The sequence below is a fragment of the Capricornis sumatraensis genome, chromosome 3 (assembly GCF_032405125.1).
Source record: "Capricornis sumatraensis isolate serow.1 chromosome 3, serow.2, whole genome shotgun sequence".
Classification (NCBI taxonomy): domain Eukaryota; kingdom Metazoa; phylum Chordata; class Mammalia; order Artiodactyla; family Bovidae; genus Capricornis; species Capricornis sumatraensis.
The window spans coordinates 146,187,369-146,331,547 of NC_091071.1; the positions used below are offsets into that span (position 1 = coordinate 146,187,369).

Below are 144,179 nucleotides of genomic sequence, written 5' to 3' on the forward strand. Positions count from 1 at the left end.
GAAACATTAAAATTCTCATTCTGATGAGGATGTATTAGTGAGAATATATTGGGTATTATTCATATTTCTTAAGTAAAATGTAACAGAGTTGGTTAAGAAAATAAGGGCTCATATATATTTGATAATATTATTTGGTCCCTAAAAATAGTGTATACAAAAACTTTAAAGTCATAAGAAAAGGTTTGTAATGTTATGTTAGTGGAAGAAAATAGGAAATTATGATACGGATCGTGTATCACTTTTTATTACCACTGTAACAAATTTCCTCAAACTTAATAACTGAAAGCAACACACAGTTATTATCTTCTGTCTAAAGTCTAAATCTAAAGTCGGTCTCAGGGGGCTGATAAAATCAGGGTGTTGGCAGAGCTGGTTCTTCCTGGAGGCTCTAGGGGAGGATGTATTTTCTTGCCTTATAGTCTTCAGAGGCTGTTTTCATTCCTTGATTATAGCCTTTCATCACATCACCTTTTATCCCTCTGCTTCTCTTCAAATCCTCCATCACTGACCCTTTAGCGTCCTTTTATAGTACCATTGTGATTGCTTTGAGGTAGTCACCCAGATAAGCCAGAATTATCTTATCACAAGGTTTTTAACTTAATCACATCTGCAAGTTGGTGAAGGTGCCATGTAAGGTAATGTGTTTATAGGTTCTGGGGATTATAGAGTGTGGACATCTTGCTGCTGCTGCTAAGTTGCTTCAGTCGTGTCCGACTCTGTGCGACCCCATAGACGGCAGCCCACCAGGCTCCCCCGTCCCTGGGATTCTCCAGGCAAGAACACTGGAGTGGGTTGCCATTTCCTTCTCCAACAGAGTGTGGACATCTTAGGGAGGACATAAACCTACCCACTACACACAGAATGATCATAATTATGTAAAACCAGGATACTGTTGAGAGTAAAAAAGAACACTATTAATTATTTCAGGACAACAGAGGTAAACAGGAGTCATTCTTGAAAAACCCAGACAGGTAGTCACCTATTATACAACCAGAATGATGAGAAATGACAAGCTGTTTGAGTTTAGTCAGATTTTCATTTTTGAAAGGATCAGTTTTTGTTACCTTGGGATAACAAGATTTGATTTTTTTTTTTTCTTCCTTGCAGTATTGGGATGTCACTATTATGTGTCTACATGTGAAATATTTTATTGATTATATTCAAGGATTGTTGGTCTCTAATTTCAAGATAAATGCTTTTCTTAGACACAATAAATTTCCATTTATTGTTACTCTGATTTTCTTCCCGCTAATATTTTTTTTTCTCTTTGTCTTTTGGGCAGATCCTTTCTGTATATGTACTGATCCTTCTGAATAGACTTTCCATGTATTTTAAATGCTCTCATTTTTTTCATCTCTATATTTTTGAAATTCTGACTTTTATTCCATTTTATCTTCCTGTCTACTAATTTACTGTGGTCAACCTGGCTGCCCTCTGAATCTCTGGACACTTTGGTTTTGAAATATCTCATATGCTTGCACAGTATTTCCGTTGCTCTGATTTTCTTTCAATATTTCAATGTATTCTTTCAAAATTTCAGCTTTGTAAAATTTATAAAAATTTCTAATTCCCTGATGGCATTCTTTTCTATTGTTACTGCTTTGTGGATTAATTCATTTTTCACTTTTCTCCTAAAATTCAAATGAAATTTGAGGAGCATATTTTACTCTTCTATTAACTTCCTAACTTGAAACTAAACTATGGATGCATTTTGTTTCACAGTGTGAAGTTGGTGTTGTTTAGTTGGGAAGTCATGTCCAACTCTCGTGACCTCATGGGCCATAGCCCACCCAGGCTCCTCTGTCCATGGGATTTCCCAGGCAAGAATACGGCAATGCATTGCCATTTGCTTCTTCAGGGGATCTTCCTAACCCAGGGATCAAACCTGGGTGTTCTTCATTGGCAAGTAAATTCTTTCCCACTGAACAATCAGGGAAGCCAAAGGAGAGATAAGAAGGCCTTCTAAAATAAACAAGGCAAAGGAATAGAGGAAAACAATAGAATGGGGAAGACATCAAGAAAATTAGAGATATCAAGGGAACATTTCAAGCAAGGATGGGCATGATAAACGACAGAACTATTAAGGACCTAACAGAAGCAGAAGATATTAAGAAGACAGGACAAGAATATACAGAAGAACTGTACAAAAAAGGTCTTAGTGACCGGAATAACCACACTGGTGCGGTCACTCACCTAGAGCCAGACATCCTGGCATGTGAAGTCAAATGGGTCTTAGGAAGCATTACTATGAACAAAGCTAGTGGAGGTGACAGAATTCCAACTGAGCTATTTTAAATCCTAAAAGATGGTCCTGTTAAAGTGTTGCACTCAATATGACAGAAAATTTGGAAAACTCAGCAATGGCCACAGGACTGGAAAAGGTCATCTTTTATTCCAGTCCCAAAGAAGGGCAATGCCAAAGAATGTTCAAACTATTGTACAATTGTGCTCATTTCACATACTAGCAAGGTAATGCTCAAAATCCTTCAAGCTAGGCTTCATCAGTATGTGAACTGAGAACTTCCGGGTGTATAAGCTAGATTTAGAAAAGGAACAGGAATCAGAGATTAAATTGCCATTTCTTAGATCATAGAGAAAACTAGGAAGTTCCAGAAGAACATCTACTTCTGCTTTATTGACTGTGCTATAGACTTTGTGTGGATCACAACAGACTGTGGAAAATTCTTGAAGAGATGGGGACACCAGACCATCTTACCTATCTCCAGAGAAGCCTGTATGCAGGTCAGGAAACAACAATTAGAACCAGACACGGAACAACAAACTAACTTAAAAATGGGAAAGGAATAGTTTAAAGCTATATATTTGTCACCCTATTTATTTAACTTATATGCATTGTACATCATACGAAATGCCAGGCTGAATGAATCACAAACTGGAATCAAGATTGCTGGGAGAAACACCAAAAACCTCAGATATGCAGATGATACCACTCTAGTGGCAGGAATTGGAGAGGAACTAAAGAACCTTTGATGAGGGTGAAAGACAAGAGTGAAAAAGCTGACTTGAAACTCAACATTCAAAAGACCAAAATCATAGCATCCAGTCCCATTATTTCCTGGCAAATAGAAAAGGAAAAAGTGAAAGTAGTGACAGATTTTCTTTTCTTGGGCTTCAAAATCCCTGCTGCAGTGACTGTAGCCTTGAAACTAAAAGATGCTTGCTCCTTGGAAGGAAAGCATTGATTAACCTAGACAGCATATTAAAAATCAGAGACATTGCTTTGCCAATACAGGTCCATAAAGTCAGGCTATGATTTTTTTCAGTATTCATGTATGGATAAGGGAGTTGGGCCATAAAGAAAGCATAGCACCAAAGAATTGATGCTTTCAAAATGTGGTGCTGGAAAAGACTCTTGAGAGTACAGGGAGTACAAGGAGATCAAACCAGTCAATCCTAAAGGAAATAAACCCTGAATATTCACTGGAAGGACTAATGGTGATGCTGAAGCTCTATAATTTGACCATTTGATGCTAAGAGCTGACTCACTGGAAAAGACCCTGATTCTGGGTAATGTTGAAGGCAAAAGTCCAAAGAGGCAGCAAAGGATGAGATGATTAGATAGTGTCACTGACTCAACAGACTTGAATTTGAGCAAACTCTGGGAGACAGTGGAGGACAGAGGAGCCTGGCATCCTGCAGTCCATGGGATCCCAAAGAGTTGGACAGCATTTAGCAACTGAACAACTGCAACAAATGAAGAGGTAATGATTTAATTTACCTATACACTTATTATGAACTGTTCCTACTTTCATAAATGTTATGAAGTATTCCATGATGGGCATATACATACAAAAAATGTTGAGGCATATCTGTGATTAGGCACTTATGCATGTGTGCTAGATTGTTAAGTTGTGTTTGATTCTGTGACCTTATGGACACAGGCTCCTCTGTCTGTGGGATTCCCCAGGCAAGAATTCTGGAGTGGGTTGCTATTTCTTCTCCAGGGGATGTTCCTGACCCAGGAATGGAATGGAACCCACATTTCCTGCATTGGCAGGCAGTTTCTTTATCACTGAACCACCAAGAAATTTCCCTTATGCAGTAGTATTAAGGGTCAAAAATAGGTCAACCTTAGGTCTTTCTTTTCCACAGCAAAGATTATATACACTTTAAATTTCTATTATGTTTCTAGGAAAATGCCTGTATAGTTGATTCTTATGATCTACGGTAGTTAAGTTCTATAAAGTTACCTGCAATACTGAATTAGTGAGTGCTAAAATTCATGTGAGGCATTGCTTCATTGGAAAAGACTCTGATGCTGGGAGGGATTGGGGGCAGGAGGAGAAGGGGACAACAGAGGATGAAATGGCTGGATGGCATCACCGACATGATGGACTTGAGCTTGGGTGAACTCCAGGAATTGGTGATGGACAGGGAGGCCTGGCGTGCTGCAATTCATGGGGTCACAAAGAGTTGGACATGACTGAGCAACTGAAATGAACTGAACTGAAACCAAGAATACACAGAAGAACTGTACAAAAAAGATCTTCACAACCCAGATAATCACGATGATGTGATCACTCACACTCACCCAGAGCCAGACATCCTGGACTGTGAAGTCAAGTGGGCCTTAGAAAGCATCACTATGAACAAAGCTAGTGGAAGTGATGGAATTCCAGTAGAGCTATTTGAAATCCTGAAAGATGATGCTGTGAAAGTGCTACACTCAATATGCCAGCAAATTTGGAAAACTCAGCAGTGGCCACAGGACTGGAAAAGGTCAGTTTTCATTCTAATCTCAAAGAAAGGAAATCCCAAAGAATGCTCAAACTACTGCACAATTGCACTCATCTCACATGCTAGTAAAGTAATGCTCAAAATTCTCCAAGCCAGGCTTCAGCAATACATGAACCATGAACTTCCAGATGTTCAAGCTGGTTTTAGAAAAGGCAGAGGAACCAGAGATCAAATTGCCAACATCCACTGGATCATGAAAAAAGCAAGAGAGTTCCAGAAAAACATCTATTTCTGCTTTATTGACTATGCCAAAGCCTTTGACTGTGTGGATCACAATAAACTGTGGAAAATTCTGAGAGAGATAGGAATACCAGACCACCTGACCTGCCTCTTGAGAAACCTATATGCAGGTCAGGCAGCAACAGTTAGAGCTGGACATGGAACAACAGACTGGTTCCAAATAGGAAAAGAAGTATGTCAAGGCTGTATATTGTTATCCTGCTTATTTAACTTCTATGCAGAGGACATCCTGAGAAACGCTGGGCTGGATGAAGCACAAGCTGGAATCAATATTGCTGGGAGAAATATCAATACCCTCAGATATGCAAATGACACAACCCTTATGGCAAAGAGTGAAGAGGAACTAAAAAGCCTCTTGATAAAAGTGAAAGAGGAGAGTGAAAAAGTTGGCTTAAAGCTCAACATTTAGAAAACTAAGATCATGGCATCCAGTCCCATCACTTCATGGGAAATAGATGGGGAAACAGTGGAAACAGTGTCAGACTTTCTCTATTTGGGCTCCAAAATCACTGCAGATGGTGACTGCAGCCATGAAATTTAAGGACGCTTAATCCTTGGAAGAAAAGTTATGACCAACCTAGATAGCATATTCAAAAGCAGGGACATTACTTTGCCAACAAAGGCCGTTTAATCAAACGATGTTTTTTCCAGTGGTTATATATGGATGTGAGTTGGACTGTGAAGAAAGCTGAGCGCCGAAGAATTGATGCTTTTGAACTGTGGTGTTAGAGAAGACTCTTGAGAGTCCCTTGGACTGCAAGGAGATCCAACCAGTCCATTCTAAAAGGAGATCAGCCCTGGGATTTCTTTGGAAGGAATGATGCTAAAGCTGAAACTCCAGTACTTTGGCCACCTCATGCGAAGAGTTGCCTCCTTAGAAAAGACTCTGATGCTGGGAGGGATTGGGGGCAGGAGGAGAAGGGGATGACAGAGGATGAGATGGCTGGATGGCATCACTGACTCGATGAATGTGAGTCTGAGTGAACTCCGGGAGTTGGTGATGGACAGGGAGGCCTGGTGTGCTGTGATTCATGGGGTCTCAAAGAATCGGACACAACTGAGCGACTGAACTGAACTGAACTGATTTGATGCTTTAAAATTTTGTAATTAATATGTATGGTTGATGCATAAACACTGAACTCACCACCACAGCACTGTAACTCATGCCTGAAGAAAGCTCATTTAATATATATTTTCTTTGTAAGGCACATCATAGCCATTTTTTTTTTGCACTTCAGAACCCAAGTCAGGGCTTTTTTCTATGCCTGGGGGCTGAAGTTAAACATGTAAAATGGAGACATCAACAGCAAAAATCAAAGCAATGCACAAGTGTAGCCCTAAAGAGACTATGAAAAGAACACTGACAGTATTAGAACTGAAAGAAGGGAGAACATTACCGTGTTTGAATTAGGTGGAACCATGTGTGTTGTGTAACTCAACACATCTTATTCTTTGAAAATGTCCATCAATAACCATGAAAGCACTGAAAGTATTAATTTGGAGGCAGCAAAATGTTTCTAGTGAGTTTGCAAACTCACAAACACAGAATTCCCAGTAATAAGGATAGACTGCTTTCTACATGATTCCCCAGTGGCTCAGCAGGAAAGAATCCACCTGCAATACAGGAGGCGCAGAAGAGTTGAGTTCCATCCCTGGGTCAGAAAGATTCAGGAGGAGGTACTGGAAACGCTCTCCAGTATTCTTGCCTGAAGAATCCCATGGAGAGAGGAGCATGACAGGCTACAGTCCACACGGTCACACAATCGGACACAACTGAAGTGACTGAGCACCTGGGCTTTCTACATATTCCATGAAACAAAGGAATCTGAGAAAACAAAACTTTATCCCCAAATACATAGGTTTCCCCCCATAAAGTAGACTACTTTCAGGGAGATGTCAAGTTTCCTGGGTCGCTATTTACCAGTCATTGAATTTACTTTTCTTGGTCCATTGTATCAAATCTGGAACTAACAAAACATTACATGGGGATCTCCCATTTGTAATGAAGTTGCTGTGTAACAATTTCTTCCCAATAAATATAGTCATATACAAAACAAAAATTTATGCCTCTTTTACAGGAAATAATAATTGTTACTATTTGATGAGTGCTTTCTACATTTTCTTATATGTATATAAGAGGAGAAAATTGATTCTATTTTACAAATGTAGAAACTTAGGACTAGATAAACTAAATAACTTATGTATACATATTACTGATTCATGTTGATGTTTGACAGAAAACAACAGAATTCGGTAAAGCAATTATCCTTCAATTAAAAAATAAATAAATTAAAAATAAATACATAGCTTATCCAAATTCACTCCTTGATAAGTAATGAAGCAGAAGTTAATCCAAGTGTTTGATTCAACAGTGATCATTTCTTAAATTATTACTTTCTTAAAGTGTTAGTGTTCTGTCTCCATTCCAGAGCCAACTGGTACTACTTTTTAAAATGTCTCTGTTTTCTGTCTTTATTTTCAGAGGAAAACATTCTTTTCTAAGTGTTCATTTTCCTTTGTTTTCTTGTTGAGCATATTAAAACATATATAAAAGAACTATATGCCTATCTCTTATTCCCATTAGGGCATCTATTTGGTTTTTCTGTTTTCCACTTATTTTTCTAGTAAAAGCAATCTGGGTTAGAGAAGAAAAGGAATGAAAGCAAAATTTATTAAAATTTTACTTTGCAACAGTAACTGGGTTAAGGGCTTTATGAAATTGTTTAATCTTCATGATAAACTTGTGAGATTGATATTATGACTCAATTTATGAAACAGGAAACAGAGACTCTGGGAACTGTTATAAAATGTCTTACTTTGCTCAGATAATAAGTACAGGTTCTTATTTGCATTCAAGTCCTTCTGCTGGGAGAAACCAGACATTTCCATACTCATCATTACTTGTCAGTGTCCATTGGGATTGCCCATTGCAAAGTAATTTGGAAGTATCCAGAAAGGCTAGTTTGTTTAGTAACTATTTGAAAACCAGATTACTTTTGAAGTGGAAAGGATTTTAGGTATCAGAAAGGTCAATCCTTTATTTTATAGATAAATAAATAGGACCAGAGAAGTTAAGTGTTTTGTCATTTTGTCTAAATTCAGATAACACAGAAGAAGCAGAGACAGGATTATTTCAGCCTCTTTCTTTATTATTTTGTTGCTGTTTCTACTATACCTTTCCATCATACAGACATATTGGAGTAATTTATTTATTTATTTTATTTCAGACACAAAATTATATTTAAAAAATTAAAAACTAATTAAAAACCAATATATATGATAAACATATTCACCTGCAGTTGCCATTTCTCACACTTTGCCTTCCTTTTTGAAGGCATTGTCTAGGCTGACAAATTTACATATTATCTTGGCATTTATTTATTTTTTTAATTTAAATTTTAATTTTTACTTTATTTTACTTTACAATACTGTATTGGTTTTGCCATACATTGACATGAATCCACCACGGGTGTACATGCGTTCCCAAACATGAACCCCCCTCCCACCTCCCTCCCCATAACATCTCTCTGGGTCATCCCTGTGCACCAGCCCCAAGCATCCTATATCCTGCATCAGACAGAGACTGGCGATTCGTTTCTTACATGATAGTATACATGTTTCAATGCCATTCTCCCAAATCATCCCACCCTCTCCCTCTCCCTCAGAGTCTAAAAGTCCGCTCTACACATCTGTGTCTCTTTTGCTGTCTCGCATACAGGGTCATCATTGCCGTCTTTCTAAATTCCATATATATGTGTTAGTATACTGTATTGGTATTTTTCTTTCTGGCTTACTTCACTCTAAAACATTTAAAATCCAGCCTACTGAAGAAGAGAAATTAATGAAAAAATTATATAAAGTGACTGATATTTATTCAGATTTTAATACTTGCCCTTATTCTTCTGAACTGTTTGATTTCTCACTCTTCCTTTCTTCTCCATGCTTTTTCTAAATCCTAGAAGGGGACATTTGTAGACTAAACACAGTTCTATAGGTTGATGAACATAACAGTGATAGGGATGTTATTGAGAGAGAAAGGAGAAATACTCAACAGAGAATGAAAGAATAAGAGTTGCATGGAAAGTTCCTGGCATAGGAAGTCGATCTCTTAGACTGAGATGAAGATCATGATCAGAGACCCTGAGAATAAAGATACTTCCAGGCAGTAAAAACACTGCTCCACTTATTACTTTTAATGGTGGTGGGTTTTTTTTTTTCAATATTAGGAACTTCTATTGTGTTTACCCAAACTGATAACAAACTGCAGAATATGATTGTTTTCTTAAAAATTGAAAGACAGAAATATCATCTCATCTATCTGCCCTTATAAACATATTTGCTAACAAGTCTCTTAACATTAAAATTCTTTAGGTACTAGACTGTTGAACTTCTTAATATTTAGCAGCAGATCTAAAAAGTGAAAATTCACACGTGCCTGATAATATATCACAGCAACTAAATTTATCTCAAAATTTTTAAAAATAATTTTTACTTTGTTATGCTATAACTTCTTTCCTTTTCTGCTCACTTTGAGCTGTTCCACCAATTATTACAGAGCCATTTATACATGAACCTCATGGAGGGCTGCAGTATTTGAGTAAAGTAGGCTGACACTGTGAATTTGTTTCTGGACCTGTTCCCTTTTATCTGTGATAATCATTTGGTTTTCTCTCTATTGTCAACTCATACAGCATGCTTATTTTGTCCTGTATTTCTTAACTGGGAGCAAAGATCTGGTACTAACATACTTTCTCTCTCTCTCTCTCTCTCACACACACACACCCACACACACACACAGACACAAACATATTTTAGTGGTATCAGCAGTGATGCATAAAATCTAGAAATGCATGGATTATGTTCAAATAGATACTTCAACCTTTGAGTAACATCAGTATCTGAATCAGGGATCTACTTTCAATTTTACATTTATTTGGCCCTAATTTATAAAAAGCAAAGACATTACCTTGCCAGCAAAAGGTCCATCTAGTCAAAGCTATGGTTTTTCCAGTAGTCATGTATGGATGTAAGATGTGGACTATAAAGAAAGCTGAGCACTGAAGAATTGATGCTTTTGAATTCTGGTGTTGGAGAATACTCTTGAGAGTCCTTTGGACTGCAAGGAGATCCAACCGGTCCATCCTAAAGGAAATCAGTCCTGAATATGCATTGGAAGGACTGATGCTGAAGCTGAAACTCCAATGCTTTGGCTACCTGATGTGAAGAACTTACTTACTCGAAATGACCCTGATGCTGGGAATGACTGAAGATGTGAAGAGAAGGGGATGACAGAGGATGAGATAGTTGGATAGCATCACCAACTCAATGGGCATGAGTTTGAGTAAACTCTGGGAGTTGGTGATGACCTGGCGTGCTGCAGTCCATGGAGTCACAAAGAGTCAGACATGACTGAGTGACTGAACTGAACTGAATATCTGAGGTTTTCCAGGTGGCACTAGTGGTAAAGAACACATCTGCCAATGCAGAAGACATAAGAGATGTGAGTTTGATCCCTAGGTTATATCCCTGGGTTGAGAAGATCCCTTGGAGGAGGGCATGGTGACCCACTCCTGTATTCTTGCCTGGAGAATCCCATGGACAGAGGAGCCTGGCAGGCTATAGTCCATGGGGTCGCAAAGAGTTGGACACGACTGAAGTGACTTTAGCACAAGCACACACACACAACTAATATCCATTTGATAGGTTTATAGAACTTTGTTTTCACACAGTTTGAACTATAATTTAGTTTGGAGGGGAGAAAACAAGGTCCATTGGTATTCGTTCATGAAAACTTAAGTGTTCTTTCTTTATAAACATAGCAGAGGGTTTGATATGATTAATGGAAGAGGAAGAAGAGGCTTTAGAAATCACATTGAGGCCTGGCTACATGGTTCTCTCTGGGGAAAGAAGACCAGCTAGAAGTGAAGTGTGAGTGTCTAGATGCCAAGAGACACACTCATATCCTAGGGGAGTGGCAGTCCTGATGAACTGGAAAGCTTGATGCAATGGAGCGCCATGATCTGGCTGCCTAAGGCATTGCTGTATGAAGTGCAGAAATACGTCTACACCAAGATCTGTTGCCAATTAGAATGTAGAAGGTGTTTGGTGAAGGTAATGGAGAAAAGGTTAATTGGTCTTTGCTAGTTCTTCTTCAGAATCTAGTTTTAGATATCTTATGGAAAAGATGTTTTGAAAGAATAAAACAGACATATGAATCTGTAGACAGTGATATTTATGTCAGTCAAAGTTGAAACATGAGAACACATGACATGAACTGGATGTGAAGGGTACACTAAAGTATCAATTTGAAGTAATGTAGAATGGAGCACTGAGGGAATCCAGGAAAAGGAGTTTTGTAAAAAATGAGCTTCCCTGGGAATCAGGAGGCCTCAGAAACCCCAAATCCCAACCAGGTTCTCGCATCTGCTCTGGGACCTCAGGCAAGTTAGCAGTTAGCTTCTTGTCTCTTTAGGTTCCTCATTAAAAACACTAATAATAATTTATTTATTGTAAGTGGAGGCTAATTACTTTACAATATTGTGGTGGTTTTTGCCATACATTGACATGAATCAGCCATGGGTGTACATGTGTCTCCCTCACCCCACCCTCGTTTTTAAACTGACTTGTGTAGACTAAGTGATTTTTAAGAGAGCCCCCAAGGGGGAAAACTGTATTCTAGGTATCTGTCTTCGATGCTGTAAAGAATAAAATGATAGAAACACAAGGTCAAGGTGATTGGCAATTTAATAGTTTTTGATCACCTCAGGTTCATCATATGAAAACTATGTTATGGAAAGTAGAAGTGGAAATGGTAAAGAAATAAAAGATCTTTATATGCTGACTATAGCAATGACTATTACCAAGTCATGAGTCATAAAATAGAGTTAAGAAAAAATGTGGTCAGTGGATATGGTTATTTTCTATTTTTATTAAATTCTTTAATTTCTTTTCTTACAGTGGTGAGGTATGCAGCTAGAGTACATAATTATTTTATACAATTATAATATGTGGTCAAAAATCTTAGTTTTTAAAGTACATTTAATCCATATTTAGATTTTTAAAATGTTTTTGTGGTGATGTGGGCTTGCTTTACAAAAAAAAAATCCTTACACTATTGGCCTTAGAGGCACAAGAGCAACCACTAAATTCTATTAAAATAGCTCAGGGACTCATCCATGCATGCAAAAATTATAATTATGAGCATCCAAGGAAAATTAGTGTATAATGTCTTAATTAAAGCTGGACAACATAATTTTATTTACAGATTGAATTCTATTAAATCTTCAGAGTGGTATATTTTTATTTTACTTTCTTATAATTAATATTTAGCATAGCTCTTTGAGTAGCACATTGCATTGTTAATGCACATTTTGTGAGAAATGTTATAGTATATAAAAAAATGCCCTCTCTGTGGAAGAAGCCCATACATTGTGTTATTATATTAAAATGCAAATTTTGCATTTTGGTTGACTGTTTAAAATACGTATGAGTTGCATATTTGCTTGTTTAGACATAGCAGCTCAGACAAATTGTAAAAAATCAGTTTGACTTTATTTGGATGTTTTCACATTTCTCACCCAGTGTTGGGAACTTTTCCCAGTGGCATTCTTAACTCAGAGTTATGATGTGAATATTGTGTTTGCCTTAATCCTGATCTTGTTTTCTTTAGGAAAACTATGAATTGTATTAGTAGCATATCACCAAAGCTACATGGCTATTAAGGTTTGAGCCTTGGGATAGAAAAATAAAAATTTCAAATTCCTATTACTACTCTTGTCACAAGACGTTGTTGTTTTGCCTGTAATATTCCCACTAAGGCAGCCTCTAAGAAAACATCATTTATCTTAGTTTAGCTATGAGAAGTCTGTAGAAATCCTGTCTTCATTTTTTAAAATGAGTTTTCAGAAGTATCCACAAATAGAAATCTAATAGTTAAGCACAAAACTCTGTAATGTTTGAGAACACCAAATAGATGTTCTACTGCACTGTTTTTTATTAATAAAAATAAATGGAGAAGAAAATAAAAAACTTCTCAAACTTTATATTGCTTAATACTAAAATAGGACAATATGAACCCTCCATTAATCTTGGTGATTCTCAGATTGGGAGTAATAAAGCCCCTGAGTTTCATGAGAGGTGTTCTGTTGTGATGAAAAAGAAAACAACTGGATTTCTGAACTCTAGGCAGTAGCTTATTAGCAAGTGTTGTTCCCATGGGAACACCATTGCTCCCATTTCTCACTTGATTCCACTCCTTTATTCTCACCTCCTACGGTAGGAATAGTGCCTCTAGGTGAGGCCATGTTCCTGGTGCAGCTAGAACACAACCAGTCTTTCCTTAGCAACATCTGATTTCATACCGCTTCCTCCTGGGTGATAAGATTTAGAAATGTATGAAAATGGGGCTTTTCTACTTTTGGTCTGACAAACATGGTCTAATTCTCAAAATTCTTCTGAAACTGATGTTGAGTGATGAACAGATTTAACAGTGTGTTAGATGATGTTGAACAGGGAGTCAGTCATGTGTTACATGGAGTAATTTCATTACTGTTTAGTAGTTTAAAAAATTAATACTAACAATTAGTTTCATATCATAAAAGCAATATTTCTCATATACTTTTATTTATCACTCTTAGAGTCTAGAGTTTGAGGAGAGGGTTGTTTTATTTTATTTTATATCACTTATTTATGACTTTTTTTCCCCCTGGAGTTAAAATATTCAGTCTGCTTCCCATGTCCTAGGAAATATTAGAGAGACTTTTCACATACTGGTAATGCTTGCATTAATATTCCAAAGCTGACTCTCTAACTACTGCAGATTGATCATTGGAGTGCTAATTTGCTCACCCTGTGCATGCAAATATAAAATTTCTCTCTTGTCTGTTTTATATCTCATTTTTAAATGTATTTGCAATATTTTAGAACATTACGGACTCTCTCAAATAAGCAAGCAAAATAAAGTACATTAGAAACTTAAAGCAGAGTTGGAATTTCAAGACAAAAATATTGGTAGTTCTCACAAGATAAACTAAAGGAGTAAAAAGTGGTTTCTCCAATTATTTGCCAAAGTCTATGCTACAAATCAGAAACTCCCACAGGGTTACAACAGAGTATCTTTAATTAAAAAACAACTATGAAAATATTTCACTGTTATCATCTATGATCAGTTCCTAGATTATTTTCAAATTGAAAGAGGCCAAAAATTACATGAAGTAATTTTAAGAGTGTATATGGAATAGCCTTCTTTTTGATATTTGTGTCTTTAATATACTAGAAATGACTGCTTTATTAAAGCAAAGGTTTGGCTGATATTTTAAGATAAGCTAAAAAATATTCATAAGTAACAAAGTAAGTCATTTAAAAAACAATATTAAGGAAAATAAAAGACAGTGGGAGCTTAGCTGTGTCAGCCATTCTGAAGGTGGTACATCATTCAGAGAATCAGGAAATGGTGGTTCAAAGAGACTTTTCATAAGCCTGGAGAGTAATTGATTGTAAAGAGCCAAGATTTCTCAAAGGATTCTTGGACCAAGAGGCCTTTTTCTGGAGAATAAATGCATTACTGGGATGGATATTTTAACAGTAACCAGGGACGTGGGAAATAGATGGGGAAACAGTGGAAACAGTGTCAGACTTTATTTTTGGGGGTTCCAAAATCACTGCAGATGGTGACTGTAGCCATGAAATTAAAAGACGCTTACTCTTTGGAAGGAAAGTTATGACCAACCTAGATAGCATATTCAAAAGCAGAGACATTACTTTGCCAACAAACGTCAGTCTAGTCAAGGCTATGTTTTTTCCAGTGGTCATGTATGGATGCGAGAGTTGGACTGTGAAGAAAGCTGAGCGCCAAAGAATTGATGCTTTTGAACTGTGGTGTTGGAGAAGACTCCTGAGAGTCCCTTGGACTGCAAGGAGATCCAACCAGTCCATCCTAAAGATCAGTCCTGGGTGTTCATTGAAAGGACTGATGATAAAGCTAAAACTCCAATACTTTGACCACCTGATGTGAAGAGCTGACTCATTGGAAAAGACCCTGATGCTGGGAGGGATTGGGAGCAGGAGGAGAAGTGGATGACAGAGGATGAGATGGCTGAATGGCATCACCGACTTGATGGACATGAGTCTGAGTGAACTCCGAGGGTTGGTGATGGACAGGGAGGCCTGGCGTGCTGCAGTTCATGGGGTCGCAAAGAGTCAGACACGACTGAGCAACTGAACTGAACTGAACTGAACTGCACTGAAGGACCTCTTTCTCCTCTGGTGCTTCCACTGCCTCCTATTCCCTGTCATCTCATTCGCAAGACTTCTTTCTTTACCCCATCCTTTGACACATATGAAGGATTCATTCATGAGATTATGGAGGCCGAGAGGTCCTAGCAACTTCTGTCTGGTGTGTGCATGTGTGCACACTCAGTCATGTCCGACTCTTGGGGCACCCTGGACTGTAGCCCACCAGGCCCCTCTGTCCATAGGATTTTCCAGGCAAAAATACTAGAAAGTGTTGCCATTTCCTTCTCCACTGGTTGTGTATAGTTTAATCCAAATTTGAAAGCTTGAGAATCATGGGAGTTTTTGGTATAAGTTTCAGTCTGAAGATAGGAGAACACCAATGCCCCAGCTCACACATTGTGGCAGAAGGGACAAAATCTCCCTTTTGTTTTATTCAGTTTCTCAATGGATTAGATGATGCTCACCCGCATTTGCTAGGGTAGCTTCTTTAACTTGTTTTAAATTCAAATTAAATTTCAAATTTAATTTAATTTGAATACCAATACTGGAGAAGGGAATGGCAAACCACTTCAGCATTGTTGCCTGGAGAACCCCATGAACAGTACGAAAAGGCAAAAAGATATGACCCTGAAAGATGAACTCCCCAGGTCGGTAGGTGCCAAATATGCTACTGGAGAAGAGTGGAGAAATAACTCCAGAAAGAATGAAGAGATGGAACCAAAGCAAAAACAGTGCCCAGCTGTGGATGTGACTGGTGATGGAAGTAACGTCTGATGGTGTAAAGAATACTATTGCATAGGAACCTGGAATGTAAGGTCCATGAATCAAGGCAAATTGGAAATGGTCTAACAGGAGATAGCAAGAATGAACATTGACATTTTAGGAATCAGTGAACTACAATGGACTGGAATGGGCAAGTTTGAAATTCTATAAGCCAGAATACTGGAGTGGGTAGCCTTTCCCTTCTCCAGGGGATCTTCCCAATCCAGGGATCAAATGTCTCCCACATTGCAGGCAGATTCGTTACCAGCTGAGCCACAAGGGAAACCCGAGAATACTGGAGTAGTTAGCCTATGCCTTCTCCAGCGTATCTTCCCAACCCAAGAACTGAATCAGGATCTCCCGCATTGCAGGCAGATTTTTTACCAACTGAGCTATCAGGCAAGCCCCAAATTTAACTCAGATGACCATTATACCTACTACTGTAGAAGAAACAGCGTAACCCTCATAGTCAACAAAAGAGTCGGAAATGCAGTACTTAGGCCCAATCTCAAAAATGACAGGATGATCTCTGTTCATTTCCAAGGCAAACCATTCAATATCACAGTAATACAAGTCTATGGCCCAACCAGTAACGCTGAAGAAGCTGAAGTTGAATGGTTCTATGAAGACCTACAAGACCTTTTAGAACTAACACCCAAAAAAGAGGTCCTTTTCATTATAGGGGACTGGAATGCAAAAGTAGGAAGTCAAGAGAAACCTGCAGCAACAGGAAAATTTGGCCTTGTGGTACAGAATGAAGCAGGAAAATGCTAACATAGTTTGGCCAAGAGAACACACTGGTCATAGCAAACACCCTCTTCCAGCAACACAAGAGATGACTCTACATATGGACATCACCAGATAGTCAATATTGAAATCAGATTGATTATATTTTTTGCAGCCAAAATGGAAAAGCTCTATACAGTCAGCAAAAACATGACTGTGGCTCAGATCATGAACTCCTTATTGCTGAATTCAGACTTAAATTGAAGAAAGTAGGGAAAAGTACTAGATCATTCAGGAATGACCTAAATCAAATCCCTTATGATTATACAGTGGAAATGAGAAATAGATTCAAGGGATTAGATCTGATAGACAGAGTTCCTGAAGAACTATGGACTGATGTTCATGACATTGTACAGGAGGCAGTGGTCAAGATGATCCCCAAGAGAAAGAAATGGAAAAAGATAAAAAGGTTGTCTGAGGAGGCCTTACAAATAGCTGAGAAAAGCAGAGAAGTGAAAGGCAAAGGAGAAAAGGAAAGATATTCATTTGAATGCAGAGTTCCAAAGAATAGCAAGGAGAGATAAGAAAGCTTTTCTCAGTGATCAATGCAAAGAAATAGAGGAAAACAATAGGATGGGAAAGACTAGCGATCTCTTCAAGAAAACTAGAGATGCCAAGGGAATATTTCATGCAAAAATGGGCACAATAAAGGACAGAAATGGTATGAACCTAACAAAAGCAGAAGATACTAAGAGTGGCAAGAATACACAGAAGAGCTATACAAGAACTATACAAAAAAGATCTTCAAGACACAAATAACCACGAGGGTGTGATCACTCACCTAGAGCCAGACATTCTGGGATGAGAAGTCAAGTGGGCCTTAGGAAGCATCACTATGAGCAAAGCTAGTGGAGGTGATGGAATTCCAGTTGATCTATTTCAAATCATAAAAGATGATGCTTTGAAAGTGCTGCACTCAATAGGCCAGCAAATTCAGTGGCCATGGGACTGGAAAAGGTCAGTTTTCATTCCAATTCCAAAGAAAGGCAATGCCAAGAATCTTCAAACTACCACACAATTGCACTTATCTCACACACTAGTAAAGTAATGCTCAAAATTCTCCAAGCAAGTCTTCAACAATACATGAACTGTGAAACTCCAGATATTCAAGCTGGATTTAGGAAAGGCAGAGGAACCAGAGATCAAATTGCCAGTGTCCTTTGGGTCATAGAAAAATCGAGAGAGTTCCAGAAAAACATCTACTTCTTCTTTACTGACTAAGCAAAAGTCTTTGACTGTGTGGATCACAACATCCTGTGGAAAATTCTGAAAGAGATGGGAATACCAGACCACCTGATCTGCCTCCTGAGAAATGTGTATGCAAGTCAAGAAGCAAGCGTTAGAACTGAACATGGAACAACAGACTTGGGAAAGGAGTACCTCAGCTTATTTAACTTATATGCAGAATACATCATGAGAAACGCTGGACTGGATGAAGCACAAGCTGGGATCAAGAATGCCACGAAAACTACCAATAACCTCAGATATGCAGATGAAACTACCCTTATGGCAGAAAGAGAAGAAGAACTAAGGAGCCTCTTGATGAAAGTGAAAGAGGAGAGTTAAAAAGTTGGCTTACAGCTCAACATTCAGAGAATGAAGATCATGGCATCTGGTCCCATCACTTCATGGCAAATAGATATGAAAGAATAGAAACAGTGACAAACTTTGCTTTGGGGGCTCCAAATTCACTGCAGATGGTGATTGCAGCCATGAAATTAAAAGACATTTGCTTCTTGGAAGAAAAGTTGTGACCAACCTTGACAACATATTAAAAAGCAGAGACATTATTTTTGCAACAATTGTCTGTGCAGCTTTGGTTTTTCCAGTAGTCATATATGGATGTGAGAGTTGGACTATAAAGAAAGCTGACCACCGAAGAATTGATGCTTGTGAGCTGTGGTGTTGAAGACTCTTGAGAGTCCCTTGGACTACAAGGAGATCCAACCAGTCCATCCTAAAGGAGATCAGTCCTGAATATTCATTGGAAGGACTGATACTGAAGCTGATACTCCAATTCTTTGGCCACCTGATGCAAAGGACTGACTCATTTGAAACGACTCTCATGCTGGGAATAACTTAAGGTGGGAGGAGAAGAGGACGACAGAATGAGATGGTGGGATGGCATCAGCAACTCAATGGACATGAGTTTGAGTAAGCTCTGGGAGTTATGATGGATAGAGAGGCCTGGCATGCTGCAGTCCATGGGGTCACAAGAGTCAGACACAGCTGAGCGACTGAACTGAACTGAGTCCTATATTATATATTCTTGTTTATATTTCCAATTGTTTTGAAAATGTTTTCATGGGTGTCTAGGTAAATGTTTCACCACAGAACATTCAAAAATTGAAGCATCACATGCCCCTCCCCACAAGAGTTCTTCCAAATAACTGATTCCTCATCAGTGATCAGGTCTCTAATTTGCTCCATAGTTTCCTCTTTTTTGAATTTCAAAGTTTTGCTACTTTTTGCCCTTTACCAATGATGTTCATATAGATGGTGCTCATGAAATATCTGATCTTTTTTCTTCTTTATTCAAACTTTCACTATCCTGCTACTGCTAAGTTGCTTCAGTCGTGTCTGACTCTGTGCGACCCCATAGATGGCAGCCCACCAGGCTCCCCCATCCCTGGGATTCTCCAGGCAAGAACACTGGAGTGGGTCGCCATTTCCTTCTCCCCTATCCTTCAAGGACCCAAATACCACAACACTCAGGAAATTGTCTTACTACTGCAGTCTTTTACCATCTTTGTCTGTAACTGTATTTTCCTAACACTGGAGAAATTGACAATCATTAAAGAGATATTTTTAAAATAGAGTCATATTCCTAGAAATCAAATATTTTTATGAAAAATTTTTACAAAAGGTCATTTTTAGACTAATTAAAGCTAATATACTCATTATAATGTTACTGAAGGTAACATCCTTCTTCAAAACGTTACACAGTTTTGAAAAAGGGTGTACCCATGTCAATATAGATCCTGTAATAGTGTTCAGAGCAGGAAAAGCACATCGCTGATGAAGGTACAGAGTTTAAAATTTATATGAAAAAACTGGTCTCATACACAGGTAAGCACTCATTTTATAGGTGTCCAGTCGTGTCTCAGAGCCATCGTGGAGACTGCTACTTTCTGCATAAGGTGGTCTTCTGGGCTCCCAGTGGGAAACATTCCCTTTTGTTTTACCTTACAAGAGCTCTGCTGTTTATAACAGAAATGGCAGGGACATCCTTCTCTTCAACCTACCTTTCTGTCTGTTGCTATTTCCTTTTTCCACATCACTTCCTGATTCCCTGCTCACAGGGATGCAGGAGATATGAAAGTGTGTTCTCTTTAAAGAAGGACAACTTCTCTGAATGCAAATCAGCTTTATAAAATGGATCTGGGGGAGGGGGGTTTACCAAGATTTCTAACAGAGATCTAAATATTAATGTCAATATAAGCTTAGCCTGAAGTTCTGTGACATGAAACAGATTTTGAGTTTGTTCAACATCGTCTATACACTGTAATCATAAAAATTGCTTTTACTAGAAAGTGTAGGAGAAATATTCTTTACTAACAATTTTGTTTGTTTTTCGCTTTCTCTCAGAATTTGAATTGCTATTTTCAAGAATCAGATAATAATAGAAAATTTCTACTCTTTGGCAGTCTTGCTACTTCCGACAAATCTGGTACTGAAAAAGTAGAACCACAAGCCAAATAAGTAGTGCAATTTGATTTAAAATTGTATTCCTGGTCCTGATACTAAGGATCATTGTAATTTCCCCTTAACTTCCTTTTCCCATACTTACCAGACAGCATTCAAAGTGTAAAAACACTTAAAAAGCATCTGGGGAGAAACTGTTTTTGTTTTTTTTTCACTTTCTAAATCTTTTATCCTAACTATATTTCAAACGAGATTGTGCTTTTGGGGTAGTATGGCCGTATGTGATCCTAACTATATTTCACGATTCACTGTTGTTCCTGTGATTTATGTGTTTGCCATTTTATCTATGATAAAAATGAGAAGGTACCTTGGGTCTGAAGATTGTATTCATTAATTTTATAGCTGTATAATATTTAGGACTAAAATTTTAAAAATAAGTGTGATAAGGATATTATTTTAGAGAAATAGAGACTATTTAAATTTTTTGTGCTTTTCAATCAGTATGGGAGATCCTAAGGAAACCGCCATTGAAACGGAAGTGTAAATGGGAGGACCCTCACAGGAAGCACCCATGGGATTCAGATATATACATTAAAAAGTTATTTGTTTGTTTCAATTTTAATTATGTGTATTTGCTTTACAACGTTGTGTTAGTTTCTGCTGAATAGTAAAGTTAATCAGCCATATATGTACATACACCCCCTCTTTTTTGGATTTCCTTCCCATTTGTGTCCCATAGGGCACTGAGTAGAGCTCCCTGTGTTCTACAGCAGGTTTGCATTAGTGCTATTTTATACATGGTAGTGTATATATATGAATCCCAGTCTCCCAATTCATCCTATACTCTCTTTCCCTTTGGTGTCTATGTTCTCTGTGTCTCCATTTATGCTTTGCAAATAGGATCATCTGTAACATTTTTCTAGATTTCGCATATATGTATTAATACATGACATTTGATATTTTTTTCTCATTCTGATTTACTTAACTCTGTATGACTCTAGGTCCATCCATGTCTCTGCAAATTTAATCACCTCCTATTCACCCCACTGGTAAGAAAGGGATTCTCACTAGGACTATGGGGATGGTCAAATACACAAGACCCACCTGAAACTGAACAGGTAATATCCACAGCAGATTAGCACAGAAACTCATAACCCAGTGGGGAGGACACAACACACCACTCCAGGTCACAAAGGGCCTTCAGGAACAAAGTGAACAAGCAGGGGCTGTGAAAGGCAGGTTTTAGTCTCAAGAAGTTATATAGTGACCTAAGTTCCTAAGAGAGGATGTGGTTGATTTCTTTGAATTATTCCACCACTAGCAGGGAATTGAAACCAAGACTCAGGGTTCAGTAGAATTGTACCTAGTCCCTTTGATAAGAAGACTGATTGGCTTAGGGGACCTTATTCACAGGAACAGAGTTGAGGTGGGGGGGGGGGTGATTCTTGCAATTAGGCCATTGGAGGCCTTCCAAGTTTCACCAGATGTCATGGCAGCACATAGGATTGATCCATAGCATCAGCTTTTATTTTCAGACCTTATGACACAAAACCACTCTTATGTTATTCTTTGTAAGGAACAAGTATCTTCTCTAATAGTATAAAAGTGATGTTTTATTATAAAGGGAAAACAGTGACTCTTATGGAAATCCAAGTCCCAAAATTATGGCAAGACATTAGGAACCAAACTTGTGATCTGTGTTCTTAAAAGATGGTCTCTTCCCCTTTCATGGATCATCTGCTCACCTCTGTTTCTGATCATTACTCTCCATTGGCTCTTTGTGTGTGTGTGCTCAGTCGTGTCTGACAGTTTATGGCCTGATGGACTGTAACCCTCCAGGTTTCTCTGTCCACGGCATTTTCCAGGCAAGAATATTGGAACATGTTGCCATTTCCTCTTCCAGGGAATCTTCCCAGCCCAGGGATGAAACCTGTGTCGGTGTCGCTTGCATTGGCAGGTGGCTTCTTTACCACGTATCCACTGGGAAAGCCCAGCTATTAGCTCTGCTTCTTCCTTATAATTTTGGATGCTTCTCAGGAGTCACTTTCCTCAACCTCAGAAGTACTTGACTTTCTAGCTATAATGCCTGCTAACATCTGACAACCTTTTTTTCTTCTTTCAGGTTCAAATTCATAAGACACCATTTGATTGTCTTAGACTTTTACATTCTTTTTTTTTTAATTTTTAATTTTAAAATCTTTAATTCTTACATGCGTTCCCAAACATGAACCCGCCTCCCACCACCCTCCCCATAACATCTCTCTGGGTCATCCCCATGCACCAGCCCCAAGCATGCTGTATCTTGCGTCAGACATAGACTGGCGATTCAATTCTTACATGATAGTATACATGTTAGAATGCCATTCTCCCAAATCATCCCACCCTCTCCCTCTCCCTCTGAGTCCAAAAGTCCGTTATACACAGCTGTGTCTTTTTTGCTGTCTTGCATACAGGGTTGTCATTGCCATCTTTCTAAATTCCATATATATGTGTTAGTATACTGTATTGGTGTTTTTCTTTCTGGCTTACTTCACTCTGTATAATCGGCTCCAGTTGCATCCATCTCATCAGAACTGATTCAAATGAATTCTTTTTAACGGCTGAGTAACACTCCATTGTGTATATGTACCACAGCTTTCTTATCCATTCATCTGCTGATGGACATCTAGGTTGTTTCCATGTCCTGGCTATTATAGACAGTGCTGCGATGAACATTGGGGTACATGTGTCTCTTTCAATTCTGGTTTCCTCAGTGTGTATGCCCAGCAGTGGGATTGCTGGGTCATAAGGTAGTTCTATTTGTAATTTTTTAAGGAATCTCCACACTGTTCTCCATAGTGGCTGTACTAGTTTGCATTCCCACCAACAATGTAGGAGGGTTCCCTTTTCTCCACACCCTCTCCAGCATTTATTGCTTGCAGATTTTTGGATCGCAGCCATTCTGACTGGTGTGAAGTGGTACCTCATTGTGGTTTTGATTTGCATTTCTCTAATAATGAGTGATGTTGAGCATCTTTTCATGTGTTTGTTAGCCATCCGTATGTCTTCTTTGGATAAAGAGGCATCAATACCAGGCTAAGTCATATGCTCATGGCAAGCTTGGAAATGAGTTATTTTCAAGATAGCTATGCATTCTTTTTATATATAATTAGCTTCAGCTGGTTTAGATGTGTGGCTGTATAACAAAACTAAATGATTGAGCAAACACTGGGGGGAAAGATTTCCTCAGCAAGAAAAGGTGTAGGGAGCAGGCCCTTCTGAAATGTGCATAGCAAATATCTCAGAGTGTCATATCAGTTCCCCTCTGCAGTTTTGTCTTTCAGGAAATAAAAAAATATAATTTCTTATCCACCAAGTCAAATGAGTGAATCAGCCTTTCTTTTTGTTCTTCTCCTTGCCCACTTTCTTTTCTTTTCTCTCTCTCTTTTTTGTTTGGAATGGATATGTCATTTTATTTCTTAATATTTGTCTCTTTGTTTGACATATACAGCCATTACCCTGGTGCAGACAGACTCCTTTCCTTTCAAATTCAGTCTCTTAAAACTGTCCTCTTGTACCTTCAGACTCTTTTCCTGCCAAGTCCCCCTATACCCCCCTATACCCAGCCCAGTGACCCTAAAGGAACACCATTTTCAATAAATTGCCTTATGTCTGTATCCCAACAGAATTTTCCTCAAAGCAATACCTTGCAATGATTTCTATGTTTTGTTGTATCTGTGCTACTATTTGATAAAAGGGGAACTGGCTCTTGATCTCCCTTTAACAAAAGATTACTAAAGTCTGAAGTACTATGTATAACAACATTAACATTAGCCTATAAAAGTTTCACAATATTCTGACTTCAAATCAGGAAAAGATTATGTGTTTTTCTAACCATAGCTTCTCTGTTTAATTTTACGGATTTGTAAGTACATGAAAAGAATTTATCCTAATTCCAGACTGACAGATTGAATTGACAGCTGATAAAAGCTGTCAACTTTGCCATCATATTGAAACTTCAGTTCAGTTCAATCATTCAGTCTTGTTCAACTCTTAATAGACTAAAAAACAAATGCTTATAAAAACTTCAAGTTATCCTGTCAATACTGGAATTTCATTGAGTTAACTAAAACAAGTTTGCTTGTTAATAAAGCTCAAAGCATCAGCTCTCTCACTAAAATGTGACTAACTTGCATGTTATGTGGTATAAGTGTACATTCATGGTTAAAAAATGATATGGCATAGGCCTTTTTTAGTTTATACTAAAAGCATCAGGGTGAAAGAAATGTGTAAAAATTTTAATTAAAATAAGATCAAAACATACACATCAGTTCAGCTCAGTTCAGTTCAGCCGCTCAGTCGTGTCCGACTCTTTGCGACCCCATGAATCGCAGCACGCCAGGCCTCCCTGTCCATCACCAACTCCCGGAGTTCACTCAGACTCATGTCCATCGAGTCAGTGATGCCGTCCAGACATCTCATCCTCGGTCGTCCCCTTCTCCCCCTGCCCCCAATCCCTCCCAGCATCAGAGTCTTCCAATGAGTCAACTCTTTGCATGAGGTGGCCAGAGTACTGGAGTTTCAGCTTTAGCATCATTCCTTCCAAAGAAATCCCAGGGCTGAAATCCTTCAGAATGGACTGGTTGGATCTCCTTGCATAGCCAAAGCTAATTTCAAAATTCTTCATAACTAGCAAAATAGGGGACAATATCTCTTTACTTTGATGATCATGCCAGAATTGATTTTATACTTAATTTTCCTATTAATTTACATAATAGAACAAATTGACTTCACTGAGAAAGTAAAAATAGATTTTTTCTCTATCCAACTTACTGTAATATAACAGAGTAATACTGTAATATAACAGAGTAAATCATGTTAAAGTTGTACTTATTATATATTAAATTAATGAAATGCATTTGTTTATATTTTATTCATTTGTTAAACTGCCAGGCCCGCCCACATCTTTTACTCTCTTATAGAAACAATAAAAATATCTTTTTAAGCTCCTGTGTTACTTGAAGTCATTAACAAGCAACTTATTTAATTAAAAATAAGCTTATTTGTTATGTAATAATTATTTATTGATAATGTACTATGTTGTCTGTATTCTACAAAGTGGTGGCAATAACGTGGCTAGCAAAAGAGATACATTACCTATATTCATGGAGTTAAGAGTTTATTGAGAAAGAATATACATATTTAAATAGTCCTACCATGCAAAATTGTATCTCAAAGAATAATTATAAAGGAGAGGTTTCTTAAGACTGTGAGAGCCTGGATAGGAACTTGACATAATGAAGCAGGTCAAGAGAGTCTTGAAGAGGTTATGCTTTTGTTTAGGTCTGAAGGATTGGTCTGAATCATTGGTAAAAGAGTCAGAGTCTGTTCAGGCACAAGAACTGCATAAAGTTCCATCAGCAAAATGAAATTCAACTAATACCCAGAGTATTTTAGGTTAAATTGTATTCTCCCTGAAAGATATGCTAAAGTCCAAACCTTTCATACCAAATAATGTGAGCTTATTTGAAAATAGTCTTTGCAGGTTGACCAAAGTTAAAATGAGGTTGTTATGATAAGGTCCCAATTTAATATAACTGATATCCTGATGAAAAAGAGGAAAGATGGACATAGATATGACACAGATATGTACAGTGAAGACTACATGAAGAGACACAGGGAAAAAATAACTATCTTTAAGCCAAGGAATGCCTGAAGTTGCTAGAAACTTAGAGAGAGGCAACCTAGAGTTACTAGAAGCTTGGAGACAAATCCTTCTCTGGCACCTCAGGAGAGTATGGCCCTGCTCACATTTGAGTTTGGATTCTGGCCTCCAGAACTGTGGGACATGTGTTACTTTGTGAAAACAACTTTAGGAAACTAGTATAGGGATTGAAAGTAGGTTAAGGCAGATGAAAGGGGAGAACAAGAGTAAGCTGATCTGAAGAGAAGATGGAGGAATAGGTAGGAACCAGATGATGGAGAGGATCCTAAAGGCGATTGTTGGGAGTTTTGCTTTTATTCTCAGAGCAAAGTAGTAGACAGTCCAAAAAGGTATGAGGGTAGCTTGGACAAGAGTGATGACAATGGTTATGAAGAGAAGTCAGTGGAAACCAGAGACTAGATTGGAAATTATAAATAGCCTACCAAATAAAGCAGGTTTGCTCAAGGACATTGCTGCAGAAATCCTCTGCTCTTCTCTTTTACCATTAATTTTTTGGTCTGCATTGGATCATTCTCCCTACATCAAAGGGTACTCCTTTTTTCCATCTATTTATTTACCAGTTGTGGATGACAGATGGATTGTGATATAGTTGACATTTTATGTACATATTAAAAATGTGAAGTTTAATAAATTTTGACTTGTCTATGTCTAATTATGATCACAGTAAAAATAATGAACATATCCAGGTCCAAGTTTTCTAGTATCCTTCTGCAGTAACTTTCTTTATCCCTTGTGATATTTCTATCTTTGAAATCATTTGTCTGATACTAATATAACCACTCCAGTTTTCTTTTGCTTATTATTAGCATGGCATGACATTTGTCATCATTTCACTTTTCATTTATTTGTATCTTTGTTTTAAAGTGGGTCCTTGCAGAAAGCAAATAATCAGTTCTTGCTTTTTTTTTTTATCAGATAAACTTTGCCTTTACCTTTGAATCAGTCCATTCTAAAGGAGATCAGTCCTAGGTGTTCTTTGGAAGGAATGATGCTAAAGCTGAAACTCCAGTACTTTGCCCACCTCATGCAAAGAGTTGACTAATTGGAAAAGACTCTGATGCTGGGAGGGATTGGGGACAGGAGGAGAAGGGGATGACAGAGGATGAAATGACTGGATGGCATCATCAACTCGATGGATGTGAGTCTGAGTGAACTCCGGGAGTTGGTGATGGACAGGGAGGCCTGGCGTGCTGCGATTCATGGGGTCGCGAAGAGTCGGACACGACTGAGCAACTGAACTGAACTGAACTGAATCTTTGCCTTTTAATTGAAGGTGTTTCATTATTTATATTTAATGTGAATATTAGTATGGTTAACTGTTAATCAACCATTCGCCACTTGCTTTCTATTTGTCTCATTTGTTCTTTGAGTTTTTCCCTTTTTCTCTGCCTTATTTTGGATTGAGTATTTTTATTTTTTCACTTTTATGTATTATTGGCTTATTAGCTATTATTTTTGGCTATTTTGTGGTTGATTCTACTTTCAATATTGAATGGTATACTATTTCACAGATAAACCAACTTATAAGAATATGTCACTCTTATACTTCTAATAATCTTCCTGTTGTTATTATTTTACATATGTTAAAAAACTCACAAGTCAAATATCATTGGAATATATCCAAATTTTAACTTCTGGATTTGTTGTTTTTTATCTTCATTATGGTTCAGATTTTGTTTCTTTGCATATTTGCTAGTTCTTCATTTTATGCCGGGTGCTTCAATTTTTTACATTTTAGATGCTGGATATATTTTAAATATCCTATACATATTATTTGGCTTCATTCTAAAATGTAGTTAATGTACTTATGAGCAGTTTGATTCTTCTAGGTCCTGCTAGAAACTTGGGTGGACACAGAACAGTATTTAGTTCCTATTCTTTTTTGGTTATTATCTCACTGCCATGGCAGCATCTTTCTAAGTACTCTTCCCAGTATCCCCCTGATTTATGAGGTTTCTTGTCTGAAAGGCATTCACTGTTCCCAAACTTGGTTGAACTATGAAAATCGTTTCCTTTAATCTTTTCAGGTGCCTTTTTTTTCCTCAGCCTCTGGTAGTTTCCTCACAGCCATGCATTGATCCATACCCAGGTAAATAATCCAGGGACCACATGTGCAAATCTCTGGAATTTTTTCTCTGTTGTTCTCTTCTCTTCAAAATGCAGCCCTCTTTGGACTCCTAGTCCTGTTTATTCCTGGAAAGATTGCTTATAATTTCTTTTCACAACTTATTTTCTCCCTTAAGCCTCTTTCCCTCTTACTTTCCCTCTCAAAAATTTTTCAGTTCAGTTCAGTTCAGTCAGTCATGTCTGACTGAGATCAAATGGGGTGCAGCATACCAGGCTCCCCTGTCCATCATCAACTCCTGGAACTTGCTCAAATCCATGTCCATCGTGTCAGTGATGCCATCCAACCATCTCATCCTCTGTCATCTTCTTTTCCTCCTGCCTTCAATCTTGCCAGCTTCAGGGTCTTTTCCAATGAGTCAGTTCTTTGCATCAGGTGGCCAAAGTATTGGAGCTTCAGCATCAGCATCAGTCTTGCAAGGAATATTCAGGACGGATTTCGATTAGGATTGACTGGTTTGAGAAAGCTGAGTGCAGAAGAATTGATGCTTTTGAACCGTGGTGTTGGAGAAGACTCTTGAGAGTCCCTTGGACTGCAAGGAGATCCAACCAGTCCATCCTAAAGGAGATCAGCCCTGGGTGTTCATTGGAAGAACTGATGTTGAAGCTGAAACTCCAATATTTTGGCCACCACATGTGAAGAGCTGACTCATTTGAAAAGTCCCTGATGTTGGGAAAGATTGAGTGCAGGAGGAGAAGGGGATGACAGAGGATGAGATGGTTGGATGGCATCACCGACTCAATGGACATGAGTTTGGGTGGACTCTGGGAGTTGGTGATGGACAGGAAGGCCTGGCATGCTGTGGTTCATGGGCTCACAAAGAGTCAGACACAACTGAGCGACTGAACTGAACTGATTGGTTTGATCTCTTTGAAGTCCAAGGGACTCCCAAGAGTCTTCTCCAACACCACAATTCAAAAGCATGAATTCTTCAGTGCTCAGCTTTCTTTATGGTCCAACTCTCACATCCATATATGACTACTGGAAAAACCATAGCTTTGAATAGATGGACTTTTGTTGGCAAAGTAATGTCTCTGCTATTTAATATGCTGTCTAGGTTGATCATAGCTTTTCTTCCAAGAAGTAAGCATCTTTTAATTTCATGGCTACAGTCACCATCTGCAGTGATTATTGAGGCCCCCCCCCCCAGAAAAAAGTCCATCACTGTTTCCATTGTTTCCCCATCTATTTGCCATGAAGTGATGGGACCAGATGCCATGATCTTTGTTTTTTGAATGTTGGATTTTAAGCCAGGTTTTTCACTCTCCTCTTTCACTTTCATCAAGAGGTTCTTCAGTTCCTCTTTGCTTTCTACCATAAGGATGGTGTCATCTGCCTATCTGAGGCTATTGGTATTTCCCCAGCAATCTTGATTCCAGCATGTGCTTCATCTAGTCCAACATTCCTCATAATGTGCTCTGCATAGAAGTTAAATAAACAGGGTGACAATATGCAGCCTTGATGTACTCCTTTCCCAATTTGGAACCAATCCATTGTTCCATGTCCTTCTTGGAACTGTTGCTTCTTTACCTGCATATAGATTTCTCAGGAGGCAGGTCAGGTGTTGCAGGTCAGGTATTTTGGTATTCCCATCTTTTGAAGAATCTTCCAATTTGTTTGATCCACAGTCAAAGCCTTTAGCACAATCAATGAAGCAGGTGTTTTTCTGGAATTCTCTAGCTTTTTCTATGATTCAGTGGATGCTGGCAATTTGATCTCTAGTTCCTGTGCCTTTTCTAAATCCAGTTTGTACATCTGTAAGTTCTTGATTCATGTACTGTTGAAACTTAGCTTGGAGAATTTTGAGCATTACTTTGCTAGTGTGTGAGATGAGTGCAATTGTGTGATAGTTTGAACATTCTCTGGCATTGACTTTCTTTGGGATTAGAATGAAAATGGACTTTTTCCAGCAAGTCACTAATGACCATCATTTAGATAAACCTACTGTTTGACTTGTGGTCTGAGTGATATAACCCTCATAATGTTTGACCTCATGTTTGCTAATTTCCCCCCCCTTACTCACTCTACTACATTTCTTTTTTGATTCCTCAAGCATAGTCTGTATGTTTTTGTTTTTGTTTCTTGAGCATTTATACTGGCTATTCTCTCTGCTTGGAACAATCTTTCTCTAGATATCTGACCGCCTAACTCACCGCCTTTTTAAAGACTCACTTCTCAGTAAGCCTGATCATCCTACCAGTTTCTGAAAATGGGCCTAACTGAAAGTTGTGTAGCCCTCATACCTGGAATCTGGGCTGCCCTGAGAATTTGTTAGTAACCAATAGAATGTATCAAGTGTGACAGTCCAGAACTTTTGAGGCTATATCAGAGGAAGTTTCTTAAAACACTAACTCTCAGTATGGTCACTGACAGTACACTCTCTCAGAACCCAGCCTCCATGCTGTGATGCCAAAGTCACATGGAAAGGCCACTTGTAGACACTTTGGTTAATAACCTCAGCTGAGCTTCAGCTGCTGGCCATCTTGGGCCTCCAGCCCAGATGAAAGCCCTGGCTAATCTCTTTCTGCAAACACATGAAAAACCCAAGTGAGAACCAACTGGCTGAGCCAAGTTAAAGCACAATACTATAAAGATAATAATACATTATTTTAAGCCACTTAGTTTTCAAGTAGTTTATAATTAAGGATGACTTAGATATTTCTTGCTTAATTTCCCTTAATTCCCATATTCCTTGCTTAATTTCAAATCTTCTATGCTACATTTTTCCTTTCCCCCCAAGCATTTATTATTCTTTAATATACTATATGATTTACTACTTTGTTAGTTTAAGGGTTTATTTTTTAACCTGGTTGTATTCACTAGATTAAAAACTCCAAGAAGATGCTGATCATTGTCTTTTTTTTTTCTTCCAAGATATGCCATAATTGTCTACAACAGTATGCCTGATATACAATAGGGATTCAATAAATATTTGTAGAAAGAATAAATGCACAAAGCAGTAGTCTATCATAAAATTTAAATAAGAATCATTCTAGAGATGATCACAGTTTCACCTTAAATGTGGCACATTCCTAAAACCAAAATGCTAAATTAAGATATCAACAAATATCAGAGTGTCTTCTAAGTTAGGGACTTGTAAATAGAAAATTGAAAGGTAGCTATTAGGAAAAATACAAGCTACATGAAATTACTTTTATATTAGACCACTATATGACTCTTGGTAGTGATTTTATATTACTATAAAATTTTATGGAGTCATAATGAATAAAAGAATTAAGAATTTTTGTTCAAAAAGCAAAACAAAATTTAAGATGAAAAGCATATAGCTACAATTTTTCAGGACAGGGATATCTGGCAGTACCTTTACTGAGCAATTAAAAGAGTTAACATAATCTGAGTTATACAGGTTTATTAACATCACTTTGACAGTATTTAATGGACCATTTTCTAGAGGTTGACTTGTACTTGTGTTCAAAATATGGAAAGAGTATATTTTTCAAAAGAAGAAGAGAGAAACTCATTTGTTGTGTTGATGTCCACAATTCAAATTGCTTGTTGTGAAAGAATAATGTTGTATTGTTTCTTAAAAGATCTTTTATGTTGAAAACTGTAATATATTTCAGATCTTAGAAAGTTAAATAAGTGATATGAAGAATGACTATGAGTTTTAGAAAGAAAATACTTTTTAAGCATGTCCATTGAAAATCCTTTTAAAACTACAGGGTCTGATTTTTTAAAAAAATTCAGAGATTCATTTTTTTAATATATAACTAGAATCTTAGTATCGTTCTAAAAGAATTATCAGTGTTTGCTTTCAAATACCAACATTCATTTCTAAGTAAACTAAAGCATTGAAAACTCCCAAACATTCTTCTATAATCTTGTAATAAATTTGAATTGTGTATTAATCCTTTTGGATTCCTTCTGAACTTGAATATCTTATAGGTCTGACTGGGAAATTTATCAAGTCTTATGCTCCATGAATTCAGTCATTGGACACATGCAACTTAAAGCAATGAGGCATAACTGTTGGGGGTGCTTAAAAACATCAATATGGATAGATAGCATAAAATCAGCATACAGATTGAGATGTCATAATGTGAGTCAAGGACAAAGGCTAAAATTTTGTCTGAATCAGGAGCAAAACAAAAATTAAGACCAGAACTTACTTCAGTAAATTGAAACTCAAGTTTTGCATTTTTCTCTTTATAGACAAGGCTATTTCTCATTTATTTAACATTTCCCATACAACCCTACACATTAAAGTGCAAAACGAACAAAATGGAATGTTATTATGACAAACCTAGACAGCGTATTAAAAAGCAGAGACATTACTTTGCTGACAAAGGTCTGCATAGTCAAAGCTATGATTTTTCCCCCTAGTCATGTATGGATGTGAGAGTTGGACCATAAAGAAAGCTGAGCACCAAAGAACTGATGCTTTTGAATTGTGGTGTTGGAGAAGACTCTTGAGAGTCCCTTAGACTGCAAGGAGATCAAACCAGTCAGTCCGAAAGGAAACCAGTCCTGAACATTCATTGGAGGGACTGATGCTGAAACTGAAGCTCCAATAGTTTGGCCACCTGATGCAAAGAGTCAAATCATTAAAAAAAAAAAAAAAAACTGATGCTGGGAAAGATTTAAGGCAAGAGGAGAAGGGGATGACAGAGGAAGAGATGGTTGGATGGCATCACAGATTCAATGGACTTGAGTTTGAGCAAGCTCCAGGGTATGGTGAAGGAAAAGGAAGCCTGGTATGTTACAATCCATGGGGTCACAAAGAGTTGGACACAGCTGAGTGACTGAATAAAAACAAATGATAATACATGATTTAGTTTGTGAAATAATTTAGTTGTTTTTTTAAGTGCTACTAACAGATTCTAACCGAACCTTACCTAAATTCCTATATTCCTCCTTACCTACAAACCTATATTCCTCTTTTCCTTATGTGTTATGTTGCTTTATTTGTGTCTGACTCTTTGCAACCCTATGGACTGTAGCTTGCCAGGCTCTTCTGTCTGTTGGATTCTCTAAGCAAGAATACTGGAGTGGGTTGTCATTTCCCCCTCCAGGGGATCTTCCTGACCCAGTGAATTTGCGTCTCTTAGATCTCTTGGATTGGCAGGCAGGTTTTTTACCATTAGTGCCACCTGGGAAACCTTCCTTTCCTTATAGAATGGAGTATCATGATAACTAGTCAGTAAGTTAGGTCAATAAGATGCCAAGTTGCCTCTTTTGAAATGGTTTTGAAAGGTTGAAGATGCAAGCAGTGAGCTACACTGGAATTTGTGACCTCTGGAGGAGAGGATTTCAATCCAAATTCAGAGATGAGGCTTTATCACTGGAAGCCTTTTGTATAATAAAGTTTTATTAAAATATAAAGGCATAAAGGAAACTTCTGACATAGGCATCAGAAGAGGACAGAAAGAATTCCCCCTTGCTAGTTTTTAGCAAGGAGTTACATATCTGTTAAAGAATCACTTCATAACTGAGAGAGTTACATCAGGCCCCTCTCCGACAACATGCATTTTGAATAGCATTGACACAGGTGAGTCATCCCAGGCTATTAAACAATTGACATGAATCTTAAAGAAAGGCAGATTTCCAAGCAAATACATAGTTTCATTAACATGGCTTAAGAGAACATTTCCATGAGTAAGACATATGGGTTTGTTAAAACATTATTGTTTCAAGGTTTAAGTCTTAGACAACCACTTGAAGAAAGAAAGATTTCAAGGCAAATACATAGTTCATTAACATAGCTTAAGGAAAACATTTTCATAAGAAAAACACATTGGTTAACTGAAGGTTTGAGAAAGTTGAGTTTAGGAACCAGGTGTGGTCATAACAAAACAGAATTTAAAGAAACCTCCCTTTAATTTTGTATCAGTTCAGTTCAGTCACTCAGTCATATCCATCTCTTTGGTATGCCAGGCCTCCCTGTCCGTCACCAACTCCTGGAGTTTACTCAAACTCATATCCATTGAGTCGGTGATGCCATCCAACCATCTCATCCTCTGTCGTCCCCTTCTCCTCCTGCCCTCAATCTTTCCCAGCATCAGGGTCTTTTCAAATGAGTCAGCTCTTCACATCAGGTGGCCAAAGTATTGGAGTTTCAGTTTCAACATCAGTCCTTCGAATGAACATCCAGGACTGATCTCCTTTAGGATGGACTGGTTTGATCTCCTTGTAGTCCAAGGGACTCTTAAGAGTCTTCCCCAACACCACAGTTCAAAAGCATCAATTCTTTGGTGCTCAGCTTTCTTTATAGTCCAACTCTCACATCCATACATGACTACTAGAAAAACCATAGCCTTGACTAGATGGCCCTTTGTTGGCAAAGTAATGTCTCTACTTTTTAATATGCTGTCTAGGTTGGTCTTAACTTTTCTTCCAAGGAGTAAGTGTCTTTTAATTTCATGGCTGCAGTCACCATCTGCAGTCATTTTGTAGCCCAAAAAAATAAAGTCTGCCATGATTTCCATGGTTTCCCCATCTCTTTCCCATGAAGTGATGGGACCAGATGCCATGATCTTAGTTTTCTGCATATTGAGCTTTAAGCCAACTTTTTCACTCTTCTCTTTCACATTCCATCAAGAGCCTCTTTAGTTCTTCACTTTCTGCCATAAGGATGGTGTCATCTGCATATCTGAAGGTATTGGTATTTCTCCTAGCAAGCTTGATTCCAGCTTGTTCTTCATCCAGCTCAACGTTTCTCATGATGAACTGTGTATGTAAGATAAATAAGCAGGGTGACAATATGCACTCTTGACGTACTCCTTTTCCTATTTGGAACCAGTCTGTTGTCCATGTCCAGTTCTAACTGCAGGTTCCTGACCTGGATACAGATTTCTCAGGTGGCAGGTCAGGTGGTCTGGTATTCCCATCTCTTTCATTATTGTCCACAGTTTATTGTGATCCACAGTAAAGCTTTTTGATAGTCAATAAAGTCAAAGGCTTTAAGATAGTCAATAAAGCAGAAATAGATGTTTTTTCTGGAACTCTTGTGCTTTTTCAATGATCCAGTGGATGCTGGCAACTTGATCTTTGATTCCTCTGCCATTTCTAAAACCAGCTTAAACATCTGGAAGTTCACGGAAGTTGAAGCCTGGCTTGGAGAATTTTGAGCATTACTTTACTAGCGTGTTAAGTTTTTAAGTTTCGTGTAGAGAAGGAAAGAAAAAGAAAACATCAGCCACTTGCAGTTTATTTCCTCCACTTGGGGACCCCAGCCTTCCTACCTGTTACCCTCTCAGTTTTACTTAAAGAATGACTTGAGATTGTTTAGTCTTTGGTGGTAGAAGTCATTAATGTGAAAACAAGCAGTTGCTTTTTTAGCGTTGATATATGGGAAGTCAAAATCAAATACACTGCACCTGAAATATGGTGAAAATAAGTGAAGTGGGCATAGTGGGGACTTTAGCTTGTAATCCTTATCTGAATGGGGCAGCTACCATTCATCTCTACTAGATGGTTGCCATCCTGGAAGCCCAGGGATGCAACACTTTTTGTTCATGTGAGAAAAGCCAGGAATATGAATTTATCTTGTCATATTGTATAACTAACAAACAATATTTACTTTTTTTTTCTCTATGTAAAGCAAAAAGAATGAAACAAACAAACATACATTATTAGATTAAATTTGGTCCACAAGTTGTCAACTCCTACTATAAATTTTTCTGAACAATGTCCATTAGGAGAAAATCTTTTAAATTTCCTTACTTTCCTCATGTACCAACTTGTCTACACTAACAAAGTAGTATAGTAAAAATATGTATATCATGTTTCTGTCTTAGGTTAATTCCTTCAACTATCAGTGTACCACTGCCCAAACTTCCTCATTTTAATTCATTTACTTTATATCTATTTATTTTCTATTTTGTTGGGTAATGTTTTATGCTCTTGGGCCACAACAATGAATAATATATATTAGGACCCTATTCTCAGAAAGCTTATATTCTATTGGAGGAAATAATCAGTAACTAGGAAAATATGATTGGTATCATCTAGTAGTAAATGGTTTAAAGAATAATGAAACAGTGTCATGTATTGGACAATGGATGTCTGGGTGTGTACTTTTATATCAAGTCAGTAGGGAAGCTTCCCTAAGAAAGTGACGTTTGATCACAAGTTTGAATGATGTGAAGGAGCCAACCATAAAAAGATATAGAGGAGAAGCCTATGATTTCATTGAGAAGAACAAGCACATGAGTCCTAACTTGGGAAATGACTTGGTGTGTTTCATGTATAGATATAAGGTCAGTGTAGATATGTATGAATGATCATGGGAAAGTACAACAGAGGGTCACTTCAGAGAGTCATTCAGTGGCCAATCATAGGTTTCTTAGGAAACATTTAGTGGTATTTAAGGATAAGAGTCAATGACATGATCTGATATAGGTGAAAATGCACAAACAAAAACATCATTCTGTTGGTGGATGAAAGTGAGAGTGGAGGAAGAGACTCATTTAGTAGGTAATTTCAGCAGTATTGGTAACTTGACTTTAGATGAAAACAGAGAAGTAGAGAATTGTTACAGATGAAGAATGTATTTAGAGGGTAGAACCAAAAAAGACTTATTGACATATTTGATGTAGAAAGTAACTAGAAGAAAGGAATAAGAATGATTCTAATTTTTTCTACTTGAATAATCATTTGGCATCATTCACTTAATTGAGGAGAATAGAAACAGAATACTTTGAAGGTAAAGATAAAATTGCACTCCAGAATGAAGTATTAGACATGCTCAAGTTGAGATGTTTCATAGACGTGAATTAAGAATGTTTAATTGGAAGTTGGATATTTGAGTTTGGAGTTCAGAAGAGAGGTCACCACTGGATATTAATATCTGAGACCCAATGACATATAGGTTAATAAGTTGTGGAACCTAGTAAAATGATCTAAGGAGACATTGTAGAGAAAGAAGAAAAAAAAATCCAAGGCATAGCTCTCAAACATGCCAACTCTGAATAAAAGTGAATACAAATAACAGAGGCATCAAACAAGGGAGACTGAGAAATAGCTAGTGAGGTAAGGAAAAAGACCAAGGAAGAATGTTGCCACAGAAGCCAAGAAAAGTGAATAGTTCAAGAAGAAGCAAATAGCCAACTGTTTAGTTAACAGATCTAGTAAAATTAAAACATTGAAATAGCTGTTAAAGTTAGCATGGGGGTGGCTATTGGATACAAAAGCTGTCTCAGTTGAATGATGATCTTTTGAGGAGAAAATGGAAGATGAAGAGGGAGACAATAGGCAACTCTTCCAATAAGATACTGTGAAAGGGAACCAAGAAGAATGATAGCTGCAGGGCAATGTGGATCCAAAGAGGGTTCCATACAGCAGTAAGATTCTAGAATATGTATGCTGGTATGATTGATTCTGTAGAAACAAACTGATAATGCAGGAGAGGCGATCATTGCCAGAGCCAAGTTCAATAGAAGGTGAGCAGTGTGGGAGCTGGAGTACAAAAGGAGAGGTTTAATATGAAAAGGGGCCTTTCATTTATTGTAAAAACAAAATATAGAGGGGGTGGATACAAGATCAGTTTCATGCAAATTTGGTGATGAAACTGAAGAAACTTTAGACTAACTCTGTTTTATAAAGTTCAGCATTTGAGAGAAGAGAGTGAGTGGAAAGGAGATGGGACCAGAGGTGAGGGCACCACTGACAAAGGAGAAGGCATGAATTACTCATTTTGGATAGTGTCAGAGGAAACGTATACTATAGTAGTTTTCCAGGCATTAGATAGTACCATTTGTCACATTGCGGTTATACATTTAGAATGAGACAAGACATCATGATTGTGCAGTATGAAGTTTGCAACCTGTGGTAGGCTGAAGAATGGTCCCCTAAAACATCTGGGATCTAATCTCTGAACCTGTGACTACTACTTTATATGACAAGAGGGACTTTGCAGATGTGATTAAGGATCATGATATATACATTTTGGGGATTAGCCAGATCTGTCCTAAATGTAATCCTAAGTGTCCTTTTAAGAAAGAGGCAGACGGAAATTTGATTAGAAAAGATAAAATGGTAATATGATGAAAACAAATTTCTCATGTTTATAACTAGTTGGTTTGTGGTAATTTGTTATAGCAGTAAAAAGAAACTGATATGCCATTAATTAAGTAGTTTATTCCTCTTCCTTTGTATCTCTAACTTCTTGTTGTAGGCTATTTCCTATTAGCATGCAAACATGCTTAAGAGTTTTATTTAAAATGCAACAACATTAATAAAAACAAAGTAAACAAAATTCCTTAAATTCACCTATTAAATTCTAGCTAACATTCTTATCAATATAATTCTTTTTATGACCCCACTGTAGTGCTGGAGGAGACTCTTGAGAGTCCCTTGGACTACAAGGAGATCAAACCTGTAAATCCTAAAGGAAATCAGTCCTGAATATTCATTGGAAGACTGATGCTGAAGCTGAAACTCCAATATTTTGGCCACCTGATGCGAAGAACTGACTCATTGGAAAAGACCCTAATGCTGGGAAACATTGAGGGTAGGAGGAGAAGGGGGTGACAGAGGATGAGATGGTTGGATTATATCATTGACTCGATGGGCATGAGTTTTAGCAAACTCCAGGAGATAGTGAAGGACAGGGAAGCCTGGTGTGCTGCAATCCAAGATATCGTAAGACGTCAGCCACCACTTAGCAACTGAACAACAATATCAACAAAGGTTTTAATTGTTACATTCTCCAACTCGTCTCTTATCCATTCCTTAATCCACTGCCAAATATCTTCACCATTTTACTCTAGTAGACCACTCTAAATATTTGACAATGTGCTTTTATTCTTAATTCCAAATTAACCTATTCACTTCTAATTTTTCAGTTGTTCTGTCCTGTCCAACTCTTTGTGACCCCATGGACTGCAGCACATCAGCCTTTCCTGTCCATCACCAACTCCAGCAGCTTGCTCAAACTCAGGTCCATCAAGTCAGTGACTCCATCCAACCATCTCATCCTCTGCCCTCCTTCTTATCCTGCTTTCAATCTTTCCCAGCATCAAGGTCTTTTTCAAGGAGTGAGTTCTTTGAAACAGGTGGCTAAAGTATTGGAGCTTCAGCTTCAGCATCAGTGCTTCCAATAAATATTCAGGACTGATTTCCTTTAGGATGCACTGGTTTGATCTCCTTGCAGTCCAAGGGACTCCCAAGAGTCTTCTCCAAGACCACAGTTCAAAAGCATCAATTCTTTGGCATTGAGCCATCTTTACGGTCCAGCTGTCACATTCATACAGGACTACTGGAAAAGCCATAGCTTTGACTAGATGGACTTTTGTCAGGAAAGAAATTTCTCTGTTTTTAATATGCTGTCTAGATTTGTCATAGCTTTTCTTCCAAGTAGCAAGTGTCCTAATTTCATGGCTGCAATCACCATCTGCAGTGATTTTGGAGCCCAAGAAAATAAAGTCTGTCACTGTTTCCATTGTTTCCCCATCTATTTGCCATGAAGTGACAGGACTGGATGCCATGATCTTAGTGTTTTGAATGTTGAATTTTAGGCCAGCTATTTCACTCTCCTCTTTAACTTTCATCAAGAGGCTGTTTATTTCCTCTTCACTTTCTGCCATAAATGTGGTATCATCTGCATATATGAGGTTATTGATATTTCTCCTGGCAATCTTGTTTCCAGCTTGTGTTTTGTCCAGCCTGGCATGTCGCATGATGTATTCTGAATATATTAAATAAGCAGGGTGACAATATGCATCCTTGTTATACTTTCCCAGCTTGGAACAGGTGGTTTTTCCATGTCCAGTTCTGATATTGCTTTTTGACTTACATACAGATTTCTAAGGAGACATGTAAGGTATTCTGGTATTCCCATCTCTTGAAGAATTTTCCACAGTTTCTTTTGATCCACCCAATCAAAGGCTTTGGCATAGTCAGTAAAGCAGAAAAAATATTTCTTCTGGAACTCTCTTGCTTTTTTTATGATCCAACGATGTTGGCTATTTGATCTCTGGTTCCTCTGCCTTTTCTAAATCCAATTGAACATCTGGAAATTATTGCTTCATGTACTGTTGGAGCCTCACTTGGAGAATTTTGAGCATTTAATTGCTAGTGTGTGAGATGAGTGCAGTTGTGTGGTAGATTGAACATTCTTTAGCATTGCCTTTCTTTGGGATTGGAATGCAAACTGACCTTGTGCAGTCCTGTAGCCACTGCTGAGTTTTCCAAAGTTGCTGGCATTTTGAGTGGTCTTGATCACTGCCTACTGTACAATGTATCAAAACTCTGTCCATAATTCTTCAGGCAGTTCTACTTTTCTTAGGCTCTTGTTTAAGCAACTAATTTTCAAATTCTGGTGATATTCTCTCTTCTATTCTCAGGCAACACTTTTTCCCTAGTTAATCCCACCCCACCTCCATCTTTATTTAGTCTCTTTCATGGCTACCCTTTCAATTTTTTCCTGGGTGTTCTTCAGCTCAGTTCAGTTCAGTCATTCAGTCATGTCCAACTCTTTGCGAATCCATGGACTGCAGCATGCCATGCTTCCCTGTCCATCACCCAGCTCCCAGACCTTACTCAAATTCATGTCCATTGAGTTGATGATGCCCTCCAACCACCTCATCCTCTCTCATCCCCTTTTCCTCCTGCCTTCAATCTTTCCCAGCATCAAGGTCTTTTCCAATGAGTCAGTTCTTCATATCAGGTGGCCAGAATATTGGAGTTTCAGCTTCAGCATCAGTCTTTCCAATGCATATTCAGTACTGATTTCCTTTAGGATGTACTGGTTGGATCTCCTTGCAGTCCAAGAGATTCTCAAGAGTCTTCTCCAAGACCACAGTTCAAAAGGATCAGTTCTTCATACTCAGCTTACTTTATAGTCCAACTGTCACATCCATACATAACGATTGCAAAAGTCATAGCCTTGACTAGACTGTATATTGTCACCCTAATTATTTAACTTATATGCAGAGTACATCATGAGAAACACTGGGCTGGAGGAAGCACAAGCTGGAATCAAGATTGCTGGGAGAAATATCAATAACCTCATATATGCAGATAACACCACCCTTATGGCAGAAAGTGAAGAAAAACTAAAGAGCCTCTTGATGGAAGAGAAAGAGGGGAGTGAAAAAGTTGGCTTTAAGCTCAACATTAGAAAGCTAAGATCATGGCATCTGGTCCCACCACTCCATGGCAAATAGATGGGGAATCAGTAGAAACAGTGGCTGACTTTATTTTGGGGGGCTCCAAAATCACTGCAGATGGTGACTGCAGCCATGAAATTAAAAGACACTTACTCCTTGGAAGGAAAGTTATGACCAACCTAGACAGCATATTGAAAAGCAGAGACATTACTTTGCCAACAAAGGTCTGTCTAGTGGAGGCTATGGTTTTTCCAGTAGTCATGTATGGATCTGAAATTTGGACTATAAAGAAAGATGAGAACACAAGAATTGATGCTTTTGAACTGTGGTGTTGGAGAAGACTCTTGAGAGTCCCTTGGACTTCAAGGAGATCCAACCAGTCCATGCTAAAGGAGATCATTCCTGGGTGTGCATTGGAAGGACTGATGTTGAAGCTGAAACTCCTATACTTTGGCCCCCAGATGCAAAGAGCTGACTTATTGGAAAAGACCCTGATGCTGGGAAAGATTGAGGGCAGGAGGAGAAGGGGACAACAGAGGATGAGATGGCTGGATGGCATCACCGACTCAATGGATATGAGTTTGGGTGGACTCTGGGAGTTGGTGATGGACAGAGAGGCCTGGCATGCTATGGTTCATGGGCTCGCAAAGAGTCGGATATGACTGAGCGACTGAACTGAACTGAACTGACGAGACAGACCTTTGTTGACAAAGTAATGTCTCTGCTTTTTAATATGCTGTCTATGTTGGTCTTAGCTTTTCTTCCAAGGAGCAAGCATCTTTTAATTTCATGGCTGCAGTCATCATCTGCAGTGATTTTGGAGTCTCCCCCCAAAAGAAAAAGTCTCTCCTTGTTTTTATTGTTTCCCCATCTATTTTCCATGAAGTAATCGGACCAGATGCTATGATCTTTGTTTTCTGAATGTTGAGTTTTAAGCCAGCCTTTTCACTCTCCTCCTTCAGTTTCATTAAGAGGTTTTTTAGTTCATTTTCACTTGTGGTGTCATCTGAATATCTGAGGTTATTGATATTTTTCCCAGTAGTCTTGATTTCAGCTTGTGCTACATCCAGCCCAGCATTTTGCATGATATACTCTGCATATAAGTTAAATTAGCAGGGTGACAATATGCATCCTTGATGTACTCCTTTCCCAGTTTGGAACCAGTCTCTTGTTCCATGTCCAGTTCTTACTGTTGCTTCTTGACCTGCCTACAGATTTCTCAGGAGGCAGATCAGGTGTTCTGGTATTCCCATATCTTGAAGAATTTTCCATAGTTTGTTTTGAGTCACACAGTCAAGGCTTTGGCATAGTCAGTAAAGCAGAAATAGACGTTTTTCTGGAACTCTCTTGCTTTTTCGATGATCCAATGGATGTTGGCAATTTGATCTCTGGTTTTGTGCCTTTTCTAAATACAGGATGAACATCTGTAATTTCTTGAATGGCGTTAATATAACTCTTTTTTCTTCTCATTCTCTACAATGCTTTAGAGTGGTCTTATCTATTTTAAGGACTTCAATTACTGTTTGTATACTGATCACTCTAGAATTTCTATCTGACAGAGTACTTAGCTGCTCAGATATACTCAGTTCTACTCCACCTTCCTTTCACCCTGACCGGTCCTGACTTGGAATGACAGTCCCGGTCATCCTGCTCCAGAGCACACTCATACTAGACTGCAGTGACTAAGAATATTGGATCTGGGGTCACTGAATTGAATACGAGTCTGACTTTGCTCCCTTCTTACCTGCAGTAGCTTAGGCAATTGATGTTTTATCTTAATGTGTAAAATAGTAAGCCGCCTCTAAACTGTGAGCATTAAATGAGACAATGTATGTCAAGTCAAGGCATAGTATATGGTACACGGTAGATGATTAATAAATGCTAGCCATTATTATTCCTGCTAGTTTTCTTCTTTTCCTCCCTAAATACTGCATCTGCTGGTAACTCCCACCATGGCACTTGTGTTTTCTAGTGCTGCCTCTGGAGTAACTTCTAAACTCTTCCACCACTTTTGATATTCACAGCCCACCATTGCTACGCCCACTCTTCTTTGCACTTTTCTCCACCAACTTTGCTGTCACTCCTGCAGTCTCTTTTCTGTTTTGTTCACTTTCCTTGTCACTCTCACTCTCATTCTTCTGTTCTCTTTGTCACTCTCTTCCTTCTCATGAGTCTCAGTAATCCAGACCACTCTTGAAGACATCTTCCTCTTTGCCAAGTTCTGCTTCTTTTTTTTTATAGTTGCAAGTTATTTTATCATTATTATTTATAGTAAAAATGTGAAGGTCATGATTAGTAGAGGCCTGTAGTCTTCCTTTACCTGAGGCCAGTCCTGGAAAAGAAATTTCCTTGAAATAAGTTAGTGACAGATCACCTGGCAAATAGTAATGGAATTTGCTAGTAGGAGAGTCTTTATCTATGGACTGCTGTCACTGGATATCTAGGGTTCTTGTGGAAAACAAACATACAATGTATGGATTTATGTGGCATGGCCCCTGGAAGTGTCATGTAGACTGTGTCACACTCCTAGTATAAAATGTAAAATTTTTAAATTATCCAAATAGTTCCTTTTGGGTAAAAGCTAACACTGAGCATATCCATTAGGGTCTTCATTTGTTAATTTGAGCCAGTGTGTCCTGACTGATGAAAAAGTTCTGGGATGTTGTGTCCATCATTCTGTTTATGCCCCTGCTTTATCTGTGCCATTTGAGTATGTATATGCTTGAAATCATCAGTAAAGCTTGCAACTAGGTAAGGTTTCAGATTTCTGTGAGTCTGACTTGACAGTTCAAACTTTTGGGTTTTCTCAGTAGATACGGTGACCTTCAAATGACTGAAGTTGCTAGAACACCTCCCTGGAAATTTGATTCAGTGCTAAACTATGACTCCAAAATATTGATAACTATCTGTAATGGTTACAGCCCCTTTGAGGTGATGCAGTATCATAGTAATTCAATGAAGAAATGAATATACATGTGTGTAATGCAGTATATCGTCAATTTCTATATGTTTGAGTATATACGATGCCATAGAGGAAACATCAATCTGACCAATTATTTGCTATTACAGACCCTCTAGAACTTTTGACTATTAAAAAATAAAAATAAATGATTCATTCATTTGGCCTCCAACTATTTAAGAAATCATTTCCATAGAAATATATGTATTTTCCATGAATTACATATGAACCAATTTACAAATAAGTTTAGCTTATTTTTAAAACATCCCATATTCTTTAGAAAATTGTAGCCTAAACTATTTAGATATTATTTATGAGAAGTAGAAATATAGCACACCATATTTGTGTCTTTTTCCTTTTTTTTTCACTGTTACAATGAATATTACATATTCTCAAGTGTGCTATTTTCCAGAAAAATATGTATTTCATCATGTTGTAATTAGAACCACATTTCCTAGAATGTTTCTTGTATCTTAATGAAAGGATAATCATGCTGTGAAGCTTTATGTTTTGGACATTACATTTATGTCTCAGTGATTTTCTCACTTTGTAGAAAACAGTTTTTCATTCTTTTGTGTTTTTAATGCAGCATGTATGTAATAGAAAATAGATTCTTCAGGACATTTTATCTATTAATGAAAATTCACGTATCTATGTAAGCTGATTTTCTTCTCCTCCTTTTATAGATTTCCAAAACTCTCTCTCTCTTTTTTTTTTTTTTAAGTAAGGATTCCTTGGATACTTTTTTTTAGGACATCAACAGAATAAAATTTTTTTTTTAATTGGAGGGTAAATAATTGCTTTACAATGTTGTGTTGGTTTCTGGCAGACATCAGCATGGATCAGCCATAGGTATAAACATGTCCCCTCTCTGTTGAAACACCCTCCCATTTTCCAGCCCATCCCACCCCTCTAGGTTGTCACAGAACGCTGGGTTGTGCTCCCTGCATCATACAGCAAAGTCCCACTGGCTCTCTATTTTACATAAGATAATGTATTTGTTTCCATGCTACATTGCTTTTCTTTCTGCATCTTTTCAAAGATGATCTAGATGTAGAGAAGATAACAGTCTGCAGGGACTTGACATCTAAAAATTCATCTGCGTTCAAGAGTAAAGTCAATAGCAATTACAATATAAGAGTAATAATAATACTTTACTTTTGTGTCATCCTTTTAACTTCTCAAAATCATTTCAAGATATTTCAGATATATAAATGTCATAATCTACAACACATAGAATCTGAGCTCTGCAGATGTTCCAGTTTATTGAATTACAGGGGAGAGCAATTTGACAAAATTAAAATAAAAACACACAGATTTTATTTTCACTGTTGTTTGGAAAGTTTTGTTTCCTTGGTTGGTAAAAATCAAGAAGATTTAAGATTGACCCTAAAGAAAACAATTTCCTTATGGGAGGTGAATTCTGACAGTAGTGCTGGCACCCAGCCCCACTGAAGTGGGCTCCTGCCTGGCTTCTGTTATGGACTGTGTTTCTGTTTCCAGTATGCCCTGAACTTCTCTGGGGGGGATTATGTCCATCCACAAGGTGAAGTCAGGTGTACCCATGTGATTATGTAGTGTGTTTTGGTCAATGAAATGTGGACAAAGGGAAGAATTTTACTTGCTGGCACAAAGTTTAAGACTTGGCACATGCTTTTCTCTTTTTTCCTTCTTCTCTGTCACATGTATTGTGTCCAAAAGATGCATGACAAAGCTGCAGACAACCTGCAATGAACATGTATGATGAGTGATAAATAACTTGTGATTTAAGTCACTGATGTTTTGCAGTCATTTGTTACTGAAACACAACCTAGACTGACTTCTCTGATCAGATTTGTTTGTATTATTCACTAGTGTTGCTACTTACTCCTTTTGTAATGTGTGTGTGTTTCATAACGTTGTGTCTCTTTCACAACCCCGTGGACTGTAGCCCACCAGGCTCCTCTGTCCATGGGATTTCCCAGGCAAGAATACTGGTGTGGGTAGCCATTTCCTTCTTTAGGGGATCTTCTCAACCCAGAAACTGAACCCTGGTCTCCCGTGTTGGCAGGTGGATTCTTTACCACTGAGCCATGTGATTAAAGACACTCTTCTTGATCCTCCATTGCTAAGTAACTTCACTAAAACCAGATATCAGAAAACTGTGAAAAACCCAGAGTCTAGTGCAATCTTCCCTATTTTTACTGATTCTCTAGTTCCATATAGAACCCCAGGGTAGAAATATCTTGAGAGAAGGCCAGTCTTTAGTTCTTGTTCTTGGCTAACAATTGAGTCGTTCTTAACCACCTGTGCCAGACAATGTACAGCTGCACAGATTGGCTCCCTCTTTGAGCAAAGACTCCTTGCCCAGCTATGACAACTGTCTAACTCCTTTGGCTCCACCTCAGATAGAGCTGAAGCTATCTGTTCCTCAGAGCAGCTTTAGTCTTTGACTAAACCAGATTGTGGTTCAAGAACCTGGTCATTTCCTGTCAAGAGGGGACTTGTCCAATGGGTAATCTTTGCTCTGAGGCTCTGCAAAGGGCCAGCTGAGACTCTGTCAGATCTGTGTTCTGTCTGGCATTTCCTCCTCCCCAACCCTGCTTTCTCCTGTCTCTTCAAGGATCCTACCATCCAAGATAGTTTATACTTCTAACTTTGGCTTGACATCTGCTTGTTGGAGGAACAAACTCACACAGTATTCACCAACTTTTTTGAGAGTGCCCTCCTAGATATAAAGACGAGATCAAGAATAAAGAAACAAAGAGGCAGTGAAATTTATCTAGGCTGTAGGTAGAGGTAACACATGGCTGAATTATGGGATTTAGTGGCAAGATGTGGGAGAAAAAAGAGATTTGAAAAACATTTTGGAAACTCAAGCTATAGACTAGCTTTCCCACTAAATTGTGTCACATTAGCCTGAATTTTTAAATCATCTGAACTTTGGTTTACTCACTTGTGAAAAGGAGTCATTTGAATGAGGTAACTGTTAAAAATTTCCAATACTATTCAGAGAGAGAAAGTGGGGGTAGCTGAGGAAGGGGAAGGAGAGGGAGGGAACAGATTGGATGGAATATAGAGATGAATATGAAAGAGCTTTGGTTTGGAAGCTTTGTACATTTATAACATTAGTATGTTTGTTATTCAGGAAAAAATCTCAATAAAGTCCATTTAACATCCTACTTTATGTTCCTCTAGCCTCCTAACTTTCTTTTAAACTCTCTCAATGCCATAAACATATTTTATCCAGTCTTTTGAAAGAGAATGCATAACATCTTAGAACTGTCACTTAAATATGAAAAGGGAGTCAACCATAACGGGAGTGTTTGTTAAGTTTGTGAAAAGCATTAAGCAAACATCCAATACAATCAAATTTCCTTCTCAAAAAATTCTAGGATTTATGTAAATCTCATAAACTTTAGACATCGGGGAAAATATTTGCTATAAAGAGTAGTTACTTAGACAGCACAGATAATTGTAGGAAAAGTAGAGAAAGAAGCTCCACTTTACTCTCGTATGCCCTTGCAGATTGTATTACATCTGCTGCAGACCTGGGACAGTAAAGTGTATCGTTCTGGGAATTGCTGCTGAGTGTGGCTACTGCTCACTGCTGCAACAAAGATTTCCAAAGTCACTGCAGAGCTGGAGTGACAGAGTCACAGGATGGAGCCCTTCCTGGGCTCTCCGTCAGTCTGATGAATAGCTGACATCAATTTCAGGAGGCAGAAAAGTGTCAGTGACTATTTTCACTTGGCAAAGTTTTGACAGATAATAGTGAATAGTGAATTCAAGAGTGAATGAAAGTTGTACTAACTTAATTGTGCTTCTGGAACTCCACGGTGTTTCTTGAATGTAGAATTAAATGAATAAAATAGGCAAAACAAGAATTGATTTTAAGTTTTGTTATCATTCTAAAAAAATTCTAAAAGAATTCATATTTTATTTTTAAGATATCATTAAATATAGCAATAAAAATAAATACCGAGCTAAATATTACTTTTCCTATTTAGGGGCACCATCACCTCTCACCTGAGATACTGAAATAACCTTTTTCTGTCTATTTTGCCTTTCTTCAGTCTTTCTACACGACATAGACAAAGATTTTTCTGGGAAAAAATCTAATCATGGAATTCTCTAAAATAGCTCATGATAGCCCCTATTTAAAAAACTTCAGTAGGTTAATCCATTAACTAATGCTGTGTATGAAATCACACAAAACTTAGCTGTTTAAAACAATGTAAATTATTTTCTTTTTTCTCACCATTTCTGTGACCCATAATTTAGGAGTGATTTGACTGGTTCTGGTCTGAAGTCTCTCTCAGGTTGTGGTGGCTTGTTGGCTGAAGCTGCAGTTATATGAAGGCTGACTGAGGCTGGGGTATCCATTCATAAGAAAGCTCACTTACATGGCTGTTAGGTTGCTCATAACAAGTTGGTTTCTCTCCATAGGGCTGCTTGAATGTCCTCAGAACAGGATGGCCAGTTTATGCCAGAGTGACTCAAACAGTTCAGTTCAGTCGCTCAGTCGTGTCCGACCCTTTGCAACCCCATGAATCGCAGCACGCCAGGCCTCTCTGTCCATCACCAACTCTCGAAGTTCACTCAGACTCACATCCATCAAGTCAGTGATGGCATCCAGCCATCTCATCCTCTGTCGTCCCCTTCTCCTCCTGTCCCCAATCCCTCCCAGCATCAGAGTCTTTTCCAATGAGTCAAATCTTCACATTAGGTAGCCAAAGTACTGGAGTTACAGCTTCAGCATCATTCCTTCCAAAGAAATCCCAGGGTTGAACTCCTTCAGAATGGATTGGTTGGATCTCCTTGCAGTCCAAGGGACTCTCAAGAGTCTTCTCCAACACCACAGTTCAAAAGCATCAATTCTTCGGCACTCAGCCTTCTTCACAGTCCAACTCTCACATCCATACATGACCACTGGAAAAACCATAGCCTTGACTAGATGGACCTTAGTCAGCAAAGTAATGTCTCTGCTTTTGAATGTGCTATCAAGGTTGGTCATAACTTTCCTTCCAAGAAGTAAACATCTTTTAATTTCATGGCTGCAGTCACCATCTTCAGTGATGTTGGGGCCCCCAAAAATAAAGTCTGACACTGTTTCTACCATTCCCCATCTATTTCCCATGAAGTAGCCAGCTTTTTCACTCTCCTCTTTCACCTTCATCAAGAGGCTTTTTAGTTCCTCTTCACTTTCTGCCATAAGGGTGGTGTCATCTGCATATCTGAGGTTATTGATATTTCTCCCAGCAATCTTGATTCCAGCTTGTGTTTCTTCCAGTCCAGCATTTCTCATGATGTACTCTGTATAGAAGTTAAATAAGCAGGGTGACAATATACAGCCTTGACGTCCTCCTTTTCCTATTTGGAACCAGTCTGTTGTTCCCTGTCCAGTTCTAACTGCTGCTTTCTGACCTGCATACAGATTTCTCAAGAGACAGGTCAGGTGGTCTGGTATTCCCATCTCTCTCAAAATTTTCCACAGTTTTTTTTTTTGTGATCCACACAGTCAAAAGCCTTGGCATAGTCAAAAAAGCAGAAATAGATGTTTTTCTGGAACTCTCTTGCTTTTTCGATGGTCCAGCAGATGTTGACAATTTGAGCTCTGGTTCCCCTACCTTTTCTAAAACCAGCTTGAACATCAGGAAGTTCATGGTTCACGTATTGCTGAAGCCTGGCTTGGAGAATTTTGAGCATTACTTTACCAGCTTGTGAGATGAGTTCAATTGTGCGGTAGTTTGAGCATTCTTTGGCATTGCTTTTCTTTGGGATTGGAATGAAAACTGACCTTTTCCAGTCCTGTGGCCACTGCTGAGTTTTCCAAATTTGCTGGCATATTGACTGCAGCACTTTCATAGCATCATCTTTCAGGATTTGAAATAGCTCAACTGGAATTCCATCACCTCCATTAGCTTTGTTTGTAGTAATGCTTTCTAAGGCCCACTTGACTTCACATTCCAGGATGTCTGGCTCTAGATTAGTGATCACACCATCATGATTATCTTGGTCATGAAGATCTTTTTTGTACAGTTCTGTGTATTCTTGCCACCTCTTCTTAAGACCTTCTGCTTCTGTTAGGTCCATACCATTTCTGTCCTTTATCGAGCCCATCTTTGCATGAAATGTTCCCTTGGTATCTCTAATTTTCTTGAAGAGATCTCTAGTCTTTCCCATTCTGTTGTTTGCCTCTATTTCTTTGCACTGATCACTGAAGAAGGCTTTCGTATCTTTTCTTGCTTTTCTCTGGAACTTTGCATTCAGATGCTTATATCCTTCCTTTTCTCCTTTGCTTTTTGCCTCTCTTCTTTTCACAGCTATTTGTAAGGCCTCCCCAGACAGCCATCTTGCTTTTTGCATTTCTTTTCCATGGGGATGGTCTTGATCTCTGTCTCCTGTTCAATGTCATGAACCTCATTCCATAGTTCATCAGGCACTCCATCTATCAGATCTAGGCCCTTAAATCTATTTCTCACTTCCCCTGTATAATCATAAGGAATTTGATTTAGGTCATACGTGAATGGTCTAGCGGTTTCCTGTACTTTCTTCAATTTGAGTCTGAATTTGGTAATAATGAGTTCATGATCTGACCCACAGTCAGTTCCTGGTCTTGTTTTTGTTGACTGTATAGAGCTTTTCCATCTTTGGCTGCAAAGAATATAATCAATCTGATTTCAGAGTTGACCATCTGGTAATGTCCATGTGTAGGAGCCAAAGCAAAAACAATACCCAGCTCTGGATGTGACTGGTGATAGAAGCAAGGTCCGATGCTATAAAGAGCAATATTGCATAGGAACCTGGAATGTCAGGTGTTTAAATCAAGGCAAATTGGAAGTGGTCAAACAAGTGATGGCAAGAGTGAATGTTGACATTCTAGGAATCAGTGAACTAAAATGGACTGGAATGGGTGAATTTAACTCGGATGACCATTATATCTACTACTGTGGGCAGAAATCCCTCAGAAGAAATGGAGTAGCCATCGTGGTCAACAAAAGAGTCCAAAATGCAGTACTTGGATGCAATCTCAAAAATGACAGAATGATCTCTGTTCGTCTCCAAGGCAAACCATTCAATATCACAGTTATCCAATTCTATGCCCCAACCAGTAATGCTGAAGAAGCTGAAGTTGAACGGTTTTTGAAGACCTACAAGACCTTTTAGAACTAACACCCAAAAAAGATGTCCTTTTCATTATCGGAGACTGGAATGCAAAAACAGGAAGTCAAGAAACACCTGGAGTAACACCAAATTTGGCCTTGGAATGTGGAATGAAGCAGGGCAAAGACTAATAGAGTTTTGCCAAGAAAATGCACTGGTCATAGCAAACACCCTCTTCCAACAACACAAGAGAAGACTCTACACATGGACATCACCAGAGTGACTCAAGCAAGCAAAGCAGAATTCCACAGATTTTTATGACCTTATCTCAGAACTTTCTTTATCACTTCTGTCATATTCTATGGGTTGGTTAGGGCAGCACTGATTCATTGCGGGAGGGCACCACACAGCGGTTTAAGTAATTCTAGATAAACATCATTGGGTACCATCCTGGAGGCTGGCTATCATAGCTGGTTTTCATTTGTTTACTTTGGGAATAAGTTCAAACTCTAAGACTTTGCTTACAAAACCTTTGGTAATTTGACCATTTCTTACATCTTCACCTTTATCCTGACACTCCTGGGACCGTGCTCAAGCCATAAAACAATCTTTATTCAGCTCTTCTAATGCACCGTACTGTTCTCACTCTCATCTCAGATCTCATATGCCCATTATTTTATTGATTCACATCTCTTATTCTTTTTTATTAATTGGAGGATAATTACTTTACAATATTGTATTGGGTTCTGCCATACATCAGCATGGATCAGCCATAGGTATACATACGTCTCCTCCCTCTCAAACCTCCCTGCTTCCTCCTACCTCATTTCACCTCTCTAGGTTGTCACAGAGCACTTGTTTGAGCTCCCTGCATCATACAGCAAATTTCCACAGGCTAACTATTTTACATATAGTAATGTATATGTTTCCATGATACTCATTCTTAGGGTTAGCTTGTTAAATATTATTCTTTTCTGAAAGTTTTACCTTGACTTCACAATCATAGATTGTTGACTTGGTTCTGTTCACACATAGTATCTTGTCTTTCTTAAATTATAGTATTTATTGTTGTTCTTATTGTTGTTGCTCAGCTGCAAAGTTGTGTCAGACTCTTTTCAACCCCATGGACTACAACACACCAGGATCCTTTGTCCTTCAGTATCTCCTGGAGTTTGCTCAAATTCATGTACACTGAGTCAGTGATGCTGTTACACGTATCTTTTATAATTACATTTTCTTCCTATTGTGTGTGCACAAGCAGGCTTTGGGATCTACAAAGGAAGGAGGTTAGCATAATTTGTTCATCATCTTGCCTCATTGCCCACACCATGTCTAAAATGAAATATTTGTTGAATGAATGAATGATTATACAAATAAGTGTAAGAATAGACACAATCTAATAAATAGCTAGATTCACCTATAATCATTTTTATCTAACTTATCTCTTTACAAACATTGAAAACAGAGGAAAAATCTAATGTAATATATCAAAACTAGGATTTGGTACTCTGTAGAATAACAGTAATAATTTGTTGATTATAGAAATACACACCCTATATTTTTCTGTCAATGATCAATGATAAGTTAATGATTTATAAGCTAATGATAAGCTAATGACTTATCTAAAAATGATTTATAGATCAGTTATAGATAAAATGAGTTATAGCCTACTACTCTGACATCTGAGAACAATGAGAATCAAGAATTCCTATTAAATTAAAAACTTTTCTTTCAGAGTTGTGAAATTGCAATATTGTGGTTAAAATAGACTAAGTCAAAAATTTCATGTCTTCAAATGTAGTGGTGTTTTTGTTCAATTGCTTAGTCATGTCCAATTCTTTGCAACCCCATGGACTGCAACATGCCAGGCTTCCCTGTCCTTCACTAGCTCCTGGAGATTGCTCAAACTCCTGTCAGTTGAGTCAGTGATGGCATCCAGCTATCTCACCTTCTGTCACCCCTTCTCCTCCTGCCCTCAATCTTTCCCAGTACAATCAGCGTCTTTTCCAATGAGGCATCTCTTCACGTCAGGTGGCCAAAGTACAGGAGCTTCAGCTTCAGCATCAGTCCTTCTAATATATATTCAGGGTTGATTTCCCTTAGGATTGACTGGTTTGATCTCCTTGCTGCCAAGGGACTGTCAAGAGCCTTCTCCAGCACCACAGTTCGAAAGCATCAATTCTTCGGCGCTCAGTCTTTTTAATAATCCAACTCTCATATCTCTACATGACTACTAGAAAAACCATAGCTTTGACTATATGAGCCTTTGTCAGCAAAGTGATGTCTCTGCTTTTTAATACACTGTCTAGGTCTGTCATTGCTTTTCTTTCAAAGAGTAAGTGTCTTTTAATTTCATGGCTATAGTCACTGTTTGCACCAATTCTGGAACCCAAGGACATAAAGTCTGATACTGTTTTCACTTTTTCTTCATCTATTTGCCATAAAGTAATGGGATCAGATGCCATGATCTTAGTTTTTTGAATGTTGAGTTTTAAGTCAGATTTTTCTTGATATTTCTGCCAGAAATCTTGATTCCAGCTTGTGCTTCATCCAGACTGGCGTTTCACACGATGTACTCTGCGTATAAGTGTGGTAAGTGGGGTAACAATATACAGCTGTGACATACTCCTTTACCTACACATTATATTTATAGTCCAGTTTTAAATATGAACGCAATATCCTTTAGCAAAACATGCTATTATGAATTAACTGTATAATACAAAGATCACTTAAAGCCATTTCTATGAGTTTGAAATGTTTTTATTACATACATCACTTTAGTTCCTGCTCAACGTCACTGATTATAACCGAATCGCTATTCACAGTAAGAGACCCTATTCCTTACAGAAATAATAGCACTTAAGAAGAGTACCTCAGTGGCAAAGTTCCAGTCAATGTTTCCATTATTTTAAAGTGTTGGAATATCTCTCTCTCCAGATATATTAAATGACAGCTAAATGAAAGGGAGCAGGGAAGGGGCGAATTCATGTTCCATCTTACCGATTGGAGACTCTGAGAAAGCTCTTAATGTAGGTTGATGTGGCGTCTTAAATACTATCTGACTGAATAGAACCTGGCCGGTTACTTGTCTCAATTATACTGATGCTCTGCTTTTTTGCCTTTGGGGCTGACATTTATCCTTTGTCCCCCTCAAAGATGAACTGCCATGGAAGACATGTTCGTAAAAGACCCCCAGATTGAAATAATTACCCGTGAACTTTGTCAGTGCAGCATTTACATACAGCACAGACTAGTACAGTGTTTGATAATGAGCTCATGGTAATCTGTGGCCCCCTGCTATATTGGCATCATTTACAGATCATACAGCCTACATGTTATAAAATTATTCTTTGATGATTTGTGGTTTGAGACATGAATGTGATGGGTACAATGGAAAAGTAATGTGTGAGTTTCCTTTCTGTTTATGATACTTTTATAAGAACTGTTTAGGACAGGTTTGGGGGTACTTGGGACATATTCTTGTGATTTCACACATATCTTACAAATTACAAAAAAAAAAAAAAAAGGAAACAAAACCAGTGTTTCGAGCTATGGCTCAGCTCACCAAAGTTTTAGACTTAAAAATAGTCAAAAGAAATCAAAATGCTAGTCAGAGAAAAACACTATTGAAAGCTTATATTGTAGACTTAACTCTCAATTGTTTCCATTGAAAATATAAATTTTTATTAACTAATAAAGAAAAGTTATAAAAAAATATGGAAAATATAGTTCTTTTATTTACCTGAATCCTCATCGTCTAAAGAGTCAGGGAATGGTAACACACTTTTCCTTAAAGACTAAGAAAGTTTATTTGATTTTATAAAATTTAAAGGCATTTCTTATAATATACCATAGTGAGCTTAATCATAGCTTAAATGTGGATTTTTACCTCATAGACTGAGTTTTATTTTCAAAATAAAATTTTCTGCAGTTTGTATATATTATTTTGTTACTGGGCTGCAAGTACATGGTATTGTACAAAAATTAGAAGTTATAGATGACATAAATCTTCATGAAATTCCAGAATTACATTTAATTATAAGAAATTATTTTATAATTTTTTACTTTAGTTTATTACATAATTCTAAAAACTCTGAGGGTTTCCCAGGTAGCTCAACTGTAAAGAATCTACCTGCTTAGGCAGGAGACATGGGTTCGATCCCTGGGTCAGCAAGATTTGCTGGAGAAGGACTGTCAACCCACTCCTGTATTCTTGCCTGGGAAATCCCATGGACAGAGGAACCTGGCGGGTCACAGTTCATGATGTGGAAAGAGCTGGGCTTGACTTAGCAACTAAATAACAACAAGAACTCTGAGGCCTTTAGCACCAGAATGTAAATATATATCTGTGTAATAAGTAATAATATAATATTTATCATATATATTATAGTTCAGTATTTACAAATGACTTTTGGATAGGAATCACATTAATGGATGTATTTTGTTGATGTTATAGTGAGGACACTGACAAGCCAATATTGCAAATGGGTAAAGAATATAAAACCCTTATCAGTAGATTTTAGTGAAATGTGTTTTCTCATAAGGTCCAAGATACAATAGTTTTTTGGATATAATAATTCAGTTACTTTCATGACAGTGATCAGTAAGTTTGAAACTCAAAAATGAATACCATTAGTATTAGGAGTTCAAATTAAGAACTCAAACTGGTATCAAAGTGACTCAAGTTGTTGGCAACGTGGTAATTTTCTTTTCTCTCCACCTTATGGGATGTGATTTGAAATTCGCTGTTTAGTAAGCTTTAAAATCAATAACTGAAAACCATATTGCTTCCTCATCAAATGCTAGGCAAACAGAAGGCAAATAAATATAGCAATAATCCTGTTTGGTGATTTTATTAAAGTAATGATAAAAGAGTTTATAAAATGAAAGCATGGAAGTGACGAGGAATGTTTTTGAATGTTTGTAATAAGACTGTGATGCTGGGAGGGATTGAGGGCAGGAGGATAAGGGGACGACAGAGGATGAGATGGCTGGATGGCATCACTGACTCAATGGACATGAGTCTGAGTGAACTCGGGAGTTGGTGATGGCCAGGGAGGGCTGGTGTGCTGTGATTCATGGGGTGGCAAAGAGTCAGACACGACTGAGCGATTGAACTGAACTGAACTGAATATGCTAATTACTCTAGATAGTCCTTGTAAACTACTGCTTATACAAGCTTTCAGCTACAACTACAGTCAACAGTTTTAGCTGGTGGTAATCGTTTGGTACAGGATCATAAACAACTAATATTTCTAAATTCACATGACCCAGTCTCCTAATTTATTGCCTCCATTACCTTATTTTCAAGTTGATAGATTTTTTTTCCCTCATATTCTGAAAGGTGATATTTAGATAAATTGTTTTGACTAAAATTATCAATAAATAATATTTGGTAAATGTGTGTCATTCTGATTTGAAGACTTAAAAAATCAATATCTTAGATCATTTAGATTCTGTTTTCATTGTGAAATTTTTCTTTACTAATTTTTATTATGAAATTAATTTTTCTCTTTATATATGCATACACACATGCATATATATATATATATATAATAAATAAACAGACAAGTAAAAACCTATTTCCAGTTAAACTAAGAAAACAATCTCTAGCATTTAAATCAAAATATTTAACTATTTTTATATTTGTATACATTATTGCATATACTTGTAATATCTGTTTGCCTTACAATTTTCTATTTAATTTATCCCTATATACATCTAATGCCATCTGTGTCATCTAAACCTATTCATAATACATAGTAGATATTTAATGTGTGATCAATTGCATTATGAACTATATCCAGATACAAGAAAAATGAATATTTATACACTCATGTAATAGGTCCTAAGGTTTTCAAAATTCCAGACTGCACTATTCTCACTATTATTTCTATAAAAATTCCTAAGAATGTAGCTGTACTTATACAGACCATTATATGCATGATATCCCTTTTAGATCTGAGCAACAACTGCGGTGATGTGTAATACATATACATACTTACATAATATGTAAATATACATGAACACATACATAAACATAATGGTCATAGGTATGTATCACTTTATCTGTAAAACTAATAATATTTATTTCTACTAATAACCTCAACTCTCTTGCTTTTATCATGATCCAGTGAATGTTGGCAATTTGATCCCTGGTTCCTCTGCCTTTTCTAAAACCAGCTTGAACATCAGGAAGTTCACGGTTCACGTATTGCTGAAGCCTGGCTTGGAGAATTTTGAGCATTACTTTACTAGCTTGTGAGATAAGTGCAATTGTGCATTGGTTTGAACATTCGTTGGCATTGCCTTTCTTTGGGATTGGAATGAAAACTGACCTTTTCCAGTCCTGTGGCCACTGCTGAGTTTTCCAAATTTGCTGGCATATTGAGTGCAGCACTTTCACAGCATCATTTTTCAGGATTTGAAATAGCTCAACTGGAATTCCATCACCTCCATTAGCTTTGTTTGTAGTGATGCTTTCTAAGGCCCACTTGACTTCACATTCCAGGATGTCTGGCTCTAGATTAGTGATCACACCATCGTGATTATCTTGGTCTTGAAGATCTTTCTTGTACAGCTCTTCTGTGTATTCTTGCCACCTCTTCTTAAGACCTTCTGCTTCTGTTAGGTCCATACCATTTCTGTCCTTTATCAAGCCCATCTTTGCATGAAATGTTCCCTTGGTATCTCTAATTTTCTTGAAGAGATCTCTAGTCTTTTCCAGTCTGTTCTTTTCCTGTATTTCTTTGCATTGATCACTGAGGAAGGCTTTCTTATCCCTTCTTGCTATTCTTTGGAACTCTGCATTCAGATGCTTATATCTTTTCTTTTCTCCTTTGCTTTTTGCCTCTCTTCTTTTCACAGCTATTTGTAAGGCCTCCCCAGACAGCCATTTTGCTTTTTTGCATTTCTTTTCCATGGGGATGGTCTTGATCCCTGTCTCCTGTACAATGTCACGGACCTCATTCCATAGTTTATCAGGCACTCTATCTATCAGATCTAGGCCCTTAAATCTATTTCTCACTTCCCCTGTATAATCATAAGGGATTTGATTTAGGTCATACCTGAATGGTCTAACAGTTTTCCCTACTTTCTTCAATTTGAGTCTGAATTTGGTAATAAGGAGTTCATGATCTGAGTTACAGTCAGCTCCTGGTCTTGTTTTTGTTGACTGTATAGAGCGTCTCCATCTTTGCCTGCAAAGAATATAATCACTCTGAACATTCTGAAAGAGATGGGAATACCAGACCACCTCACCTGCCTCTTGAGAAATCTGTATGCGGGTCTGGAAGCAACAGTTAGAACTGGACAGGGAACAACAGACTGGTTCCAAGTAGGAAAAGGAGTACATCAAGGCTGTATATTGTCACCCTGCTTATTTAACTTCTATGCAGAGTACATCATGAGAAACGCTGAACTGGAAGAAACAGAAGCTGGAATCAAGATTGCCAGGAGAAATATCAATAACCTCAGATATGCAGATGACACCACCCCTATGGCAGAAAGTGAAGAGGAACTAAAAAGCCTCTTGATGAAAGTGAAAGAGGAGAGTGAAAAAGTTGGCTTAAAGTTCAACATTCAGAAAACGAAGATAATGGCATTGGCCCACCACTTCATGGGAAATAGATGGGGAAGCGGTGGAAACAGTATCAGACTTTATTTTTTGGGGCTCCAACATCACTGCAGATGGTGACTACAGCCATGAAATTAAAAGACGCTTACTCCTTGGAAGAAAAGTTATGACCAACCTAGATAGTATATTCAAAAGCAGAGACATTACTTTGCTGACGAAGGTCCATCTAGTCAAGGCTATGGTTTTTCCAGTGGTGATGTATGGATGTGAGAGTTGGACTGTTAAGAAAGCTGAGCACCGAAGAATTGATGCTTTTGAACTGTGGTGTTGGAGAAGACTCTTGAGAGTCCCTTAGACTGCAAGGAGATCCAACCAGTCCATTCTGAAGGAGATCAGCCCTGGGATTTCTTTGGAAGTAATGATGCTAAAGCTGAAACTCCAGTACTTTGGCCACCTCATGCGAAGACCTCACTCATTGGAAAAGACTCTGATGCTGGGAGGGATTGGGGGCAGGAGGAGAAGGGGATGACCGAGGATGAGATGGCTGGATGGCATCACTGACTTGAGGGACGTGAGTCTGAGTGAACTCCGGGAGTTGGTGATGGACAGGGAGGCCTGGCGTGCTGCGATTCATGGGGTGGCAAAGAGTCGGACACGACTGAGCGACTGAACTGAACTGAATTATCTCAAAATTAAATGTCCTTCAGCTCACTTATTATTGGTTTAATAAATATTTATGTGCACTGATACTGAGCTAAGGGCTAGGGAAGCAATGTATCAGTAAGACAGACATTATTCCTATGCTCTTGGAAACACTACAAATGATAGGGTAGGCGGGTGTTAAAAGGAGACTTACTGATATTATGCTCTAGAATGATTAGCAGCTCAATGACTGCCGACAGTAGTTAGGAGGTATTTTTGCATTCCAAACTGGGATGCCGAACCACCTGTGCCAGAATTGTAAATGGTGCCCAGAGAATGGTTCTGCTAGCATCACCAGCCCTCCACACTGAATGAAGGAACGGCTGGGAACTCATTTGAATCTGAGATTTGAAAGGGGAAATTGCTTTGCGGAAAATCAAAGTCTGGTGACATTTGGCCTCCATTCCTCTAGGCAAGGAGAAAGGCTCTTCTCTCCTTCTCTTACATCCAGTGAGGATTCTGCTTGAGTTCTCTGGAGCTGGAGGGATATCAAAGCTGGCTAATGATTTCTTAAGAAAAAAAAGAAATGAAACAATATAGTAATGTCCTGAGGCAAGAGACTAGCTAGGTGCCTGGCTTGCCTGGTGGCAAGGTTAGGAGACACTGCCCTAGGGGTGAAGTGCACTTCATATCATACTTGTAGATTAGATCGGATGTGAGTGCCACACAGGAGAGATGATTGTAAGAAGACCAGAAAAGAGCTTTTTCCAAGATGATCTGAAGTTATATAGTGACCACAGCAAAAAGTGACTGGAAGCAGAGAATGAAAGGACATTATAAGCTGCCTAAATGAGAATAAATCACAGTCTTAGGAATACTAGGGATAACAAATGGAGGTCCCTAGTGTGTGAGGGACTCTCTGAACAAGTTACAAGTATCTCAAAGAAGTAAACAAATAAACAGATCTTGGACCAGCTGCCAGAGACAGTGTCAATGACATATGGCAACTCAAGCTTTCTTCTGCCTTTCACTTCTCCATACCCCCTGAGGAGTCAAAGGCAGCTTAAGGGAGGGAAAAAGTGCAAACTCCCCACCTTGCCCATTTCAGGCCAAACTGGAAGAGAGATTTGAAATGGATGTCCCAGGTGGCTCAGTGGTAAAGAATCTGCCTGCCATGCAGGAGACACAGGTTTGATCCCTGGGTTTGGAAGATCCCCTGGAGAAGACTGTTGACCAATGCCAGCTTCAGGCACTGCAGTTTTCAGTGCATCTCATTGATTTGCTGAGCATACTTCTCAGGTGTAATGGTTTTGCTATGATAAGAAAGCTGTAGTGAATCGGATTGGCAGCAGACCACCAAACAGTGACCATGACCTTTTTTGGCAAGTTTGGCTTTGGGGAATGCTTTGGAGCTTCTGTGTCCAGCTACTGAGCTAGTTGTCACCAGTTGTCATATAAAATCTACTTTTTGTCACTCATCACAATCTGATCAAGAAATGGTTCATTGTTGCATAGAATGAGAGAAGATGACTCAAGACAACAATTTTTTTTTCTTATTTTTGGTCAGCTCACGAGGCACCCACTTTTTGAGCTTTTACTCATATCCAGTTTTCTTCAAATGCTGAGTGACCCTAGCATGGCTGACATTGAGTTCTTGGTGACTTGTCTTGTAGCTGTAAGAGGATCAGCCTCAATGATTGCTCTCAATTGGTCCTTGTCAATTTCCAATGGCCAGCCACTGCATTCTCCATCTTCAAGGCTCTTATCTCCTTTGCAAAACTTCTTGAACCACCACTGCACTGTACCTTCATTAGCAGTTCCTGGGCCAAACACATTGTTGATGTTGCCAATCGTCTCTGCTGTTTTACAACCCGTTTTAAACTTGAATAATAAAAATCGCTTGAATTTGCTTTTTTTCTAACATCATTTCCATAGCCTAAAATAAATATAAAATACACAGTAAGTAATGTCATTCACAAAAAACAAAGTGAGAAATGTGCATTAAGAGATGTATAACATAACCATATTTATTTAAGAATGTATTCTAATATCAAATGGCAAATTTCAACAGTGCAAAACAAATTATTTTTCACCAACCTAATAGTTATTCGAACTACTCTACTTATAGAACTACTCTATGGTGGTAGATGTGAAGAGAGCATGATCTTGGATCCATGGTAAATCCTGCCTAAGATAGTGACTATAGAGGCATAGTGTCTCCAAGAAGTGGTTGGACACAAAACCTGGGGTTGAAAGTTTCAGAAAACTAGGAAAGTCTAATTCTTTTGGCCCAGAGAGTGCAGCAGAATATTCTCAAAATACTGCACTTTCTCTCCTGATATCTCCAAGAACTCACAAAAGCATCCCATAAAAGAGAAGAAACCTTTAAAAACCTGTCAGGTTCAGAAATTATTAAACCATCATACAATCATTCCAGTCAAGCAGGAACGTTCATGCACTTCTCACCTTGCTTTTCTTCCTCCTTTTTGATCCTCCCTGGAAGATAGAAAACAGCAGCTAATATTTGCCATAGGGAAGGATGGTAAAAGAGCTCTTAGAGCTGAGTGAAATTGAAAGTCGAGATTAATCATAAGAAATTTTTATTATAGGATAAAACATAGAACAATCATTAGTAAATCTAACTGTTTTGACATTAAAGTTATCCAGTTTCCCCATTTCCTTAGGAGTAAGGACTAATGCATAGAGCCCCTAGTATGTGCCAAGCTTGGTTGTAATAGCTGTTATCTCTATAAACTCTCTCAGTCCTCACAACAACCCCAGGATACAGGAATTGAAAATAATCTGCCTTTTATAGAGGAAAAAACTAGGGCATGATGACTTATCAAAGATATATAATTTGTAAGTGACGCTGTTTGGAATTTCAACATGGGAAGTCTGGTTCTGGAGTAAATGATCCTAACAACTACTTTATAAAATAAAAGTAAAAATAAATGTCAGAGACTGTTTCTATTTTCCATCTAGTGTCAGACATGGGGAAACTTTCCTCACCTCTAAGCATGTTTAAGGATAGAGAGGGAAGTTACAAAGTTGCTTCTACAACTACAACTCCTTGTTCAGTGTGTTTGCTTACTTGTCGCTTAGCTGTTAGGAGAAATACCCAGATGACTTTTCCTACAAGAGGATAGGCTTTTCAGCGTGATCACTGTGACATCTGGGTAAAATAATTTGGAAGGGAACAAGAATGGAGGAAAATAAAGCAGTTAGACTATTGTGAGCTGATCAGTTGCTAATGGGGAAGGATGGAAGAAGAGAGATTCAAGATATATTAATACTATGAGGAAATAGAATGTAAAAGTTGACTGGAGATGGAGTTAGGAAAGACTTATGTGTGTCATTAATTTTTTTGTGTGTGACAAGTGACTGAACAATGACACCAAGAGATTAAGTTAGTTAACTCCTGACAAACACTTGGCACCAAGAACTATAAATGGCTAAGAAAGTTTGCTACTGTGGGAATAGCTTGGGTTCTAGTGCCCTGCATATATCCTGGGGAAAGTAATACAAACCCTCTATACTGTCTGCCTTATCTATGAAGCACCAGTACCTTCCTCATGTTGCATAGAGGGGAATATATGAAAGGCTTCCTTTTAAAGGGATTAGCACTGCTCCTGGCACACAAAGCTCTCAATTAATGCTGTCCATCTTTTACTAGATCATATTATCATCTCACCGACCTGACATTAGTGATAAAGCTCTTTTAATCTGCCTGCTAATGTAGGAGACACAAGAGATTTGGGTTCAATCCTCGGGTTGGGACGATCCCCTGGAATAGGAAATGTCAACCCATTCCAGTATTCTTGCCTGGAAAACCCCATGGACAGAGGAGCCGGTGGGCTTCAGTCCACAGGGTCGCAAAGAGCTGGACAAAACTGAGGGACTGAGCATGAACACACTACCCATCACAAAAGGTACATGGTTGCTGTCAGAGGAAGCTGATATTTCATGAAGACAGTTCATTGCTCCTATCTATTGATAGTGAAGATCCATTAGATGTCACTATCTACTGACAAGACTGCTTTGTTTTGGCCTGAAACAAGAGCAGGGGATACTAGAATGTCACCCATTCCACGATCATAATGGATGAAGCAATTAAATGTGAAAATAATTGCACACTGCCTACAGAGTGCAACATTATGTCAAGAAGGAAGTGATAAAACCATACCAAGGGGTATATTTTTCCTCATCTCTCTATTTAAGGCCTTTGCCAAAACTGTTGCATTCTGGGATATTTTTGACATTTTATTTTCTGTATTTTACACATGTTCTCTAAGTTAATTCTCTTCCCTTCATATTTAAACATATGGTAAATCTGCTGAAGTCAAATCAGTTTTTTCAGTTCTGTTTCATCTTTTTCCTCAAATGCAATACAATTTTGAGCCATACTTCTGTTTAACAAAACTTGGATTTTTCTAATTATATAGAGTTAAGATGCAATAAAATATTCAGTTTGTTGCAAAAATCCTGTTCCGCATATCAAAATGGTGACAGATAAAGGGATTTACAGATTGATTTGATACACAGCTCTATTATATCATGAGTTGGTATGTTAATTAGCTGATGTTTAAGGTAATTTGAGGGTGTCAGTGAATAATATACAGCATTGAGGAGGTTGTAAACAAATCGTATAATTCAGAGTTAAATGATACTTAAATCTAGACACCAACCCAAATTTGGGTTTGAGAAAAAACCATGAGGAACAAAGAGACTAACAATGAGGTTTTTTTTAAAACAAGAATGAGAATAAGAACCTTCCCCCAAAACAAAGTGGATATCTTAAATTGCTATTGTTTTGGCATCATTTATAATCATTTACCAACTGGTTTTTCAGGGTAAATCAGCTTATCTTCTATTTGTAATTCTTGTGAGGACAATTTTATTTCTTTTCTTTAATCTATCATTTCTAATTACCTTTAAGATTAACACTATACAACTTAAATCACATTTTGCTGTACTTTATGGATCTTGTGATTATCTTGTCATTACTTTGTCATCAATATAATTCTAAAAATTCTATTTGCAATCGGTAGGATCTGGAATAGTAAACATCACCAGAATTAAAATGTATTGACAAGTGAAAATAAGTTCTTTGATCTCAGTGGGGAAAAAAGAGAAATGCAGTCATACACCCCTGAATTCCACTGGCTTCACATTCTAATAAGACTTTGAAGCTTTTATTTACATAATTTGTTTCATAGTTTGTGTTTTTTTTTTTTCTAGAAAAGTTGTTTGATATGTTTAGAGTTGAAAAGACAGGGATGTTTTTCCATAAAGATAGATTGATAAAGAAAAATAATAGTTTTTATTCTATAAAGCTGAATGTAAAGGCCATTTGTATCCACTCTCCACATACTCCTACTGTAGAGAGCAGTGCTTTTTGAACTTCTTTTTTTAGAAACCACCTGACAATCTCCATAAACTGCAGACTGTGACTCTAACTGTGGACTAAAGACCCTAATGCATGCATGCATGCTAAGTTGCTTCAGTGGTGTCCGACTCTTTGCGACCCTATGAACTGTAGCCTGCCAGGCTCCTCTGTCCATGGGATTCTCCAGGCACGAACACCAGAGTGAATTGCCATACCCTCCTCCAGAGGATCTCCATGACCCAGGGATCAGACTAATTTCTTTTAGTCTCCTGCATTGGTAGGCAGATTCTTTACTACTAGTGCCATCTGGAGACCCTAAATTCTGTTTTTATAGCAAATTTCTATGTAGTGCTCTAGGGACCACACTTTGAGCTGCAAGGATAAACAGAATGAAGGGAAGGCCAAGAGTATCCTAGGTATTTTACTTTAATACTTTCGCTATCTTAGGCATCTTAATATCTGTTATCTACTGTTAACCCTCATAATAGTTCTAGGATTTAAGTGATGATATTCCTAAGATGTGGGAAAATAAATAGACAGACATAGATATAGCAATTCAGAATAAAAAACTAGTCTCTCTGCTCAATAAACAAGATGTACGTTGGGAAATTAACCTCTGAAGATCTTAGTTTCCATTTTGTAAAATGAGGATAAAATAGGTACCTCATGGAGAATGTTAGAAGAGATTAAGATGTGTATAAATCATTGAATTCAGTGTTTGACCCAAGGAAGCCCTTAAAAAGTTAGCTATTGTTATAACTCTAATTGTAGCAGTATATTTTGCCAGTCATTCAAGAGGAAAACTTTATTGTCTATATTTCATATTTAGTGTTAGTTATTAAGAGATGATATAATTTGAATTATAGGTGTAATTGACAAATTTGTACTTCTATTGACCTGATTGGTTAAGATCCTTAATTATATACTATTACTCTCCCACCTTATGTAATGAATCTTGGAAATAACCATTCATTACAAATTATGAATGTATTAGCTTCTTTGTGGTTTTCAGTAGTCAGAACTGAGGCACACTGAGTATGTATTTTTTTCTCAGTACAGAGAAGTAAAAGTCAAATGCATGCTCAGTTGTGTCTGACTATTTGTGACCCCATGGACTGTACCCCACTAGTCCCTGTCCCTGGAAATTTTCAGGCAAGAATACCAGAATTTGTTGCCCTCTGCTTCTCCAGGGAAACTTTCTGACCCAGGGATTGAACCCTTTGTTTCCTGTGCCTCCTGCATTGACAAGCAGATTTTTTAATACTGTGCCACCTAGGAAACCCACAAGTCAAGTAGTATACCCTAGTATGCTAGTCATTTAGTAATTTCAAGATCATTAATTAGCATTATGTAGAAATGATAACATGGAACAACAGACTGTTTCCAAATTGGGAAAGGAGTACGTCAAGGCTGCATATTGTCACCCTGCTTATTTAACTTATATGCAGAGTACATCATACAAAATGCCAGGCTGGATGAAGCACCAGCTGGGGTCAAGATTGCCAGGAGAAATATCAATATCCTCAGATAAACAGATGATACCACCTTTATGGCAGAAAGTGAAGAGGAACTAAAGAACCTTTTGATGAAAGGGAGAGAGTAGAGTGAAAAAAAATGGCTTAAAATTCAACATTCAAAAAATGAAGATCATGGCATCTGGTCCCATCACTTTATGGCAAATAGACGGGAAAATGATGGAAACAGTGACAGACTTTATTTTCTTGGGCTCAAAACTCACTGCAGATAGTGACTACAGCCATAAAATTAAAAGATGCTTGCTCCTAGGAAGAAAGATTTGACCAACCTAGATAGCATATTGTAAAGCAGAGACATTACTTTGCCAACAAAGGTCCATCTAGTCAAAGCTCTGGTTTTTCCAGTAGTCATGTATGGATGTAAGAGTTGGTCTATAAAGAAAGCTGACTGCTGAAGAATTGATGCTTTTGAACTGTAGTGCTGGAGAAGATGCTGAGAGTCTCTTGGACTGCAAGGAGATCAAACCAATCAATCCTAAAGGAAATTGGTCCTGAATATTCATTGGCAGAACTGATGCTTGAGCTGAAACTCCAATACTTTGGCCACCTGATGCAAAGAGTTGACTCATTTGAAAAGACCCTGGTGCTGGGAAAGATTGAAAGCAGGAGGAGAGGGGATGACAGAGGATGAGATGGTTGGATGGCATCACTGACTCAATGGACATGAGTTTGAGTAAGCTCTGGGAGTTGGTGATGGACAGGGAGGCCCAGCCTTCTGCAGTCCATGGGGTCGCAAAAAGTTGGACACTGCTGAGTGACTGAACTGAACTGAGAAATGATAAGATTGTCAGAGTATAATGCCTTCGTTTATGTTAATTAGTCCTTCTTTTACCTTATACAGTAATGCAAATTTCCACAGAAGTAAAAAGAATGAAAGAACCAACTGGAAGCTTTTAATAAAGTTAATACATTTAAATGTGTGATTAACTTATCTTCTGTACCCAGGGATCGAACCCAGGTCTCCTGTATTGCAGGCAGATTCTTTACCAACTGAGCTACCAGGCAAGCCCCTAACCTATAATTACAATCCTTTATTTTAAGGAAAATGACAAAATAAAACAAAAAAAAATATGTAAAAAGTAAACTTTTTCTCTTTAAACATAACTGAAATTTCAGTAATTGAAGTGGAAAGTTCCATAGAAGAATAAGAAATGACCTCTGCTCTCAAGGAGATGAAATATCACACACAAATAATTAAAGACTAAATAGTGTCTAAATTTTCTGAAAATACATGCAAGGTAAGAATTCAAAGCTGAGAGAAGAAAGGAGTAATTATAGAGATGAAAAATGAGAGGAGCTCAGATTTAAAGGATGAGGTACAAGTGGATGAAGTACAGAGACAAAAACCAGTCACTAGAAGGAAGCGTATCTTTTTCTTTTTTGGGAGAGCATGGAACTAAGGATCAGATAACTTGAAGTTAAAAAGTCGGTGCTAAATTTGAGCAACTGACAATACATTCTGCTGCTGCTGCTGTCATGTCAGTTGTGTTGGACTCTGTGCGACCCCATAGATGGCAGCCCACGAGGCTCCCCCGTCCCTGGGATTCTCCAGGCAAGAATACTGGAGTGGGTTGCCATTTCCTTCTCCAGTGCATGAAAATGAAAAGTGAAAGTGAAGTCACTCCATCGTGTCCGACTCTTTGCGACCCCATAGATGGCAGCCCATTCATGAGATTCTCCAGACAAGAGTACTGGAATGGATTGCCGTTGCCTTCTCCGGACAATACATCACCTGAACCATATTTTCTCATTTGTGATATGAGAGGTTTATAAAAGATATTTTCCTAACTACTCAGTAGTTCTTCAATTCTACAATTCTTGGCCTAGCTATCCGAAGAGGAAACAAACAGGAGTATGCAGACAACATATGTTAGAGTCTGATAGGAAGTAAGATTGTGCACAGAGCATAGGACATACTGTGACAGCCTTTAGCACCTACCACTATGATAAAGTCAATACCTGCTGCTGAGGATGGCAGTAAGAGGGGGCTGCTCAGAAGTCAAGGCTGTTGTTATTTTTCAGTTTCTCAGTCATGTTCAAGTCTTTGCAGCCCCATGGACTGCAGCACACCAGGCTTCCCTGTCCATCACCATCTCCTGGAGCTTGCTCAAACTCCTGTCCATTGAGTTGGTGATGCATCCAACCATCTCGTCCTCTGTTGTCCCCTTCTCTTCCTGCCTTCAATCTTTCCCAGGATCAGGGTCTTTTCCAGTGAGTCCATTCTTCACATCAGGTGGCCAAAGTATTGCAGCTTCAGCATCAGTCCTGCCAATGAATATTCAGGACTGATTTTCTTTAGGATTGACTGGTTGTAACTCGTTTCAGTTGAAGGGACTCTCAAGAGTCTTCTCCAACACCACAGTTCAAAAGCATCAATTCTTTAGCCCTCAGTCTTTTTTATAGTCCTCCTCTCACATCCACACGTCACTACTGGAAAAACCATAGCCTTGACTATGCAGATCTTTGTTGGGAAAGTAATATCTCTGCTTTTTAATACACTGTCTAGCTTTGTCACAGCTTTTCTTCCAAGGAGCAAGCATCTTTTAATTTCATGGCTGCAGTCACCATCTGCACTGATTTTGGAGCCCAAGAAAATAAAGTCTGTCACTGTTTCCATTGTTTCCTCATCTATTTGCCATTAAGTGATGAGACTGGATGCCATGATATTAGTTTTTTGAATGTTGAGTTATAAGCCAGCTTTTTCACTCTCCTCTTTCACCTTCTTCAAGAGGCTCTTTAGTCCCCCTTAGCTTCCTGCCATAAGGTGGTATCATCTGAATATCTGAGGTTTTGATATTTCTCCTGGCAATCTTGATTCCAGCTTATGCTTCATCCAACCCAGCATTTTGGGTGATGTACTCTGCATATAGGTTAAATAAGCAGGGTGACAATATACAGCCCTGGTGTACTCCTTTCCTAATTTTGAAGCAGTCTGTTGTTCCATGTCCAGTTCCAACCATTACTTTTTGACCTGCATACAGATTTCTCAGGAGGCAGGTAAGGTAGTCCAGTATTCCCATCTGTTTAAGAATTTTCCGAAGTTTGTTGGGATCCACACAGTTTAAGGTCAAGACATGATTTCAGACAAGGGAGCCAATGGATGACTAATGACTAAGAAATCAAGCATATGAGTGACCTGCAGATTAACTTGGATTGTCAGTTCAAAATCATGTGGCAGGAACATCCAGATGGTTGAACTCTGTGGAAGTGTCAGAGCTGTACCAAAAAAATTAGGGGTCCAGAGCTGAGTCCAGGAAACTCAGCAGAGTAAGTCAGTTCAGTTCAGTGACTCTGTCGTATCCGACTCTTTGTGACTCCATGGACTGCAGCTCACCAGGCTTCCCTTTCCATCAACTCCCAGAGCCTGCTCAAATTCATGTCCATCCAGTCAGTGATTCCATCCATCGGAGTTAGGGTGAGTATTAATAGCTAAGGACTTAAGTAAAGTCTTGAGGTTAAGAGTACAGGAATCCAGGCATGGAACCAATGACCGAGGTCCTGTTCCAGCATTAGTCTACTAAAAGGAACAAAACTAACCTTAATTCTGAACTGAATTCTGAATTAAGGTGCCTTCTCTAAGCTTTTCTCAAGTCTTAAATAGGGAGAGGAGAGCTTTCAGATTCGCTAGCACAGCTGGCCCTCTTGGAAAGGGGCTTTCCACTTTGAAGGATTTTGGAAAGAGGAACATCCCTAATCTTTTCCTCCACTCCTCATTTTCTCTTCTTCTATGGATGAAGAATGATTTATCTGATTGGTAATTTGAGCTGCTTCTTCGTTTTTAATTTTATAACCAGATGACCTTTCCGGACTCTCTCAATCAGTAAGATTCCTGCCCCTGCAGGGATGCATGTGGCTGTCCAGTTTGGTCTTTCAGTGGGATTTAAGAACTGAGTCCAGGGTAAGGTGTTAGGAAGCCCTTGTGTCTGCATATTAAAGGCATATTCAGTAATCCAGGCTAGTCTCTCTATCACACTCTTCTGTACATGTTTCATTTATTTCTGTAATCCGAGAGAAAGATAGGTGTTATTATTGTGTTCCAAACTAGCACTGAGGATCAGATTGTCAAATCAGAAGCATAAAGTCAGACAGGGTCTAATTTTACCTAGTGTCAAATTTTACCAATAGTTTCAAGGAAACAAGCAATCAAGAAACAAGAAATCAAAAAAAAGGGAGAGATTTAAGATATTCTAAGCGTCTCTTTGGGTCTTCTTTTTCCCATCAGACATGCATTCCAACCCAGAGTAATAGATGAAATTCCTAGGAAGGTTTGCAAATCACCTCATCTAGTAGGAATTTTTATGAAACATCTTCATTTTACAGCCAGACTGTTATGGGCTCATATGACATTGTCCAGGGAGCTGTGCTTCAAAAACCCCAAAATTACAAGTTTGTCTAACAGAAACAAATGAAACCAGGGACTTCCTACTAAGAGTTTTCTATGGATAAGTACTTGCTTCTGTAGGAAATGGTATTAGTTTATTTACCAGGAAGTACATTATCATTATGATTACAAGAAAGATAACCCAGGCTACTTTCTTTCTTTGAGTATGTCTCCTGGTAATCAGAAACTGATAAATCACAAGCCACTGCTTTAACCCCTTCCTCCCATTCAATTTCTACAGACTAGGAAAGTACACACAGGAGTGGGGATAGACATACTAGAGCTTCTGGCATTAAGCTAAAAAATTGCTATTATTTGTGATGAGCAGAAATAATATAAGAAAACTTTTGTCTTGGGAAGAGTCAAATCAGAAGTTATATAAAAGGTTAGAGGTGAGCAAATGAAAATTGAGTGATCAGTCAGAAGGCTTGAGGTAAGTGGGTCAAGGATACAGTAGTAACAATGACAATGGGGAGGAAGGAGGGAAACCAAAAAGTGTTTTAAATAAAGAAATGGCAGAAGCTGATAATTTTAACGTTAAAAATAGAATAAAAGTAAGGGTAAGAGTTTCCTCTACAACTTCAAGTAGAGGAATGAAACTGAAAGTGGTGAAATGAAAATGAATAGCATATTTGCAGGGTGGGTCAAGCTCATAAAAGGAAAAAAAAAAAAAAAGATAGTGATAATCTCAATTTAACTGATGACTGGGATGGTGTGGCTGTCATCCAAAAGGACATAAGCCAGATAGCTGTGTTGGAAAAAAGTAAGATTGGAGAATATGAGAAAATTTGGAAATGAGAAAAATCTAATAGTTCATTTATTAATTTAACAAACATGTATTGAAGATAATACTCTGTGTTATTTCTAGGCTTGGGGATATAGATGTGAATAAAACAGCTGCACACAAAACCAAAGAAACAGAAATCCCTGTCCTTCATTATTCAATTCCCATGTGCCTTTATTATCCAATCTCTTACTATCTCCAGAGTCTAGCCTCAGTGATAAAACCATATTCTGAATTTCATCTTCCTAGAATGTGCTCCTACCCTTATCCTTTATCCTGAGATCAAGTCAGAAGATCCCTCTTCTTGAATGCTTGTGACCTCTGTAGCACATGCAGTCGGTGTTTTGCCCAAGTTCTATCACCCGTGGGCTTCCCTGGTGGGTCAGATGGTAAAGAATTTGCCTGCAATGTGGGGGATGCCAGTTTAATCCCTGGGTCATGCAGATCCTCTGGAGAAGAGAATGGCTACCCACTCCACTATTCTTGCCTAGAGAATTCCATGAACAGAGGAGCCTTGTAGGCTAAAGTCCATGGGGTCACAAAGAGTAGGAGATAACTGAGAACCCAACACTTTCCCACCCTTACCACTCCAGTGCATGTCAATCTGATTCCCAACTACCGTGATCGCTCTTTAAATGTTTTTGTATTTGAAATAATCCCCGAGGGCTTCCTTTTACTGCTGAAGTCCACTTTGGCCACCCGTATGGCCATCAAGAAAAGATGTGGCATTAAAGTCTGCTAGGAGTAACCCATAATCAGTGACTAGTAGTCATCAGTGTATACATATTCCACTTCCTTCACCCCTAAGGTTGTATATCTCTGAGGAATGCAGCCTGTACTGCAGAGTTTCTTCAGCAAGCTCAAGGTACAATCCCACACCCTCAGTGGTAGCTGGTTTACTAAGTCTTCATTAGCCACCTTTTCTTTCTTATCTTAGTTTGAATTGCTGTAGGCAAGGATAACCAAACATAACATTTTCTATCCAAAATATCATTTACTGACTATGTTTTAAAGCTGCTGAATAGAGTTAGAGATTATTAGTTGCCAATCATTCCTTTGGGAAAAAAAAATAATTTTAGTGACTGAAGGCCTTGGCAATCAATGATTGTGCGATATGAAAACAAGTTAGGATATTGGCAGTTTCCATCCCTACAGGCATCACATGCTACACTGGTCATTAATTGGTATTTGGCATTCATTTTGAAAGTTTCAGGAGCTCAACAGTAGAAACAGTCATGTCAAGAATGTCAAGATGCCAGGACATGACATTAGTCACGTCAAACTGGGTAGGGAAATGACTTGGTTTCACTGGTGTGATCACACTCATAAGCACTGCTTTAACAATGTGAAACATGCTGTTGGAATAGTTGATGACTCTGACAGAGGTAGAACTCTTTATGGGAAAATGAGTCTGAATGTCAGCAACAAATGTCAAACTTTTGTTCTAACTCATTCCTTTCAGTTTAAAGGTCCTCAAAAGATAGTTAATGATATACATAAGCACTAGACATCCTGCTCTGCAAGTTTAATTTTGAACATATAATCAAGGTTGAATTTTATCCTTGCAAAAGATTATTGACATTTTCATGCATTCAATATTAATATCAGTCATAGTGCTTGTGGTTGTTTTGATATAAATCTAGTGACATTATCAAGTCACTATCCTAAACTTCTCAGGTTGCAATGAACATACACTGAAATTTAAAATAAATTTGCTTACCAAATTTTGTCAGTTTTCTCATCAATTCCTTCGCTGATTCAGTCCATTATTTATGCCAGGCAATAGAAATTAAGTAGTCACTTAAATATATAGTTTAAAAAATGCAAACACCTGTCTTCATGGAGATTAATTATAGAGAAGAAAATGGTAGTTTAAAAAAGTTTAAAAAATGATATAGATGTTAACAAGTTTTGATCCTGGGAAAGATTAAAGGCAAAAGGAAAAGGGGGCAGCAGAAGACGAGTTGGTCAGATAGCATCACTGACTTAATGAACATGAATTTGAGCAAACTATGGGAGACAGTGAAGGACTGGGAAGCCTGGCATGCTGCAGTCCATGGGGTTGTAATGAGTCACATGTGACTTAGGGACTAAACAACAGTAATAATGGAGAAAAAAAAAAAGCATCCTGGGAAGTGACAAGACATGGTGAAGCAGGTTTGAAGGAATAGTTTTTAAATGAAATAGTCTGGGAAAAAAACTCATCCAGGTGATTGAGCAAAAGCAGAAATGGAGTGACAGAGTGAGCTGTAACAGTATCTATTGTAAGAAAATATCAAGCAGAGGGAACAATGAATGCAATGACCCTAACACAGAAATGTTTCTACACAGAAATTAAGTCAGTGCCACATGGAGTGGAATGCATATGAAAAGTATTGGAGATGTGCTAACAGAGGCAGCAATGAGTCTGATCATATAGGACCCTGAGTCAAGCCACTCTGAGATCTTTGGTTCATAACGTGGACTGTGTGGGAAACCGCTAGAGGATTCAGAGCAAAGGAAGGACCTTACTTGACATATTTCAGTACCATTGATCTGATTAACATGTTAAAAATAGTATGAAGTGTATTTTTCAGATTAGGGAAATGGCTATTTAAAAACTGAATCACGTTCAAGTCACAATGGTTTAATATAATAGCAGTTGATTTATTTATCTCTTTATTTATTCATTCATAGAACTAAGTGAATATGAGTGTTTGGCAGAGAAAAGCTCTTATCCAAGTAGCCAAAAAGGAATTCAGGCTTGTACATCTTGTGGTTCCTTCAGAGCCCAGCCCCAGGGTGTCTGCTGCCTCCTTCTACGTCTCTACCAGTTAAGGGAGGAGAGGAGGAGAGCCTCTGAGAAACAGTCGTATTATTTGCAACAATTCACTGTGCAGAACTTCATCACAAATCTGTATTTAACAGCAAAGTAGGCTAGAAAGTGCCTTTTAAATCTATGTTCAGGAAGAGAAGAAAATGGCTTTTAGAGAACAACTTACACACAGAACAGGGGTGAACTTGGCAACACCAGTTGGGAAGTGGCTTTTAAGAGAGAAGATGGCAGCCTGCGTGCACCATGGTGTTGACAGTAGATGTAGCGAAATGATGCACTGAAGAAATTCTAAAGTTCCTCTTTTTTTTTTTTTCTCTCTCTCTCTCTTTTGGTGGAGGAAAAGCAATATTAAGAGATGCTATATCGAAAAATTGTTCAGATCAAATATGATTGGGAAACACTGAATGTCTTTACAGAAGATTTCTTACAACTTGTGTTAAGTATAAGTTTTTTGCTTTTTATTGCTCAAGGATAAATGTAATTAGGCAGTTGTCTAAAAGAATTGTTCATAAAATTTTGAATAGACAATATCACATAGCTAGTATTCCAAAGAATGTTCTTTGGGAAGAGAAATGCATTATCGTTTAGAAGAATTTGATCTTTGACTCATACTTCCTGTGTGGCTTTGGGTGATAGATACTTTAACTCTGTAATTATCCTTAATTCTGAAATGAACCTATCATCACTTAGACTGCTCCCTTACAGGATTATGCAAGGCAAATAGAATATTGTACACGTAAGCATATACTTTGCAAACTAAAGTCCATCTAGTCAAAGCTATGGTTTTTCCAGTAGTCATGTATGGATGTGAGGGTTGGACCATAAAGAAAGCTGAGCACTGAAGAATTGATGCTTTGGAACTGTGGTGTTGGAGAAGACTCTTGAGAGTCCCTTGGAGTGCAAGGAGATCCAAACAGTCCATCCTAAAGGAAATCACTCCTGAGTATTCATTGGAAGGACTGATACTAAAGCTGAAACTCCAATACTTTGGCCACCTGATGTGAAGAACTGACTCACTTGAAAAGACCCTGATGTTGGGAAAGATTGAAGGTAGGAGGAGAAGGAGACAACAGAGGATGAGATGGTTGGATGGTATCACCAACTTAATGTACATGAGTTTGAATAAACTTTGGGAGTTGGTGATATACAGGGAGGCCTGCCATGCTGTAGTCCATGGGGTCACAGAGTTGGACATGACTGAGCTACTGAACTGAACTGAATTGAAGCATATAAAGTGTTATTATAACTCTTGCTGTAACTAAGAAGGAGCAAAGCACATGGCCATGTAGAGTTTTTACTATGAGGAGACTGGATGCCTGACCATTAGGCAGTCTTACAGGATAATGTCATCTTGACAATGACCCAGTGGCAATCAGCCTCTTACACACTGGAATTGGTCAAAACAGATTTTCAAAGCCAAACTCTACCTATCAACTCATAACGTAAAGTGGCATGTAAACAAGAAAAATGATAGGATACTGAAAGAGGAACTCCCCAGGTCAGTAGGTGCCCAATATGCTACTGGAGATCAGTGGAGAAATAAATCCAGAAAGAATGAAGGAAATGAAGCCAAAGCAAAAACAATACCCAGCTGTGGATGTGATTGGTGATAGAAGCAAGGTTCGATGCTGTAAAGAGTAATATTGCATAGGAACCTGGAATGTCAGGTCCATGAATCAAGGCAAATTGGAAGTGGTCAAACAAGAGATGGCAAGAGTGAATGTCGACATTCTAAGAATCAGTGAACTAAAATGGACTGGAATGGGTGAATTTAACTCAGATGACCATTATATCTACTACTGTGGGCAGGAATCCCTTAGAAGAAATGGAGTAGCCATCATGGTCAACTAAAGAGTCCGAAATGCAGTACTTGGATGCAATCTCAAAAATGACAGAATGATCTCTGTTTGTCTCCAAGGCAAACCATTCAATATCATACTTATCCAATTCTATGCCCCAACCAGTAACACTGAAGAAACTGAGGTTGAATGGTTTTATGAAGACTTACAAGACCTTTTAGAACTAACACTCAAAAAAGATGTCCTTTTCATTATCAGAGACTGGAATGCAAAAGTAGGGAGTCAAGAAACACCTGGAGTAACAGGCAAATGTGGCCTTGGAGTATGAAATGAAGCAGGGCAAAGACTAATAGAGTTTTGCCAAGAAAATGCACTGGTCATAGCAAACACCCTCTTCCGACAACACAAGAAAAGACTCTACACATGGACATCACCAGATGGTCAACACCAAAATCAGGTTGATTATATTCTTTGCTGCCAAAAATGGAGAAGCTCTATACAGTCAACAAACACAAGACCAGGAGCTGACTGTGGGTCAGATCATGAACACCTTATTACCAAATTCAGACTCAAATTGAAGAAAGTAGGGAAAACCACTAGACCATTCAGGTATGACCTAAATCAAATCCCTTATGATTATACAGTGGAAGTGGGAAATAGATTTAAGGGCCTAGATCTGATAGATAGAGTGCCTGATGAACTATGGAATGAGCTTCGTGACATTGTACAGGAGAAAGGGATCAAGACTATCCCTATGGAAAAGAAATGCCAAAAGCAAAATGGCTGTCTGGGGAGGCCTTACAAATAGCTGTGAAAAGAAGAGAGGTGAAAAGCAAAGGAGAAAGTAGGAAAGGAAAGGAAAGATTTAAGCATCTGAATCCAGAGTTCCAGAGAATAGCAAGAACAGATAAGAAAGCTTTCTTCAGTGATCAATGCAAAGAAATACAGGAAAAGAACAGAATGGGAAAGACTAGAGATCTCTTCAAGAAAATTAGAGATACCAAAGGAACATTTCATACAAAGATGGGCTCGCTAAAGGACAGAAATGGTATGGACCTAACAGAAGCAGAAGATATTAAGAAGAGGTGGCAAGAATACATGGAAGAACTCTACAAAAAACATCTTTATGACCCAGAAAATCATGTTGATGTGATCACTAATCTAGAGCCAGACATCCTGGAATGTGAAGTCAAGTGGGCCTTAGAAAGCATCACTGCAAACAAAGCTAGTGGAGGTGATGGAATTCCAGTTGAGCTATTTCAAATCCTGAAAGATGATGCTGTGAAAGTGCTGCACTCAATATGCCAGCAAATTTGGAAAACTCAGCAGTGGTCACAGGACTGGAAAAGGTTAGTTTTCATTCCAATCCCAAAGAAAGGCAATGCCAAAGAATGCTCAAACTACTGCACAATTGTACTCATCTCACATGCTAGTAAAGTAATGCTCAAAATTCTCCAAGCCAGGCTTCAGCAATAGGTGAACCGTGAACTCCCTGATGTTCAAGCTGGTTTTAGAAAAGGCAGAGGAACCAGAGATCAAATTGCCAACATCCACTGGATCATGGAAAAAGCAAGAGATTTCCAGAAAAACATCTATTTCTGCTTTATTGACTATGTCAAGGCCTTTGACTTTGTGGATCACAATAAACTGTGGAAAATTCTGAGAGAGATGGGAATACCAGACCACCTGACCTGCCTCTTGAGAAACCTGTATGCAGGTCAGGAAGCAACAGTTAGAACTGGACATGGAACAACAGACTGATTCAAAATAGGAAAAGGAGTACATCAAGGCTGTATATTGTCACCCTGCTTATTTAACTTATATGCAAGGGTACATCATGAGAAATGCTAGACTGGAAGAAACACAAGCTGGAATCAAGATTGCCAGGAGAAATATCAATCACCTCAGATATGCAGATGACACCACCCTTATGGCAGAAAGTGAAGAGGAACTAAAAAGCCTCTTGATGAAAGTGAAAGAGGAGAGTGAAAAAGTTGGCTTAAAGCTCAACATTCAGAAAACGAAGATCATGGCATCTGCTCCCATCACTTCATGGGAAATAGATGGGGAAACAGTGGAAACAGTGTCAGACTTTATTTTTCTGGGCTCCAAAATCACTGCAGATGGTGATTGCAACCATGAAATTAAAAGATGCTTACTCCTTGGCAGAAAAGTTATGACCAACCTAGATAACATATTCAAAAGCAGAGACATTACTTTGCCAACTAAGGTCTGTCTAGTCAAGTCTATGGTTTTTCCAGTGGTCATGTATGGATGTGAGAGTTGGACTGTGAAGACGGCTGAGTTGCAAAGAATTGATGCTTTTGAACTGTGGTATTCGATGAGACTCTTGAGAGTCCCTTGGACTGCAAGGAGATCCAACCAGTCCATTCTGAAGGAGATCAACCCTGGGATTTCTTTGGAAGGAATGATGCTGAAGCTGAAACTCCAGTACTTTGCCCACCTGATGCAAAGGGTTCACTCATTGGAAAAGACTCTGATGCTGGGAGGGATTGGGGGCAGGAGGGGAAGGTGACAACCAAGGATGAGATGGCTGGATGGCATCACTGACTCGATTGACATGAGTCTGAGTGAACTCTGGGAGTTAGTGATGGACAGGGAGGCCTGGCATGCTGCGATTCATGGGGTCGCAAAGAGTTGGTCACGGCTGAGCGACTGAGCTGAAATGAACTGAAGGTATTAATTTAAAATCATCTGAGACCACTATATATATGTCCCCCATTGATGACACCCTTTCCAATATTGAGAATTCCAAGTAGAGAGTTTATCTTTTGTTTAATAAACAGATTAGATCAGAGACAAGAACAGGTTGTTTGCTGTGCAGGATATTCTGTTTAACCATTGGTGCGAACTGATGCACATAAACCCTCAGCTATGCAGTGAGCATATCAGCTATGTTGATATCTAGGTCAACTCTCCGTTATTGGGCTGAGAGGATGCACCTTTCTAAGGTACACAGATTGATCAAGTTTTTCAGTCCAAACAGTCTTGTTTACATTGAACCAATAATTTGACCTTAATTTAGTCATAGTCCCTTTCACATCTTATGGTTTCTTGTGATTACATTGATTTACCTGGGAATGCCCAGTGACCTGAATGACTTGTTCACAGTTGATTAAGCATATCCATTATATCATGTATTATCAGTTAACCATGAGAAGTGTTATTACTGATATGAAAAACCTAGAGTGGTAATATCAATGAGGGAAAGACCCAACTAAGGAGAAAATGGTAGTCACATATGAGAATTTTAGGTTGGGCAAATTCAAAGTTAGGAATCAAAATGCAAATGTAGACCAGTGAACAGCGTGTTTCCACTGTGAGAACATCTACTTGCCCTTTGTTGGGTATAATATCAGGTAATTAGAAGGTTTAGCTATTTACATTCAATCACTTTCACTTTATCCCTTCACTTTTGAAGGATAAAAACAGGTTGGGAGCTTTTTCTCTCAGCACTCCACTTTCTCCTTGTTTGTGTGGTTTATCACAAGAAATTTATTGTAATTCTTACCATTGTTCTACAAGTAGGACAGTTTTCCCCTCTGTCTTCCTTCAAGATTTTTTCTTTGTCTTTGGTTTTCTTGTTTCAATAGGATGTATTTATCCTCTATGGTATTTGCTGAGCTTCCTAGATTTTTGGTTAGGTGTCTATCATGAAATTTTTGGAAGTTCTAAGTCATTAATTCAAATACTTTCTAGCTCTATTCTCATTCTCTTCTGGAATTCCAATGGGTTACACTTTTTGACGTCTAATTATTATTCAGTGTTTTATTCTCTCCAACTTTTCCCATTTTTAAAGATTTATTTGCATTTCAGGCCTGGAAATTTCTACTGACATGGGTTCAAGCTCATTGATTCTTTTCATTGCTGTGCTAAGTCTACTAACGGGCCCATCAGAAACATTCTTCATTTCTTTCACAAAAGTTTGATTTCTATTTTTCTTTGTGATTTTCTTAGTATTTTCATCTCTCTGCTTACATTCTCCATCTATTCTGGCTTATTGTCAACCTTTTCCACTAGAACCATTAAATATTAAATATAGTAAATTTAAGTTCTCTGTCCAGTAATTCCAGCATCTGTGCCATATCTAAGTCTTGTTCTGATTATTGCTTTATCTCTTTCTACCATGTTTTTTTCTTGCCTTTTAGAATTCCTTTTGATTTTGTTGCTGTTATTGTTGAAAGCTGTATATAAGAAGTAAGGTAAATAGGTCTTCAGTTGTTGCCTTTGTATTATTGTGGCTAGATGTTGAACTGTGTTTAATGCTGATGTGGCAGTTAGGTTTCAGAGGCTTCAAATTCCTCATGTCTACTTTTGTTTGTCTTTTTTTTGACTTTGTGTGCATGCATGCTCAGTTGCTTGTTGTGTCCGACTCTTTGCGACCCTATGGACTATAGCCCTCCAGACTCCTCTGCCCATGGGATTCTCCAGGCAAGAATACTGGAGCGGGTTGCTATGCCTGCCTCCAGGGTATATTCCCAACCCAGGTATCAAAGTGGCATTTCCTGCATTGCAGACAGATTCTTTACCCACTGAGCCACTTTTCAGAGCGGGTCTGTTTTGTAGTTCTTTCAGCTATAATTCTCTCTTATTGTATCGGAGTTCCTTTGGTGTGATTTAAATACATGAGGGAGAGAGATCATCCTACAGTCTTTGGATTAAATTTTCATTTTCATGTGGGTTTATGTTTTAGCTATGTGATCACCAATACTTTCAGTTCAGTTCAGTCACTCAGTCGTGTCCTACTCTTTGTGACGCCATGAATCGCAGCACGCCAGGCCTCCCTGTCATCACCATCTCCCAGACTTCACTCAGACTCATGTCCAGCGAGTCCGTGATGCCATCCAGCCATCCCATCCTTGGTCGTCCCCTTCTCCTACTGCCCCCAATCCCTCCCAGCATCAGAGTCTTTTCCAATGAGTCAACTCTTCACATGAGGTGGCCAAAGTACTGGAGCTTCAGCTTTAGCATCATTCCTTCCAAAGAAATCCCAGGGTTGATCTCCTTCAGAATGGACTGGTTGGATCTCCTTGCAGTCCAAGGGACTCTCAAGAGTCTTCTCCAACACCACAGTTCAAAAGCATCAATTCTTCGGCGCTCAGCCTTCTTCACAGTCCAACTCTCACATCCATACATGACCCCAGGAAAAACCATAGCCTTGACTAGACGGACCTTAGTTGGCAAAGTAATGTCTCTGCTTTTCAATATGCTATCTAGGTTGGTCATAACTTTTCTTCCAAGGAGTAGGTGTCTTTTAATTTCATGGCTGTAGTCACCATCTGCAGTGATTTTGGAGCCCAGAAAAATAAAGTCTGACACTGTTTCCACTGTTTCCCCATCATACTGGGAAAGAATGAGGGAAGGAGAAGGGGGTGATAGAGGATGAGATGATTGGTTGGTATCACAAACTCAAGGGACATGAGTTTGAGCAAACTCTGGGAAATAGTGAAGGACAGGGAAGCCTGCCTGTGCTGCAGTCCATGGGGTTGGAAAGAGTCAGACATGATCAGTCATGAAATACTAAACAACAGCAAAGCTCATTCTCTATCCCCCTGCTTAGGTAGACTGTGATAACATAAGCCTGTGTTCACCAAGCTTGGCAAATCTTGGGCAAAATAAGCTTTAGTACTTTGCTCACTTCTCTGGATTTCTGCCTTTACTCTTTTTGTTAGTTCCTTGGGGAGAAATTTATACCTGCAAGTGTAAAATAGTATCATTATCATGAATAGTTTTCATTTTCAGCTAGAGATTCCATCCTTCAACTTAATTGCCATAGTGTCTCTGTTTTACTGAACTTAGAAATAATTTCAAATCGATGGGGCATATTAGCAACTGTTTAATGAATGAGTCTGGAAGAATTGGTTAACAATAATTAGAAGTATGAAGGAAGACTTTGGAAGAGGAGGACTGACACATATGTGATATGAATCTAGTTAATTGTCACACTATGAATAGATACACTTTTTACTTACACTTGTTAATATTTTTGGTGACAATATCTAGGATAAAAGTTTGGCATTCATAGACTTTCAGGCACAAATTTGTGCTTATTCATAAAGCCATTTTGGCCCATTAAAAAAAAAGTATCATCTTTTCTAGATTTTGTGTATTGCCTGAAATAAATAGATCTTTCCCCACTGAAATATCAAGAATAAATTCGTCTAAACATTTTGTAATTATTTGGTTTTGCTTTCTTATTCTCTTTTTCTGGGTTTAATCAGGAGTTTACTTTTTATGGGTTCATATTGTCTTTCTTCCTAAAAAGTTAATCAGTTATTATTTATTAACCAGTTGTTTTTTATTAAATACAAATATGTCACTATTTGGGATTCTACCTATATTATAATTAATTTGGCCTATTTATGCTGCATCCATCTTTCTGTTAGGTAGTTACTTCCTACCTACTATTAAATATTCTTCTAATTTTACACATTTAAATTATATATATGTTATATTTTAAGATACAACTTATCTTTGTCATTCCATATTTATTGTATTTATAAATAGTTTTGAATTACATCTATATTTTGAATTAATCACAGGTATTTCTTGGTAGTTCATGGTAGTTTATTCAAATACTATATCCATAAGTGTTATCTTATAATAATAAATTTTAAAAGGAGACCTCTTTCTGGTCAAGGAGAAAAATATCTTGCCCTAAATATCAGAATAGGATAATAAAATAAGTTATTTGAAATGGTAAACTGAGCACAACTATGTACCTTAAATTTGAAAGTGAAGTTCATCATGCATTTTATCTGTTTTATGATTTCTTTATGTCTTCATGTCTTGCTTTATCCTACGATTGACCCATGCTCTGACTGTAACATTGATATTATAGATTTTGCCTGGTGGAAGTGAACCACTCAACATTTAATTGACTCAGTTCCTCATAATATATGCTTTTTTGACTTGTGACCATTGAACCTAGAGAAACATATAAACTGAAATTCTGAGCCCTGGTTATTTTCCTTGGAAATTATCCATATAGGCAATACTTGAAACAAAATGTGTGTTCTCTCATTATACTTTATTCATTAAAGCACTGAAGACTTCTAAAATATTGCATAATTTATGCAAATGCAAAATCTATACATTCACTTGAATTTGAGAGCTTTTGAAATTATTGAGAATACTATCTGAAAGCTATCTCATTAATTTAGTATAAACGATCCTTTATATATAGCATTAGAGTCAGCTTTTCTGATGTTCTAAATTCTTACCATGATAAAATACTTTATCATTCAGAACTATACTGTCCTTGAGATTGCTGAACTTTTACTTTTCTATCTTTTTATTTTCTCTTTGGCTGTGCTGGGTCTTTATTGCTGCATGGACTTTTCTCTAGTTGTGGCAAGTGGGGGCTCCTCTAGTTGTGGTGTGTGGTCTTCTCATTGCAGTTGCTTCTTTTGCGGAGCATGGTTCTAGGGTCCATGGCATGTGGGCTCAGCTCAGTAACTGTGGCTCCCGGGCTCCAGGGTGCAGGCTCAGTTGTTATGGCACATGGGCTTAGTTGCTCTGCAGCATGTAGGATCTTCCAGGGACTGAATCAATGTCTCCTGCATTGGCAGGTGGATCCTCTACCACTGAACCACCAGGGAAGCCCTGAGATGACTGAACTTTAAACTATACTATACCATCTATATAAAACTCAACCTTTTATAACAACTACCATATTCAAATTGTCACATTATTGTTAGTAATTGTCCATTTTAATTGTTAATTTAATTATGTTAAATTGTTGTAAAATATGTCAGATTGATTCTTACTTTTCCTTCTCCCAGTATCCATCATAAACTTATAGTGTGGTCCATATATACTGGGTTACAAAGTATAGAGATAGAGGTTCTAGATGTTTTACTCAAGAATATCTTATTAAAAAATACCTATAAAAAAAGAGAGTGAACATATTCCTAAATGAAAAAATACTTTACGTTGCATGTTCAGGAGCATTTTATTCAAGTCTGCTTAATGAATAGAACTTAAATGAACATCTGTTTAGATTCTTTCAAGCACAAATGCATTTTACTTCCCTTGGGAACATAAGTGTATCCTAAAATAAATCTAAATAAAATTGCATTGTTATGAGTTAACATTTTTCTTCTTAAACTAAATTTATTCTTTTAAATTAAATTTGAAAAAAAACTGAAGCAATCATTAATATAATTTATTAGTTCTTTTTAAAATATAATCTTGATATATAAAAGTAACTCATGCCACTGCAAGATACTAATTGTATATATTTACTGTGTTTATTTTTACCTGTATCATCTATTAATACATAACACAAATTAGGGCTATAATCTGAAAATAGTTATACATTTTTTATATATAATTGTGTGTCATTTTCCATATCCAGATATTCATACATATACTAAAATTACTGACACATAGACAATCTATTTTAATTCCTTTTTAAATATATAATATAGGTAGCAAATTAGTGTTTAGGACTTAAAACAAGAATATCCTGTTATTTTTGTTTGTGTGTAAAAATACATTAATTTGACTTATTCTATGTCTTTTAAAGAAAAAAACCTTCCAAAAATTTTAATTGCTGCCACTTACTTTCCACTGTGTCTCTTTTGTTTTTCCATTTCCACTGTATTAATGACTATTTGATATCTTTTCTCCACTTTACCAGTTAATGTACTCTGGCAGCATAAATGGAGTTTTCCTATCCTTGCTATATGAGTCTGTGCTTTGCATGGAAGAAGCTTCAGGATCCAGGCTGGGGTTGAGGAGGGCAAAGTAAATGATAGCATCTGGGTAAAAGCAGCATTAAAGAAGAAATTCTGCCTGAACTGGTGTCTAGGATCATCTTGATTCTTCTTTTCTTAAGAATAGAAAGAACCTGGCTGTGTTTTGTATTATCCTTTTAAATATGTGCGTATGTGCTCAGTCATGTCCAACTCTTTCCGACCCCATAGACTGTAGTCCATCAGGTTCCTCTGTTCATGGAATTTTCTAGGCAAGAATACTGGAGTGGGTTGCCATTTGCTACTTCAAGAGATCTGCCCAACCCAGGAATTGAGCCCCATCTCTTGTGTCTTTTGCATTGGCAGGCTGATTCTTTTAGCACTGAGCCACCTGGGAAGCCCGTATATAAATATAACAAGATATTAGATATAAAGTACTTAAGCTGAACATATTGGATATTAGCTACCACTCATTATGAAAATATTTTATTTTATTGAATCTTAAAATTGATATCACTTTTATAAATATTATTTTATTTTATTCCTTTGTTTTCCTTTTTGTATTTCCTTTACTTTGAATGTAAGATTTATTTTCAAGCTTGAGTTTTCTTTTGGCCATTTCTTCTCCAGAGTAATTTAACTTGTAATCAGTTTAGCATTCATACCTTGAGACATGGGAATATATCAATAAGTTCTGTTCTGTAGCAGAATCCATTACATTAGTGAAACCTTAGTTAAGGTACTGTTAGTCTTATTTCCACTCATCAATCCTTCTGGCCTCCTTGGATTGAATTCTGAGAACTGGCATTATCCTATATTTTGTGTTTACAATGAACTGAGTAGAACAGTCTAGTGAATACTAGACATAATAACTACATTAACTAATAGGATCAGAATAATAATTTTTTCTCTGTTTTGTACTGGCAGACAAGTAGTCCAACAAACCTGAGTTGTTAACAAAGTAAAGACAGAAAATGCTGTACAAAGTCTTTGTAAATGCTAATACTGGTACAGTTATGCAAGCACATATACTGTCTAACAAGATTAATATTGCCAGCTGTCTGCATTCAAAGAGAAAATTTAACTTCAATTTCAATATTATATGAAACAATGAAAAAAGAGACAATAATAGTTAAATTGAAGTTGCATCATAATTACAAATGAAGAAATTAAAACATACCTTCATGTTACCTGCTGTGATTGTTAATGAATGAAAAAAGTGTAATGTTTGAATTTTTATTATGGAGAGCTATTTGAAAAAAAAATGTTTTGTTATAATATACAGTTTCTACAAACATTTTCACTTATTTTAATAATCTTTTATGGTATGTTCTTTTGACTGTAAATCCTAGGAAACTAAAAATTCATGTTCCATTATTCTAAGTGGTGGGCATAGGTCAGGGAATTGACTCTCACCTTGCTCCATACAAACTTTCTAACTTCCAGAGGCTGGGAAGTTAAATACCTACATTTCCCCAAAACACTGGAAACTCAAGTTTTGTATGTAAATTTGGGTCTCAGGGTCACAAAGAGTCAGACACTACTGAGCAACTGAACAGAACTGAACTGAATGTGCAACTTGGGGCTCACTCAGTGCTTCAGTGGTAAAGAATATGCTTGCCAATGCAGGAGACAGTTTTGATCTCTAGGTCTGGAAGATCCCCTGGAGTAGGAAATGGCAACCCACTCCAGTATTCTTGCCTGGAAAATCTCATGGACAGAAGAGCCTGGCGGGTTACAGTCCATAGGGTTGCAAAGAGTTGGACAAGACTGAGCATAGCACATGTGAAACTTAGAAGGTAGAAAGGAGTCTAAGGTATGTGTGTGAGGTTTTTCTGCTGATAAACACCTGCTGGAATTGTCTAATAACTCCTGGGTACCTATCCAGGATCATGGTTTTGTTGCTCAGAGCTGTCTCCTCATAATAACTTCCTAATCATGACCAGCTTCTAGGTAACAGAAGATGCATTAACTGCCTGGGTGGTTCAGTTCTGAGGCAAAGCTCTCAGAATTGTTCTGTTAAACACAATTTAGCATTTCAGCCTTTGCTAGAAATGTGCCATTTAAAATTTCATAATGCATCTTTTTTCCACTGATAATAATAGAGTGTATCCTCTGCATTTGGACCAGCTGATATCATTAAGCATAATTTACTTTTATTTTTTTTTTACTTATTTCAATTTTTTAAGAAATATATTTATAGTAAAATAAACCAAAAATTGGAGATAATCCTATAGTAAGTAACAAGTTGACGTTCCCTGGCTCTACCTCCAATCCCATAGCTAGAGATATAATAGTTCATAAATAGCTCAGGGTTTTATTCTTTTTGGAGTTGCTTCATATTTCTAAAGAGTGAAAATTGAAACAATGATTAGTTCATGATAGACATGTTCTGCTGATTTTCTATCAGGTTATAACTACCTTCCTTCCTCTCTCTTTCCTCCACAACCGACCAATACAGTTATGTCATATTTTTTTACTTCCTCATTATATTTGTAACTTAAATACTATATCTATACATTTATCCCCTTTCCATCAACTCTAAAAATAGTATTTTGACCCCGTTCTTATAAGATAAGAATATATCACCCCTGGCCTTTCCTGACCTCCCTATCCTCTCTCTCTCACTCCTGCTTCCATTCAGTTTCTTTACTGCAGTATTAGTAAAATGGACTGGAAAGGGTGAATTTAACTCAGAAGACCATTATATCTACTACTGTGGGCAAGAATCCCTTAAAAGAAATGAAGAAGCCATCATAGTCAACAAAAGACTCCAAAATGCAGTAATTGGATGCAATCTCAAAAAAGACAGAATGATCTCTGTTTGTTTCCAAGGCAAACTATTCAATATCACAGTAATCCAAGTCTCTGCCCCTACCAGTAATGCTGAAGAAGCTGAAGCTGAATGGTTCTGTGACGACCAGGCTTCAACAGTACATGAAATGTGAACTTCCAGATGTTCAAGCTGGATTTCGAAAAGGCAGAGGAACCATGGATCAAATAGCCAACATCTGTTAGATCATCAAAAAAGCAACGGAGTTCCAGAGAAACATCTACTTCTGTTTATGACTATGCCAAAGCCTTTGACTGTGGACCACAACAAACTCTGGAAAATTCTTCAAGAGATGGCAGTACCAGACCACCTGACCTGCCTCCTTAGAAATCTGTATGCAGGTCAGGAAGCAAGAGTTAGAACTATACATGGTACAACAGACTGGTTGCAAACAGGAAAAGGAGTACGTCAAGGCTGTATATTGTCACCCTGCTTATTTAACTTATATGCAGAGTACATCATGAGAAATGCTGGGCTTGATGTAGCACAAGCTGGAATCAAGATTGTGGGAGAAATATCAATAACCTCAGATATTCAGATTACACCACCCTTATGGCATAAAGTGAAGAAGAACTAAAGAGCCTTTAGTTGTTTAGAAGAGAGTGAAAAAGTTGGCTTAAAGCTCAACATTCAGAAAACAAAGATCATGGCGACTGGTCCCATCACTTCATGGCAAATAGATGGACAAAAGTTGGAAACAGTGACAGGCTCTAGTTTTTGGGACTCCAGGATCACTGTAGATGGTGACTTCAGCCATGAAATTTAAAGACTAATGCTCTTGGAAGAAAAGTTATGACAACCTAAAGAGCATATTAAAAAACAGAGACATTACTTTGCCAACACAGGTCCATCTAGTCAAGGCTATGTTTTTTCTAGTAGTCATATATAATGTGAGAGTTGGTCCATAAAGAAAGCTGAGGACCAAAGAATTGATGCTTTTGAACTGTGGTGTTGGAGAAGACTCTTGAGAAACCCATGGACTGCAAAGAGATCCAACCAGCCCATCCTAAAGGAAATCAGTCCTGAATATTCATTGGAAGGACTCTTGGCTGAAACTGAAACTCCAATACTTTGCCCACCTGATGTGAAGAACTGACTCATTTGAAAAGACCCTGATGCTGGGAAATATTGAAGGCAGGAGGAGAAGGGGACGACATAGGATGCAAATGGATGGATGGCATCACCGACTCAATGGCCATGAGTCTGAGTAAACTCTTGGAGTTGGTGATGGACAGGGAGGCCTGGCCTTCTGCAGTCCATGGGGTCACAAAGAATTGGACACGACTGAGTGACTGAACTGAACTGAACTGTACTGATAGTTATAACTATAGCATCTATAGTAAATAGCACATTTTCTTTCTCTTAACAATTTCTGTTGAACTTAAAAGGCTTTAAACTTTCTTTAGACATATTAGGATTTGATAATGAAAGTCTTATTTCTGTGATTGAATTGTTTATAATTTTATTCCTTTTCTCATGGTCATTTAATTCCTGATCTTTCTGATCAGGAGTTACACTCCAGTGTTTGCTCATTTGAAATCTCTCCATTGCTTTGCTGTATCATTTGTGTTCCCTTCATATTTTTTTCTGCTTTGTATTTTATGAAGCACTAGAAACTACACACTACACTAAAACAGAAGGAATTCTGCTTGACAGAAAAGAGCAGGCTTTGCTTTATTATGAGTTTACAAAGCCTAGAATGTCATCAGTTTGTTAACCTTATTTAGTTTGCTGCAGGATAACCTCAGGGAATAAAGCACAGATACTCTTGGCTTCTTTTCCTGGATGGTAATTGGAAGTTTGCAAGGCATCATGGTCATGGGTTTCTTTTTTTTCCACAATATTTTACTGTGAAATTGTTTATATTGAAGCCCATTAGCCAATCCTATATTAACTCACAAAGTTATATATATTTTTCTATCATGTTATTTAGCTTAGTAATCTCTTTCTCATACCTTAAGGCAACTTAAAACTTCTGAAATGCCACTGGACTTTCTCATGATTCCTCAAGATTATTATGATTATACAAGATATTTCTGTCCTTTTGTGAATTAATTTTAATATCTGTATATATGAATTATTCTGTGTATTAGTATTATAAATATTAGAATATACAGATAAAGGATACTAGTTTCTTGTAGTAGTAAATTCCAAGCCTGCTTAAGTCTCAGTAGTCACAGGTGGAGAAGAGATAGGAAGACAGGAAACAGGTGGATCCAGTGTCAGGTGCCTTGGAGAGCTGTTGCACCAGTCCTATAAGAAGTGACATAGACAAAATCCAGTATAGAGGCAGGCAGGTTTCTTGAGGGCAAGTAATAATGCTTATAGATGAACCAGTGTCACGTTGTAATTGATCATGACATCCAGCCCTATCACTTCATGGCAAATAGGTGGGTAAACAATGGAAACAGTGACAGATTTTATTTTCTTGGGCTCCAAAATCACTGCAGATGGTGACTGCAGCCATGAAATTAAAAGATGCTTGCTCCTTGGAAGAAAAGCTATGACAAACCTAGACAGTGTATTAAAAAGCAGAGACATGACTTTGCCGACAAAGGTCTGTCTAGTCAAAGCAATGGTTTTTCCAGTAGTCATGTATGAATGTGAACGTTGATCCATAAAGAGAGCTGATTGCCGAAGAATTGATGTTTTTGAACAGTGATGTTGGAGAAGACTCTTGAGAGTCCCTTCAACTGAAAGGATATCAAACTAGTTAACCCTAAAGGAAATCAGTCCTGAATATTCATTGGCAGGACTGATGCACAAATTCCAATACTTTGGCCACCTGATGTGTAGAACTAACTCATTGGAAAAGACCCTGATGCTGGGAAAGATTGAAGGCAGGAGGAGAAGGGGACGACAGAGGATGAGATGGTTGGATGGCATCACTGACTTGATGGGCATGAGTTTGATCAAGCTCTGGGAGTTGGCGGTGGACAGGGAAGCCTGGTGTGCTGCAGTCCATGGGCTGACAAAGAGTTGGACACAACTGAGCAACTGAACTGAACTGTTTATTAAACTGTCATCTATTTATGATTCCCTGGAGTTCTGGCTAAAAATTCAGATACTTAATCCTGTTCCAGTTGTTAGGCCTGAGAGAGGATCTAGAAATCTGTATTAAACTCCCTAGGTGATGCTTATGAATCTTAAAATTTGGGAACACATCTCTATGCATACCAGATCCTGGGCTTAGGACAGAAAGATAAAAAATACTAGGCATTTAATTTCACTTGCTTACTCCCTTTCACTCAAGTATTGAAACCAGTCTTTCTAGTCCACTGTCAGCCTTGTTAGTGAGGATAAAGTAGTGTCAAGACTATACCTATATGTTCAAAGCACTTATACCTGCTGGGAAGGGAACTGGAAAGGGATGGGCCTGAGAAAGGATGGCTTATCTTTATTTTGTCCTCTGCCCTAGCTGAATATAACATTAAAACATGAAAACTAAGCTTCATCACATACCACTGTTTTCCATACAAGTATTTAAAGACTATATTTAATAGATGTAGCTTCATAACCAATATAAAATAATATATGAACATATTATGCACAGAAGAACTGTACAAAAAAGATCCTCATGACCCAGATAATCACAATGGTGTGATCACTCACAGAGAGCCAGACATCCTGGAATGTGAAGTCAAGTGGGCCTTAGGAAGCATCACTACAAACAAAGCTAGTGGAGGTGATGGAATTCCAGTTAAGCTATTTCAAAACCTGAAAAATGATACTCTGAAAGTGCTGCACTCGATATGCCAGCACATTTGGAAAATCCAGCAGTGGCCACAGTACTGGAAAAGGTCAGTTTTCATTCCAATCCCAATTGCACTTATATCACATGCTAGTAAAGTAATGCTCAAAATTCACCAAGCCAGGCTTCAGCAATATGTGAACCATGAACATCCAGATGTTCAAGCTGGTGTTAGAAAAGGCAGAGGAACCAGAGATCAAATTGCCAACATCCACTGGATCATCGAAAAAGCAAGAGAGTTCCAGAAAAACATCTATTTCTGCTGTATTGACTATGACAAAGCCTTTGACTGTGTGGATCACAATAAACTGGAGAGAATTCTGAAAGAGATGGGAATACCAGACCACCTGACCTGCCCCTTGAGAAACCGATATGCAGGTCAGGAAGCAACAGTTAGAACTGGACGTGGAACAACAGATGGGTTCCAAATAAGAAAAGGAGTACGTCAAGGCTGTATATTGTCACCCTGCTTATTTAACTTATATGCTGAGTACATCATGATAAACACTGGACTGGAGGAAACACAAGCTGGAATCAAGATTGCCAGGAGAAATATCAATACCCTCAGATATGCAGATGACACCACCCTTATGGTAGAAAGTGAAGAAGAACTAAAGAGCCTCTTGATGAAGGTGAAAGAGGAGAGTGAAAAAATTGGCTTAAAGCTCAACATTCAGAAAACGAAGATCATGGCATCTGGTCCCATCACTTCTTGGCAAATAGATGGGGAAACAGTGGAAACAATGGCTGACTTTATTTTTCTGGGCTCCAGAATCACTGCAGATGGTGACTACAGCCATGAAAGTAAAAGATGCTTACTCCTTGGAAGAAAAGTTATGATCAACCTAGATAGCATATTAAAAACCAGAGACATTACTTTGCCAACAAAGGTCTATCTAGTCAAGGCTATGGTTTTTCCAATGGTCATGTATGGATGTGAGACTTGGACAGTGAAGAAAGCTGAATGCCAAAGAATTGATGCTTTTGAGCTGTGGTGTTGGAGAAGACTCTTGAAAGTCCCTTGGACTGCAAGGAGATCCAACCAGTCCATCCTAGAGGAGATCAGTCCTGGGTGTTCATTGGAAGGACTGATGTTGAATGAAACTCCAATACTTCGGCCACCTGATGTGAAGAGCTGACTCATTGGAAAAGACCCTGATGCTGGGAAAGATTGAGGGCAGGAAGAGAAGGGGACAGCAGACTATGAGATGGTTGGATGGCATCACCGACTCAATGGACGTGGGTTTGGGTAGATTCCGGGAGTTGGTGATGGACAGGGAGGCCTGGTGTGCTGAGGGTTCATGGGGTGCAAAGAGTCAGACATGACTGACCAACTGAACTGAACTGATGAACATATTAACCACATTATAGTTTATGAAATCTAATATCCCTGTGTAACTTTCACTGATATGAAAATATCTGTTTTTTCTTGAATAAAAATGAAAGCTATACTAGTCTTAGATAGTTAAAAAATGTCTTAAATATAGTGTTGAAATTATATAAACTTTAATAGCCCAATGACGACTTTCTTTTCATTCACCTGGTGAATACAAACAAGCCTATTTGCTGGAGTAAAATCATTTGGAGTATGCTCTGCTGCATTAAACTGTAGAGGCGTTTGATGTTAAGAAATGTGATTTTGATTTCACCTGCTGACTTTTTGAAGGCAATTTATTATAACAAACAGTTGATAGTGATATCATGCTGTTGGCACTTGAGCTTTCTGCTGGAGGTTGTAATCCAGTCCTTGCAAACCTGTAATTACTATTTCCTAAGTAATTCTAGGTTTTCATTATTGAGTCTGGATATGTCTAAAAGGTATTGAGAAGTAATACACAAACAGGCATACTGATAAAATGATAAAATAATTGTGTTAACAATATTCAGCTTTGATCTTTTTGATGATATAATGACAAGACTACTGGCAGCAACATTTAGTGCCACTGGCCAGTTAAGTTTTATTTTTTTAATGTTATTGTTATTATTGTTTGTATAGTTAACCAAATCTTATAGTATTTCCAAAGAAAGATATTTTATTCCAATGTCATGATCCTCTAAATCATAGCTTTGAGAAAGAAGTGAAAGATTAAACTGTAAATGTCCATGGTTATTCAAGGTAAATATTTTAAAATAGTTTTTGATCAATAGCAAACTCTGTATAGTAAATGTGGAAGCCATAAGAATCTGTGTAATGGAATGTGAAAAAAAAATTGTTTATTTTGGAAAAAATTCTGGTAATCATTTCTCTTGTGAAATATATAGGTAATATAATATATAATTCTACTAAACAGTTAAATATCCCAAATCAAAGTTTAATTCTTTGATATATGTGACAATATATCATATATAATACCTTCTTTTGTGAAAGACAATTAAACCTTTCTTTCATTTCTTAAAATCACTTTGATATGTTTTAGGTCCTGTCCTAGGCACGGGGAATAGTATTCTTAAGAAGAGCAATGGTTTGCCCTAGGAGACCATAAATTCTGCTGGACAACATAGAAAGGAAACAAAAACCTTTTCAAATCTGCAGCCACCCCACTACACTAATTTTGATGCAGATTTTTTTCTAAAGTGTCAATAGATTACAGGATCTAGGAGTGGGAGACTAGATTCAATTCAATCAGATTGATTAAAATTTGATGCCTTAGACTATGTGTGTATGCATATGTACTTATTAAAATACATTGAAATATTTTTCTAAAAGGATAAATAAAGTCTTGCCATCAAAGTTAAGTTCTGTAATGAATGATATTTTAATCCCACGTCTTAATGTTGGCATCATGTAGGTTGGTAGTATTTAGCCTCTCTAAAGAAGAGTTGGTGTTGGACAGGGAGGTCTGGCGTGCTGCGGTTCATGGGGTCACAAAGAGTCGGACACGACTGGGTGACTGAACTGAACTGAACTGAAGAAGAGTTTGTGAAGGCTTGACCATAAGGAAACTTCATAGGGTTACCTTTATGGAGGAAAGAGAGGCAAAGGAATGAAATGGGGGTTTGGAATAGAATCCCAGATGTGATGAAGTTTGTATTGTGGAAAGCACACTGCACTTGTGATGCAAACATAGAAGCTTAAGACTTGCCCTGTTCCTTTTGAGTTATTTTACCTAGGACAAGTTATTTTACCTAAGGACAATATTAAGCCCAGTGGTTCCTTCAGGGCTATTATGAGAATCAAATGATATAAATTTAAAGCAGGAGTTTTTAATTTGAGGAGCACTGATGGCTGCAGCTGGTCTGTGAATCAACTGAAATTGAATCTTGATGTTAAGGGTGTGGATTCATTTCTCTCTTCACAGCCTCAAATGGATCTCAGTGATGTTCTAAAAAACTCACAACTCTTGCTCTCAAGTGTCACACACTTTCTTCTTTTATCTAATTTCTCCACTATTTTTCCCATTTAGGGGTATTTTTTCTTTTAATTTTTGAGACATAGCACAAATAACTGCTTGCAATTATTGCTTTTTGTTGTTGTTGTTTTTACTTTGTTTTGTTCCCCCTGAAATACTTTGTTGTGTTTATATCCATTTGTGTGACATTAACACATTTAAGGAAAGGGGGAAAAAAAACTGAAGAAATTCAAGCTGTCAGTTACTGAATATGAGAATAATCTGCAAAAGGCAGTAAATTGACAGTGAGCTAGAATGTAGCCTTCAGCTCAGTTCAGTCGCTCAGTCGTGTCCGACTCTTTGCGACCCCATGAATCGCAGCACACCAGGCCTCCCTGTTCCATCACCATCTCCCGGAGTTCACTCAGACTCACGTCCATCGAGTCTGTGATGCCATCCAGCCATCTCATCCTCTGTCGTCCCCTTCTCCTCCTGCTCCCAATCCCTCCCAGCAACAGAGTCTTTTCCAATGAGTCAACTCTTCGCATGAGGTGGCCAAAGTACTGGAGTTTCAGCTTTAGCATCATTCCTTCCAATGAAATCCCAGGGCTGATCTACTTCAGAATGGACTGGTTGGATCTCCTTGCAGTCCAACGGATTCTCAAGAGTCTTCTCCAACACCACAGTTCAAACGCATCAATTCTTCAGCGCTCAGCCTTCTTCACAGTCCAACTCTCACATCCATACATGACCACAGGAAAAACCATAGCCTTGACTAGGCAGACCTTAGTTGGCAAAGTAATGTCTCTGCTCTTGAATATACTATCTAGGTTGGTCATAAGTTTTCTTCTAAGGAGTAAGCGTCTGTTAATTTCATGGCTGCAGTCACCATCTGCAGTGATTTTGGAGCCCCCAAAAATAAAGTCTGACACTGTTTCCACTGTTTCCCCATCTATTTCCCATGAAGTAATGGGACCAGATGCCATGATCTTCGTTTTCTGAATGTTGAGCTTGAAGCCAACTTTTTCACTCCCCTCTTTCACTTTCATCAAGAGGCTTTTTAGCTCCTCTTCACTTTCTGCCATAAGGGTGGTGTCATCTGCGTATCTGAGGTTATTGATATTTCTCCCGGCAAGCTTGATACCAGCTTCTGTTTCTTCGAGTCCAGAGTTTCTCATGATGTACTCTGCATATAAGTTAAATAAGCAGGGTGACAATATACAGCCTTGACTCCCTCCTGTTCCTATTTGGAACTAGTCTGTTGTTCCATGTCCAGTTCTAACTGTTGCTTCCTGACCTGCATACAGATTTCTCAAGAGGCAGGTTAGTTGGTCTGGTATTCCCATCTCTTTCAAAATTTTCCACAGTTTATTGTGATCCACACAGTCAAAGGCTTTGGCATAGTCAATAAAGCAGAAATAGATGTTTTTCTGGAACTCTCTTCCTTTTTCCATGATCCAGCAGATGCTGGCAATTTGAGCTCTGGTTCCTCTGCCTTTTCTAAAGCCAGCTTGAACATCAGGGAGTTCACGGTTCATGTATTGCTTTTGCCACTTCATAGATGATACACTCTATTCCAAATATTGTTTTCAAAGTTTCTGAGAAAAACAGGGAACATATGGCTGAAAGAACTTCTAAGAACATCTTTTATATAAACAGCTATATTGTTTCATTTTTAGGGCTGGCCTCTTTTTTTGAAATCAGTTTTAGTGCTTTTCCTTGAATGAAATCAAAATATGTGAAACTGCTGAGAAGAAATTTGATTATTTTCCCACAAGTAGTATCTACCAAAAGAATACAGAGAAGATTTTAAAACTATGAAATATGGAATTAAAAATGATAATATACATAATAATAGTGTATATTTTAATAAATGTATTAACATCTAAAACATTTGTTTATAACTTTCCCATCTTACTCTAGTTTTCATTACTCATCCTGAGAAGGATAGTGATTTCAAGAAGAAAAGTCTGGGAGACCATCATGACAACTGTAAATTTCTAACTTGGGCAAAGGTCACTGTTCTCTCATATGTGATGTCAATTGTTCTTTGATCACGTTTAGAAAAAGGAAGGTAGAAAAGGGATTTAGGGAATCCCTTTACATCCTCTTAAGATTTTACACATATTCTTTACTTGGCTCTATTATCTCAAATGTCTCCAATACACACTTACCCTGACTTCCAAATATCTTCTCTTAAAATGTATATATAAGGAATTTAGAAAGACGGTAATGATGACCCTATATGTGAGACAGCAAAAGAGACACAGATGTAAAGAACAGACTTTTGGACTCTGTGGGAGAAGGCGAGGGTGGGATGATTTGAGAGAGCAGCATTGAAACCTGTATATTATCATATGTGAAACAGATCGCCAGTCCAGGTTCGATGCATGAGACAGGGTGCTCAGGGCTGGTGCACTGGGATGACACTGAGGGGTGGGATGGGGAGGGAGGTGGAGGGAGGGTCAGGATGGGGAACACATGTACACCCATGGCCGATTCATGTGAATGTATGGCAAAAACCACCACAATATTATGAAGTAATTAGTCTCCAATTTAAAAAAAATGTAAGCCCTTTTGTAATTAATATCTTAAGAGAGAATCATGGTAACTTCCAGTTAATTAGGGATAATTGCTTTTTCCCAGCATTGAAATACTTGGAGAAGGAAATGGCAATCCACTCCAGTGTTCTTGCCTGGGGAATCCCAGAGACGGCGGAGCCTGGTGGGCTGCCGTCTATGGGTTCGCACAGAGTCGGACACAACTGAAGCGACTTAGCAGCAGCAACACTGAAATACTAGGGGAGTTCTGTTTTTGGTGGTGATGTAAGTGTGACTGTGCTGCTGCTGCTGCTGCTGCTGCTGCCGCTGCTGCTAAGTCGCTTCAATCATGTCCGACTCTGTGTGACCCCAGAGACGGCAGCCCACCATGTTCCCCCGTCCCTGGGATTCTCCAGGTGAGAACACTGGAGTGGGTTGCCATTTCCTTCTCCAATGCATGAAAGTGAAAAGTGAAGTTGCTCAGTTGTGTCCGACTCCTAGCGACCCCATGGACTGCAGCCTAACAGGCTCCTCCGTTCATGGGATTTGCAAGGCAAGAGTACTGGAGTGGGTTGCCATTGCCTTCTCCATGACTGTGCTAGAAGTTAGTATTTTTAGAAGTTAGTATTTTTTACAGTTGGGGCTGCTATGAGATAGAACAAACTTGAAAACGGAGCTACACACGTTTAGGACAGTGAGGTAAGGAGAAAAGAAGGGCTAAGAAACAGAAAGGTGCTGTTCAGTAAATGAGAACAAGCCAAAGGAAAGTAGCAGTTGTAACATTTGCCTGGAACTGACCTTAGAGTGAAAAGAATAAGGGAACTTCGGTTTTCTGCCCTAGGTATTGAAACTCAGCCCAGAGGCCTTAGCTCTGTGTTGCAGCTGCCTTAGGGACTTTTCGTGTGGCACGCTGTAATGAACCTCTGAAAAACAAGTAACTCCCATGTGGACTTTTACAGAGGTAGCTTAATGGATGGTAGGGATGGAGAGCAAGGGAGAAGGGGAGGGAGAGCTAACACTTTGTCTCTCATTTTGGAGTGGTGAAAATGTTCTAGAATTATAGGTGATTTTCACAGCCTTGTGAATATGCTAACATCCACTCTATTGTACATTTTAAAATGGTGCATTTATGTAAACTGTATTTCAGTGAAAAGAAATCTAGTCATATGTTGGTATCGCTCTGCAGTGATTTCTGTCAGGAGCTCAGCTGACCTGGAGAGCAGCCATTGAACAGCCAGGTGCAGTTATTAAGGTGATAAGCCAGAGAGAAAAAGTCAACCCTTTAACCACTTACTGTGCTGTATAAGCAAATGGCTAGAACTAGATAAAATGCCGATTTCCCCTATTCTGTCTACCCCAGAAGGAGGGCCTGGGGGGTTCAGGAAGACTTGGGGGTCACGTCACTGTTGAGGTCATGAACCAAAGGCTTCAAGAATATTACAGACTAAGGTATGGGGCTGGAGAGGGCTAGGAATGGAAAGGTAAATGCAGAATAATGAGTTGGAGTAGGGAAGTGTTTTCAATCTTCATGCTCCTAGCCCCGCACGCCGCCTGCCCCCACGCTGCGCACGCTGGGCGCAGGCAGTAAAGAGGTCTTAGCAGAGGTGCCTACGGAAGACTTCAGTCCGAGAACTCAGCTCAGGAGACCTGAAGATGGAGGCACTCGGCTAGAAATGCAAATAGGCAAAGAGCAGAGTCACCAGAGGGTTCTGAATTCCTGACTGCAGCGTTGGAGACGGCAAGGCACCTTCTGTGCATCAAGGCTGGCGTCCAGAAGTCAGGCCCACCAGGTAAAACCTTAGTCATTGCCTGTGGTCAGCTCTGAAACATCTTTTTAACCAGGAGGCAGACTTCTTAATCTCTAATAAATTACCAGTTGTTTTGTGAGACATATTTTTTTTGTCGTCCCTTACATTCTTTGCATTAGATTGCCAAGTAAATCATCATCTCAGTTTTCAGAAGAAAAAAAAAATCAACAACAAAAAATACTTTTCAGTATCTTCTAGGTGGTAAATTAATTCATACATTTGTGGGCTTCTCTGTACCATCAGTAATTTGTTTGGACATGCATTGTGTGTTCTATTAATTTTCCGTCATATTAAATATCCTCACTATAAAGAGACCATTTGTTACATGATGGTCCATAGGACCATCAGTGAAAATTGAAAATGTAGACAGATATATTAACAAAAGATTAAGAAAGCACTGCACACACATTTAGATAAAATATAAAGATTTGTGTAACTTTTAGATAACTAAATGGAGAACTTTGAAGTTAGGATATTATAGATATTTGCCTATTTACCCCATTGGAATAACTAAAATTAATGTAAATCAAATTAACACATTTACTGAGCAGTTTATTATGAGCATGCTGGTAAAATGGCTGTTAAGTGATACAATGGTAAAGAAATAAACACACTCTCTACCTTCTTCAAGCTGATAGAGAAGCAGGAGGGTGTAGGCAAATAGCCAATTGCAACATAGTGTAATAAATGCTCTGATGAGGGAAATGTAGTTAAAGGTCTTGTTAAAGGGGTGACTGAAATGACCCTTAATTCAGTTTCACAAGCGAGTTGTGGCGGTTTTTAAGAAATGGCTACTTGGATAAAGTCAGATCTTATCTCCACCTTGAATAGTGAAAATGGGAAGCAGTATAAGAAGAGGTGTCTTGTGAAAATGAAGAAACATACACCAACACCCACAGACTAAGGTGTTGTGTGGGATCTGAATGGAGTGTAAAATGGCTTAAGTATGAAGTGTCAGGTAAGAGATTGGTGAGAGCGGGAGCTAGAAAAAGAGGTGATGACAGAATACGGAGGATTTTCCCTGATAGGTTGGAAGGAAACAATTGAATGTCATTGTACAGGGTGATGACATAATCACATTTGCCATTTGCATTTGACAGTCTTCCTAATGTCAGTGCCAAGAATGAATTGGTAATGAGTACGAGCAAAGACAGAAAAGTTATTTTAAAAGCTTTGGCATTAATTCTGGCAATAAAATTGTATTCAAATTTAGGATGTTAGTCATCACAGTGGAGTGTGGTATATGGATACACAAAACATCTTTATGATTTAAAATGCATGGGGACTAGTGGTTGAATATGGAATGTTTGAGAAAGGATTTAAATATCTAGTTTGGACTGTGGGGTGGACATGGTGCAATTTACTCAAAGGAACAAAGAGCAATAGATACGAGAATATGACATATGTTTGATATGTTGAATTTGTAATATATATGAAAAATCCAGGTGGAAATAATTCAGCAGTCAGTCATATATTCATGTGTGTGTGTATGTCTGATTCAGGAAAGAGACCTGAGTTGTGGCTATAGATTTCAAAATCATCAGTCTTGGTGGCTACCCAGTATCTTTTAAATATATTTCCACTTAATTAAATGTGAGTTTCTCTTGCTTCCACACAGGAATTCACTGATGTACAATTTATGAGATATAATTTGCATACAGTGAAATGCACACATCTTAAGTGTACAGTGCTTTGACAACCATGTAACCCCTATGGAAACACAGAACATTTGTCTTTAGATGTGCAGAGTACACTCTGTTGATCTGCAATCTCCTGCCCAAAGCAGTCAGCATTTAATTTTTATTACCATAGATTCCTTTTGCCTGTTCTAAACGTGCATATAAATAGAAGCATAAATATGCCTTGTTTCTGATCCTTAAGGATGGGACATTCAAAATTCTGTCGTTAATTATAATGGCAATTTTATGTTTTGTTTACTTTGCTGACATTATAAAAATATCGGTTATATATTGAGTCAAATTTTTTTTTTAGTCCTTGTGATCATAGGAAATCACCTTATTATTTAAATGAACTACATTGATTTTCATATGAAGAACTAAGTTTCTATTATTAGAATAACCTATCTTGGTCATTATACTTCTTATAACGCATTATACTTCTTATATTGCCGGATTTGATTTGCTAATATTTTGCTAAAGGTTTTTGTGTCCATATTCACGAGGGATAATGTTCTGTTACTTTCTTTTCTTGTAATATCTTTGGTTTTGGTATCATGGTTATATTGATTCATAAAACATGTTGGAGAATGTTTCCTTTTCCTGTTTTTCCTGAACGAGTTTGTATAATATATTGATAATATTTTATTTTGAAATGTTTGACATAATTCACCACTGAAGCCATCTGAGCCTGGAGATTTTTAGGGGTGTTTTTTTTCATCTGTGTGTGTGAGAATGGTGAGTATATTGGAATATAATTTACATACAGTAAAATTTACTCTCTCAATAAATATGATGAGTTGTGTCAACCACAGTCAAGATAAAGAATATAGCAGCATCTCCAAACATTGTCTTGGAGCTGCTGGCAGTCAGTCCCCTCCTACATACCTCTCCTTCTAGAAAATACGTGTCAGATTTCTCTCTATATATAATTTAACAGTTTTTTTTTTTTTTTCTTGAATGTCCTAAGGGGAATCACATTATTCCCATAGTCATATTATGTTGCTCTTTGTGTCTGGCGTCTTTCATTTGGCATAATTCTTTTGAGATTTAATCAAATTGTTGCATGTATAATATGTTGTTGCTATTGTTGAACAAAACCCCATTGCAAATTACTTATATTTATAATGAGTATATGGTTTGTTCTAGTGTAGGACTATATGGTAGTTCTGCTGCTGCTGTCACTTCAGTCGTGTCCAAATCTGTGGGACCATAGACAGCAACCCACCAGGCTCCGCTGTCCCTGAGATTCTCCAAGCAAGGACACTGGAGTGGGTTGCCATTTCCTTATCCAATGCATGAAAGCGAAAAGTGAAAGTGAAATAGCTCAGTCGTGTCCAACTCTTCGCGACCCCATGGACTGTAGCCTACCAGGCTCCTCCGTCCATGGGATTTTCCAGGCAAGAGTACTGGAGTGGGGTGCCATTGCCTTCTCCGATAGTAGTTCTAGTGTAGTACTAATATAAAAATGTGCCTGTAATGCCTTTGTGTTGGTACATGTTTATTTTATCTGTGTATGCACTTTGGAGTAGGATTGTTGGATCATATATAAGTGTGTGTGTGACTCTATGATAAACTGCCGAAGTGTTCTCTGGAGTGACTGTATAAGTTTGCATTTCTGCCAGAAATATATGAGATTTTCAGTTGCCCAGTATCCTTTCAGTTGCCCAGTATCCAAATACCAACACACGGTAATTGTCTTTAAAACAAAAATTAGCCATTCTGGAGGGTGTATATTGGTATTTCATTTTTATTTGCATTTCCCTAATGAATCACTGCAGATGGTGATTGCAGCCATGAAATTAAAAGATGCTTACTCCTTGGAAGGAAAGTTATGACCAACCTAGACAGCATATTAAAAAGCAGAGACATTACTTTGCCAACAAAAGTCCGTCTAGTTAAGGCTATGGTTTTTCCAGTGGTCATGTATGGATGTGAGAGTTGGACTATAAAGAAAGCTGAGCGCCCAAGAATTGATGCTTTTGAACTGTGGTGTTGGAGAAGACTCTTTTGAGACTCCCTTGAACTGCAAGGAGATCCAACTAGTCCATCTTAAAGGAAATCAGTCCTGGGCGTTTACTGGAAGAACTGATGCTGAAGCTGAAACTCCAGTACTTTGGCCACCTCATGTGAAGAGCTGACTCATTTGAAAAGACCCTGATGCTGGGAAAGATTGAGGGCAGGAGGAGAAGGGGATGACAGAGGATGAGATGGTTGGATGGCATCACTGACTCAATGGACATGGGTTTGGGTAGACTCTGGGAGTTGGTAATGGACAGGGAGGCCTGGCGTGCTGCAATTCATGGGGTCACAAAGAGTCAGACACGACTGAGCAACTGAACTGAACTGAATAACTAACAGTGATTAGTTAGTGATTACTAACAGGTAATTTTGCTAATTACCCATGAACATTTTTTTTTGCATATTTTTAAGGGTTTAATGGTTCTAGAGTTGCTTTCCCTTTATTATTAAGGAATAATTATTCTTTATATATTTTTTAAACAAGTCCTTTAGTAGATGTGATTTATCTTTATATTTTATCAACAGTATATTTTGAAGACAAGTCTTTAATTTTGACAAAACAAAATTTATCAAAATTTTCTGTTATGTTTTGTGTTCTTAGAATCAAATCTAAAAATAATTTTCCCAACTTAAGTCACAAAGATGTTCTCCTTTGCTTTCTTCTATAACTTTTAAACTTGTAGATTTATATTTAGATCTGTGGTTCTTTTAACTTTAGTTTTTTTTATGGTACTAGGTAAAGGTGTGTATATATTAAGGTGATATTGTGTTCAATAATCATGCATTTTCATCATACATAATGTTTCTTTTTATCCTTGATAATACCTTTTTGTCTTTAAGTCAATATATTTCTTTAGTCACATAGACATTTTTCTTAATGTTTGTATGGTATTATCTTCTTTTGTCTTTCCCCTTGTCTTTCAGTTTGGGTGATTTCTAGAACCAAGTTTTAAATTCACTAATTATTTTATTTAATATTTCTAGTCTGGTTATAAGTCTGTCAAAGACATTCTCCATCTCCGATATAGTATTTTTCTTTTCTAGCATTAACAAGGAAATACTTGACTCCTTTTTATATTTCCCATCATAGTGCCAAAATTGCACATCTGTTCACACCTGTTCATCTCTTTCATTTAATCATTTAACATGTCAACTATAGTTGTTTTAATCTCTGATAGTTTCAGTATGTATCATATCTTTATCATTCTTCTTATTTCATGACAAGGAGTTCTTTTTATCTTTTGTGTGTCTCAAAATTGTGTATTAAATGCTGGACATTGTCTTTATTTTGTCAGTCCCTAAATGTGTGTGTTTTGTTGATGCTGCTGCTTTCCTGTGCCTCTTCCCCTTAAGGCATTCATGCTCTTCCTTGAATCTATGAGAAAACATATGTGGGAGAGAGTCTCTGTTCCCTTCCAGAGGCAAATGAATTTTGCTCATTTTCTTCCATAGTGATAGTCTGCCTTTGTCTGGGACCTGTTTCTTTTTACTTTAATTTGGGTAATTTCTGTGGACTCTCTTTTACGCTTAATGACTCTTTACTCTTGTAATTCTAGTCCACAAGTCAACTAACATAGTTTTTCATATCCATTATTCTATTTTATGTTTGTAATATTTCCTCTTAGTTTGTTTTTGTAGCTTCCACTGCTCTGTTGAAGTTTTCTACTCATTCTCTCCCATTGTTTACTTTTTCTACTGAAATATACTGTAAATAGCATACATTTTTTTTTGTATTTTCAAAAACGTTTCCTTTGCTTTACAAAAATAAAATGTAAAGAGAGTAATTCACACACATCATAATCAGGACATTTAAATGCATATTGGAAAATTTTATGAATTTTCTGCTAATTACCTATGACAACAGAATTTGCAGCAGAATTTTAAAAATCTACTTCCAGATAGTTTTATTCCTAAACTGGAACACATATGAAATAAATACCGATATGCCTAGAACAGCCTTTTGTCAGAGGTAGGCACTCACTAAGTAAATGCTGAATGAATAATATCCATGTTCCTTTGTAATAGCCATGATTAGATTATCCAGAATCAAATATATTTCTATTATTAGATATAATTATTGGAGGTCTGCTGCTTTTTAATAGAAAAATAAACATGTCATTACTTACAATTTCATTATTACCCCATAGCATGTTTAATATTCCTAGTTTATAATTTAAAGAAGTTTAATGTTTAAAAGACTTTTGCATTTCTAAAGATTGTAATATTTATTGATAATATGACTAGGCTGGAATCAGATATGTATGGAGCCGAGCCACCCCTGGATTTAACCAGACAATTGTTCGATTTGTAAAGAATTTACAGTACTGAAAGAAATTACATGAAAAACACAGCATATACTAACATTTTATTCACATTAAGCATATTATTTAACAATAGATTAAATATTTATGATAATGTTGAGTGAAATAAGTGAAAAATTTAGAAAATTTAGTCAGATGAACCTGAAGAACAAAAATTGTGATCATAATTTATTCCAAAATGCATCAATAGTCAATGCATAAGAGAGAAGCTACTGAAAATGTGGTTGGCTTTGAACACAGAGGTCAACATCGACTAGAAGCTGGAAAAGACAAAGGGATTATTCCCCACAGCCTTCAGAAATGAAGTTCTTCTGGTCCCTTGATTTTCACTGCATGAGACCCAGGTTGGACTTTAACCGACAAAAGCATAAAATAATTAATAGTTTTGTGAATTTATTTTTGAAAATTGTGAAAGCAAAGTTATTAAAATATATATATTTTTCTCTTATTCTGTCTTCATTTTGCCAATAGAGTCAGAAAAAAGATACTAGAATACTGAAATATTAACATTTTTGTAAACGTTAGTTTAGAAAACTAAAGAAATGTATTTTAAAATCTGAAAATCCTCAAGGAGAGGAGATCTTATAACACATTCTCTTTTCAATATTCAGTAGCCCTCAAGTTCAGAGCACTGTTCTTCATATATGACTTATAAATGTTCTGCATCATCACTAACATCATCTTAATAAAAGTATCTTAGAATGGGGTAATTTTAATGGCTCTATAACAGTAGAAAACAGGTAAATTTGAGGTTGTGTAATATTCATAAAGGGAGCAAAGATAAAAGTAACCAATTCAATGTTAGAACAATATCGAACTTAGTTAATAAGAGCTAAGTTTTTTGTTGCTTCATAATTGAGAACATTATACTAAGCTCTCTTTTTCTTTTAGACTTTGAAAAATACTTTCTAAAAATAGCACTATTTTTCCTATTAAAATCCAACCTTTCTAACACAGCATTAAGCCCAGTTATTCCCATGGTTCTCCAGCAAGTGGCCAGTTTTTAAGTATAACTTAATTGCACTCCAGTTGTATGTAATTCAACTGCACTCTCTATATTTTCTACAACAAATCCAATTGCACTCTAAGATATCATCTTCCTAAAGATTGAAACATAAGAATCCTTGAAAGCCTGGCTTTTTAAATTTTGCTTTTGAATAATCTCAATAAGTTTATGGGAAAAGATGCTGGCTAAAGACCAAAATGTTCTGTATGTAATTTCTACAATCTAATTATAGGTAAGTTGTCAGAGAATATATAAATATATAATATAATTGTTATACTGTTTGATATTAAAATTGTTTGCTCTGTAATATCCTGATATGGGATATGTGCTCAGTTGTGTCTGACTCTTTGCAATCCTATGGAGTGTAGCCCACCAGGCTCCTTTGTCCATGTGATTTTTCAGGCAAGAATACTGGAATCAGTTTCCATTTCCTCCTCCAGGGAATCTTTCTGACCCAGAGTTCAAACCTACACAGGTTTGGCAGGAAGATCTTTACCAGTGAGCCACCTTTGAAGCCCCCTGATACTGGATGAGAATTGTATAAATACCTATATTATCAACTCTATGATCATTGTCATTTCTAGAGGATGCTTAAAGTCTTCAGTCAGAGCCTGATTTTACAACTTAAAGTATACAGTCAGCTGCAGATAAAATATTAAAGTCATTGCTAGGCTTTTTTTTTTTTTTTTTTGACATCGACAATTTTGAGAAGTGATAACTAAAATCCTGACAGTGAGGATAGAATAACAGAGGGAAATGTAAAAATTAGACTCAAAGTCAAATAATCTTTAATGATAGTGACAAAATTCTTTATACCCTTCGCTTCCCAAGGGTAGTATGGAATATGCTTTGTTACTGACTGCCTTAATCTTAGTGCTTACATCTGTACTCTATCTTCATCTGTTCCAATATCTATACCCTAGAGTTTGTCATAGGTCTTAATATTGCAATGCTCTGAACATAAACCAAGGGCTTACTAACTCTATTAGTACATATTTTCTTTTTATCCCTGATATGTTTATCTTTTCTTGCCTTCTCTTCTGCCCCTACCCAAATCCATGGATCATCACTTCAACTAACCTCTGCCACCATCCTCAGTCTCTGGCCCCATCGATACAACTGCATCAGTCTAGCTATCTACCAAGTAATTGTTCTGATGCAACTGGAAAGGTGAGTATATTAATGAATGTTGGCCTGTGTCATATCCACAGGGTTTCTCAACAAGACTTCTTTCTCCTCATAGTCATCTATCCCATTCTCTGTCCAGTAATTTCTACGCATGTCTGCTTTCTTTAGATAATTACACAGCCACCATATGTCATTTCACTCTCATCCCATCAGTTCACCTACTTCTTTCCAAATAACATAAACATCATCTTGAGTGATTGTAATCAACTTATCATCAGACCTGAACAGATGTCTCCATCTACTACAACCCATTCTGACTTGCTTTTTTTCCCCACAATATAGGAGGGCCCATCTTTCCTCTTGAATGTTTCTCAAGGACCTACTGCATCATTACCCTCTTTTTTTTTTTTTTTAAGGTTACTTACTTTACAATATTGTATTGGCTTTGCCATACATCAACATGAATCCGCCACAGGTATACACCTGTTCCCCATCCTGAAGCCCCCTTCCTCCTCCCTCCCCGTACCATCCCTCTGGGTCATCCCAGTGCACCAGCCCCAAGCATCCTGTATCCTGCATCGAACCTGGACTTGCAATTCGTTTCATATATAATATTATACATGTTTCAATGCCATTCTCCCAAATCATCCCACCCTCTCCCTCTCCCACAGAGTCCAAAAGACTGTTCTATACATCTGTGTCTCTTTTGCTGTCTCGCATACAGGGTTATTGTTACCATCTTTCTAAATTCCATATATATGCATTAGTATACTATATTGGTGTTTTTCTTTCTGTCTTACTTCACTCTGTATAATAGGCTCCAGTTTCATCCACCTCATTAGAACTGATTCAAATGTATTCTTTTTAATGGCTGAGTAATACTCCCTTGTGTATATGTACCACAGCTTTCTTACCCTCTCTTTTAAAGCCATATCTTTCTAACTTTTCTTTCTCTATGAGGTCTTTTATTGACTTCTCAAATATGTCTCATTTCTTTTATATTATAAAGAAATAATAATAGTAATAAAGTCAAATCAAATCTTTCCTCACTTCCACAGTCCATGTCTTTATCATTTGGTATGGGTTCAGCTGCAAACTATAGTAAATCTGACTTAAACAATAAGGAGTTTTCTAAGGAATATTCAACTTCTACAGAAAGATGTCCAGTCAGTCAGGATTCTAGTTCTGTTCATCTGTGATTCTTGTTTTCAGTTTTGCCTTCTTATATTTTGATTTTGTTCTTCATGGTTGTAAGAGGGCAGCCATATACAATTAAGGCAGTGTCTAACCTACTAACATGCGGAGGGAGAAACAGACATTGTCTCCTCCAACCATGAAATAAAAATTAATACTTGAATGAATCTCTGTCTTAAGCCTATATAAATCAGTCTTTGACAAGAGGGATGGATTTGCCAGGGCTGGGTTATTCTATCTACTCAGGCCCCTTGTCTGGAACCTAGGCTAGGTTTAAACATCTCCTGAGTCCTAAGGACTATGCAGCAGAAGTATACATAGTTAAAAAGAGGAGGGGGGTGATTTTTCACAGTGAGGAGGAAAAGAGAATCCTGGATAAGCCATCAATGGTGTTTATTACAACAATTGCACAGAAAAGGACAGATCCAGGATTCTATAACATTTAAATGAAACTCCTGATGTATCGCTTGAGACAGCATTCCAGGCCTGCTGGCTTCTGTTCTTTACTCACTCTGTCTGAGGGACTTTGCCTGGGGTGGCTTTGGGTTACTGATCCTGGTAGCTAGCCATGAACCTTAGGCCCTTTGGGAAGAATGGCTAGATTTGGCTTTACTTTGGCTCCTTTTCAGCCAACTCTGGGGCATTTCCTTTCCCTAATTCCCCCAAGTTTTTGATAAGTGGTTGTTTCTCATTTGTCACATGATGTTTCTACCAAATTCAAAGTAGCCGGCCTTTAAGGATGTCTTTCAAATGTGTTTGGGTTTTCTGATTCCACACTTCTGTCCACTTTTTCTGTTTTGATCTGTAGAAGTATATACATTAATACATCCTTGATATTGAGTGTATCCCCTCCTCTCCAGAAATGATACTTTTCACGTTCATGTCCATTGCATCAGTGATACCATCTAGCCACCTCATCCTCTGAAATCATTTTCTTCTTCTGTCCTCAGTCATTCTCAGCATCAGGGACTTTTTCAATGAGTAGGCCATTTGCATCAGGTGACCAAAATACTGGAGCTTCAGCTTCAGCATCAGTCCTTCCAATGAGTGTTCAAAGTTGATTTCCCTTAAGATTGATTGGTTTCATCCCCTTGCTCTCCGAGGGACTTTGAGGATTCTTCTCCAGCACCACAGTTCGAAGACATCAATGCTTTGGTGTTCTCCTTCTTTGAGGTCCAGCTCTGACAACCATACATGACTACTAAGAAGACAATAGCCTTGACTATACAGACATTTGTCAGCAGAATAATGTTTCTGCTTTTCATCACACTGTCTAGGTTTGTCATAGCTTTCCTGTGGAGAAGCAATTGTTTTCTGATTTCATGGATGCAGTTACCATCTGCAGTGATTTTGGAACCCAAGAAGAGGGAATCTATCACTGCTTCCACCTTTTCCCCTTATATTTTCCATGAAGTACTAGGGCTGGATGCTATTATCTTAGTTTTTCTTTTTTCTTTTTCTTTTTTTTTTTTAATATTTAGTCTTAAGCTGTTTCTTTCACTCTCTTCCTCCTTCACCCTCATCGAGAGGCTATTTAGTTCTTCTTTGCTTTCTGCCATTAAAGGGATATCTTCTCCATATTGGAGGTTGTTGCTTTTCCTTTTACCTATCTTGATTCCAAGTTGTAACGTACCCAGCCCAGCATTTCTCATGATGTGCTCAGTGTCTAGGTTGAATAAACAGGGTGACAGCAGACAGCCCTGTAATACTCCTTTCTCATTCCTGAACCAATCACTTGTTCCATACAGGGTTCTAACTGTTACTTCTTGACCTACATACAGGTTTCTCAGGAGACAGATAAGATGGTCTGGTATTTCCATCTCTTTAAGTTCGTTCAGTTCAGTTGCTCACTCGTGTCCGAGTCTTTGTGACCCCATGAACCGCAGCATACCAGTCCTCCCTGTCTATCACCAACTCCCGGAGTCTACCCAAACCCATGTCCATTGTGTCAGTGATGAAATTCAGCCATCTCATCCTCTGTCATCCCCTTCTCCTCCTGCCCCCAATCCCTCCCAGCATCAGAGTCTTTTCCAATGAGTCAACTCTTCGCATGAGGTGGCCAAAGTATTGGAGTTTAAGCTTCAGCATCAGTCCTTCCAATGAAAACCCAGGACTGATTTCCTTTAGGATGGACCGGTTGGATCTCCTTGCAGTCCAAGGGACTCTCAAGAGTCTTCTCCAATACCACAGTTTAAAAGCATCAATTCTTCGGTGCTCAGCCTTCTTCACAGTCCAACTCTCACATCCATACACGACCACTGGAAAAACCATAGCCTTGACTAGACGGATCTTTGTTGGCAAAGTAATGTCTCTGCTTTTGAATTTCCTATGTAGGATGGTCATAACTTACCTTCCAATGAGTAAACGTCTTTTAATTTCAAGGGTGCAGTCACCATCTTCAGTGATTTTGGAGCCCAAAAAAATTAAGTTTGACACTGTTTCCACCTTTTCTTCATCTATTTCCCATGAAGTAATGGGACCAGATGCCATGATCTTCGTTTTCTGAATGTTGAGCTTTAAGCCAGCTTTTTCACTCTCCTCTTTCACTTTCAGCAAGAGGCTTTTTAGCTCCTCTTCACTTTCTGCCATAAGGGTGGTGTCATCTGCATATCTGAGGTTATTGATATTTCTCCCGGCAATCTTGATTCCAGCGTGTGCTTCTTCCAGCCCAGTGCTTCTCATGATGTACTCTGCATATCAGTTAAATAAGCAGGGTGACAATATACAGCCTTGACGTACTCCTTTTCCTATTTGGAACCAGTCCATTGTTCCATGTCCTATTCTAACTGTTGCTTCCTGACCTGCATACAGGTTTCTCAAGAGGCAGGTCCGATGGTCTGGTATTCCCATCTCTTGAAGAATTTTCTACAGTTTATTGTGATCCACACAGTCAAAGGCTTTGTCATAGTCAATAAAGCAGAAATAGATGCTTTTCTGTAACTCTATTGCTTTTTCCATGATCCAGCGGATGTTGGCAATTTGATATCTGGTTCCTATGCCTTTTCTAAAACCAGCTTGAAGATCTGGAATTTCATGGTTCACGTATTGCTGAACCTGGCTTGGAGAATTTTGAGCATTACTTTACCAGCGTGTGAGATGAGTACAATTTTGCAGTAGTTTGAGCATTCTTTTGCATTGCCTTTCTTTGGGATTGGAATGAAAACTGACCATTCCAGTCCTGTGGCCACTGCTGCATTTTCCAAATTTGCTAGCATATTGAGTGCAGCACTTTCACAGCATCATCTTTCAGGATTTGAAATAGCTCCACTGAAATTCCATGACCTCCACTAGGTTTGTTCATAGTGATGCTTCCTGACGCCCACTTGACTTCACATTTCGAGATGTCTGGCTCTAGGTGAGTGATCACACCATCATGATTATCTTGAAGATCTTTTTTGTACAGTTCTTCTGTGTATTCTTGCCTCCTCTTCTTAATATCTTCTGCTTCTTTTAGGTCCAAACAATTTCTGTCCTTTATTGTGCCCTCTTTGCATGAAATGTTCCCTTGGTATCTCTAATTTTCTTGAAGAGATCTCTAGTCTTTCCCATTCTGTTCTTTTCCTCTATTTGTTTGCATTGATCGCTGAGGAAGCCTTTCTTATCTCTCCTATTCTTTGGAACTCTGCATTCAGATGCTTATATCTTTCCTTTTCTCCTTTGCTTTTTGCCTCTCTTTTCACAGCCATATGTAAGGTCTCCCCAGACAGCCATTTTGCTTTTTTGCATTTCTTTTCCATGGGGATGGTCTTGATCCCTGTCTCCTGTACAGTGTCACAAACCTCCATCCATAGTTCATCAGGCACTCTGTCTATCAGATCTAGTCCCTTAAATCTATTTCTCACTTCCACTGTATAGTCATAAGGGATTTGATTGAGGTCATACCTGAATGGTCTAGCAGTTTTCCCTACTTTCTTCAGTTTAAGTCTGAATTTGGCAATAAGGAATTCATGATCTGAACCACAGTCAGCTCCCGGTCTTCTTTTTGCTGACTGTATAGAGCTTCTCCATCTTTGGCTGGAAAGAATATAATCAATCTGATTCGGTGTTGACCACCTGGTGATGTCCATGTGTAGAGTCTTCTCTTGTGTTGTTGAAAGAGGGTGTTTGCTATGACCAGTGCCTTCTCTTGGCAAAACTCTATTAGTCTTTGCCCTGCTTCATTCCATACTCCAAGGCCAAATTTGCCTGTTACTCCAGGTGTTTCTTGAGTTTCTATTTTTGCATTCCAGTCCCCTATAATGAAAAGGACATCTTTTGGGGGCGTTAGTTCTAAAAGGTCTTGTAGGTCTTCATAAAACCGTTTAACTTCAGCTTCTTCAGCATTACTGGTTGGGGTGATTACTGTGATACTGAATAGTTTGCCTTGGAAACAAAACGAGGTCATTCTGCTGTTTTGAGATTGCATCCAAGTACTGAATTTGGACTCTTTTGTGACCATGATGGCTAATCCATTTCTTCTAAGGGCTTCCTGCCCACAGTAGTAGATATAATGGTCATCTGAGTTAAATTCACCTATTCCAGTCCATTTTAGTTAACTGATTCCTAGAATGTCGGCATTCACTCTTGCCATCTCCTGTTTGACCACTTCCAATTTGCCTTGATTCATGGACCTAACATTCCAAGTTCCTATGCAATATTGCTCTTTACAGCATCGGACCTTGCTTCTATCACCAGTCACATCTACCACTGGGTATTGTTTTTGCTTTGGCTCCATCCCTTCATTCCTTCTGGAGTTATTTCTCCACTGATCTCCAGTAGTGTATTGGGCGCCTACAGACTTGGGGAGTTCCTCTTTCAGTATCCTATCATTCTGCCTTTTCATACTGTTCATGGGGTTCTGAAGGCAAGAATACTGAAGTAGTTTGTCATTCCCTTTTCCAGTGGACCGCATTCTGTCAGACCTCTCCACCAAGACTGTCCATCTTGGCTGACACCACATGGCATGGCTTATTTTCATTGAGTTAGACAAGGCTATGGTCCCTGTGATCAGATTGACTAGTTTTCTGTGATTATGGTTTCAGTGTGTTTGCCCTCTGATGCCTCTCACAACACTTACCTTCTTACTTGGGTTTCTCTTACCTTGGACATGGGGTACCTCTTCCTGGCTGCTCCTGCAAAATGCAGCCGCTGCTCCTTACCTTGCAGGAGGTCACTCCTCCTGACCTTGAATGTGGAGTACTCCTCTCGGCCCTCTTGTGCCCACACAGCCACAGCTCCTTGGATGTTGGGTAGCTCCTCTTGGCTGCCACTCCGACCTCGGATGTGGAATACCTCCTCTCAGCTGCTCCTGCGCAGCCGCAGCCTGATTTTCTTGGTCGCCGCCCCTGACCTGAGGCGTAGCGTAGCTTCTCTCGGCAGTTCTCTGGCACAGCCACCACACTTCTTTGTGGTCCATTGCCTTAGTTTAATAAAAATTTTAAAACATAGAAGTAAAAACTTGGTGCCTTCTCATTCTGATTATCTTCTTTCCATCTCTCTTATTTGGAGTTTATATTTGTTTTTTAAAATTTCTCCCCTGTCCCTACCTTCCCATGGAAGTTACCTTATCACTGAGTGAAACATCTTAACATGGCTCCTGTTCATAGCAGTACTTAAATCTAAACAGAAGGTAATATTTTATATTTAGGGAAATAATCTTTAATGTTGGGCTTTCAGGCATCAGCACTGTAACAGGGAGGGATATTCTGAGCTGGGTAAAATCAGAAATCCTGTCATGTGTTCAATTTTTTGTTGTTGTTGGGTTTTTTTTTTTGCAATTTGGCTTTGAGGAAAACTGTCTTTGAATTTGTTTATTGAAGAGCTTTTCACTCCTGTGATTGCCTTGTCTAGTGCCATGGTCAAAATAAACCAAGAAATATTAAAATGTAGTAAACATTTAGACTGAGTTTAAAATCTCCAAAACATCTTGGTAAATAACTCCATAGGGCATTTTATGACTGGAGAAAAAAGAGCTAACAGAAGCATATTTTCAAGAACAATAACTACCTCCTTTGTGTTTTCACCTCTTCAGAGGCTAATAAGACTGTCACATTGATGGAAAGCTTCCTGCTGACTAAATTATAGCACCTCCATATACCTTCGTGTAATATGTGCCAGAAATGAAGTACTATCTCGTTTTGAATTTTGTGACTTTTATTACCTACAGTTGATATTTTTCCTAGCACTCTAGCTATAACAGTCCTCTATTAAGTTGTGGTTTTTAACTAATGAACTAACGTTGTTTTTAACAAAGGAAGAAAACAAAGGAAGGAAAGGAGAGGAAAAAGGGAAGAAGGGACAGGTGGAGAGCGGTGGAAGAGAGAAGAAGGAGAGAGGGAAAAATCAAAGAAAGAAAGTGAACATTAATGTTCTTCCTCCCAACATGTCACATAACTAATGTAATGACATTTTTTCTTTACTTCTCCATAATTTGGTTTGAATTAGCCTGTTTCTTTTACTTTCTCTTTGTGACGACATAGCGAAGTTTTTGTTTTACCTTGACAAAAATATTAACGTAAAACACTAATACAAAAGATCATGTAGAGAGATTCCTTTCTATGTTACCTCCAGTATAATCTCACTTCTGTGAGGCGATCTATTTTGTACTGAGATTTGACTTCAGTAGCGTAAAACAAATCTGGGGACTTCCCGGGTGGTCTTAGTGACTGAGACTCTGCACTCCCAATGCAGGGAGCCTGGGTTCAATCCCTGGTCAGGAATCTAGATCTCACATGCTATGACTAAGCGCCCACATGAATCTGCGTGCCACAGCTAAGACCCAGGGCAGCCAAATAAATAATGGCATGCTGCAGTCCATGGGGTTACAAAGAGTTGGACTGAACAATGGCAGCAACAAAATGTTGACTTAAGTCACTGTTGATTACTTTAATGGTTTCTGAAAACTGGGATTCATATAAATTCAATTTTATTGAGGGATTTGAGATTTAAAATCAACATATTTAAAATAATTCCTCTTAATTTCATGTGGAAAGGGCAGCTGTTGCTGCTGCTGCTAAGCCTCTTCAGTGTGCCCGACTCTGTACGATCCCATGGATGGCAGCCCACCAGGCTCTCCCGTCCCTGGGATTCTCTAGGCAAGAACACCGGAGTGGGTTGCCATTTCCTTCTCCAATGCATGAAAGTGAAAAGTGAAAGGGAAGTTGCTCAGTCATGTCCGACTCTTAGTGATTCCATGGACTGCAGCCTACCAGGCTCCTCTGTCCATGGGATTTTCCAGACAAGAGTACTGGAGTGGGGTGTCATTGTGGAAAGGGCTAAGACCATATAAATTGATATGGAAACAGATGAAGATTTTTTACCAGCAAAATTAATTACTATCTTTATTGAGTGAAAGATCTAAAGAAAGTTATATAACCAATATTATAGTGTGATGTTTGTTATAGGCAAGTTGAGTACTGCTAGATATGTTAGAAAGTTAGAAATATGTATATTAGGAGACTCTGTACTCTTTCCAGGATGAAAAAAAAATGATGATGATGATGAGTGGCAATGATATTGATGCTTCCATTATGCTCTTGAGAATATGAAATAAAAATCAATCAATCAATCAAGAACTAGTATTTACTGAATTTTCACCTCATGCTAGATCACTTCACTGTATTTCCATTAGACTCTGAGTTGAGGGTGTGAGGAAATGAATGAGATAAAGCTGTAATATGGTATTCATGCTGAGTAATCTTGGAAATAGGAAGACTGTAGGTTTTGAACAGCCATGTAAATCATATGCCCTTTTTTCTATGGTCAGTGGGAAAGTAGTAAATATAGTATCAAAATGTGATAACACATAATTTTACATTGTGTTCTTGTTGTTCAGTCATTCAGTCATGTCCAGCTCTTTGCGACCCCATGGACTGCAACACTCCAGGCTTCCCTGTCCTTCCCTGTGTTTGTTTGATAAGTGCTGAAAATTTTCATTGCACCTGTATTAAAGTGTCTGGGACAATGTCTAACATCTCTCCTGATAAATGCACACAAGGAAGTATTGGTTGATATTTGGTTGGAGACATGATTTGCAGAACTTAAATTTGTTTATCATTCTATCTTTTGTTTCACTTGCAGCTCAGAAAAGGCACACCGTTTCAGTAAATTACATTCAACATTTGACAGATATGCTCAGTGATATCCTCATTCATGCTCAGTGATAGCCTTATTCATTCACATATTGTAATGATTTCTCTTGTTTGAAAGGACTCTCTCTGATCTTCTTGTGTTCCCAAAATACTTTCCGCATAGGATCTATGATGTTTGAAATTCATTTTTCAACTAAAATTGAACCTATTATATCTTTCCATTATTAACCTCAAGATATGATTGTCTATTTGCTTCCCTTGTGGCTCAGCTGCTAAATAATCAGTCTGCAAAGCGGGAGACCTGGGTTTGATCCCTGGGTTGGGAAGATCCCCTGGAGAATGAAAGGCTACCCACTCCAGTATTCTGGCCTGGAGAATTCTATGGACTGTATAGTCCATGGGGTTGCAAAGAGTCAGACACAACTGAGTGACTTTCACATTCATTTGCCTCAATGTTGAAAATAATATGAGTCCTTTATGTGCCCAGTTTTTTATAACATTTTAATCATCCAGTCCACTTTGAATAGAAACCTTGATATTATTCTTAATCTCTTTTCTAGATTATTCTTACCATTTATATTAACATATACCCTTCACAAATGACCTATGCCTTGCCTCTCGTCTGTTCTGTCCTTTCCATCCACTTGCTATTGCAGTTACCTTTTAATCCCATGGCATCACCTGTTCCCTTGTCCTTCTGCAGTATTGTGCAGATCTTCCTGACTTAAGATAGGGGTTGTGTGTGTGTGTGCTCAGTCATTCAGTTGTGTCTGCCCAACTCTTTGCAACTCTATGAACTGTAGCTTGCCAGGCTCCTCTGTCCATGGGATTTTTCAGGCAAGAAAACTGGAGCGGGTTGTTATTTCCTCTTCTAGGGGATCTTCCCTACCCAGGGATCCTGTGTCTCTGGTGTTGCAGGCGGATTATATACCACTGAGCCCCTGAGGAAGCCCCATCCCCTTAAACCCATTGTAAATTAAAATAAATAAATTTGTATTAAAAAAGGAAAATATTTTAAGTCAAAAGTACATTCAATAGTCCTAATTTACAGAACATTATGATTTAGCCTAGCCTACCTTACACATGCTCAGAAAACTAAGGTGAGCTTATGGTTGGGCAAAATCATCTAACACACAGACTATTATAATGTAATAAAGTATCGAATATCTCCTGTGATGTATTGAAAGTTGCACAGGAAATGACAAACAGAATGATTATCTGGGTACAGAATGGTTGGAAGTATACTGGTAGTTTATCCTTTTGATCATAGACTTACTGGGAGCCATGGCTTGCTGCCACTGCCCAGCACATAAAGAGAATATCCTACTGTACATTGTTATCCCAGGAAGAGATTAAAATTCAAAATTAGATGTATAGTCCCTACTGAATGAGTATTGCTTTAATATCATCCTAAAGTCAGAAAATCGTGAAGTTGTGCCAATGTAAGTTGATAATTGTCTGTATTTGCTCTTATAACCAAAATGATTTTTACCAGTCATGGATTTCATTAATTATTAAATGCCATTGATGATTCATCATAGTTTATAAAACAAGATGCATATTTTTCTATGGCCTTAAAGATATTTGACAGCAATTTCACGAACTATCTTTTGAGTTCAATAATTCACTATATTTTTCAACTCCCCATCCCCCACCTCTCAGCTTTCAACATTTTTATCTTGAGTTCAATCCCAGTGGATCACTTACCATTCTCTGAGCATTTTCTTCCTAAAGTACTGTTCTCATCAGCTTAAATATTCTCCACAACCCAGATCATTATAGTAAAAAAATGTACATATCTGTAATATGATTTAGCTTTAATACTATCTTCTCCATGAAGATTTTGTAGGTTATTTCTGAAGCTTTTTTAAAATTTCTGCCACTTCTGTATTTGCATTTTTATTTAACTTATTCTAAATATTAATGTGAGGTATTATTGTATATCACATTTGTATAATTCTGTTTTATATTATGGATGAAAAAACACCTGACTGTATGCAATGTATACATATCTATGAGTGTGTATGTATGTGCTCACACATGAATAAGTATTTGTGTGTGTGTATTTGTGTACACAGAGGTAACAAAAACTTAAGTTAAAGGAGGTAACCTATGCCCATTTCACAGTATTGTCACTGTCCAAGTCTGACTACTCCACATCATTTGAAGTTGCACACCAAGATGTCTGAAATAACTTTCTTCTGCCTGTTCTGACCTTTGTTGTCTCACATTAATTCATCATCCAGCAGCTCCCTGCCTATCTTACTTTAAACTATTCTGTACTCAGCTAAATTACAAATACTGTTTTAGATGAAAATAGCACATAAGTATCCACTGAGAAATCCCTGGTGGTTTAATTATCACTGATTTTTTTAGAAGCAATTTGAAATAGTTTCCAGTTGTGGTTAATTTAGCAATATATTTTCTGTGGTGTGGACATGGCCGTAAGTGTCAAAATATTAAACAAGTCTTCATGGGTTTAGGGTTATTTTAATTGCCAGGTTTCTTTTAGAGCAAAACTAATACAGCAGTCCTGTAGTCAAGGATTCTTAGCAAATCCAAACCTTTTTTGAGTGTTTGTTCATTTTTAAGCTTATGATGGAAAAATGAAAGCCTCTCTGGAGAAAACTAAAATTTTAAAATGCCCTAATCCTTTCTATATACCCTTCATTTTTGAATTATGAGACGTGTTCAGTAAAAGTTGCAAGCAAATACTACCACCAATCCTTAATATGTCTCATGCTTGTTTATACAAGGAGAGCAGATTTGAGGAACAAAATGGTACATCGGGTTCAGCTACTGAGTAGATAATCATAATTTTTAGGGAAAACTATTTGACAGCAGCTTAAAGGATACAAAATATAAGAGCACTAAACCATGTAAAGGGATTAAACTAGTGTTCTCTCGGAATGGGGTGAATTGCATAAATCTGGAACTTGACTGGGAGAAGTGTACGCATCGTAATCTCAAAAATGAAAATCATGCTCCTTTTTAGATATACATTCAATATTATAAATAACAAACATGTTCCTATAATAGCCACATGGATTTTCTAAGTTGTTTTAAAAATGTAAGTCAAGCATGGTAAGACAAGTCCTTATCATATAATGGAATGGATTCGGTGTGAGTGTAAAAATATTTTGTCACATTTCCCGTTTTTTTGTTTTTTGTTTTCCCTTGTGGAAAATAAGTCCTACAAGATGTTTAATGAAAAATAAGGGCTCATGAATAAATGTTTTTTAAAATATTGAGTGTGTTATGCCATTCTACTTTGAAGTCAATTCACTTATTAGCATATTAAAGGCTGAGAATTTTGTGGCACACTGGAAGCCAACCTTCCTCAAAGTTATTTCAATACAAGATAACCTTTCCAAGCCAAAAATATTATTCCGTTCGAAGTCCCAAATCAGTAGTCATTAAGACAGATGCTCAAAAATAATGTTTTAAAATGTCATCAATTGAAAAGACAACATCTGCCTAGGTAGAGAACAGAATGAAGTGGGTTCTCTGCAGTGGCCCACAGTCTTTGGCACACAGAATGAAATCAGAGAGAAATCCTTGGCTGCTGTCAGGAGGAAGTACATTTTCTGTCTGTGTAACATTCATTGCACTGACGATGGTACATTCCATTTGACCCCACTGAACTCTTTTGTTTTCTCTTCTATGAAGAAGCAATGGTGGTGCCTCCCTCAATGTGTGCTTGTGAGGACTGTATATAGAATTTTTTTGTACCTAAAGTGGTACAAAAATTGCTATGCTTTCCAACTTCAGTTTGCTCACACTCTCCAGCAACCTGAAGTCTTCAAATCAGTTTGGTTTCTCCAGTCTGAAACGATGGTTTGCACATGTTCTACGCCTCTCTCATCTCTGAGGACACACCTCTAGCTGTGTTGCTCTTCCAATAATGTTCCTTGCTTCCAGCAATCTTCCTACTTCTGACTGAAAAAATAAATCTTAAAGGAAGTCCTCAATGTCCTGCTACTGTGTCTCTAAAACTCACTTACAACTTGCCACTGCTTCCTTTCCTATAAAATGGTAGTATCTTCCTTCAGGGCCTTCCCTCGGCAGTCACAGGAGGGCTGTATTCCACCCTCTTCAACATTCTCAGAGCTCTAAGCAAATTTTTTTGTCCCAGTCTTATATTTTCTATGAGACTGTCTCCTTTTGATTCTTCCAGTTGATGTGGTTCTTCCTATCCGATGAGATAGCACCAAAAACATGCAAGACAAGAACAACAAAACATGCTAACCTTTATTCTGCATATATCCTTCAGCTACCATCATTTCTCTTTCCTCCCATTAAAAGTCAAATTTTTGTGTTGTCAGTTCTCACTTGCCACCTCTCCTTAGTATCTACTCACTCTGAATAATTAGATCATCACCTCAGCTCTTGCCCACATAATTTACTCTCAAATTTACTTCTAAATAGCCTCTACTTGTTGTTTGTATGTGACAACTTTAAAATCCTTTGCAAAATGCTTTGAAAATTGATTTCAAATTTCTTCATTTCTGTGGTTTAAATAACTTATAGTTTACATACACAAGTGATGGCTGTAAGCACTGAGAACAATTCAAAGAAGAAATCTCTAAAAGCATTAAATAAAGGAAGATTTTATTTCCAGTTCAGTTTAGTAAGTCACACAGTTGTGTCCAACTCTTTGCAACCCCATAAACCACAACACGCCATGCCTTCCTGTCCATCACCAACTCCCTGGAGCTCACCCAAACTCATGTCCATTGAGTCGGTGATGCCATCCAGCCATCTCATCCTCTGTCATCCCCTTCTCTTCCCGCCCTCAATCTTTCCCAGCATCATGGTCTTTTCCATTGAGTCAGCTCTTTGCATCAGGTGGCCAAATTATTGGAGCTCCAGCTTCAACATCAGTCCTTCCAATGAACACTCAGGCCTGATCTCCTTTAGGATGGATTGGCTGGATCTCCTTGCATTCCAGGGGACTCTCAACAGTCTTCTCCAACACCACAGTTCAAAAGCATCATTCTTATGCCCTCAGCTTTTTTCACAGTCCAACTCTCACATCCTTACATGACTACTAGACAAACCATAGCCTTGACTAGACCTTTGTTGACAAAGTAAAGTCTCTGCTTTTCAATATGCTGTCTAGGTTGGTGATAACTTTCCTTCCAAGGAGTAAGTGACTTTTAATTTCATGGCTGCAATCACCATCTGCAGTGATGTTGGAGCCCCAAAAATAAAGTCTACCACGGTTTCCACTGTTTCCCCATCTCTTTCCCATGAAGTGATGGGACCAGATGCCATGATCTTTGTTTTCTGAATGTTGAGCTTTAAGCCAACTTTTTCACTCTCCTCTTTCACTTTCATCAAGAGGCTCTTTAGTTTTTCTTCACTTTCTGCCATATGGGTAGTGTCATCTGCATATCTGAGGGTATTGATATTTCTCCCAGCAATCCTGATTCCAGCTTGTGCTTCTTCCAGCCCAGCATTTCTCATGATGTACTCTGCATATAAGTTAAATAAGCAGAGTGACAATATACAGCCTTGAACCAGTTCTTATTTGGAACCAGTCGGTTGTTCCATGTCCAGTTCTACCAGTTGCCTCCTGACCTGCAAAGAGGTTACTCAAGAGGCAGGTCAGGTGGTCTGGTATTCCTATCTCTTGAAGAATTTTCCACAATTTATTGTGATCCACACACTCAGAAGTTTTGGCATAGTCAATAAAGCAGAAATAGATGGTTTTTTTTTTTTTTTTTTTCTGAAACTGCCTTGCTTTTTCAATAATCCAGCAGATGTTGGCAATTTGATCTCTGGTTCCTCTGCCTTTTCTAAAACCAGCTTGAATGTCTGGAATTTCACGGTTCAGATATTGCTGAAGCCTGTCTTGGAGAATTTTGAGCATTACTTTACTAACGTGCAATTGTGCAGTAGTTTGAGCATTCTTTGGCATTGCCTTTCTTTAGGATTGGAATGGAAACTGACCTTTTCTGTCCTGTGGCCATTACTGAGTTTCCAAGTTAGCTGACATATTGAGTGCAGCACTTTCACAGCATCATCTTTCAGGATTTGAAATAGCTCAACTGGAATTCCATCACCTCCACTAGCTTTTTTCATAGTGATGCTTTCTAAGGCCCACTTGACTTCACATTTCAGGATGTCTGGCTCTAGGTGAGTGAGCACACCATCATGATTAACTGGGTCGTAAGATCTTTTTTTGTACAGTTCTGTGTATTCTTGCCACCTCTTCTTAATATCTTCTGCTTCTTGTAGGTCCAAACAATTTCTGTCCTTTATTGAGCCCATCTATTGCATGAAATGTTCTCTTGGTATCTCTAATTTTCTTGAAGAGATCTCTAGTCTTTCCTATTTCATTGTTTTCCTCTATTTGAGGAAGGCTTTCTTATCTCTCCTTGCTATTCTTTGGAACTCTGCATTCAAATAGGTATATCTTTCCTTTTATCCTTTGCTTCTCTTCTTTTCATAGCTATTCGGAAGGTCTCCTCAGACAGCTATTTTGTTTTCTTTTTTTCTTTTTTTTTCCTTGGGAATGGCCTTGATCCATGTCTCCTGTACAGTATCATGAACCTCTGTCCATAGTTCATCAGGCACTCTGTCTATGAGATCTAGTCCCTTAAATCTATTTCTCACTTCCACTGTATAATCATAAGTGATTTGATTTAGGTCATACCTGAATGATCTACTGGTTTTCCCTGCTTTCTTCAATTAAGTCTGAATTTGGCAATAAGGAGTTCATGATCTGAGCCAATGTCAGCTCTTGGTCAACACAAGATGATAATCGTGTTACCTTTCTAAAATGATAGGTTCTTTCCCCTATGGTTCCATCTGAATATCTCCAAAGTCATAAAGTATGATATCTTAGCATCTATGTGTATCTCCTCTATATCTCCATAATTTATTGATGGGCCATGAATAAATTAAATACTTCTCAGTGGATTAATGGATGTGAGAGTTGGACTGTGAAGAAAGCTGAGTGCTGAAGAATTGATGCTTTTGAACTGTGGTGTTGGAGAAGACTCTTGAGCGTCCCTTGGAGTGCAAGGAGATCCAACCAGTCCATCCTAAAGGAGACCAGTCCTGGGTGTTCATTGAAAGGACTGATGCTGGGGCTTAAACTCCAATACTTTGGCCACTTCATGCAAAGAGTTGACTCATTGGAAAAGACCCTGATGCTGGGAGGGATTGAGGGCAGGAGGAGAAGGGGACAACAGAGAATGAGATGGCTGGATGGCATGACCAACTCGATGCACATGTATTTGGGTGAACTCTGGGAGTTAGTCATGGACAGCGTGGCCTGGTGTGCTGTGATTCATGGGGTCGCAAAGAGTCAGACACGACTGAGTGACTGAACTGAACTGAATGGATTTGAATATGCATTGCTTCTCAAATGTCTTAGGTTGGTTTCTTTTTTTAAATAGCTAATACCTTTAAATATAACTAGGTCTTCTGTTCACAAACATCATCCATTAAATTTTTAACTAGCTCAGTTGGTAAAGAATCCACCTGCAATGCAGGAGACCCTTGTTCAATTCCTGGTTCAGGAAGACCCACTGGAGAAGAGATAGGCTATCCACTCCAATATTCTTGGGCTTCCCTTGTGGTCAGCTGGCAAAAAATCTGACTGCAATGTTGGAGACCTGGGTTCAATTCCTGGGTTAGGAGGATTCCCTGGAGAAGGGAGAGGCTACCTACCCCAGTATTCTGGCCTGGAGAATTCCATGGACTGTATATATAGTCCATGGGGTTGCAAAGAGTCGTACACAACTGCACAACTTTCAGTTACATCAAACCTAGATTTAAGAAACCCTTCAACTTTTTATAAAGTATAATAAAGACTTCTCATTACATCAGAGAGGTATGTTTAAAGGACCAGGGCATTTTGAATTAAAGTTCAAACTTTGTCCTTAAGTATTCATTTTATTCCTATTCAGAATACTCTTAATATAAGGGAATTACTTGGACAATTTTCCTATTGTATTCTTAAAAACTCGCTGAATTTGAAATGAAAATTATTTTAATTACCATGACAGAAAAATCAATATATTATTTCTTTCCGGTAGTTTGTTTCATATGAGTTCATTTAAGAAGTGAAATTATATCAGATATAACATATGCACATTATACAGTTTTAGCATGTAAGTGGTAGCTCAAGTCATAATGGTAGCTCTATTTTATAAGCTTTATTTTAAAACAAAGTGTCTAGTCTCTCTGCAAAGAGAAAAGGGTACTAAAAATAGATTCTTAGTTTTCTACCTGTTCTCTTTCCTAGTCTTTGTTCTTATGCCTTGTCTTTTCCATTACCTTTTGTTGATTATTTTATTTTTTAAATTAATTTATTTTAATTGGTGGCTAATTACTTTACAATATTGTGGTGGTTTTTGCCATATATTGACATGAATCAGTCACGGGTGTACATGTGTTCCCCACCCCGAACCTCTGTCCCCATCCCGAACCTCTGCCCCCATCCCATCCCACTGGGTTGTCCCAGTGCACCGGCCTTGAGTGCCCTGTTTCATGCATTGAACTTGGACTGGTGATCTGTTTCACATATGGTAATATATATGTTTCAATGCTATTCTCTCAAATCATCCCACTCTCATCTTCTCCCACAGAGTCCAAAAGTCTGTTCTTTATATCTGTGTCTCTTTTGCTGTCTTGCATATAGGGCCGTCACCATTTTTCTAAATTCCATATATATGCATTAATATACTGTATTGGTGTTTTTCTTTCTGACTTGCCTCACTCTGTATAAAAGACTCCAGTTTCATCCACTTCATTACAGCTGATTCAAATGATTATATTATTTTAATTTAAACTGTTTCCAAAATTCTTATCTCCAAAGACAGTTGTTGAGATGGGGGAAATAAAATTGTTAGACTGGGTAACTTTTTACAGAATATACTAAATGTTTCACAAGTTACATGGATACATTTTATTTAATACTTTTTAAAGCATTATCTCATTTAATTCTCACAGCATTCCTTGAAAACAAACAATAATATTATATGCCCTGAATCTTACAATGGAAGAAACAGATTTAGATTTGTAAACAAAATAGCACATGAGATTATAGTTCATAAGGGACTTACATTGAAACACGATTTCTAATTCCATCTTAATGCAGTCTTAAATTTCATGTTTTGATTTCTCTGTAGGGATAAATGACATGAACCTAAAGCTTTAGATTATCCAAAATTCATTTAAATTTGGCTTTAGAATGTTTTCTGTTTGATCACTATTAAAATTAATGTGTAGTTTGAGTGTGCAGCAATTGAAGGTGAAAGATTAGTGGGATAATGAGAGCCTATAGGAATAAAATCCAGGGCATTTAAATGATAGTGAGCCCCCCTTAAGTATACTGTTGGAGATAATTGAGAGTTCATTCTAAAAGTCTAAAACAGTTCTGTCCGATGTGATAGTTGTGAGACAGATCCTATAAATATTGCAGGTAATGAGATCCAATGATCAGCAATAATTAAAGATTCATATTAGCAGATTTTGGAAATTATTTTCAGGTGATTGGACTCAGATTAATGTTAAACATAAGCTGTTTACATAATAGTATATAAAAGTCTATAGTAATTAATCAATACATAAAATTGATACTAATACTACTAGTCATTTCTACAGATTTATGTTTATACATTGGAAAAGAACCTTATATTCTTATACTTTCATATTTTCCTAGTTGTTATTAATAGATCCCTTATCTAAAAAGATGAAATTTCTACCTTCTGAAAATAGACATTCCTTTTATCATAAATTATATACAAACTCATACTTGCTCATTCCTGTTCACACTACTAAAACTAGTGGTATAAGTAAATAGATGACATTTATAATCATTTATATATGTCTTCATATCTGGTTATATAAAAAATAGTTATTTTCAAAGCAATCATAAAAGAATATTAAACTATGAAATAAAGGAGTGAAGAAGAATCTGTGCCTGTTTTTTGTGGAGTAAAGGCTTTCTATAGTTCCTAATTTATGATTCTAAGAATCAGCTGACTTAGAGATGGTTATGCATTCTTTGGCAAAACAAATCTGAAAGCTATCACTAATTCTGTCACTTATTCTCATTGTTTTCATTGTGCACTAAAAAAGATTAAAAGTACAAAACTGTATTCTGGAAGATTGACAGATTGTCTAGGCATATGCCACATTAGTTCCACAGTCAAATGTGTTTTGCACAACACAAGGTACACATTGTTTTTCAGGGCAACAAAATAAGTCATACACCATTCCATACTGTCCAAACAACCTTCTTTCAAGCCAGGAAGATGAAAGAACTAAAGGTCAGTTCCAAATACAGTAAGGTAAAGAAAATGAGGCCAGGTATGAGACAGTAGGAGAAAAGGAAGTTGGAAGAGCAAGATGGCAGGAACAGAGAGTCTGAGATGGAATCTTGAGATTGCCAAATTTCTGCTCTTAATCTCATCTACTTATGGTCCCTGAATATAGGAGCAAATTTGGAAGGAGATGAACGTATTCTAAGCTTGGAAATAATTGAGCTCCTAATAGTGATTGTGGGAACCACATATTCAGTGTGAATAGTAATTTGCTTATTGGACAAGGTTTGAGTTTGCTCTATTCATGTATAAAATCAGAGCGAAACATTTTATAAATGCCAAGTCACATTGTTATAAATTCCATATAAACCACAGGCATTTACATTTGTCCCTCCATATCCAGGGATACTCATGGATACAACCAACCATGAAATGAAAATATTTGAGGAAAAACTTCTAGAAAGTTTTAAAAATAAAAACTTGAATATCTACATGCCAGCAGCTGTTTACCCAACGTTTCCATTGTGCTAGGTTTTTATTTATTTATTTTTTATTGAAGTATATTTGACTTACAGCTTTGTGTTACTTTCAGGTGTAGAGCAAAGTGATTTAGTTATATATGAGTACACATATATATTATTTTTCAGATTCTTTTCCATTATAAGTTACTGACTTGACTTCCCTGTGCCATAAAATAGGTTCTTGCTGTTTATCTTTTTTTATGCATTCTAGTGTACGCTTGTTAATTTGAAACTCCTAAATTATCCCTCCTTCAATTTCCCCTTTGATAATCATGTTTGTTTTCAATGTTTGCGAGTCTGTTTTTGATTTTGTAAATAAGTTCATTAGTAATAAGTAATCTAGAGATGGCTTAAAGCATTTGGGGGGATGTGCATAGATTGTATACATATATAGTACCATTTACTATAAGGGTCTTGAACATCCATGGAGTTTGTATCCATGGGCAGGGAGGGTTCTAGGACAGTCACCTGGGGAAAAGAGGGACTGCTATGCTTAATTAAGCGTAGGTCATTTATGGGAAATTACCACTTTCTCATGTCATCAAAACACAAAAAAATGACTGAAAAGAATGTGAGGAAAGCCCGCATAGTTTGGTTTGCATTTTGCTTATGCTATAAGGAAAAGACTGAGGTATTTTCCCACTAATCTTCTCATACAGGAGCTTTTTAGCTAGTGCTTTTTAGGCGATGGTTTTGAGGACTTGGTCTTCATGATGAGAGATGATGGGGAGGAACGTTTTCGCTCTTGGCAGAATCCTGACTGGCTCCTCAGTAGTGAGTATTAGACAGACATCAGGACAGGGGGAGGTCATTCAGACAAAAGGAGATGTACAAAAGTGTTCAGTTCAGTTCAGTTCAGTTCATTCGCTTAGTCGACTCTTTGCGACCCCACAAATCGCAGCACGCCAGGCCTCCCTGTCTATCACCAACTCCTGCAGTTCACTCAAACTCATGTCCATGTGATGCCGTCCAGCCATCTCATCCTCTGTTGTCCTCTTCTCCGCCTGCCCGCAATCCCTCCCAGCATCCGGGTCTTTTCCAATGAGTCAACTCTTCGCATGAGGTGGCCGAAGTATTGGAATTTCAGCTTTAGCATCAGTCCTTCCAATGAACACCCAGGGCTGATCTTTAGAATGGACCAGTTGGATCTCCTTGCAGTCCAAGGGACTCTCAAGAGTCTTCTCCAACACCACAGCTCAAAAGCATCAATTCTTTGGCATTCAGCTTCACAGTCCAACTCTCACATCCATACATGACCACAGGAAAAACCATAGCCTTGACTAGATGGACCTTTGTTGGCAAAGTAATGTCTCTGCTTTTTAATATGCTATCTAGATTGGTCATAACTTTCCTTCCAAGGAGTAAGCGTCACTCACAAAACCTAACTAAATATTTTGCTTGTGACTAACTCTCATCCAAGTTACAGAGAAATCAAAAATTCTTCTAAAAACTACCCCCAAATCATTTATATTTTCTAACATATATCAGCTTGCAGTTCAGTTTCTTGTCATGATCTGACTGTATAACTCATTAATTTTCTGAAATAAGCAACTATTCCTTTTTATCCAGACATGGTTTTAAAAAATAGCATTTTCTTTTGAGAAAAGCACCTACTTGGATTTTGGAAATAAAGACAATAATGAATATTTTTAATATTAGTCTAAAGAAATGAACATCTGATTCCCTGAGAAAATATTAAGCATACTCATTTTACAAAAGAAGTAAAATTTTTAAGAGAAATAACATATATAAACTGTCTGTGATTGTTCAGAGTTTAATTTGTATGCTTTTCATTTGGTGAATTACTCATACGCTTTTATTCTCTCTTTTTTAATCTTAATGCCTACTTTTCTCTATTTTTCATACCTCCCAGAAAAAGAGTAGATTAAAAATGCAGAAACAGAAGAAAACACCCAGATCATAACAATGTCTGTTTGCTCTTTACTATTCAAAATAATTGTTTTTAGAATAGACAGTTAAAACAAACAAACAAAAAAAAAACCTAGCATATAGGAAGTAAAATTGCTAGGAAAGGTTAGAGAGTTCTGGGCAGCTATTTTAAGTGTTTTAATTGATTGTCTTTTGTTTCAAATAGATTTTAGTCTAGAGTACTAATACTTAGGACTCTTTTGTTTGCTGTTCTAAACATGTATCTATTAATAGCTATAAAGTTAATATATCTCTATAAGTAGAAACAAGTGGATAATAGAAAATTTGAGGAAACCTTATAATTCCAACAAATGTAGGTTACCTGCAAGTTGGAAGATGGTCTGATCACCTTTAATGATCACCTGTGACAGCCATATGGAAAGAAGGTCCCTTGGAATAAGGCAGGATGATAGATTGGATACAAATTACAGTTCTTAGGCAGAGTAGATCCGCCTTCTCCTGAAAGACAGTAATTTAAGATGATCCTACTAAAATGTAATGAGATGGTAATGAAGCATAGTAAATAAAAAGTGATACAAGGTGTCTTATGACAAGAATTTGATGGTCTTATGTGCTAAGGGGCGGGGGGTGGTGCAAAGGTAAGAGTGAAGGAGAAAGATTTTACTTTTGAATTATAAGTCAAACCTCCCACTGTTTCAGTCTTTTCCAAGAGGCTACCTGTGTAGCCTGAAGAGATAGAAAAACCCTAAATAGTTGCAGAGGTCCAAACTGAGCGCCTAAATTGCTCACTGTGTTTCTTGAAGCAGTTTTTTAATAAGAATTCTAGTCTCTTTTTCAGTGGTTCTTCCTACCTTCTTAATTTACAACTTTCTGCATCTTGGGATCAAAAAAGTCCTTGAGAGAAAACCATTGCTAAATATTGGGCTTATATCCCTGTGCCTTTCTTCTTTCCGGAATCCCTGCTGCCCAATTTTTGGTTTCTTTGGTAGCCATGAACTGCAATTCATTATTTATAAATATTCATTGATTATCTATTACATACCAAGTACTGGACTAGAAACTAGGTAAGAATTGAAAACAAAAACAGATGTGGTCTTTGCCTTAATGCAATTTAAAATCTACTAGAAGACAGACATGATCAAGTAATTGCTTAAATACAAGCAGAACTGAAATTGAGATAAGTAGAAGGAACTACAAGGTGCTGCAAAACCATGTATTAGGTAAAACTGACTTTGCCACAGAGGTAGGAGATGGCACTTTAAGAATGAGTAAGGGGAGGAGGAGAGTGAAGAGCATTCCTGGAAGAGGGGGCACAGGTTCTAAAACTGTGTGCCCCATGGAGAGAGTAAGAGATGGAGAGGCGACCTGTGTTCCTAAAACGAGATAGAACTTTGGGAAATTCAGTGTGTGATAGGTAAGATAATGCTGGAGGCCAGTTCATGCAGTGCCTTTTAAGCCAAGCTAGGAAGCTTTGTCTTCTTCATCCTCAGTGCAATAGAGGTTTTTGAAAGATTCCAAGCAAGGGGATAATACAATGAGAATTTTTTATTGGAAACAATGACCTGTATTTCATTAAGTATTATAATATCAGTTTTGCTGTTGAAGAGTCTAAAATTCAGAGAGATTATCAGATATTCATGATCATAGCCCACTCACACCTCTGTTTCTTGGCTTAGTGATCCTCTCTTTAACCCAAGTTGCTTTCTGTGAAATAAGAGCACACATGGAAAGGACTTAAAGGTAAACACTGCTGGTTCATTTTGATGACCCCTGGAGAAGAGAGGTCAGTCTTGAGCTCTGTATTTTCAAACTAGAATAAAAAAGACCAGATTGGTGGATAAATTGATGTTATGGCATATGAGGAGTAGCTGAAGGAGCTAGGTAACTTTCTACTAAAGAAGAGAAAGGTGAGTGGTTGGATCATGCCAATAATCTTCAGATATTAAAGGATACAAATTTACTCTACAGGGCTCCATAGAGCTAACCAAGGCCAGTGGGATTGATGTATAGGAAAGTACATTATAGGTTCTTAGAAGAATTCTCTGGGGATGGGTGTTGTCAAACTCCAGGACTGTAGTAGAATTTTTCTATTATGTAGAATATATGAGCAGAGCTTGATTGCTACTTGTGAACTGCATTACAGAAATATTTTCCTTGGAGCAGATAAATGAACCCTGCGACACCTAATAGTTCTCCCAACTCAATTCTGTGATTCCCTGATATATGAATAATTAAATGTAGTATTTTGAATTTAAAATAAAACTTTAATTTTTTAAATGAAAAAATAAATGGTTTAAAATAAAAAAGTATAAAAATATACTAAAATGTCTATAAGGCAAATAAATTTTCTCATATTTCAAATTACTCTTTAAAAATATGTCTTCATGTAAAATGACTTTTAAAAGCTGAGTTCTATGTTCTGTGGCAAATCAGACATACCAAGTTATACAAACAGGATCAATTCCTTGAGAAGCTTTCTTGAGAAACATTGATCATTAATTTAAAAAATTAGACATGCTAGAAATTGCTGTATATGCACAATAAATGGGGTTTTATTACCCAGTTTTTATGTCTAACTTGATCGTTACTTTAAAATTGATGCTTCCTTTGTTAGAATAAGGCATTGCTAATGTGCTCGGCATGAAGCTAGTAATGTTTCAAAAAACTACAGAGAGCATTGTCCTGTTAAAAAACAAAAAAACTATAAATGTTGAAGTTTTTCAAGTGAATGATACCTGCAATCTGGAGTGTTAATTTATGATTGTTCACTGAGGCCTGTTTTACAACCTTGTTACCAGTAATGAATATACCTTTTGCTTCTGCCACCAGATGGCAGAATTAGGCATTATTAGCTAGGCGTTTACAGTTAAAGTGCTTTCATATTTTTAGGTAATTGAATTAAATCAAAACAGACAATTTGAATGTTTTTAATAGCTCTTGTGACAAGTTGGGTAATGGTAAGATGGAAAATATTAGCCAAGTGAGACTTCGGAATTAAATTCATTGTAATTTTTTAAGTATTCCCTTACAATAGCAGCTATCTTTATTTAAAAAAAAAAAAGTTTCACAACGAATTTCCATGGACATGTTTTAATACATTGTGTAAAAATTTAATTATTTCTTTATAAATTGCTGTGTTGATATAAAGGCAGTCAGTGGACTTATAAATAGGGGTAAATTTTTAAGCATTATGCACCTGTAAAGGAAGAAATGTATAATACAGTTATTAAGGTATTAATAGATGATTTAAAGGAAAATTTAGAAGTGTTGCAAATATGATTCAAACAAGTGCATGTATATTAATATAAAATTACCTGACAAACCTTAATAAGTTAAAAAGATATTAAAATTAACTTATCTAGATCCTACTACAAAAGGATACATAACTTCTTTGATAAATAGCAAATGCTGTGGCTTATCAAGAGATGTTTTTAAGGATCAGGAGGCATCAACTTGTTTTCAATATCAATTTACATTTTTCATATCCATTCACATTTTCTGAAAAATTCTGCTTCCTTGTGTCCTATTAACTCTTCAGTCCTCCATATCTGACTTATCATCCTACCCATGATAAAGGAAATATTCATATCTTGTAAGTTTATCTAGTTAGAGTCATGTATAAGGACAGTTTCTTTGCCACCCAACAGATTTGTTTTGATTTTAAACTCACAGTAGTAAGTGACGAAGCTGACTGTGCTTTCCTTCTGAAAACATGTTGTTTCCTTGCCTTGCATAATACCACACTCCTCCGTATCCCAGTTTATATTCCCTTTTATTTTAGTCTCTTTGGTGGGACGGGCTTCTCGTCCTTTACACTACCTGCAGATGTCAGAGACATAGAACAATTTGTTTTCTCTCTCAACAACATTTCTTTATATGGTGTCATTCATTCTTTCACCTCCAAATGTTACCTCTGTGGTGAAGTCTCCCAGACACCTAGCCCATTTATTTCCATTGACCTCCAGGCTCATATCAATTTCCTCCTTGAAATGATTCTCTTTTATTCTAGTATTGATACATTTCCTCTTTGGATGTCACTGACTTTATGTAGAGGCTAGATTAGTTTTCCTGCATAGCCTTCTACTTTGTGGTAAAAATGTTAAAAAAAAATACGCTACAATAAAAACCACAACCTACATTTTTATCACAAGTTAAAACAAAAGATGACTGTACACTAGAGTGTACAGTTGTGAGTTATCACAACTCTCCTTCAGATGTAGGATATTTTTATGAGATAAATTTGTGCTTATTAGCCAGTATAAATTAACTACAGTGACCTGTAAACTTTTTTGATCTAAAAAATTTATTTTCCATCACAGTTCAACAAACACACATACATAATGCATTGTTGTCATTTAGTCAATAAGTCATGTCCAACTCTATTGCGACACCAAGGAATATAGCTTGCCAGGCTCCTCTGTCCATGGGATTTCCCAGGCAAGAATACTATAGTGAGTTGCTGCTTCCTTCTCCTGGGTATCTTCCGAACCCAGGGATAGAAACCGTGTTTCCTGCTTGGCAGGCAGATTCCTTCCCACTGAGCCACCAGGGAAGCCATATTGGGCTCCAAAATCACTGTAGATGGTGATTGGACCATTAAATTAAAAGACACTTACTCCTTGGAAGGAAAGTTATGACCAACCCAGACAGCATATTAAAAAGCAGAGATGTTACTTTGCCAACAAAGGTCTGTCTAGTCAAGGCTATGGTTTTTCTAGTGGTCATATATGGATGTGAGAGTTGGACTATAAAGAAAGCTGAGCGCTGAAGAATTGATGCTTTTTTTGAACTGTGGTGTTGGAGAAGACTGTTTAGAATCCCTTGGACAGCAAGGAGATCCAACTGGACCATTCTAAAGAAGATCAGTCCTGGGTGTTCATTGGAAGGACTGATGCTGAAGCTGAAACTCCAATACTTTGGCCACCTCATGCGAAGAGTTGACTCATTGGAAAAGACCCTGATGCTGGGAGGGATTGGGGGCAGGAGGAGAAGGGGACAACCAAGGATGAGATGGCTGTCTGGCATCACCGACTCGATGGACATGAGTCTGAGTGAACTCCGGGAGTTGGTGATGGACAGGGAGGCCAGGTGTGCTGTGATTCATGGGGTCACAAAGAGTCAGAGATGACTGAACAACTGAACTGAACTTAACTGAACTGAAACATATATAAAAATGAAACAAAAGTTTCACCAAAAACATACCTTGAGTGTTAATTTTTTTGAAACCTTTTTTTTTTTTAAAGAGTCTTAGGTATACAACAAATTTGATAAGAAAGTACAGAAATTCCCCCATATACCCCCTCCCGTTACATATATAGCCATTATCAGCAAAGTGGTACCTTTTTTAAAAAGCCAAAAATGAACTGCATTGACACATTATAATCACCAAGGTGCCCAGTTCATCTCAGGGTCCACTTTAATGAAGTGAATAGTGTTGTACATTCCATGTATTTGGACAGAAGTATAATGACATATAGCCTTCCCTGATGGCTCTGATGATAAAGAATCTGCCTGCAATGCAGGAGACCTGGGTTCAATCCCTGTGTCGAGATGGATATAATGACATGTATCCATCATTATAATGTCATTTAAAATATTTTCACTGCTCATAAAAAATTCTGTACTCTGTATTCCTCTCCCCATGAACCTCTGGCTACTGTTAATCTTTTTACTGTCCACATAGTTTTGCCTTTTCCAAAATGGCATATAGTTGGAATCTATTTTTAATTTTTTTTCTCTCTCCTTGAAAAGAGAGGTTCAAAGCCCTTATAGGACCACTTATGGCCCACCAAAACCAAACAGACTCTAGGTGGCAAGCTTCCCCCTGAATACTGTAGCTTTTCTTCCAGTATCGAGTCCTGTCCCACTGGTCCTGCCCAGCAGCCATGTAGAGGTACAAGGGGACACATGTTGGATAGTTATTCATAGGAAGGTCATACATTTTGTGCCCCTTGTCACAATGAACCCAGATTCCTGTCAGCTGTGTTATAAGCAGATGAGCCATTTCTTCAGGGCCCCTTCTGTGAGCACACCCCACAGAACTAAGATATTAATAAAGGATTTTGAAAATTTATTTCTGTATAGAGCAGAAGTAGCCATACAACTGAGGTATGATTTAATTTACCAGTTAGACGATTCAGGGCTTAAATGTAAACTTGAGCTAGTGCATGCACACTTGTCGTGTCTAACTCTTTGTGACCCCATGGACTGTAGCCCACCAGGCTCCTCTGTGGGATTTGCTAGGCAAGAACACTGGAGTAGGTTGCCATTTCCTACCCAGGCATCTTCCCAACCCAGGGATTGAGCCTTTGTCTCTCGACTCTCCTGCATTAGGTGCATGGGTTCTTTATCACTGCAGTGACCCCAGTGCATGTTAATTCACACAAGTGTTAATTCATAAATTTTTAAAAGTAGGGATTCTTAGTTTATACTGGTTGTTTTTTATATCAAAATACCTGTCAAGTTCTCCCACCTAGTAGAGATTTCAGTATCTGCAAAACAGCTCAAAGATACTGACAAACCTAGACAGCATATTAAAAAGCAGAGACATTACTTTACCAACAAAGGTCTGTCTAGTTAAAGCCATGGTTTTTCCAGTATCATGTGAGAGTTGGACCATAAAGAAAGCAGAGTGCTGAAAAATTGATGTTTTTGAACTGCGGTGCTGGAGAAGACTCTTGCATCAATCCTTAAGGAAATCCTAAAGGAAATCAGTCCTGAATATTCATTGGAAGGACTGCTGTTGAAACTTCAATACTTTGGCCACCTGATGCGAAGAACTGACTCACTTGAAAAGACCCAGATGCTGGGAAAGATTGAGGGCAGGAGGAGAAGAGGATGACAGAGGATGAGATGGTTGGATAGCATCACAAACTCTATGGACATAAGTTTGAGTAGGCTCTGGGAATTGGTGATGGACAGGGAAGCCTGGCGTGCTGCGGTCCATGGGGTTGTAAAGAGTCTGACACGACTGAGCGAATGAGCTGAACTGAATGTAGAGGGAGCCAGAACCTGCCCCAAGGCTGCATTTTTGTTTCTTTTGACTGTTCCTCCATTGTCTTTCAGCATCCTCTCCCTTCCCTAATTAGCAACTTTTTGAACCTGCTTCTTGGTACTAAAGGAAGATCTTGGAGGCTGAAAGAAGCCTATTTCCTGTAATCAAAGAAATGGAAGATACAGAAAGGCTGTTGTGTCCAGGAGCCCCACAGGGTCATGCTTGGTTTCAGCTTCAGGTATTTGGATATTGGCTTCAGATATTTTGATTGTGTAACTGGTTGAGAGTCACGGATAATATCTGTTCCACTTTTAGTAGGAATGTGAAGGTGCTGATACTTCAAAGTTGCTCTCAGTGTCTTATTGTTCAGAAGTACATTTCTGTTCTGGAACAGTGAGCAGGGTCCTGTAGGCTTCCCAGGTGGCTCAGTGGTAAAGAATTCGCAGGCCAGCACAGGAGAGGCAGGAGACTGTTTGATCCTAGGTCAGGAGGATCCCTTGGAGGAGGAAGTGGAAACCCATTCCAGTATTCTTGCTGGGAAATCTCATGCACAGAGGAGCCTGTTAGGCTACAGTCTGTGGGGTCTCAAGGAGTTGAACATGACTTAGTGACTGAGCCCAGTGATGAGTAAGGACTACTGTGAGGATTGTGGAGTAGCGTTTGGCCCTCCTTTTGGTCCTGGCTTGTGTATAATGTGGAGAACAAGAGAGAATTAGTGATAAACTTAGGCCATTCTGGAAATCTTGTTTTCTTACTGACTTTTATTAGCTATGAAAAGGAAGCAATAGTTAATGCATATACTTTTAAGAAGAATTCAAATGTATTATTATTTAATTTTTACACTTTTCTGCTTATTTTTAAGCAAAGACTTCTTTCCTGGATTAATAGTGTAAATGTTAGGGCTTGTCACTCAATATACCTCTTGGGAATACAAAATCTTTTTTATTTACTAAGGACTATAATTAAGGTACATGTTTTCTAAAAAGCCAGCAATTATGCTCCATAATAAACATATGGTACTGTTAGCTGTGAAGACAAACCAGGGCACGATGCGGGTTTGCTTTCCTTTCTCTTGCCCTCCAGTTTACATCCTTATAAACCTCTTAAACACCCTGTGCCTGTGTATGCATGTGTGCTTCTGCACATAATATGGTCATGACAGTGCAAGAGTGGTAGGCTCTCAGTGCAGCGGAGGACCAGTGCTCTCATTTGATGGCAAGCTGGGAGTTTTCCTCTTTGGTTTCTCTTCTCCATTCCTTCCCATCTTTTCCTCTATACCCCAGCACACTTCACTCCTGAAAAGAAAAGAGATGAGATGAAAAGTGTAAAAGTGTGGCTAGAAAAAGAGCAAAAGGCAGATGTGCCCCCTGACTTCTGAGAAGGAAATGCAGTCTACCAAGTTGTGGCATTTGGTCAGGCAGGTGATTGAGGCCTGAGATGATTTTTTACTGATGACAGATAGATAGATAAAATGTTTATTTTTTGTTTCTGTTGTTTAGTCACTGAGTTGTGTCCGACTCTTTGTGACCCCATGGACTGCAGCACTCTAGACTTTCCTGTCCTTCACTATCTCCTGGAGTTTGCTCAAACTCATGTCCATTGAGGTTATGATGCCTATAATCCTAACATAAAATGAGCTGTGACTATCAGTAAAATTGCTAATGAATGGCTTTAGCATGGTAGGCCACTGGAAAAAGTCAATGGCCTCCCTACTTGACCTCCCTAGGGAGTAGGGATGGGCCCATCCTGGAAACTGTATGGAGGTGGCTGGATAGCATGGGTTGACTGCTGCAGGCTGCTTGAAGAAGTTCAGGCAAGTAGAAAGAACACAGAAAGAGAAAATACGTAATCATGATTTCAGGGTTAGGGGCAATGCAACAAAAGCTAAGGAGTGGGTATAATAGCAGGAATCAGCAGCACCGCGAAGCTGAGATAGGGACAAAAAAGGGGGAGGTTCAGAGTCACATAATGAGAAGAACTACAGTCCTTTACTTGCTTAAAGTGAGTCACGAAGAGAGAGGCCAAGAGACAGGAACAAGTGTCCAGTCACTTGAGAAATACCCATTTGCTAGAACTGGGACTTTGGAGAAGGCAATGGCACCCCACTCCAGTACTCTTGCCTGGAAAATCCCATGGACAGAGCAGCCTGGAAGGCTGCAGTCCATGGAGTCGCTGAGGGTCGGACACGACTGAGTGATTTCACATTCACTTTTCACTGTCATGCATTGGAGAAGGAAATGGCAACCCACTCCAGTGTTCTTGCCTGGAGAATCCCAGGGATGAGAGAGCCTGGTGGGCTGCCATCTATGGAGTCGCACAGAGTCGGACACGACTGAAGCGACTTAGCAGCAGCAGCAGAACTGGGACTTAGGAGCAGAGCGACGTTGTAAGAGCCGTGTATGCTGAACTGCCTGTGCAAGTAAAGCCAGGGCTGGGCTGCAAAGATATTTGTCTCTGACCTGATAGCAGAACCAAATCTGTAGCTGGGGACTAAGAGACTCAACTCTGGGTAATGGACAAAGAACAGGAAACCTAGTACATTGTTACAACCAGAACATATTTTAAAAAGTAATTAGAATTGAATTTGAGAGAAATGTGATTCTTTCAGCTATTGTACAGTAATTACCTAGGAGCAGGAGTGTGCTTGTTTTGGGAAAGAAGGTGCAGAGGAGTATAGAGAATTCGTTCTGGGGAAAAAAGAACCACATTTTTTACCTCAGAATATACTAAAAGTTTTATCTCTCCTAACATCTGTAATATTTGATATCCAAATATTTTAATGCTGCTTAACCTAATAGAGAACATTTGATTGATTAATCTATTTGTTAATATAGCAGTTATTATCATCTTGCCCTTTAATTCATGTAACAAGGGAAAAGCTATCTCACCTTTAGGAAACTGGGATGAGTATTTAAAAAAAAAAAACCTGTTTTGTCTCCTTGTCTTGACACACTGTTTCTTATGTTATTAACATTTAAAAAATTTCAAATAACATAATATAAAAGTTTATGAGTTGTATATGTTTATAAAAAGAAAATAGGATTTTAAAAGATTGAGGAACTATCAATCTACAGTTTCTCATTTGATAAGCAAAAAAAAAATTAAAATTTAAAACTGTAAGAGGTTATAAAACTGACTCTCTTTCATGATTTAAACATTTTTTTGAGAAGTTCTCCTTTACCTTAAAAAGAGAAAACCCATGACAAAGTCACTAATGATAAGAACAAGTGAGATAAACTACAAAATCATAGCATTTTGTCTGCTCACGAGAGAACACATGTTACAGGAAATCAGGTGAACTAAATTCCAAAAGGTGACAGAACCTTCAAAGAGAGACAAGGCATACAAATGATATCACCTTTAGAAGAGCAAGGAACGAAAATATGAAAACTGCACAAGTAGGGAAGAAGTAAGGAATGAAAACTTCAGTGAGTTCTTAAAGGTCAAATGTCGGCCAGTACGGCAGACTAGAATCCCTAGGAGTCCCACATCCAAGGGGAAGCAACCAATCTTTTCTATAGATTTCTATCCTGTGCTCACCAGAATGATTTGGGCTGGGCAGGACATCTGAGAGAGCTCTCTTCAACAGCGCATAGACAAAAATCTCCATCTACTTTCCACACTTAAATCTCATTGCAGCAAAAGCCATCTGCTGCTGGAGAAATGGTAGGCAAACCACCTGTCCCCTTTTCACAGGCAAAACTAAGTTCAAAGTGCGTTAGTCATTCAGTCATGTCTGACTCTTGGTGACCGCAGACTGTAACCCACCAGGCTCCTCCGTCCATGGAATTCTCCAGGCAAAAATACTGGAATGAGTAGCCATTTCCTTATCCAGGGGATCTTCCTGACCCAGGGATTCTTTACCATCTGAGCCACTAGAGAATACTTTCATAAGCAAAGGTCGGCTGTAAATGGGGGACAGATCAAAGTAAGTTATTTACCCTGAGAGAGGAATGAGAAATGAGTTCACTTCCCGATTCTTGTGCTGATAAAAGGCAGAGGTTTGTGCCACTGGAGATGTGCAGGAAGCTTGCTTATGTGATAGTCCTCAAAGATACAGAATGTAATTTAGCTACCATCAAGTGGAAGGGCAGAAGTTCTGAGAAAGCCAAAACCTGGAGCACATATGTATAGGCTTGCCTAAGACTGAGGCTGGACCAGGAAAGCTATGAGCTTTGGATCAAGTAACATGCAGCATACAACTGTCTACTGCCGAAGGTGGAGCAAGACCATGGAGAGAAATCTCCCTCTGTGTGGCACAGTGAAGCAAAAATACTGGGAAACACTCTTGGGTATATCAGACCTCACAATCAATACAGGAAGCAGCAGTACACCACTGGAGGAATTCAAATCTCTGTGATGAAGTGAAGGTTGACTACAGCAACAACAAAACTTACACATTAGACTGACATTAAGGACCTGACTGAAGAACTGCGTTCATCTCTGTTTGTAAACACTGTTTATGTCAGGCTCTATTTGCAGTAACCTATGTGCCTGGGGTTGCACAGAGTCGGACACGACTGAAGCGACTTAGCATAGCATAGCATAGCATAGCATGTGCCTTCAAAAATTACAAAATACCAAAGGGAAAAAAAAAAGCTGAAAAAACCCTTATCAAAAGATAAAGTAGTAATAGTTTTTTATATTTTTTATTTTTTAAATTATGAAAACATGATAATATGTTTATAGGAGATTTGGAAAATACAAAACAAAGTTAGATGCAGTTTCACTATGTATTAAAATTGTTCAGTTTAAATAGGTAAATTAAGATTTTTAGTTGGAGTTTCAATATCAAGCTCTCAGAAATTAATAGAATAAATGTGCAGAGAAGTAGAAGAACATAGTTGGCCTGAAAAGCATTATGAACCAATTTGACATAATTAAGATTTATGTGATTTTCACACAACAGTAGGATACAAATTCTATTCAAGTTCCATAGGCTATAAACTAGGAGACACTGGAACATATCCAGAGACAAAAGACCAGGTGCAGAAATTTCATGGTCTAAAGGTATTGAAATCATTCAGAATCTGTTCTCTTATTACTGTGGAATTATGTTAGAGATCAATATCAAAAGATATTTGAAAATGACCCTCGTATCTTCAAGTGCAGTGTCACATTTACCAAGAGAGATCTTTGACTTAGCAAAATTAGCCATTGAAAGCCTCAATAATGTTAGAAGATTGAAAAATTATCTTTATGTAGTGGCCTTCTTTATCTCTTTTCACAGCCTTTGTTTTAAAGTCTATTTTGTCGGATATGAGTATTGCCACTCCTGCTTTCTTTTGGTCTCTATTTGCGTGGAATATCTTTTTCCAGCCCTTCACTTTCAGTCTGTATGCGTCCCTTGTTTTGAGGTGGGTCTCTTGTAAGCAGCATATAGAGGGGTCTTGTTTTTGTATCCATTCGGCCAATCTTTGTCTTTTGGTTGGGGCATCAAACCATTTATGTTTAAGGTAATTATTGATAAGTATGATCCCGTTACCATTTACTTTATTGTTTTGGGTTCGGGTTTATACACCCTTTTTGTGTTTCCTGTCTAGAGAGTATCTGTTAGAATTTGTTGGAGAGATCTAAATGTAAAACCAGAAGCTATAAAACTCCTAGAGGAGAACATAGGCAAAACACTCTCCGACATAAATCACAGCAGGATCCTCTATGATCCACCTCCCAGAATTCTGGAAATAAAAGCAAAAATAAACAAATGGGATCTAATTAAAATCAAAAGCTTATGCACAACAAAGGAAAATATAAGCAAGGTGAAAAGACAGCCTTCTGAATGGGAGAAAATAATAGCAAATGAAACAACTGACAAACAACTAATCTCAAAAATATACAAGCAACTTATGCAACTCAATTCCAGAAAAATAAACGACCCAATCAAAAAATGGGCCAAAGAACTAAATTGACATTTCTCCAAAGACATACGGATGGCTAACAAACACATGAAAAGATGCTCAACATCACTCATTATTAGAGAAATGCAAATCAAAACCACAATGAGGTACCACTTCACACCAGTCAGAATGTCTGGGATCCAAAAATCTGCAAGCAATAAATGCTGGAGAGGGTGTGGAGAAAAGGGAACCCTCCTACACTGTTGGTGGGAATGCAAACTAGTACAGCCACTATGGAGAACAGTGTGGAGATTCCTTAAAAAATTGCAAATAGAACTACCTTATGACCCAGCAATCCCACTGCTGGGCATACACACCGAGGAAACCAGAATTGAAAGAGACACATGTACCCCAATGTTCATCGCAGCACTGTTTATAATAGCCAGGACATGGAAACAACCTAGATGTCCATCGGCAGATGAATGGATAAGAAAGCAGTGGTACATATACACAATGGAGTATTACTCAGCCGTTAGAAAGAATACATTTGAATCAGTTCTTGTGAGATGGCTGAAACTGGAGCCGATTATACAGAGTGAAGTAAGCCAGAAAGAAAAACACCAATACAGTATACTAACACATATATATGGAATTTAGAAAGATGGCAATGATGACCCTGTATGCAAGACAGCAAAAAAGACACAGATGTGTATAGCGGACTTTTGGACTCAGAGGGAGAGGGAGAAGGTGGGTTGATTTGGGAGAATGGCATTGAAACATGTATACTATCATGTAAGAATCAAATCACCAGTCTATGTCTGACGCAGGATACAGCATGCTTGGGGCTGGTGCACAGGGATGACCCGGAGGGTTGTTGTGGGGAGGGAGGTAGGAGGGGGTTCATGTTTGGGAACGCATGTACACCCGTGGTGGATTCATGTCAATGTATGGCAAAACCAATACAGTATTATAAAGTAAAATAAAGTAAAAATAAAACATTAAAATAAAAAGAAGTTTCAGTTTCAATTTTTTTTAAATCACTAAGATAATAAACTTTCTAGACTTTTAGCACTAATAATAGATGCCAAAATACATGGAGCTACATCAAAAATTTAAGTGATTATAAATTAGAAATATAGCTTTCTATTCATACCAAGTCAAACAAGTAGAATAAAAATGTCATATTTAGCTAGGCAAAACTTCATGTTTTCTAAAATATACATATTGCTTATATCTCTATATATGTTTACAAAAGCTTTTCTACTATGCTTGGTAGACTTGAGAAAGAACATTACTAAAAAAGGAGAAATTGGAAAACAAGCTAAATGAAATGTGGTATTTAATATGAAATAGAAAAAGTTAAACTATATAAAAGTACAAGATCATCATATAGTCCAGTTGTTTTTAGATATGGCTGCTCATTAGAAACACATCTGGAGCTTTGGAGGAAAAAAAAGCCACCAAAAAAACAATACTTGGGATTTTTTTTTCCAGAACATTCCAAGATAATTTTAATATGCATTTGGATTTTAAAAAATGATTATAAGTTTTTCTATTAAATGGTAGTTTTAGTGATATAGAATTATATAGAATTCCATTATTTTCAGTTGACCAAAATAGTGATGCAATTATTATATTAAGCATAAATCACTATAATAGAAGACATTTATCACTTCTCATAATCAATAGACAAAAAATAAAAATCATTACAGTCGCAAGCCATAATGAAAGCATGATTAACCTAACAATATGAAATAATTACATACAGTTTGGGGAGTTAAGTAAAGTGATCTGGTAAGTGGAAGTGTATACATGCAGATGTTTTTATCTGTCCAGCCAGTCTGTGTCTTTTGGTTTGTGCACTTAATCCATTTACATTTAAGGTAATTATTGATATGTATGCAGTTGATGGCATCACAAAAGAGTCAGCACAACTTAGCCACTACACAACAAATGATCCTATTACCATTT

At 37.9% G+C, this 144,179-nt stretch overlaps 1 non-coding gene across 1 annotated transcript; it reads right to left on the reverse strand.

Moving 5' to 3' along the window:
• Positions 1–135,282: 135,282 nt before the first annotated feature.
• LOC138077326 (small nucleolar RNA SNORA11) lies at positions 135,283–135,412 on the reverse strand. The gene has a single exon (XR_011144774.1). It is a non-coding gene; the product is annotated as a small nucleolar RNA SNORA11 (small nucleolar RNA).
• Positions 135,413–144,179: the final 8,767 nt, after the last annotated feature.